Source organism: Cololabis saira, chromosome 1 (genome assembly GCF_033807715.1).
Source record: "Cololabis saira isolate AMF1-May2022 chromosome 1, fColSai1.1, whole genome shotgun sequence".
Taxonomy (NCBI): Eukaryota; Metazoa; Chordata; class Actinopteri; order Beloniformes; family Belonidae; genus Cololabis; species Cololabis saira.
The window spans coordinates 41,041,548-41,183,921 of record NC_084587.1 but is presented as its reverse complement, the minus strand read 5'-3'; the positions used below and the strand labels follow the sequence as shown (position 1 = coordinate 41,183,921).

General features: G+C 44.2%; 6 protein-coding genes across 18 annotated transcripts in view; 2 read left to right on the top strand and 4 right to left on the bottom strand.

Annotated features, from left to right (window-relative positions):
* The window catches only part of spast (spastin), a 78,877-nt gene extending 61,136 nt beyond the window's left edge, over positions 1-17,741 (bottom strand). The window contains exons 1-17 of one of the 4 annotated variants that reach the window (XM_061723573.1): positions 17,355-17,741; positions 15,713-15,796; positions 13,161-13,244; positions 12,957-13,028; positions 9,971-10,137; positions 9,764-9,894; positions 9,555-9,648; positions 8,840-8,914; positions 8,507-8,578; positions 8,324-8,399; positions 7,296-7,387; positions 7,138-7,217; positions 5,757-5,799; positions 5,603-5,682; positions 5,456-5,526; positions 4,961-5,001; positions 2,545-2,820 (exon numbers count right to left, since the gene is read on the bottom strand). In XM_061723573.1, coding sequence (XP_061579557.1) covers positions 2,695-2,820; positions 4,961-5,001; positions 5,456-5,526; positions 5,603-5,682; positions 5,757-5,799; positions 7,138-7,217; positions 7,296-7,387; positions 8,324-8,399; positions 8,507-8,578; positions 8,840-8,914; positions 9,555-9,648; positions 9,764-9,894; positions 9,971-10,137; positions 12,957-13,028; positions 13,161-13,244; positions 15,713-15,796; positions 17,355-17,625 — 1,659 coding nt within the window. In that variant the 5' untranslated portion in view covers positions 17,626-17,741 and the 3' untranslated portion in view covers positions 2,545-2,694. Of the gene's footprint in view, positions 1-2,544; positions 2,821-4,960; positions 5,002-5,455; positions 5,527-5,602; positions 5,683-5,756; positions 5,800-7,137; positions 7,218-7,295; positions 7,388-8,323; positions 8,400-8,506; positions 8,579-8,839; positions 8,915-9,554; positions 9,649-9,763; positions 9,895-9,970; positions 10,138-12,956; positions 13,029-13,160; positions 13,245-15,712; positions 15,797-17,354 lie in introns of those variants that run through there. The other 3 variants (XM_061723583.1, XR_009782794.1, XR_009782795.1) reach the window with 3 other exon arrangements.
* Positions 17,742-26,059: 8,318 nt separating this feature from the next.
* On the bottom strand, positions 26,060-42,129 carry LOC133446014 (NACHT, LRR and PYD domains-containing protein 12-like). The gene is made up of 8 exons (XM_061723691.1): positions 42,025-42,129; positions 39,048-39,330; positions 38,724-38,807; positions 34,480-36,340; positions 34,224-34,397; positions 31,847-32,020; positions 30,876-30,922; positions 26,060-26,747 (listed from the first exon to the last, which is right to left on the bottom strand). Exons 1-8 carry the CDS (start codon positions 42,070-42,072, stop codon positions 26,221-26,223), a joined length of 3,198 nt encoding a protein of 1,065 aa, XP_061579675.1. The 5' UTR covers positions 42,073-42,129; the 3' UTR covers positions 26,060-26,220.
* Positions 42,130-47,018: 4,889 nt separating this feature from the next.
* Positions 47,019-60,762, top strand: psen2 (presenilin 2). Of its 3 annotated transcripts, none has more exons than XM_061723627.1 (11): positions 47,019-47,250; positions 51,489-51,754; positions 51,827-52,065; positions 52,133-52,274; positions 53,662-53,729; positions 55,744-55,964; positions 56,555-56,653; positions 57,775-57,834; positions 57,917-58,003; positions 58,069-58,184; positions 60,087-60,762. In XM_061723627.1, the coding sequence occupies exons 2-11, from the start codon at positions 51,623-51,625 to the stop codon at positions 60,240-60,242; spliced, it is 1,320 nt and encodes a 439-aa protein (XP_061579611.1). In that variant the 5' UTR covers positions 47,019-47,250; positions 51,489-51,622; the 3' UTR covers positions 60,243-60,762. The 3 variants fall into 3 exon arrangements, with proteins under 3 accessions (XP_061579611.1, XP_061579622.1, XP_061579602.1); XM_061723638.1 differs by having other exon boundaries at positions 47,030-47,153; XM_061723618.1 differs by lacking the exon at positions 47,019-47,250 and adding an exon at positions 47,251-47,331.
* Positions 60,763-61,820: 1,058 nt separating this feature from the next.
* On the bottom strand, positions 61,821-68,760 carry dpy30 (dpy-30 histone methyltransferase complex regulatory subunit). The gene is made up of 5 exons (XM_061723677.1): positions 68,695-68,760; positions 63,866-63,906; positions 63,664-63,711; positions 63,441-63,583; positions 61,821-61,981 (listed from the first exon to the last, which is right to left on the bottom strand). The coding sequence occupies exons 1-5, from the start codon at positions 68,702-68,704 to the stop codon at positions 61,909-61,911; spliced, it is 315 nt and encodes a 104-aa protein (XP_061579661.1). The 5' UTR covers positions 68,705-68,760; the 3' UTR covers positions 61,821-61,908.
* A 4,485-nt stretch (positions 68,761-73,245) lies between these two features.
* srd5a2a (steroid-5-alpha-reductase, alpha polypeptide 2a) lies at positions 73,246-91,645 on the bottom strand. The gene is made up of 5 exons (XM_061723651.1): positions 91,340-91,645; positions 83,885-84,048; positions 74,166-74,267; positions 73,933-74,083; positions 73,246-73,496 (listed from the first exon to the last, which is right to left on the bottom strand). Exons 1-5 carry the CDS (start codon positions 91,624-91,626, stop codon positions 73,430-73,432), a joined length of 771 nt encoding a protein of 256 aa, XP_061579635.1. The 5' UTR covers positions 91,627-91,645; the 3' UTR covers positions 73,246-73,429.
* A 9,293-nt stretch (positions 91,646-100,938) lies between these two features.
* Positions 100,939-141,392, top strand: LOC133445913 (CSC1-like protein 2). 8 transcript variants are annotated; one of them, XM_061723469.1, is made up of 26 exons: positions 100,939-101,292; positions 117,727-117,945; positions 118,067-118,146; positions 120,324-120,362; positions 120,753-120,791; positions 122,974-123,064; positions 125,308-125,345; positions 125,476-125,618; positions 125,700-125,762; positions 126,488-126,539; positions 126,922-127,030; positions 127,119-127,189; positions 127,273-127,353; positions 127,431-127,554; positions 128,420-128,553; positions 130,803-130,940; positions 131,031-131,184; positions 131,292-131,398; positions 132,142-132,228; positions 132,312-132,377; positions 132,454-132,616; positions 132,696-132,801; positions 132,875-133,042; positions 134,229-134,344; positions 134,421-134,504; positions 137,588-141,392. In XM_061723469.1, exons 2-26 carry the CDS (start codon positions 117,778-117,780, stop codon positions 137,780-137,782), a joined length of 2,616 nt encoding a protein of 871 aa, XP_061579453.1. In that variant the 5' UTR covers positions 100,939-101,292; positions 117,727-117,777; the 3' UTR covers positions 137,783-141,392. The 8 variants fall into 8 exon arrangements, with proteins under 8 accessions (XP_061579453.1, XP_061579444.1, XP_061579471.1 ...); XM_061723460.1 differs by having other exon boundaries at positions 137,585-141,392; XM_061723487.1 differs by lacking the exon at positions 120,324-120,362 and having other exon boundaries at positions 137,585-141,392.
* The last annotated feature ends 982 nt before the right edge of the window (positions 141,393-142,374 follow it).

Genomic DNA, 142,374 nt, shown 5'->3' with positions numbered 1-142,374 from the left:
TTAAGGCTGAATTATGCTTCTGCGTCAAAATGGCGCCGTGCCTACGGCGTGTGGTTTGGATCGACGCAGACGACACGCCGTCACCTGCGCCGTCTCTGACGTGCACCTCCTGAAAATTGTAACTACGCGTCGAGGAGACGCAGACCACACGCAGACCGAGAGGGCTGTGATTGGTTCGTTTGAAAGCGAAGCATTTCCGGTTTCCGGTTTGAATCAGTAGTGAACTTCCAGGGCTCTTTTCTTCGTTTATGTGTGATTTTTTTTGGTTTTGTTTTTTGCACAATAGTTGTCCTTATTTCTTTGATTTACTGTGACCGGAAAAGTCGGATAAACCATTCAGAAAAAGATCGCTAACTAGTGGCCGCGGGGGGTACTGCACCGCAACCAAATGGAGAGACGGAGAAGTCTGAAGGGTTCAGCACGGCGTCACGGCTGCGGCGTGTGCTCTGCGTTGGTGTGACGCAGAAGCATAATTCAGCCTTTAGTTCAGCCGGCGTCTCCAGGTCCCCTTTTGCTTTATAGTGAGTGAGTGAGTATTATGATTTATGCTCAGTGTTATTTATTTTGGGAGGTTGCTTTAATAAAAGCTGTTAAACTTGTGCTCTTTGTTGGTGTCCTTCCTTATGTTGAGGTTTCCATTTCGAGCCATATCACGTAAATGTTGTGTGGAGGCAACAACACCGATGGGAGGTCCTGCTGCCTGTGGAGGTGTCAGCAGAAACCAGAGGGTGCCCCAGGAAGAGCGTCTTGTTGGTATTCATTAACCTGAACGTCAACCATGTCGGCCCTCCCCCTCTGAAGGGTTTTCTAGTTCCCTCTTCTTGCTGAGGTGGACAAATGTGGTGAAGGTTACCGGTTGAATTACAGATGAAAATTGTTGCATAACTGCCCACATATCCATGTCCTCCAGTTCTTCTGGGGAATACTGAGGTCTTCCCGGACCAGCTCGGTGCAGGTCTGGATCCTGAGCTTCAGTCTGACCAGGATGTCCTGGGTCAGCCCCGGGGTCTCCTCCTGAAACACGTCCTCAGGGAGGCATCCAGGAGACCAGGGGTCCGTTTCACAAAGCAGGTTTAGTGAAAACTCGGAGTCTGTTAACCCTGAAATGAGGGAAACTCTGAGTTTTCCGTTTCACAAAGGGAGGTAACTCAAACCAAAGAAAGAGGAGTAACTCTAGCCTGTTTCACAAAGAGAGGTAACTTAAGCTCTCGGTCAGTTACCGTAGTAACAGACTCTCTGAACCTAACCTGGTCGGGACCAGGTTTATATCGTGAAACCTGGAGTTTCTCTGCGTCTCCGCCTCTTTCAGAGACACACGCACATTTGATTTCCTCATTCATTCAGTCAGCAGGCGAGTTTTGGCGAAGTTCTGCCGTCTGTCATTAAAAACAGAGTCAGTATATATATTAGAAGTCCATTGTCACAAACATGGCATGTCCTTTTGATGAAGACACAATTGATGAAGGTGCAGAATTAATGCGCAGAGAATTAAATATTCGTCGAGAGATGGTTATCAGACCACGTAATATGTACATTACAGTACATTACAGGCAAAGCAATATATGTTAATCCTTTATTTGTTATAATTTTGATGATTGAATTGTTTAATGATTTCATAATATATTCTAATTTTTTGAGATTTTTTATTTGGGGTTTTCATAAACTGTGAGCCATAGGCTAATCATCAAAATTATAACAAATAAAGGCTTGAAATATCTCACTTTGCATGTAGTGGGAAATAATATTTGTTTCACCTTAAGTTGAATTTACTACAAATTAAGTTTTGCAATATATTCAAATTTTCCGACCTCCACCTGTATATTATTACATAAATAAATAAGAGCATAATATGTGTCTGTATTGGTTCAATACGTAACGCAACTTTTAATTCCCAATTACGGAACAATTCCGTATTTTAAGGGACGGGTGGCAAGCCTATCATAAACCTGTCCAAGCCATCAAGGAGTTCCACAGGATTGCAGGTGAATGATGTGGAGATCTGTTAAATTAATTTTATATTATATTCTGTGCTGCGGTGTTACTCTTTTTTCGAAAAACATGTTCAAATTCGCCGTATGCGCTCATTAAAATCTCTAATTCCATTCGGGTGAAAAAGGACACGGCGTGAAGTATGTGGATCTTCAGATGCAATGTTTCCTCAAAGGGATTTTGTAAATTGAAATGTTAAATAAAGTTTGAAATAAAAAAAAGAAAAAGTATGTCGCTCTTTTGTTGTCGCCGGTTGCCATGGTGAATCCTTGTATCAGCGCTCTACTGATGATGGCTTTTTATTTCCCTCACGCAAGAGCTTAACTCCAGGTGAAACTACTTAGAGTTGAGTAAATTACCTCAAATCCGCTGTTCTGGAACCGAAAACTCAGAGTTTCCGATCTCAGAGTAGATCAACTAAGAGTTCAGGATTAGACTCAGAGTTTGTTGAACCTGCTTTGTGAAACGGACCCCAGATGGATGTACAGATATAAACAATGCCTGCTGATCATTCAGCATGTGTGATGCCACGGCCGCAAGTGGGAGTGGCTTGAGACTGATGACAACAGAAGCTTCTCATCACAGTTTATTGCTACAATCTTTAGATCAGTTAAAAACAAACACTCCGCTGAATGAAGAGCCGGGATAAGAAACATTCGTGCAAAAAAGTACAGTTCAGAACAGTTCTGAGAGAAAGCGTCCGGTTCAAACAGCCGTCGTGTCTCCAAAGTCTCTGTTCCAGCGGACATAAAGCTCCAGAGTGTGTGGACCAACGCTCGTCTTGATCTTCTTCAGAGACTCCACGAAGTCCTGGAAGATGATGTCTCGGACCTCGGAGGAAGACAGAAAAAGAGATGATGAAACTTTTACAGACTTGTTGAAGATTGAAATATGTTTCTTTCCTGTGGGGGTTTGAGCAACTCAGAACCTGATTCAAGTACCACCTCGGGACCAGGACAACCCGTGCCTTATTTGGTCAGAGAAAACCAGAGCCTTGTGAAGGGGTCAGGGTATGGAGGAGTCCAGAAAACCGGGCTGGCTACAGGAAATGCAGGAAAACCATGGACCGATGAGGAGAGACGGCCTCATGCTAGACCGGAAATACAAAACCCTTAAAGCGGCACTATGAAACTTTTCCACCTTAATATCATATTTCCAGAGTCATTGTGATGGAACATCAACTTCCAACAGGTTTAATGAACCTCTGTCATGGTCTGAGGGGTCGGTATCACCTTCACTGGCACTATGGAACTTTGAGGAGCATGGTAGGAACCCTGCCACACTAAAAAACTACAAATCTTTACGACTTTGACTGCTTTACGGCACATACGTCACTTCCCCCTCCTTCCCGATTCGTAGTCGAGACGAAAATGGGCGGGGCTTGGAGCGCAGAGCTCAGGAGAAGCTGGTAACCCGTTGCTGCGTTGTGGCTGCAGCAGCTCCACACAACAGACGTGGGGAAAAGATCCTAATGGTTTTAACTTTTCACCGCTTTCCTGCTCGGAGGCAGAACCACAGAGGCCAATTATCTGAGATAACAGAGTAAAAGAGTGAAAGAGTCGTCGGCTCAGTTGGATCGCGGCTGTAACGAGTCCGACCAAACATAACGTTCCTCAGTAAACAAACAAACACGCACGCAGACGGGCGTCGGATCAAAACACGGGTTTATTAAACCACAAACAAACACTCACAGACCGGGGTCGGATCATTCAAACGGGTTTTATTCCCCACTTCTCCAGCTAAACGCAGTTGCTGGCCAGCTCTCTGCGGTGCGATTAATTTTGTTGAGGAAAAACTATTAACTAACACAGCAGTGGACTACCAGAGACACATCAGTGGACTACCAGAGACACATCAGTGGACTACCAGAGACACAGCAGTGGACTACCAGAGACACAGCAGTGGACTACCAGAGACACAGCAGTGGACTACCAGAGACACAACAGTGGACTACCAGAGACACAGCAGTGGACTACCAGAGACACAGCAGTGGACTACCAGAGACACAACAGTGGACTACCAGAGACACATCAGTGGACTACCAGAGACACAGCAGTGGACTACCAGAGACACATCAGTGGACTACCAGAGACACAACAGTGGACTACCAGAGACACAACAGTGGACTACCAGAGACACAACAGTGGACTACCAGAGACACAGCAGTGGACTACCAGAGACACATCAGTGGACTACCAGAGACACAGCAGTGGACTACCAGAGACACAACAGTGGACTACCAGAGACACAGCAGTGGACTACCAGAGACACATCAGTGGACTACCAGAGACACATCAGTGGACTACCAGAGACACAGCAGTGGACTACCAGAGACACAACAGTGGACTACCAGAGACACATCAGTGGACTACCAGAGACACAGCAGTGGACTACCAGAGACACATCAGTGGACTACCAGAGACACAGCAGTGGACTACCAGAGACACATCAGTGGACTACCAGAGACACAGCAGTGGACTACCAGAGACACAACAGTGGACTACCAGGGACACAGCAGTGGACTACCAGAGACACAACAGTGGACTACCAGAGACACAACAGTGGACTACCAGAGACACAGCAGTGGACTACCAGAGACACATCAGTGGACTACCAGAGACACATCAGTGGACTACCAGAGACACAGCAGTGGACTACCAGAGACACAACAGTGGACTACCAGAGACACAACAGTGGACTACCAGAGACACAGCAGTGGACTACCAGAGACACAACAGTGGACTACCAGAGACACAGCAGTGGACTACCAGAGACACATCAGTGGACTACCAGAGACACATCAGTGGACTACCAGGGACACAGCAGTGGACTACCAGAGACACAACAGTGGACTACCAGAGACACAACAGTGGACTACCAGAGACACAACAGTGGACTACCAGAGACACAACAGTGGACTACCAGGGACACAGCAGTGGACTACCACAGCTTCAGAGGGGACTCTACTCACCTGGCTAGCCTCCACATTCCGAACCTGTTCCGGTTGAAGTTCTGCCAAAAAAAAGAAAAAAAAACACAATTGCTTGTAAATGAATGACAGAGCACATTGCTGCAGATGCTCCACCCCCGCTTCATTCATGAACCAAAACCTGCATGAATGAAGTAAAAGAAAGGTCCTTGTAATGTGAAATTACGTTTCAGCAAACGGATTCTGACTTAAAGTGACCATGAACTTGTCTGTGACTGTGAGTGTCACATAAGCTCCGCCCCCCAACCCTAAAAAGGAGGTTGTTCATTTGGTCATCACAGAGCATGTTTCTAGTGGAGAAGGGAGCACCAATCAATAATTCCCCTCAATCAATTATTCCCCTCGATCAATTATTCCATTGAAAGATTCGGTTGTGAATCACTTTAAAGGTTCAGGTGAAAAAGATATGTCTGATAAAACAATAAACCAGTCGTGTCCCACCGTCACGGTGGGACACGACTGGGGAACGAGGCCCACCTCTGATTGGTCCCAGCGAGGCGTCTTTAGCCAGGGAGGTGAGGTCGCTGCCGGAGTAGCCCTCCGTCATCCTGAAGCAGGCAGAGTCCTGTGGTCAGGGTGGTTCAGAAGCGGTAGGTGGGTGTGTGGACGCGTGCTGGAGCTCACCTGGATAGCTGCCGCAGCTCTCGGAGTGTCAGCGGCTCTCCGTGTTTCTCCAGGAGGTTTTTGAGCAGCTGTAGTCGAGTCTGGAAACGACAATCTCACGTCAGACCAACACCCAGGTCTGCTTGTTGCACATGCCGGACTGAGAAAAACCCACCTCCTCGCCTGGAAGGGCCACGTACACACGTTTAGCAAAGCGCCTGCAGATGAAGACCAGAGTAAGAAGAGTCAGAAGAGACGAGCGACGGGACAGAGGAGTCCTCTGAGAGGTCTTCCTCCGGACCAGCAGGAGGGGAAGTCCAACGTTGACACAGAGAAGCATGAAGAAACACCAACTTTCAAACGAAGCCAGAGCTGCAGTTCCTCTACTGACCACTGGGTCCAGATCCAAAAATACTGTCCCTCTTCTAACCACTAAGTTTTGGATCCAGACCTGGAGGTGCTCTACTGACCACCAGGGTCTGCAACCCGCGGCTCTAGAGCTCTTTAGCGCCGCCCTAGTGGCTCCTGGAGCTTTTTAAAAAATGTTTGACCTTTTTTTTTTTCTGTTTATTTTTTCCTTTTTTTCTGTTTCTTTTTTCCTTTTTTTCTTTTTGTTTCCTTTTTTTCCTTCTTTTTTTCCTTTTCTTTTTTCCTTTTTTTCTTTTTTTCTTCCTTTTTTCCTTTCCTTTTTAATCTCGACATTTCGACTTTTTTCTCAACATTTTGACTTTTTTCTCAACATTTTGACTTTTTTCTCAACATTTTGACTTTTTTCTCAACATTTCGACTTTTTTCTCGAGATTGTACTTCAACATTAATCTCGACATTTCGACTTTTTTCTCGAAATTTGACTTTTCTCGACATTTCAACTTTTTTTCTCGACATTTCGACTTTTTTCTCGAGATTGTACTTCAACATTAATCTCGACATTTCGACTTTTTACTCGACATTTCGACTTTTTTCTCGAAGTACATAATGAAAAAAAATATCTTCCCCCAGTTATAGCTAATATAGAAACATGCAGCATGTGTTGCCTTCATTCTAAGGCTGATACAAGACTTTTCATTTTTTGCGGCTCCAGACATATTTGTTTTTTGTGTTTTTGGTCCAATATGGCTCTTTCTACATTTTGGGTTGCAGACCCCTGCTCTAGTCCCAGTTGTGGTTTCAGAGGAAGCTTCTGCTCGAGGATCCTTGGACGGAGATGATTGGATGAATGGGAGGTGACATCAGTTTGCATCCTGGGTTAGCATCAGCCAAGCCGACCACTCTACCATAACTACGTTCTGGTAACTGAACTTAGACGAGCGTTTTCCAGCTGGTTCCAGGTCTGGTCCACATGGTTCCAGTTGTAAATGAGCTGTGGTCAGTTGCTATCAACGTCTACAGAAGCTCAGAGACCCCTGGGTGACATCAGGGGACGTTTGTCTCGTTCTCTCTGCCGTCTACGACCAAAACCCGAAACTACGTTCATGTAAAGAACCCCCTCCCCCCCAGACAAGACTCGCTTGTTCGTGTCCACATGAAGGGTCGCAAGGGACACCAGAGCTCCTGACCTGAGGACGGCCTCGTCCAGCTCCTGGGGCCTGTTGGTGGCGCCCATCACCAGAACCCACTCGTCTCCTGCGGCCTGCACCTGAAACGAGAGTTCAGAGTGTTCAGAGTTAAGCCGTCAGATCCCGGGCTTTACGTCTGAGCGCCGTCAGAGCTTTACCCCGTCAAACTCCATGAGGAACTGAGTCTTCAGGCGCCGGCTGGCGTCGTGCTCGCCCTCCCGGCGTTCACACAGCAGACTGTCCACCTCGTCTGCACACAAGAGCATTGGCCGTCATTACGAGCGGAGAGCCCCGCCCCCCAGAGCCCCGCCCCCCAGAGCTCCGCCCCCCAGAGCCCAGCCCCCGAGAGCCCCGCCCCCGAGAGCCCCGCCCCCCAGCCAGAGCGAGAGCAGAGACGCTCAATAAACGAGACCCCCCACTATGGTTGGGTTTCCTGTATCTGTGTCACGTGGGTTTCCCCACTCCCTTTAGGAGACTAACAGCAGGTCCTGAATCTATTGAGTCCTATGGGAAAAGTGAACGTGAGCACAGATTATTACCAATTCCTTCGCCCCATAGTAACCTAAGTAAATATGGGAGCCATTTTTCAAAAGCCACAAACCTTCTGAAAATTCTGACACCAAAATGGAAATTTTCAGACCGACAGATTAGGAGAAAATTAACTTTGTTTGAGACCTGTCTCTGTCTGAGCAACACACTCTCGTGAGATTTGGCTCTCATAGCTAATAATATAATATAATATAATAATAATACATAGCTCTGCTCAGAGTCGTCGGTCACTGCAGAACTGCCAAAGTCGTTTTCCCATCGGATAAAATGAAATTTAAAACTAAAATAAAACTTGCTTCTTTGCTTAATAATACTGTTATTGTTATTATTGAAGTCTTTTTGGAAGGGAAAAAAGAATATTAGACTGATCCAATGATCTTGTACTGGGTTGATATCAGATAAAGCAGAGAGGCGGCAGATAAAAGGTAGCAGATAAAAAAAAAAACAGCGGCAAAATAAGGCACAAATATTAAAGTTGTACTGTATCTAGTGTTGTATGTTCCAAAAACGATGTGGGGAGAGGGGCGACCACGCCCACTTAGGAGACAGGAAGTGTATACCATTTCATACCATTGGCAGTAACGGTAATGCGCTATCTTCTGTATAGAGGATCTTTGGCGAGAGAAACAAACGTTACCGATGAAGATGATGGAGGGCTGCAGCTCTCTGGCCACGGAGAACAGAGCTCGGACCAGCTTCTCCCCTTCGCCGACCTGCACACCAGCAAACCGGAAGTCAGAGCATTCTGGGAACTTTAATGAGAGGTGCGGAGCTGCAGGCCGACCCGTGTGATCCAGTCAAAGAGCTGCTCAGAACTCACATATTTGGAGGTCAAGCTGGCGGCGCTGATGTTGAAGAAAGTGGAGTTGGACTCGGCCGCCACGGCTTTGGCCTGGACACGACAGCATTCACACACCGTCAAAAAGCTTCAAGAACATTTCCTGAACGCTGAGCGTCTTCACAGGGACACCTGTGCTGCTAGATCCCCTCTGAAAAGAACTCTTACAACATCTCAGAAAAACACCGTCTGTCTGCATTTGTAAGGTAAACGTTACTGAGGCGTCCGGCTCTCGCGGTCAAACCGGCGGCGGAGCCACACAAACACGGCAGCAGCATCGCAGCCGCTCTCTCTGAACACCCCATCGTCTCTCACCAGCATCGTCTTGCCGTTGCCGGGGGGACCGAAAAGAAGAAGTCCTCGGGCAGGGGCGCGCAGTCCAGTGAAGAGCTGAAGGAGAGGAAAAACGTGTAAACGGACCAAACGCGCCCACAGCTGGAATACATTTCTGCCAATCCTTTTTTTCAGTGTAAAAGCCTCTATTTAATTAAAATGAAAGTGATTCCAATGTACAAGTCCTTTGAGAATAAAAACACTTTTTCAGTATAAAAGCCATTCTGGTATGGAGAACCTTTCAAATACTATAAAATACTTCTGAGCGTCTAAAATCCCTACTACAAGCCCTTAAAATTTAAAAGCCTTTTCTTTTTTTTTTATATTTCTTTTTTTATTGTGGCCACAAAAATTCCAACAATATTCTTACATCATCTTTTTTCTCTATTTTTCCCCTCTCTTAACATAGGTTGTAAATTTTCAATACAAAAAAAACAAAATGGATAAGAAAACAAAAAAGAAAAAGCCTTTTCAGCATAAAAGTCATTTTGGAAAGAAGACATTTAGTATCAAAACTACTTCAATGAACAACGGGTTAATAATTTTCTGATTCATTACATAGATAAAATAATTTACAAAATATAATTTTAGCATAAAATAATCATTTTTATTTGAAAAGTCATTTCAGAATAAAAATAGTTCTGTCCTACCTAGAAGTAATAACATCCGATAGTCTTGTGACTGTTCTTCCACTGACCTCGGGCCTCAGAGCTGGAAGAATAACGATTTCCTGCAGCGCCTGCTTCGCCAAATCCTGACCGGCAACATCGTCAAAGTTCACAGCAGCGCCGCTGAAACAACCAATCAGACAAAAGAACCAGTCGGTGCAGAGAACCACGGAGAACAAGTCGGAACAGGAAACCAGTCAGTACAGAGAACTAGAGGGAACCAGGAGCGGAGCTTCACCTGTCCACGATCTCGTTGAGGATGAGCTCAGCCAGCTTATCCTCAACATTTTTCAGGTTTTTGACGACGTTCCTCTTCAGAGGCGTGGTCGTCGGGGAGTTGATTCTGTTGCCACGCCGATTGGTCCTGACCTGCACAGAGACCTCACCGTTAACGCCACAAACACACACGGCAAAGACTCCTGCAGCCGGGAACGGGTGAACCCACCTGGCAGGAGGTGCCGCTGCTGAGCGTGGCGGGGCGCTGTGGTGCATTGCTGGTGTTGGAGCAGCGCTGGCCCCCTGCAGAGGAAGAGGCCAGGTTCTTTGGGAGGGACTTGGGTCGGGTGCACGGCCCCACATTAGCAGCAGGTTTCCTTCTGGAGGCAGCGCCGCCTGTTGACCACACAGGAAGACCCCTGAGAGAAGCAACAATGATGCCCAGAGCAGAGCTCCTCAGGTCTGGTCCTGCAGGTCCCTGTCCAGCTGACGATGATCCCGTTAATAAATCAGGTGTGTTGATGGACAGAAACAAGTATGAACCGGATCAGTGTTCTTATTATTGTGTCATTGTGCCTATAAGGGGGGCCCCTTCCACTAGTCTGCCGCATGCTGCCCCACATGCTTTGTGTAAAGTGCTGCTAAAATATAAAATTCAAATGTTTACATGTATAAATGTGACCAGAGGCGCCGCAACGGGGCAGGCAACCCAGGCAATGGCCTAGGGCCCCGAGCTGAAGGGGGCCCCGAGGGACGGCTGACGTCAACAACAAAATAATGGAACTACTTTAGACGCTGCAACCACAATGCATCAGAAATGCCCCCCACGATTTTGACATCATGTCAAAAATACTCGGTGAATATAAAAGTCTCCCCCCATGTTGCCATATTCGGGCTCCCAGAGGACCATGGCCGGTTTACTTCAAATCAAATAGACATTTTGGCTTTTACTTCTTTTACTTCTTTCAGTCGACTAAGGCTCCTTCTAGTACCCAGTGGCTCAACGACACCAAGTTTTTTCTGAAGCTGGAAAAGATTAAATATTCACTGAAGGGTAGTTGCAACAAATTTTATAATAAGTGGCTTCCCTTTCTTACATTCTTCCACTCTCTCCAGTCCCTGCCTCCTGATTGACGGACCCCCCCCCCCCCCGTCCCTCTCTTCTCTTATTCCTCTCTTTCTTCCTCCTTTTTATTTATCTTTTTATTTACTTTTCTTTTGTTTTTGGGTTTTTCTTTTTGTTTTTTTTTTTGCTTTGGGGTTTTTTTTTTCTCCCCCTTTTTATTCATCTATTTTTTAATTCATACTGTTTAGCTTTAATACTTAAATATTACTTATATATAAGAATATAATAATTTTCGTGTATTTGTCATTGTTTTGTGTGGATTTTTTGTTCTGTTCTTAATCCAAAAAAAAAAAAAAAAGGAGGTAGACTGTATATCTTTTTTTTGTTTATTCCTGTTCAACTGTGCCTTACCCCCTAATAAAAATATCAAAACAAAAAGAAATGCCCCCCACGGGGCCCTGTCCAAGTTGTCACTGGCTAGTTGATAGTGGGGGGGCCCCGCTCCATATCAGCGACACAACTTGAAATCCCCATAAACACTGCAATGACAGTCAGGAATCTCCCTGGCCTCTGGCAGGAGGGTCCCCCCTTATGATCCAGGTGCTGGTCCAGGTTTCTTCCCTCCTAAAGGGGAGTTTTTCTTGCCACTGTTTGGCTTAAGGCTTTTCTCCCACTAGGGGAGTTTTTACCTGCCATTGTTTATGTAATAATTGCTCGGGGGGTTTATGTTCATGTTCTGGGTCTCTGGAAAGCGTCTAGAGACAACTTCTGACGCTATACAAATAAAATTGAATTGAATTGCATTGAATTGAATTGAATTGATGGGGCACTCTTACTAGCCAGCATCAACGTGCAGCAGTGATTCGCAATTTGAAAAAATGAAGCAAACATATCCCTCTGGGCACACGAAAACAAAAAAAAAAAAAAAAGGTGATGAAAAGAAAACAGTGACAGGGTTAAGTGGGAATGTGTAAACTATGCGTGTTACATTATAAAAAAAAGTAATGCTTCTAGCCAGCCTGCCACTTACGACAATCCCAAATTCCCAGTCATCCACCAAGCAAGTTTACTGCACATCAAAGTCTGTGTAAAGTGAAATCAACCACTTTCTTCTAAACACATTCATATCCACCTATTAAGTTAGTGGGTATGTAAAGTTTGCATTAAGATAGTTATGTTATTTATTATCTATGTTAATTGTTTAATAAACGATTTTGTTACTGATCTGTGGTCCTGGACATCATTCATCATGATTCTGGGAGCCCCATGGTGTCCCTTGCCTTTGGGCCCCCAGGGGGTCTAGAAACACCCCTGATGTGACATGTTGCTGTGTGGCAGAGGTGTCAAAAGTATTCACATTCATTACTCAGGTAGAAGTATAGATACTAGAGTTTAAAAATACTCCTGTAGAAGTTGAAGTATCAACTCAAGTTTTTTACTCAAGTAAAAGTATAAAAGTACTGGTTTCAAAAAAAATATAAAAGTATAAAAAAGTATAAAAGTAAAAGTAATGTAAGGGGGAAAAAAGCCATTAAGGACAAAAGCCATTGAAAATGAATGCATCTTAGTATAATGCAAATATATTAAAGAAGCATATATGTGTACTATTGAGCATTAACATGTGTTTCAGAGAGCAGGAGATATGATGACTAGTTGCCTATAAGTATTGTAATGGTGCAAAAAGTCAAACTTCAGAGGCATGTTATCATTTATCCTAACCTTTATTGGAATGAACATCCAAGTTTAGTTGCAGGAATCTGAGGGAACGGATGTAAGAACAAAACTGGACAAGAACATCTGAAACAACCACAACCAAATTCACTCTATCCGGATGGAGCAATTTAACTGGATAGTTTTTATTAAAGGCCGAAATGAAATAGAGTAACAAGGCTGTTTTTAAAATGTAAGGAGTAAAAAGTACAGATAATTGCGTGAAAATGTAAGGAGTAAAAGTAAAAAGTCATCTGAAAAATAATTACTCCAGTGAAGTATAGATAACCAAAATTTCTACTTAAGTAAGGTAACGAAGTATTTGTACTTCGTTACTTGACACCTCTGCTGTGTGGTAACTATGGAAACTCCTTCTGGACCAAACGGCTTCATCCACAGGTGTTTCCTGCTAGTGGTGGACATGCCAAGACGGTCATACCTGGGCGCGAGTTAGGAGCAGGGCAGGCCGGGTTTGTGTCCGTCTGAATCCTGGACAATGACATCACTGCTACTGCATCAAGAAAAACGCACAGTGTTAACAGCCTGAGCAGGAACTGCTTCTACTTTAGACTCGTAGACAGGAAGCAGCTCAAAGACTCTCCTGGCTACCACTGAGGCCAGACGCTCAGCATCAGTACCGTACCCAGACTCTGCAGTCGGTCTTTGGCCATGATCAGGTTAGCTGTCATCTTCTTCTGCAGCCGTCTGTCGCGCTCGCACATCTCTTCTGGAGAGGACACGGAAACAACCTCAACACCAACCAATTCCAGCTTCCAGGACAAAGCTAACGAAGAACTCCACACTTGCAGTTCCTTCACGGAACACTTGGGTCTGGATCCAGACCTATAGCTCCGCCTGAAAGAAGCCCCGCCACTCTAACACATACCAGACGAGTGCTAGCTACTGGCTGGATCCAAACTGAACAGATCTGAACGTCTGTGTTTGATCAAACTGTCAAAGATCAATAAGGACATCTACATTTGTTGTAATTAATGATGATTTTAATTCTGCTAATGTTGAACCTACTGAACCAGACTTTGTCTCTGATAGGTTAGCTGTGAGTTCCTCTCAGATTCCGGTGCTTTAACCTGGTGTTAGGCAGCTGATGGTAGATCTGAAGCCAGGGCTTTCTTAATTGATGAATGTAAAATTATTCTAATTGTCCTCTGTGGTGCATGAGCAGTGACTGCGTTTACATGCATCAATAACCCTTTTAAAACCGGAATATTAGCAATAACCCGGTTTTGGTAGGCCATGTAAACATCAATAACCCCTTTGAATAACCGGAATTTGCTCATATTCCAGTTTTTAAAAACCCAAATATGACCCTGCCCTGGGTTACTCCTTTTCTAACCCGAATATTTGGTCATGTAAACGCCAAACGGAATATCCCCATCAAAAGGAACAGGAATTTGTTTTCTGTGCAAGGAATCTTGGTCTTTTGAGTCCAGGAAGTTCTTCTAAACACGGAGAAACGCAAGACCAGGAGGAGACTAATTACTTCATAAATATAATGAAAGATATGAACATTTTGACATTTGCAGACGGTAGAAAGTACCGCGATCACCAAAAAGGTGAGCGAAAAGTTGCACAAAGCAGGATTTGTACGAACGCCAGACCAGATCAAGCTCCGCTGGAAGACGCTGGAAAAGGCGAACTACAGGACCAAGAAACAAAACCACTTCTACTGGGCTGTTCATTATCCGCCGTGCTGCTGTTATTGTTGTTGTTTTGAATTTGGATACAAGAAGAAGAAGCGGGAATGAGGAGAATTGCATCATGATGTTCTCCGCGCGATGCTGGTTTGATCGGGATATCCAGAATGATTAATTACCATGTATACAGGGATAACCCTGTTTGCTAATGAATGTAAACGGAATATTCCGAATGTTTCAGTAACCGGAATATTAGCAATAACCCGAATTATGACTGCATGTAAACGTAGTCATTGTTGGTCCTGGATATGGTGGTCAGGGTTAGGGCCACCTTACCACTTATGGCGCTTTTCCACTTTCCCGGCTCGGCTCGCCTCCACTCGGTTTGGCGCCTTTCCACTAGGGGTCTAACGTGCCGAGGAGATACTTTTTCTGTAACTACTCTGCCGAGTTTCTAACTGGCTGAGTCGGTTGCATCTGACGTCATCACACTACAGGCCACCGATTGGTCGGGGGGTTGGAGTCAGACGTCTGAGTCATGAGGCGGAAATCAGCGAAAGAGCGTTTCTGACAGTGGCTTCTTGTTCTTGTTGTGCTTGTGTTTTATTCGACAGGCAATGGCAGCGCAAAAGTCTGTTTGGTGATCCAACTCTGAGGTGCAGATGTTCATAAACCTGGTGGCTGAGGAGAGAATTAAAAAGGGATGTAGACGGGCGATAAGGAACGACCAGATCTACCAGGAGCTCTGTCTCTTCATAGCTGCTCAGCTACCAACGGACTTTTCAGCAGCGCCGAGATTAAAAACAAACAAAGAAAATTAAAAAGCGTCGCCGCTTGAAGCTTCTCTCACTCTCATTTTTTAACTTGATATCGAACACAAGCCACAGACCCAGCAGCACATCTATCATCTCCTCCAGGTTCTACATCTTTAGTGTTGTTGTCTTCTTCGTTTAGATCACACAATCAAATACGTCCCAGCAGCTTCACTCCAACCTCCTACTTCTGCTCCAGGTGATGGATTGTTATGGAAAAGAAACCGGGCCGAGTGGAGTTAAGTAGAGCTGAGTAGGTTCTAGTGGAAAAGGGCCATTTGTGGTCACTTTTGTGGTCTTTGCCAGACAAAGTAGCCTCAGCCTGGTCAACCAGACCCCTTCAGTTTGTGAAGATTCCAGTTGTCGACAGTGAGAACTGGTCTCTGTGCTCCACATCCTCTCCAGCACTGACCCGCTTCAGGAACCAGGACCTACTAGGGATCATATCAGAACCCCTCAAAGTCAAAGTCTGTTGGGACCTGGTACCAATTGAGCTCTACTAGTCCTGGTTCCAGTTTTACTAGTCATAGTTTCAGGTCCACTAGTCCTGGTTTCAGGTCTGATAGTCCTGGTTTCAGTTCCATTAGTCCTGGTCTCAGGTCTGCTGGTTCAGGTGTGTAAACACAAGGAAACCGAAAAATCAGACATCGTGATGTGAGAGGATAGTGTTTCTAGTTTTATGTATGCGAGGTGTCCGCGCGTCTTTAGTCAGGAAACTGAGGACTCACCACTTCCTGAGATGTGGATGGCCACACCTTTCTCCAACTCTGCAATCCCCCGCTGGTACCAGCTGACCGCCTGCAGCTTGTCACCTGGAAACACATCCATACGCAGCCATTTACAACCTCACATTGGAAGAAAGGATGGAGGTAGATTCAAGAAGACGAGATAATGCTCCTTCAGTTTACTTTTATTTTCCTCCAGACAGAAAAAACCCACGAGTATCCAAGTATTCCAGGCTAGAAGCTTCCCATCTCAAAACCAAAAGCAGGTTTCATGAACAGTTTTAGTTTCTATCATCAAGCTTGAAGTTATTCCTGCTAACTGCAGACATGCAGCTAGACATCAGCTGCAGTCATACGATGAAACATGAAACATCACTGCACATAAAAACAGGACTCCACATCATTGTGAGCATCTGAGGGTGTCTGAAGTTTTATTTAGCGCTGTCCGGTTCTGAGATCTTTACACTGGCTCCATGTACCTCAGAGAATAGACTTTAAAATACTTCTGTTAATGTATCACTAAATGGTTTAGGACCAAAATACATCAGACACTTGTTGTTGCCATTGAAAACATCCCAGAGCTCTCAGGGGTTCTGGTTCAGGTCTGTGTCCCCAGAACCAGAACCAAACATGAAGAAGCAGCATTCAGCTTTTATGCTCCACAGATCTGGAACAAACGCTGAAATCCTAAATTCCTTTCAATCAAGTTAAACCTCTTATTTAAAGCGTATTTATCTAAACCAGTGTTTCACAACACTGTCCTGCATGTCTTAGATGTTACCCTGCTTTCAGCACACCCTGATTCAAGTAGCTGTGTCAAAAACAGAGCTGTCCAGACCTTGATGACAAGCTCGTGATGACTGTTAATTTGAATCATGTGTGTTGATCCAAGGAGACATCTAATACATGCAGGGCAGTGTGCCCTGAGGACCAGGGTTGGGAAACACTGATCTAAACTATAACTCTTGTCTAACTCTAACTTTTCCTTATTCTGCCACTGCACTGGTTTAACCAGGTCCTAACCTGACGTTTGTTGAGGAGTACGCTGCCAAAGTGAGTAAAATTACTCAAACAGGGAAACTTTTATTTGATCAAAAACGCAGGCGATCAGTCAAAAGAATGAGATCAAGTCATATTTAGGCAGAAACAACTTTTCATTAACTGTATTTGGCCTTCAATCAATTTTTGGCAGGTGAAAATGCATATTTTGTGTTGTAACGGTCCTTTAAAAGAGTTAAAAGCAATCCTGTGAGCTCTAGACAGTGTTTATATTATGAAGCTCAAGAATGAGATCAAATCATATTTAGGTAGAAACAACCTTTCATTAACTGTATTTGGCTTTCAATCAATTTTAGCAGGTAAAAAGACCCATTTTCAGGGGAGAAATCAGATTCTGGCAGTCAATCACTTTTTGGCACGACACCGGTACCAATCAGACGGAGATCTGGGTCTGATTGATTGATTGATTGACAGAACATCGCGGCATGTTTCAAAGCGGCCCGGTTGCCTAGCAACCAGGAATGAACCTGATTGGTTGTTGGCGGCAGAAGCCCCGCCCATCCCCGACACCCCGCAGGCGGACGTTAGAAACCAGCACTGTGATGATTATCGATCATCGTGATTGATCCGCATCTCCGACACGAACCTTTCTCGTCCTCGTCGATCCTCAGCGCCGCCGACATGAACTCGAAGGCCCGTCTGTGGTGGAGCTGGACCCGGCCGCCCTGCTGCTGCCGGTGCTCGGGGACCGGGTCCCCGCCGCGGCTCCACAGCCGGCGGAGCAGCCACAGCAGCGGGCTGGCGAGCACGGCCAGCAGCCCGGCCAGCAGCGCCCCCAGCCGCCTGGTAACGGCCCTGTCCGGCGGGGCTGCGGAGCTGCAGCCGCCCCTCTGCTCGCTACTTCCCCCGGGACTCATCCGCCTCCATGTCACAGCATACCGGTGGGGTTCGGCTCAGAGAGCCGGCTCTGATCAACACCCGTCTGTTTTTGTTGACCGCCTCTTCTTCTGCTGTAACAGTGATGGTCGGGGCAGTGGCGTCCCCCTGCTGGCAGAACCGCGGTACTGCAGGGAGCCATGGAAACACGGTACAAGAAAACCATGTGACTCTACTGGTGATGCATTCACGGACTTCCGTAATCTTAGGACAGCCACACACTAGATGCCCTTTAAAGGGGACCTATTATGGCATCTAATACCTATTTTAAACAGGCCTTGAATGTCTTAAAAACAAGCTTTTGATTGTTTTTGCTAAATAAATTAGAAATTCAGCCTCTTAATCTTAATTTTCTGAGATGGCAAAAATAAGAACTTTATTGATCCCACATAGGAGTAATTCATGTTATAGAGAACAAGGTAGTGCCGAAAAACAATATATATCCCCCCTCACAAAAATAAGAAAAATAGAGAAACATATTTTCTCATCAACAAAACATATTTTAAAATTTTCAAGTCACAAAATAACATAAAAAAGAAAGTCCAGAGTGCTCAGAAGGTTCATCTAAATCATGTGACGAAGGTGCTCTTTGGTGGGAAAAAGGATGTCAAAAAATAAGAAAAATCCAAGGCACTTTTCTTCAAATATAAAAAGCCTTTATTTGAAATGGCTATTTCATGTAGAAGATTTTAAAAAGTCATCTTCTACATTAAATAGCCATTTCAAATAAAGGCTTTTTTTATATTTGAAGAAGAATGCCTTGGATTTTTCTTATTTTCTAACAAAATAACATATTTGAACGATTTTTCAGACAATAAAATAAAATTTGAACCATTTTTCAGACAATAAAATAATATTGGAACCATTTTTCAGACAACAAATAACATTCTTATTTTTGTGAGGGAGGATATATATTGTTTTTCAGCACTACCTTGTTCTTTATAGCTGATACAACATGAATTACCTATATGTGGGATCAATAAAGTTTTCTTATTTTTGCCATCTGAGAAAATTAAATATATTATATTTGGTGCCTAACTGTTTCCCAAGTATATTAGTGCGTGTGTGAATGAATAAATGAGACGTAAAACGTACATTTCTTTGTATAAAGGCGCTTTATGAAAATAAGTCTATTTACTTGTATTAGTTTACAGCGCAGTCTTGCCACATCCAATATGGCGGCGACGTTGACGTATCGCAGCAGCGGGCAAGAACACTCGATGCGGCGTCTACGTATGTCTATGGGCGGGGAGGCTATGATAATGAGGCACTGTGCTAATTGGCTGCCTGAATGACGCGATACACCGCTATGAAAAAATGGTGGAAGCTCCGGCCGGTGGAGTTAGTTGTGGGCGTGGTTTCACGCATCGGAGGCCAACCTATGTAAATCGCATTTTCGTTACGTAACGAAAGGGAGCAGAATCTGAACGGCTCGTAGAAGCCACATCACACTGGATGGCTCATCCAGGCGGCTGTACAGACACTGCAGAATTTGGTTGCTTTCCTCCTTCTCTGAGTTGACAGGCTGAGGGGAGACCACTTTATATATGTTAAAGCAAGAGAAAACCTGTTTTTCATAATAGGTCCACTTTAAATCTCACCCCACATTAAAGACCCGGCAGACCCCAAACATACGGACAGTTTCAACCATCTTTTTATATCGGACCCATGAATGTACGGTGACGTAGCAGGACCACAGTATAAAAAGTCTCCAATTATGCCAAATCCCCAGTCTTGCAAACCACTAGATCAATCTGAGTCCGCATGGCGGATTTGGAAGGTGGTCAAGGAGTTCCATATCAAACCAAGTACCAATCTTACCAAGTCCCCAACCACACCAAATATTAAATCAATCTGAGTCCACAGTTAAGCCGAGTCCCCAATTATACCAAGTCCTAAATTGATCAGAGTCCCCAATCAAACCAAGTACTAAATCGAGTTAAGTCCCCAATCATACCAAGTCCTAAATCAATCCAAGTCCCCTATTAAAATGAGTCCCCAATTTTGACAAGTCCTAAATCAATGAGTCCTCGTGGTGGATTCGGGGGGTGGCCATGGGTGGCAGCCACCCCGGACACAATTACTTTTTCTTTTTTTTATGTAGGCGGAATCCTTTTGTTTTCAGCTGCAGGGCACAAAAGTGTCCCATGAGGGTCTGTGGGGATGTTTTTCACGTGATTGCGTTATGCTAACATACATCCTCACTTCCATATAATTGTTTCTTGGCTACCCCAAAATTTCCGCTGGCCCCACCCTGGTCATCCCATTGAAAACTGTGTGGCTCTAAATCGAGCTAAGTCCCCAATTGACCCTTTGTCAGCCTTCTGATTGGTCCCTGACTGACCAATAAGAAAAATGATTCTCCGTTGGTCAGAATATCCGATTGGACAAAACAGCCGTCTCTCTTGTTCACATCAATGGAAAAAGCGTAGTTTTTACTTGCCTTCTATCAAAATTTAAATCACTGGATTATTTTTTTAAACTTTGTATTTGTAAAAGGAATCCCTAAACTGTCAGATATCCGATCTGTACTACCAAAACAAAGTCAGCTCGACAGCAGGCTACAACCGCAAACGTGTTTATTTATTTATCTTACAATGGTTAAGCAGTGTGCTCGGGGCACTTGTAAAAGTGACACCTGCTACCCACAGAGAATCACAGGAATACATTTCACCCCAAAACCAACAGTAAATTACGAAAAATGTCTGCTTTTGATAAAGTTATGTGGACGGCCAGACTTGCAATTCAACCCTTCTGCCGTGCTATCAGCTAAACTAATCCAAATATCTCGTTTTTGGCGAAAACATCAGTTTTTTTAAACTCAATACGCGGTACCTGAAATGTTCCTTTTTATTTATATCTAAAGTTTAATAAAGTTTAATAAATTGACCGATACAGGACATGTGTCCTTTACATCGGTATCAAGAATAACTTACAATAAATACATAGGACTAACATTTACATTCAAAACATTTCATAAAATCACACACAGATTAATTAATTCCATTTTGCATCACCTATCAGCTCTAAAATCGTACAAAAAGTCTTTGTTTGACCAGAACCTATCCAGTCTGTTCTTGAAAGAGTTCACAGACTGGGCCTGCACGACTTCCTCTGGAAGTTCATTCCACTCTTTGACTGCGCGCAGTGTGAAAAAGTTCCTCCTCTTCTCTGAGTGACACTTTTGTGGGAACAACTTCAAAGAGTTTCCTCTCAGTTCATATGTACTGGTCCAGAACTGAACAATAGGTTCGGCTGTGGCATCATATATCTCATGTACAAGCTTGTATACTTCGATCATGTCCCCTCTGTGTCTCCTGTATACAAGGGTTGGCAGTTTCAGAGCTCTTAGTCTCTTTTCATAGGATAACCCTTTCAGACCTGGGACTAGTTTCGTAGCTCTTCTCTGGACACCCTCAATTTTTTCAATGTATTTAACTTTGTAAGGGCTCCAAACAGAGTTAGCATATTCTAAATGAGACCTCACCAGAGCTTTATATAATGGTAACAGCACTTCACTATTAAGATCTAAAAATGTTCTTTTTATTATAGCCAACATGGAATTGGCCTTCTTGACCTTATCTGAGATGTGGGTTTGGAATTCTAATGTACTGTCCATCGTGACCCCCAAGTCCTTTTCCTCCTGTATTTGTTTGACCACTATGTCTCCAATTTTATAGTTTACATTACTGTTACCTTTTTTTGTAATATTTAGATGCTTACACTTTTCAGGGTTCAGTCTCAGTAACCAAGTATCACTCCAGGTACTCACCCTGTCAAGATCTGATTGGAGTTCAACTCTGTCGGAGTCATTTGTGATGATTCTGAATACTTTTGTGTCATCTGCAAAACATATACATCTGATTTCACTGAACTGGGTAGATCGTTTATATAAATGACGAAGAGCACAGGGCCTAACACGGAGCCTTGTGGAACTCCCGACGTCACTCGTCTCCACTGTCTAGTTGCTGTTGATTTTCTTTGGTGCTATAATTGGAAATAAAATGATGTGAAACCCAGTTTTTACAATGGAAGTGGACGGGAGAGATGACAGTTTTGTCCGACCTAGCAACAGGGCTTGACAAAGGGTCAATTAAACCAAGTCCTAAATCAATCGGAGGCCCTGATTAAACCGAGTTCCAACACTTTAATTTCAAGTATGCACCAACATTTTTCACTCAACTTTATCTAAATCAAAGTTGGCTTAAACTGAAAAACAAGCACCTTTTCAAATAACCAATATGACAAAAACAATCACAATGATCAACTTTTACACATCAACATTTTTTATGCAGAAGTTGTTTTAGAGTGTTTGAGGTATTTGAATGGTATGAGGTGTTTGAGGTATCTGAACCTGTTGCAACCAAGCGCCAACCATCTTAGTTCCGCTTTGATGCTCATGCAGGACTACGGTTTGCTGCAGTCGGCTCTAAAAGCGAGTCAATCTCCATTGACTATTATGTTAAAATGTTGCACTTTAGAGCAGAAAAAATCATATTTACGGCCTGGTTCTAAAACTGCTGATATTGGTTTGTACCACGCCAGGAGTTTATATCACGCATTAACTTTATTTCTAATATGATTGTTTGGTTGTCGGCTCTGTTATCACTTCCTTATCTGTAGTCGTCAGGCTACCGCCCTTTGTGAAGCAACTATCCCCTTGTAAAAACCCAGCGTCGGTAAGGGTCTGAGGGAAGATTTGCAGATATGTCTTCAGGGTTCGAGCCAGGGCCGGATTTAGCGAGGCCCACTAAGGTGGGCAGACTGAAATGTAGGGTGGGCAATGAAGAAAAAATTTTGAGGGGTCAAACCCCTGAAATGCATTGAAAACTATGCTATCATCATATCAGTTCATCTATCTTCTCCACAGTATGCTAACCCAATTGCTCTTCCTGACACTACCCTCTGCATTTACTCGGGCTTGGGACCGGTGTTCTGCCAATCCTTGCTACCTGCCGAGAAATGCTACTTTGTGGTTCTGTGCATGCGCACAGTCAATTTTCAAAGTTTGATTGCCCCGCCAATAATTTCTTGCACGATGTAAAATGGATAATATGGGATGTTGAGTATTTGATCCTTCAAAATACACTACCCATGACATGATTTGCATTACACATTGTGAATACGATAAAGAGAAAAAAAAAAAACAATTCTATTGCTTTATTTGCTATTCATTCAGTCATTCACCTTTATTTAACCAGGCAGGTCATTAAGAACATTTTTATTTACAATGACGACCTGGCAAGAGACAAGGACCATTTGGGGGAAAAGAACGTGGTTTAGGGAGTAAAACACAGTAAAATTGTAGCTCTACAAAGGTAGAACACCATTAGGTAGCATTTTTTTGGCAAAGCAGCAAAAAATGGCAGAACACCGGTGTTGTGCCAAGGTGTTGTGCCAAAAAGTGATTACCTGCCAGAATCTGATTTCTTCTGATTTCTGGCCGCGGGAGTGCGCACAGCAGCCCGTTGTACGATGAAAACGTCAGATTTTCAGATCATGAAGCTCAAGAATGAGACCAAGTCATATTGAGGCAGAAACAACTTTTCATTAACTGTATTTTGCCTTCAATCAATTTTTGGCAGGTGAAAATGCCTATTTTGTGTTGAAATGGTCCTTTAAAGAAGTTAAAAGCAATCCTGTGAGCTCTAGTTGAGTCTAGTCTATTATGAAGCTCAAGAATGAGATCAAATCATATTTAGGTAGAAACATCCTTTTATTAATTGTATTTGACCTTCAATCCATTTTTGGCAGGTAAAAAAGACCCATTTTCAGGGGAGAAATCAGATTCTGGGAGGAAATCACTTTTTGGCACAACACCTGTTGTGCCAGGCACAAACAGGACACTGGCTTTTGCCTGTTGAGGCTGCATTTATTTTATGTATTTTAGGCTCTGCGTCGATTTAAAAGGTCCCGCGGCAGGCTGGCTCGGCACTGCAGCACCGCCACCCGCACCGGCGCTCTCCGCCCTCGCCGGGATGGAGAGAGGCGTCTCGGGGTACGCGGCGACGCGCACCGCTCTGCGTTGGTGTGAGGCGGACCGTAAATCAGCCTTACGGCGTAGGTTACGCAGTGACGCGCAACGAACGGTGCGCGTCGCCGCGTACCCTACGCCGGGGGCTCTGCGTTGGTGTAACGCGGAACCATAAATCAGCCTTCAGTGTGCCTGCTGTTCTGAACACGTCTCACGTCTCCGAGACACAACTTTTGCGGTATACGTTCATTGTTGTGTCTAAAAAATGATGTGCAGTGCCCACCCAATCAGAAACGGTACAGATATTTTGTGATATTTTTTTTATATAAAAAAACAAAATTATAAAAAAATAAATGATCCCCATAACTTTGATTGGGTGGGCAGGACGCACGTTTGGGTGGGCACAGCCCACCCCTGCCCCCCCCTAGAACCGGCCTCGGTTCGAGCTGCGTTCAAAGCTAACTATGATCAGTGTGCAGTGGGCATGTTTCAGAGGGCTTGCTGAGTGACATGGCTGCGATCTATATGAAGGAAAACAGGCTTCAGAGTCGGTCCTCAGAAACCAATGGTTTACGTGACCAAATGCTTTGTCCACTGTTATATAGTCTATGGTTTCACCTGGCCCTAGTATTGTCATTTTAGTGAGATATAACCAAACTTTGGTGCGTTTCTACCTCAACACCATGTTGGAAACATTCTGAACCAAAATACAAAGCGTGTACTGTACCATCATGTACCACCATCATGCAAAAGCACCAGACATTGGCAGGACCTATAAGTGGAATCCTTAGGCAGACGGATTAACTACTGGAAATCGGTTCTCTTTGAGAACCGGTTCTCGATTCCCATCCCTGCACATACTAAATTGATTTGAGTCCTCAATTAAACCACTTCCCTAATCTCACAAAGTCCCCAATCAATTCCAGTCTCCAATCGATTTGATTTGAGTCCCTTCCGGCCTATTCGGTGTGAAAATGACTGTAAGAGGATACGTTTGGGACGGCAGAGAGCTCACTTGTTTGTGCAGCCACACCATATAGGGAAGCTATCGTCTTCATCCATGTGTGACTCGTTATCTTCCTCTTCTTTCTGTTTCAACTTCAGCTTCATTTGTTTGTGTCCCCAGGCGAGCGATTGGTTTCACAGCAAAGGAGATCACATACAAAGCCCATGAACACAATAACCCATATAGGCCTTACATACGTAAAAACACACAGACATGTAGAAACTCAGATGCTTAAAAATAGAAATAACCCAGGTACAGTGAGTCTGAGATCAAAAATGTTGGGCTTGTAATGAAAAATGATTGTAGCCTAATGAACTTTGGGCCCCCTCCTAAAAGCTTTCAATAGCTTACTTTGGGGGACCCATTCATACATGCCAAAGGACCATTATAGATGTCTGAATGGTCACAGTTGTATACGTTTATTTTAAATGGCTATGTATGAATAAACTTGAAACTTGAATAAATTTAAGACGATAGCTTCCCTATATGGTGTGGCTTCTTGAACTCATAAGCTACCTCACACTGTGCAATATTTTCTATTTCCTGTCCATAATGTCCCAATATTCCTTACCTATCTATGTGAAATACTCTTCCATCCTTTCAGTGCAATATTCTTCCACCCATCCAAGTGCAATATTCCTCCACCCATTCATGTACATTTTTATTTTATTCTCCCATTCACTCTTTTCTTATAGTGTATATATATATATTTATGTTTACTTTCTTTGTTCATTTTTGTTGTGTACAGTTTAATTGCTTATATAGCCTTGCATTTGTTTTGCACTTTGACGGAGCTGCTGCCTAATTTCATTGTAGAAGTATAATGATAATAAAGGCTTTCTATTCTATTCTATTCTAAATAGTAAAGATAAAGAGAGACTGTTAAATAGTCATAAAATAGACAACTGAGTGTGAGAGACTATTAGTGAGTTCCTGAGTTGTTACAGTGCAACTCTGCTGTTCCTCAGGTCGTCCGATGTGGATTGGCCGAAGGTGAATCACTTGCAAGTGGAAGTCCAGCAGAACATCCAGCAGACAGTCCTGAAATGTTCCTCTTTATGCTGATACATGCTGTAGAGCTGCTAGTGAACATTTATTGAGGAATATCCTGTTTCAAATGTTGCATCAGTTCCAACACCAGAAATAACAGCTGCATTTAGCTGATGCTAGGTTAGCCCACAATTCCCTGCTCGTCTTCAGATCCTTTCAGACCAGGTTTCCCGGTTTCAGCTCTGTTAGTCCTGGTTTCAGCTCTACTAGTCCTGCTAGTCCCGGTTTCAGCTCAGTTAGTCCTGGTTTTAGCTCTAAATAGTCCTGGTTTCAGATCTACTAGTCCTGGTTCCAGCTCTGTTAGTCCTGATTTCAGATCTACTTCAGAGTTGCTATTTATTACCCACTTGCAACACTGGACAAAAACTTGGGTTTTTCTCCAGGTACTCTGGCTTAGAACCTTCTGAGTGTGGCTCCTCCCACAGTCCAAAAACATATACTTCTAAAAAAAAAAACACTTCTAAAAGTGTTTCAGTTTTCACAGATTAATTTTAAATTCCCCTCTTTTGTTTGAAGCACAACTTTGAATCTGTCATGGATTATATTTTACAAAGAACAAAGAAACACAGAGGAATGAGCAAATAATCTGAAGCCAGGATAGAGAGGCTCAGTGAAGGTGGTGTTGAAGGTGTGGAGGTGGCTCAGCGAGTTAGACAAGACTCTGTAGAAGGACAGGATGCCGGCAGGAATGTCCACATACACCGCTACTCTGTGAGAGACGCTGGAGGAGGACAGCTCCGTCCTTTTGTCGTTGTGCCAGACAAAGTAGCCCTCTTCTGAGCACCTGAGACTCCAGGACTGTTCGTTCCATCCAAACCAGCAGTCCCTGCTGCCTCCAATCCTTTTGATTCCTCTGTAACTCACCGATATATAGACCCATCCTTCCCACACCACCTCCCAGTAGCAGCGACCAGTCAGACCAGCGGTGCACAGCAGCTGTTTCCAGAATTTAAACCTGTCTGGATGATAGGGATACGGTTCCTCTTCATCCACACGTGTCACCTTTCTGCCGTCGTCAGACAGTTTAAGATTCCTGTTCATAGTGTTCCTGTCCACGATGAGTTTACAAAAATCTGATCAAGAAAAAAAATCAGAAACAGTAGCAGGTTAGCAGGGTAGACTGGAAATGAGCTAAACACGCCCCCATGTCACATGCAACTTAAAATGTTTAAAAAAGTGGCATGAAATTTTGAAAGTCAATTTTTTAACAATATTTGTTAACTTAAAAATATAATACACTGCAAAAAACAGCCACTCTAGAAATAAGCCCAAAATTCCATAAATCTTTGCCCAACGGAGTAAGAAAAATATTCTGAACTAGAAAACTTAAAACTAGGAACAGGGTCTATGTTCCTAGTGATTTACCATGAGTGTGTGAGTTTTTGTATGTATATATGCATATAAATGTTAATTTTATGATGTAAAGCCATTTGCGTTACTATTGTATGAAAAGTATTATATACATAAAGTCTGATTCTATTTGATTTGATACATTTTAACACTGAGGTCTATGGACATTTATTTGCTGTTGGAGCAAGCCCCAAGATCACCTTCGCCTGTGATTAACAGGAGGGCATACATTCGCTCACCCATACTCATGAGCTGTGGGTAGTGACCGAAAGAACGAGATCCAGGAGGGGTTCAGAGTGGAAAAATGGATAAACACACCCCGAATGGTCAGCAGAGGAACTGCAACTTTTCTTAGTTCTGCAATGGTTTCAACCTTGGAAATAAATATTGGCACTCAGTTATTCCATACTTGGAACTCTGAGGAGGCTCAACATGTCCATGGTGTCCGAGTCACCTGGGTTCACATCTCCACTAATCCCAAGTCCAACAACCCTGACCACACTGAGCAGCTATGACAGCAGATCTCTGGAGGTTTGTGGACATCAGCTTTGATCGTGTTTGCGGAGAAGACTTGGCACTAGATGACTAGACGGTACAGGCGAGACCACATGGAATGCACCAACAGAAGAAAGTGCTGAACTTTGGGGCCATGACATGAAGAGTGTAAGATGAGGTGTCCTCTGCCTGCACTATGATCTGTAAACCCTCACCTCCAATTTACCCTAATTACCAGCAGGATCTATTTTTACATTTTCATTCATGCCATATTTACAGTGGGGCAAAAAAGTATTTAGTCAGACCAGTTGTGCAAGTTCTCACACTTAAAAAGATAATAGAGGCTGGTAATTTTCATCACAGGTATATCTCAACAATGAGAGACAAAATGAAAAAAAAAATCCAGAAAATCACATTTTCTATGAGGTTGAGATCTGGAGACTGGCTTGGCCACTCCAGGACATTGCAAACTTGAAATGTTTCCTACGAAGCCACTCCTTTGTTGCCCGGGTGATGTGTTTGGGATTATTGTCATGCTGAAAGACCCAGCCACGTTTCATCTTCAATGCCCTGCTGATGGATCCCATGATACATGGTCCCATTCATTCTTTCCCTTACCTGGATCAGTCGTCCTGGTCCTTTTGCAGAAAAACATCCCCAAAGCATGATGTTTCCACCCCCATGCTTCACAGTATGGTGTTCTTTGGATGCAACTCAGCTTTCTTTCTCCCCCAAACACGACAAGTTGTGTTTCTACCAAAAAGTTCTATTTTGGTTTCATCTGACCGTATAACATTCTCGCAATCCTCTTCTGCATCATCCAAATGCTCGCTAGCAAACTTCAGACGGGCCTGGACATGTACTGGCTTCAGCAGGGGGAACGTCTGGCACTGCAGGAAGTGAGTCCTTGGCGGCGTAGTGTGTTACTGATGGTACTTTTGTTACTCTGGTCCCGGCTCTCTGCAGGTCATTCACTAGGTCCCCCGTCTGGTTCTGGGTTTTTTACCCACCGTTCTTGTGATCATTTTTACCCCATGTGGTGAGATCTTGCGTGGAGCCCCAGATGGAGGGAGATTATCAGTGGTCTTGTAGGTCTTCCATTTTCTAATAATTGCTCCCACAGTTGATTTCTTCACACCAAGCTGCTTACCTATTGCAGATTCAGTCTTCCCAGCCTGGTGCAGGTCTACAATGTTGTTTCTCACGTCCTTTGACAGCTCTTTGGTCTGGCCATAGTGGAGTTTGGAGTGTGACTGTTTGAGATTGTGGACAGGTGTCTTTTATACTGATAACCAGTTAAACGAGTTAAGTCTGTGAAAGCCAGAAATCTTGCTTGTTTGTAGATGACCAAATACTTATTTTACTGAGGAATTTACCAATTAATTCAGTAAAAATCCTACAATGTGATTTCCTGGATTCTTGCCCCCGTTCTGTTTCTCATAGTTGAAGTGTACCTATGATGAAAATTAAAGGCCTTACTCATCTTTCTAAGTGGGAGAACTTGCACAATTGGTGGCTGACTAAATACGTTTTTGCCCCACTGTCTATTTGACGACATCATGAAAGGCAGAATATCAACACAGTAGGAGAAGAAGAAGACAAACAACAAAGAACTAACCGTAAGAACTCCAACGCAAAAGTGCGTATGGCGCCACCTAGCATCACGGAGATGAACGTCCCTCACTCAATAATCGATTGTCTTCTCGCGCATGAATACTTGGATTTCTCTGGTTTAATCCTTAGCTAGATTGTTGCCAATAGCTTGATTTAGATGTGCAGTTAACTGCACTGTCTGATAGATAATAACATCTTGGATCAACAGGTTTTTACTATAAAACCAACAACAGTCATTCACCAGTGTTCCTGTTTGTCCTTTCCTGGCTTTCCTTTCCTACTACTGCTACTACCATTTAGCAGACACTTTTATCCAAATGACTGATATCTGAGAGAACCACACAAGCAAGAAATTCCATAGGAGGGTCCAGCATCGATAATGTGCTGCCATGCTAATGCTAGGTTGTTGTTGTTTTTTTGTGTGTTCCATTCCCACCCAACACAACAGTCCCTTTTTACAAGAAAGCTATGTCTTAAAAGACACCAACATATGATCATTTTTGTCATAAGTGCATGCATCTTACTCAGTGTCCTGCAAAAAGCTGGACAAATCCTCTAACTAATTCCGACTGCCAGTTTCATTAGTGCAACCACATTTACCTGTGTTCCCTCACCTGGTCACCTGCCTGCCACTCCCACCTCATCAGTGCAACCAGCTTCACTTGTGCTCCCTCACCAGATATATACCCACTCCTTCCAATCAGTCTTTGGCTGATTGTCTTACTCCATGTCCTAACTGCATGCGACGCGAGCAAGCGTCAAAAACAATTCCATTTCCGTATTTTTTATTGCACTGTCCATACTGGTTGCGAGCGGCGCGTCGTTTTGAGCTGGACTTTTGTCGGACGCCCTGTTTCTATTTTCTTCCTGTCGCTCGCGTTGAAAGCCAGTTGAAAGCGATGTAACTGGCTTTCAATGCGAGTGGCAGGAAGAGAATAGAAGAACATTTAAATATCACAATATCAAGCTTGTTTTCTGTTTAGAAAGTACAAACGTAGGAAGATTACAAGTAATCACCCTTTTACTTGTAGGAGTTTCTTTCAGGAGCGCACGGGCGGTTAGTGCGGTGAATAAAGGCTGATTTATGGTTATGCGTAAAATCGACGGCGTAGGGTACGCGGCGACACGCACCGAACTGTACGTAGGGTCTGCGTTGGTGTAACGCAGAACCATAAATCAGCCTTTTTAAAAAGCGAGCTTCAGCTGTCAATAAAAAGAACGTGGGGTTCAATGTGGACAGAGCGCGTCTGAACCCACGCAGTGCGACGCGATAGTCGGACGCTCGTGTCCAGTTAGGACAAGGTGTTAGCTCAATGCAAAGACTTCTAGAAGTTTTCTCTGGAGTGTCTTTTTGGTTTCGACCCTGCCTGTTCCTGACTAGTCTGCCTGCTTTTCGCTTGTCTGGTTCCTGGTTGCTCGAATTCCTTGCCTGAAGGTTTCTGCATCTAAGGACGACTGATTTTGTGACTATTCAGGTTGTGGACTACCACATTCAGCTTTGGCTTGTACCACCTTCATTTTGGCTAATAAATTGTACTGTTCCACTGGCCTCGATCTGTGCTATTATTGGATTCAACCTCACGCCCATCACACTGTTGCGCTGAAGACACTGTGGATGTCTTTGTTGATGCTGGTCTGGTTGTAGCCCTGCCTATGTCCCATGCTTCCTTTCTCTGATTGGTTGTATGATTTTTTCCTGAAAAAAAGGAAAACTTTTGGATCATGAAGCCACAAACACTTACATTTCCTCAGTCCAGGTTTTAGCCTCTGTTCGCCACCATGTTCCAGCCTGGAAGAACAAACAAAGTCTGAATTTCACCACTGAGCTCTATTACCTTCAATAAGATACACCACATGAACAAAAGAGCTGAATTCATGAAGCATATGAACTCAGACACTGGAGCCGAATAATAAACCAGTCAGCACCAAGCGCCAACATCCTAACCTCAAAAACTTGCGGTTTCTCCTACAACCACGGAGATCTGGATCCAGACAGGTGGTTCATCTACCCACCACTACGTTCTAGATTCAGACCTGCGGCTCCTCTACGGACCACTACGTTCTAGATTCAGACCTGCGGCTCCTCTACGGACCACTACGTTCTAGATTCAGACGTGCGGCTCCTCTACGGACCACTACGTTCTAGATTCAGACCTGTGGCTCCTCTACAGACCACTACGTTCTAGATTCAGACCAGCGGCTCCTCTACGGACCACTACGTTCTAGATTCAGATCTGCGGCTCCTCTACGGACCACTACGTTCTAGATTCAGACCTGTGGCTCCTCTACGGATCACTACATTCTAGATTCAGACCAGCGGCTCCTCTACGGACCACTACGTTCTAGATTCAGACCTGTGGCTCCTCTACGGACCACTACGTTCTAGATTCAGATATGCGGTTCCTCTACCCACCAGTAGGGTCTGGAAGAAGACTTCTGTCACATTGCATCATGCGATGACAGGTAGGACGTTGTATGTATTTGTAGGATATATTTGAAACCGTTTACATTTATTTTTCAGTTGTTTGTAACAGATAAAAATCTTTAAACGACAACACTGAAAGAGAGCTAAATATGAAAAGAACCAACTCCCTGTTTGGGATTAAAAGGCACACATCCTGTCTTTTAGATGTGTTTTCTACAAAGAAGTGTGTCAACAGTTTGTTTTAAGTTGCTACATTACAGAAACATAACCATGCTTGTCGGTTCATACCTGAGAGTGTCCAGCCTCCATCGTGGATCCCTCAGTCCTGCAGCCAGAAGCTCCACTGCTGACTCCCCTGGATGGTTGTAGCTCAGGTCCAGCTCTCTCACATGGGAGGAGTTGGAGCTCAAAGCTGAAGCCAGAGAAGCACAGCCTTCCTCTGCTATCATACACCCCGACAACCTGTAGACACATTTACAAAAAGTTCATTAATTCATTAGTTCATTCTCTCATCAAAGCATATCCCAACTTCAGCGGGCGAGGGGAAGTTTTAAGATTGAATATGGACTTGCAAACAACTGGATGTTAGGGGATATTTTTGTCCTCAGTGCTTTAGTAAAAGGCAAATTCCCTTCATGGCTTTTGAATATGTTTCACCTCTCATCTTAAATTCTTCTTCTGTTCTAATTGATTGGTGGAGACCCTCGGGTTGTTAAGCTGTTGTTGGGACATTCATAAGTCTATGTGAATCATTGACTCACCATGATGTCAGGGCAATTGCCCTCCAGGATATAACCACACCCTGTACCAGCAGTTGAGCTCCATATTGACTCAGGTACAGTCTTACTTTGTGAATGTTGCAGAGAGCAATGTGGGATGACTGGGACACAGAGGCAGCATGGTCAGAGAAAGATAGCTGGTCATCAAACATGACACAGAGGTTATTTAACCTTTGTGGTAGTGGCATTAGTAGAGCCAATATTTATGTTGATATCGAGGCTGAACAAGCAGGGATTGCGGGGCCGTTTAGTGGGAATGAAGGTAGAGTTGTGTATCGTCGCAATAGGAGTGATGTGAGAAGCCCTGTGAATGAATTATCTGGTCCAGAGAGGTGGTGTATAGGGCAAAAGAACAGAACAAAGAATGTACTGATCCTGAAATGTTCAAGTTAGAGAGTAAAGATGGCAGTATGTTGTGATAACAGTATGTGTGATTACCTCTATTAAAGAGAGCATAAAGGTCAAGAAGGGTAACCACAGAGGACATACTTGCTGCTCTTGCTGTTCTTGGGTCTTCTGTCACAGACAGCAGAGACATTTCAGTGGGATGGACCTTTATGAAACCAGAGTGATTTATATCAAGAAGGTCATATTTTACAGGGAGGTCCATCACATGATTAGAAACTGCTCGTTCCATCATTGGAGTAGCTTTGAAGGACCTGTCCAGACAGGTTGTAGGACTGGTACCAGTAAACAGTTTAGATACTTCTCACTCAGTGAGGGGAGAAAATGAAGAGGGCTTTCCCCTGCCAACTGGGGGAGTGAGGGAGGAGCACGTAGTAAGACTACTACATGCCATGTTTGCAGTACCCATGCAATCATCCAGTCCAGTTCAATTCAACTTTATTTCTATAGCATCTATTAAAATACAAGTTGTCTCTAGGTGGTCTCCAGAGACCAGAACATGACCTCTGAGCAATTTTTACCGAAACAATGGCAGGTAAAAACGCTCCTTTAGGAGGGAAGAAACCTGGATCAGAACCTGGATTATAAGGGGGGAAAAAGAGGATGAAGAACAGAGAGAGGAGAGACACAGATATATTGTCAAAGGTACAAAAGAGCACATGTATTAGTATTAATGATCCTCCAGGTCTGAAGAGCCCTGAGGATCCAAAGACTACAGTCAGCTAGCTGAATGTTGACTCATCAAGGATCCTACTGGTGTTTGATTGTCACTCCCACAGTCTTCATTTCAGTTTGGCATCAGTTGCTTCAGGTAATAAAGATGGATGGATAGAATCAGAATTAATGTACAGTAACGTGACTTAACATCCTTGGGCAAAGACAGAGTCCTACGGACTCAAACAACGAGTCACGTTGCTGAGAATCGGCTCCTGCTGCTACTCAAGGTGAGCTTTGCTAGTTTCCACTCAGCTCCAGCAGCACTCGCTTCAAATGTTACAGAAGTGACAAAAAAATGAAGATGTATAAACACATTTCAAAAGAATTAATGTGGGGTAACAGTTAGCATCAAAGTTAACAAGATCTTGCCATCCAATCTGACTTAGCTAACTTTTGATAACTGAACTGGTGTGGGTGTGTTCAAGTCAGCTCCCAGACCTGCTCCTTCCACCCATTTGCTCATTTTTGGACTGATCAGTGTTGGGTGGTGTCAGTTCCTTCCAACAGAGAGCTGTGCAGTAAGACCAAAAAACAGAATTACGTTGGCTCCCCTGAAAGCCCCAGGTGATGTCAGATGGCTTTAAGTTCTGTTTAGATGTTCTAAGGTGAAAACCTGCCAAAAATGTGGTGCTTCAAAAAGAAGTAGTTATCTTGGTCACTGAATCCTTCCAACAAAAGCAGTTAAAACACAACACATACAATATTATGTAAAAAGTGATTAGATATGAAATGTTTTCAAAGTCCTTTCAAAGGTGAATCCTGACCTGAGAATCTCCAGTGTACAGTGTGGACTCTCCAGTCCGGCCGACAGCAGCTTCACTCCTGAATCCTGCAGGTCGTTGGTGCTCAGGTCCAGCTCGTTCAGATTAGAGGACTCTGAGCTGAGAATAGAGGACAGAGCTCCACAGCTTCTCTCTGAGAGTTTGCAGTGGGCCAGCCTGAGGACAGTAGAGATCAACACAACAGTACTGTTTCTGATGGACTTTTACAGCAAATATCTGCAGACTTCCGAACACCTACATAACTTTCTTGGAGGCTTTGACCACTGGAAGCAGCCTCAGAAGAGCCTCCTCCGAAGCTTCCTCTGAAGAGTATTTCTTGAGGTCAAACACCTCCAGATCTTCTTCTGAAGACAGTAAGACGAAGGCCAGAGCTGACCACTGAGCAGGAGACAGTTTCTCTGTGGAGAGACGTTCTGAACTCAAGTAGTGCTGGATCTCCTCCACCAGAGAACCATCATTCAGTTCATTCAGACAGTGGAACAGATTGATGCTCCTCTCTGCAGACAGGTCCTCACTGATCTTCTTCTTAATGTACTGGACTGTTTCCTGTCTGGTCTCTGAGCTTCTGTCTGACTTTATTAGCAGGTCCCTTAGTCTATCCTGATGGGTCTCCAGTGAAAGACCCAGGAAGAAGCGGAGGAACAAGTCCAGGTGTCCATTTGGACTCTGTAAAGCCTTGTCAATGAAAATCCTGTGGGTCACTGTTGGGGTCTTCTTGCTCAACAGTTGTGGAAGATATTTCAGGGACATTTTTGGTGGCAAGCCTATGACACTTTGGTTATGCTTAATAAGTGACATCCTGACATGAACAGCAGCCAGAAACTCCTGAACACTCAGGTGGACAAAGCTGAACATCTTTTCTCTCTCTTTCCTCCCACGCTCTTCTCTGAAGATCTCTGTGAACACTCCCGAACACACCGACGCCTCACTGAAATCGATGCCGCTCTCTCTCATATCATTCTCGTAGAAGATCAGGTTTCCCTTCTCGAGCTGCTGAAAAGCCAGTTTTGCTAACGACTCAATGCACTGAATGCTCTTCTCTGGACCATACTTGTCTTTGGTCAGATCGATCTGGAACACCAGGAACTCTGTGTACATCTCAGTCAGGGTCCTGGGCAGCTCTCCTCCCTGTCTGGTTTTCAGCATGTCCTCCAGAACCGTAGCAGTGATCCAGCAGAAAACTGGGATGTGACACATGATGTGGAGGCTTCGTGATGTCCTGATGTGGGAGATGATTCTGTTGGCCTGGTCCTCAACTCTGAACTTCTTCCTGAAAAACTGGTCTTTCTGAGGATCAGTGAAGCCCCTGACCTCAGTCATACAGCTGATAAACTTTCGAGGGATCTGATTGGCTGCGGCAGGTCGCGTAGTTATCCAGATGCGAGCAGAGCGCAGAAGTTTTCCATTGATGAGTTTCCTCATCAGAACTTCTGTTTTAGTTGACTCTGTAACATCCACGGAGCGAATGTCATCAACGTGAAGGTCCAGATGAAGGCGACTCTCGTCCAGTCCATCAAACACAAACAGAAGTTTGAATTTGCTTTTGTCGTAGTTGCTGTTTCCTGATGACTGAAGACTCGTAAATATGGAATTAAGAGCTTCCTCTTTGATGTCCACAGTTTCTGGGATACATTCATGGATGAGCTGTGCCAAAGTGAACTTCTCCCCCTTCAGTGGGTTCAGCTGACGGAAGGTGAAGGGGAAAAGAAGATGCACGTCTTGATTGCATCTCTGTTCAGCCCAATCCAGCACAAACTTGTGCACGAGGAAGGTTTTTCCAATTCCAGCGATTCCACTGGTCAGGACAGTTTTTATGGGTCGGTATTCTCCAGAAGGATGTTTGAACATGTCTCTGGTTTTCACTGGTTTCTCTGTTTCTGCTGGCTTCCATACCCTCTCAATCTGCCGGACTTCATGCTGCGTGTCGATGTGAACGTGACAGCCGGCTGTGATGTACAGCTCCGTGTAGATATCAACCAGACGCTGTTTATCTGCTGCCCAGCCTTCTTGTGCGCACATGAACTTATCCTGGAAGTTTGATTGAAGCATCCGTTGGTAAGAGGTGATGGAGCATGGCTCTGGAGCTGGAACCATCGCATCTGTGACAAACAGAAAGAGGAATGCTTGAGCTTAACTGAAGTCATAAATTCACAAAAAATGTTGTCCGGACATACAGCATTTTATATTGAGTTTTTGAACTTGAGTGGGGGTCCATTGCTACAGGTTATTCAGTCTTTATACAAGAAATTGGTCAGCAATTCAGGGTCTTTCTGCGGGGATCAGGGCTAGCCTTTGTCACTGATGGTTCCTTTTGCAAGATTCTTCAGATGGTTGTTGGTGTACACTGCCTTAGTTTTTAGGTAATCACTGACAATAAACCATCCTTTCATTATTGGCAAAAAACCTATTATTTTAGTTTTAGTTTTAGTTAGTTTTTTGCATCTATTCATTTACATAATTGAGGCATTGATATAATAAGTTGATATAACTACTTATTTTGGTGAGAGTTCGAGATCAGTGGTCTTCAACCCTGGTCCTCGGGACCCCCTGTCCTGCATGTTTTAGATGCTACCCTGCTTCAACACACTGTGATACAAGTACCTGTGTCATCAACAGAGGTGTGCAGACCTTGGTGACAAGCTAATGAGGACCATTAATTAGAATCAGGTGTGTTGGTGCAGGGAAACATCTAAAACATGCAGGACAGGGAACACGAGGACCAGGGTTGAAGACCACTGTTCTAGATAGAGCTGGGTATCATCTGTAATAAGTAATGAGAGTGAATAAGCTGTGATAAGAAACCCCACAGTGTTGGAGAACATGGAAGAGGATGAGCATGCACATAGGAGGAGGGGCCCAAGAACTGATCCATGTGGGACTCCTGTTTGTTAATATGGTTCGATGAGGTGATTCTTTTTTTCAGCAGAGACTGACTGAAGTTTATATCCTCTATCAAAGAGATAAAAACACTTTAAAACACAGAACTATATTTCAGGCTTAACTCCGCCGGCTGGAGCTTCCGCCATTTTTTCATAGCGGTGTATTGCGTCATTCAGGCAGCCATTCAGCACAGTCCCTCATTGATTGATTGATTGATATACAAATGTAGATCTGGAGGACGGGGCTTCTGCTATCAGGAACAAACTTCCAGTTTAGGTTAAGGAGGCTGACACCACCTCCACCTTTAAAACCTAACTTTGTTTAGTAAAGCCTCTAGTTAGTGTAAACTCTAGTGTGTTAGGGCCAGTAGTCATAACTGCAGCTACAGGACCAGACTAGAGCAGCTGGTCTTAAACAGAGGTTCCTCCTAGATATGCTGCTATAGACCTACACTGATGTGATCATGTGGGACACCAACATGATCCACTGAGCGGTGCCCATCACCCCTGTTTCTCTTTCCTTTCTTCAGATCAACCCTCGGTTATTAATTAGAAGTATGTCATAACCATAATTGTTCTCCATTGTTCTGGACCAAGACTGGGTAAATGATAATTTAATAACATTTTAACTATGATTAACTCAATTATATAGCTGGAGGTTGGTAAATGTCATAATCCATTTGAAGCTCAGTTTTCCTCTAAATTTACTCTGCCTTCCTACATTCTGTATTCTGATTTTCCACAGCTGGAGATTTCTGTTTTGTTTTGTCTTTAGTAAATGATCTTGGACCACAAGTGTTTTTGAAATAAACTGTTCAAAAGATCATCTACAGATTCTGTCCTTATCACAAATTTTGATAGGACTTCTACAAACACAATCTTAGTATTTTCATTGCTATATACTGTATTTGTGTTTCTTTCTACGGGGCATGAGAAGACACTGTTAAAGAACATACAGTAGCAATCAGACACAGCTACATCCCCGATATGTACAGAGGAAATACCAGCCCTTTGGGATGACTAGATCTAATGTGTGGGCTTAAGTGTGTGTTGGCTCAGTTATATGTTATAATAGTTCCAATGCATTGAATGATTCTGTGTTTGCCAATATAGCAGCAGTGAGGATGAATGAGAAGACTCAGACTTATGGGAGACATTTAGAGGCCTGAACATCATCACCACCGTACCACAAAACCAATTAGCTCCACGTTAACACAATGCCCTATACAGCACTTTTTCAGGGTACTTTAAAGACCGGCCCACTAGACCCCTAATAATGGAAACCCACCTGTACTGTAGAACAGGTGACATTTATTTGGTAAAATGATCCTGACCAGAAAGAGGTGATCACATGTTTATCCCTGAACACCAACATACAAGAATACCAGTTTATAACAACTGACTTTGAACCCTTCACAGTTAACTGTTATGTTTTTGAATGTCATTCTGGCAGGTTTTGGTTTCATGCTCAAATATAAGAATCCCTCAAACATGTTAAATGATGAGCAGATTAGAAGGGGGTGGGGTTAAAGGTCCATTCTTATAGAAGACAGATGTTTGGTCTTTCAGAACTATCTTACATACCAGAGTCCAGCAGTTTTACCTTCAGATTGAGGAAGAGGAGCCTGACTTTGAGAGGAGGAAGGTCCACCGTTCTCTGAAGTTTCACCAACATCACTGACGTTCTCTGACAGAAATATGGATTATGAGAGTGAAACTGGTGTACACTGGATGATTAAGATGAAAATAATTTCAAGCCAAGAACTTAAACGTTCTTCTTTATGTTTCTACAAATGCAGGCGGCTAATTCCATTTCTCCGCAAATGCTGCATACTGAGGCTGACCTTGATGTCTGGCGTCCCCCTGATGATCAGGAGGACCATTTGCATTATCCTTGTAGTCTAGACAGAAACATCTCTGGACTGACCTTCTGGTGAGGAGCTGCTGGCAGACAAACTCTGCAGCAGGTCGTTCCTGCCGATCCTCTCTAGAAGCTTCCTAGTCGCCCCCACAGCTCCAGGAAGTCTGTAGGTCTGGACCATCAGGTCCACGGTGTCCGTCCTGTTCGCTGTCTGCAGGTGGCTCTTCTTGATCGCTGCGAGGCCTTGAAGGCTGTCGGCCTGCTGCAGGAACCACTTGAACTTATCAAACTCCTCATTTCCCAGATCTTCCAGGATGTTCAACAGGTCTGCTGGCGTCATCACACTTCCCTGATGAAGTCAGAGAAACTGTTACATTCCAGGTATTCACGTCTGAGGTTCTGTCCAGTGACCCAGTGATCAAGATCTTCACTGCGAGTTCCAGGGAGTCTCCGGGAACAACTTATATTTGATTTTTATCAAGTTTTGGTCTTAATGACAGTAGGACAGAGGTTCCTAATCTAAAGTGAGTTTCTCTCATATCCCAAAGTGTTATATGAAATCTGGTATCTAAATAAAGGAAATGTAAAATTTCAGCAGAAATTTAAAATTAAGTTGATATGTTATATATTTATATGTATGTGAACGAAGATACAAATGGACTAAATCTTCCACTTTTAGAGCTATTTGTGTTAATTCATGTATGAACAACCTCAACTCTCTAGAAGTCCATCCCAGAATGTCTCACCATCTACTGGAGCAGCACTCATATTTCAGGTGGGGAACAGAGACTTTTAAGGGGGTTTTAAAGATGAATGTTTAGAAGGACTTTTGCACATTTAGTCATATGGGTCATTTATGTTTTTCGGGATTCAACTATAAACCTGCTTTATTTGATAAAAATTGTATTAGATGTTTTAATTCTATTCAAATATAACTGCTTGAGATTGTTTGCATCACTGAGCTCTTCAGAATGTTCTAGCACCTCATTGTGGAACGGTTTTTGAGCTGTGGGTGTTTGAACAAGGACGTATCTCAAGAACGATGATGGACTTGGATAATTGACCCTCTATGGAGTCTACAATTCAATTTTAAATTGGATCTAGGTCCTAGTGGTCAGAGGGGGGACTGCAGGTCTGGATCTAGGTCCTAGTGGTCAGAGGGGGGACTGCAGGTCTGGATCTAGGTCCTAGTGGTCAGAGGGGGGACTGCAGGTCAGTGGATCATGTTGGAGTCCCCCTGTAGCGTAGCTCTATAGCAGCATATCCAGGATGAAGCTCTGTTTAAGACCAGCTGCTCTAGTCTTGTCCTGCAGCTGCAGCTACGACTACTGGCCCTAACACACTAGAGTTTACACTAACTAGAGGCTTTACTTAACAGAAACGTTTGAAGTTTGGTTTTAAAAGTGGAGGTGGTGTCAGCCTCCTTATCGCAAACTGGAAGTTGGTTCCATAGTAACGGTTCCAGATAGCTGAAGACCCGTCCTCCAGATCTGGAGCCAGCACTGGCCCTAGCACTGAACCCTGCGGGACACCATAGCAGACCCTCATCTGTTCTGAAGAAACCTCACGACCATGAACAAACTAGAATCTGTCAGATAGATATGATTTAAACCAACCTTTAAAAGTTTAAGAAAGGCCCACTGCTACCGGGTGGGCCTGGTTGATTTTTTTCTCTAATCCTGATGATTTTACTGTTAAAGAAGCTCATAAAGTCTTCACTACTGAGAGCTGCAAGAATGCATGTCTCAATAGAGTTGTGACTCTTTATCAGGCTGGCTACAGTGCTGAACAGAAAACGTGGGTTACTTTTGTTATCCTCTATCAACGATGAATAATAAGCTGTTCTAGGTTTGCGAATGGCTTTTTTATATACTATTAGACTATCTTTCTATTCACGATAAAAGTCTACAGAATTACAAGAGTACCACTTCCTTTCCATTTTACACACTTTTTGTTTCAACATGTGGATATCTGAATTATACCAAGGAGTTGAGCTCCTATGGTTGGAAACCCTGCTTCTCAAAGGAGCAACTGCATCTAAAGCTCAATGCAGTAAATATTTTGTGTTACTAACAAAGATATCAACATCTGCAGAGGTAGAACTTAGGTCACTCGCCTCATCTGAGGAGAGAATTAAAAGCTTAAGATTATCGCTGTCAACGTTCATATGAATGTTAAAGTCACCCACAAGGATGACTTTGTACTGATCAATAAACCAGATGGGAAATCGGAAACCTCAGACAGAAACTCTAGATAAGCACCAGCAGGGGGCCGGTACACTACCACTAACAAAACTGGCTTCTCTGATTTCCAGCTTGGGAATTTAAGACTAAGCATGAAGCTTTCAGACATATTATAATCATATTAGGTTCAGATTTTATTTGAAGACTGGAGTTAGAGATCGCCGCTCCTCCTCTGCCTCTGCCCGTGTTTTGGGAAATATGATAATTAGAGTAATGGGGCAGCGTCGATTCATTTAAACTAACATACTCTTCCTCCTGTAGCCACATTTCTGTTAAACAGAAAATATCACTCTGGTCTCAGTAATTAGATTGTTTAATAAAAGAGACTTGGAGCTTAAATATCCTATATTTAGTAGTCCACATCTAATTTTTCGGGCTTTAATTATTACTAAATGTAGAAAGGTTTTTATTTTTCCAAGGTTATTTTGGTGACTTTGCTTATTATGTAATTTGTTCTTTCTGTTGTTGGAACATCACTGGTCCATTTGCAGGCTAACACATGTTGTAATGAAGCTCTTGGTAGTTCCAGAAAAGTAGTCAACGATATGGGGTGTCTAGTCAAGACACGGGAGGCAGGAATAACCTTTAAATGGTGTATTGTATCTTTCTGGCATAGAGCAGATGCACAGGCAACTTCACCCTGTGTGTGTGTGTGTGGTTCTAAATGAAAGAATAAAGGAAGTCAACATTATAGTACTAAATAGACTATCTCTACGGTTACACAATTTAAATAGTGCAAATAATTACTAATGATAATTTACGACAGGTTCTTGTTCTAGTAGAACCGGCTAGAGACTCACACAGAACCAGGAGCTGCTGTCTCCTCCAGGACTGGGACAGACGTTCATCTGGAGAGTGGTTTTGGAGCGAGCAGAAGGACAGAGAAGCTGTGAAAAACAGGAAGCCAGGTCCAGATTTCCTCACAATTCCTCATATCGGAGCCTGTTTGCTCACCGCAGTCAGACATGAGAAGCGTTAATTCCTCCGGTGCTCGACGTCTGAGGTTTAAGCTCCTCCACAAACAACCAAGCGTATTTCAGCAGACACAGGCGTCACAACAACCTTTTAATCTTGGGTGAATGGACATCTCAGTAGTTCATTGATTTGTGGACCTACACGCAGGACCTCCACAGGTGACAGATCGCAGTCCTTCATTTTGACAAAAGACGGCACTCATCCACATTGACAGTCTAGCTGTGGAGCATGTTTCCAGCTTTAAATTCCCACATGTCTCAGGACCTCTCCTGGACCATAAACTGTCCCAGCCTGGTCAAGAAGGCTCACCAGCGTCTCTGCTTCCTAGAAGAACCTGAGGAAAAAGCACCTGTCCTCAGATATCCTGGTGAATTTCTACTGCTGGAACACCGAGAACATCCTCAGCAACTGCGTTACGGTGTGGGATGGGAACTGCTGTGCGGCTGACTGGAAGGCTCTTCAGAAAGTGGTGAAAACAGCCCAGCGCATCACACAGCTACTTCCTGCTGTTGGTGACATATACAGGAAGCGTTGCCTCAGGGGAGCGAGCGACGTCTGCAGGGACTGCCATACTGCACATAAACTGTTTGTCCTCCAGCACTACAGGAGCCTCCGCTCAAGGACCAGCGGGCTAAGGACCGGGCTCCTCCCATCAGCTGGCTTTTCCCATCAACAGTCTCCCTGATTAATTCATACATTGTTGACCCACCCCCCAATCTGTATATAGCCTACTGTCCATGACAATACATTTACTACAGACATTTGCACAATTGTTGGTGTTTGCAGTAACGTGTACATTCTGTGAATAGCAGACGTATCCATACCTGCATGTTACCACGGGTTTGGTGCTTCTGCTTGGAGGCAAACTGCATGTTGTTGGATGTACGTGTGACGTACAGCGACATTAAAGTTGAATCCAATCAAAGCACTGCTCAGACAGGAATCAAAACATGAACAAAAGACACAACCATCAAGAAACAGATTTAAAAGACAACTAATCACCCAGACAGACGGACGGAACAGCAGGGAGGAAGAGAAGGACGAGACAATGGTTGTCCCTCCATACCTGTCCTTGTATGGTGTACTTGTAACAGGGAGTAGAGTTTAGGCTCAGCCCTGGGTGTTGCTACCGTAACTCCAGCATATGTAGGATAGCGAGACAGGAGGAAGAGGGGAGAGATTTCCACACAGCACATTTATTTCCAACATAACAAGACCAGGTGTCACGGTATTCTGATAGACGGTATAAAACAACGGACAAAGCATTCAGTCACATGACCTGTTAGTTTTTGAAGAAGTTACCTTCGCTCCCAGCTACTTCAGCTGAACCCCGCCAAAATATCTGCAGTTCATGAAGGACCTTAAGTCCCAACTTTCTTGTCCATAGGTCTCTAGTCAAATACGTTGTTTCAGGTTCTGTCCTTGTTCCTACGTGACCAGCCCACAACGACCAGGAAAAGGGGGACAGCCCGGCTGTCAGCAATGTTGCAATCTCCGTCTCCGAGAGGAAAATGGGAGCTGCTCACAGCTGAATCACCAGTGGGATCGTAAAAATCAGCACCCTGTGGACCGGGACCAGAACCATGAGTTCCACAAACCCCAGGACGCGGCCGACCACCTCCAGAGCAACTCGAAGTAAGAGGCTTGTATCTGGGCAGAGTTAGTTTAAAGTGATTAGCGTTGAGTACTGTTGTTTTGTTTGCTTATTACCGTGTAACACGCCAACGGTCTCTCATGTAGACCGACGGTCGTTACGTTTTTGTTATTATATTGTTACGTTTGTATTGTTATATTGTTACGGGCCCGTGTAGCTGGACCCATATAACGTGTTCCCTCACTACCGAAGCGGTTTGTGGTCCTGTTTCCCTTTCAAAAGCTTAAAGGGAGTGTGGTGGATTTTGCTCCACACACTGACTACGTTTACATGCAGTCCAATTTCATGTTATTGCTAATATTCCGGTTACTGAAACATTCAGAATATTCCATTTACATGCGTGAGCTAACAGGGTTATCCCTGTATACATGGTAATTAATCATTCGGGATATCCCGATCAAACCAGCGCCGCGCGGAGAACGTCATGACGCAATTAGCCTCATTTCCGCTTCTTCTTCCTGTACCTATCCAAATTCAAAACAAATGCTGCCTCGCGCAACTTTTCGCTCACCTTCTTGTAAATCTCGCTATCCCGGTACTTTCTACCGTCTACAAATGCTAAAATGTTCATATCCTTCATTACATTTATGAAGTGATTAGTCTCCTCCTGGTCTTGGTTTCCCCGTGTTTATAAGAACTTCCTGGACTCAAAAGACCAGGATTCCTTGCGAACAGAGCATGTGCAGAAAACAAATTCATGTTCCGTTTGATCGGGATATCCCGTTTGGTGTTTACATGACCGAATATTCGGGTTTTAGGAGTAACCCAGGGATCATATTCAGGTTTTTAAAAACCGGAATATGAGCAAATTTGGGTTATTTAAAGGGGTTATTGGTGTTTACATGGCCGTGCAAATTCGGGTTATTGCCAATATTCGGGTTTTAAAAGGGTTATTGAGTGCATGTAAACGCAGTCACAGACTACTTACTAACCCGAACGGAGTATCCTGGCCATCAGGGGCCCGTTTCACAAAGCAGGTTTAGTGAAAACTCGGAGTCTGTTAACCCTGAAATGAGGGAAACTCTGAGTTTTCCGTTTCACAAAGGGAGGTAACTCAAACCAGAGAAAGAGAGGTAACTCTAGCCTGTTTCACAAAGAGAGGTAACTTAAGCTCTCGGTCAGTTACCGTAGTAACAGACTCTCTGAACCTAACCTGGTCGGGACCAGGTTTATATGAATGAACCTGGAGTTTCTCTGCGTCTCCGCCTCTTTCAGAGCCGCACGCACATTTGATTTCCTCATTCATTCAGTCAGCAGGCGGGTTTTGGCGAAGTTCTGCCGTCTGTCATTAAAAACAGAGTCAGTATATTAGAAGTCCATTGTCACGAACATGGCATGTCCTTGATGAAGACCCAATTGATGAAGGTGCAGCATTAATGCGCAGCTCAATAAATATTCGTCGGGAGATGGTTATCAGACCACGTAATACATGTACATTATACATAGTCTCAGTACTCGCAGAGCAATATATGTTAATCCTTTATTTTTTTATAATTTTAATGATTGAATTGTTTAATGATTTCATAATATATTCTAATTTTTTTAGATTTTTTATTTGGGGTTTTCATAAACTGTGAGCCATAATCATCAAAATTATAACAAATAAAGGCTTGAAATATCTCACTTTGCATGTAGTGGGAAATAATATTTGTTTCACCTTAAGTTGAATTTACTACGAACGAATTAAGTTTTGCAATATATTCAAATTTTCCGACCTCCACCTGTATATTATTACATAAATAAATAAGAGCATAATATGTGTCTGTATTGGTTCAATACGGCAGTGTTTCCCAACCCTGGTCCTCGGGGCACAATGTCCTGCATGTTTTAGATGTTTCCCTTCATCATCACACCTGATTCTAATTAATGGTCCTAATTAACTTGTCATCAAGGTCTTGACACTTCTGTTGATGACACAGCCACTTGTATCACGGTGTGCTGAAGCAGGGAAACATCTAAAACATGCAGGACAGTGGGGCTCGAGGACCAGGGTTGGGAAACACTGCAATACGTAACGCAACTTTTAATTCCCAATTACGGAACAATTTCGTATTTCAAGGGACGGGTGGCTTGGACAGGTTTATGATATGATAAAAAAAGAAAAAGTATGTGTATCTTTTGTTGTCGCCGGTTGCCATGGTGAATCCTTGTATCAGGGCTCTATAGATACTGGCTTTTTATAGTTGTGGCGCACGCTTGTAACTCCAGGTGAAACTACTTAGAGTTGAGTAAATTACCTCAAATCCGCTGTTCTGGAACCGAAAACTCAGAGTTTCCGATCTCAGAGTAGATCAACTAAGAGTTCAGGATTAGACTGGGAGTTTGTTGAACCTGCTTTGTGAAACGGACCCCAGGCCTCAAATAATTTCAGTTACCACTGGGTGAAGAAACTTTCCCCTGCAGTTTTGAAAAGCGCGTCAGCTATCTCTCTTGAGGTCTTACATGATGTGATGTTGCTCGCCATTTTCCTTTTGGTCCACGTTACGTGAGGTTATCTTGACACACACACATATTGCTCGGGGGTCATGTTCTGGGTTTCTGGAAAGCGCCTAGAGACAACTTCTCTTGCAATAGACGCTATATAAATAAAATTGAATTGAATACTGACGCACACGCACTATACACACACACACACACACACACACACACACACACACACACACACACACACACACACACACACACACACACACACACACACACACACACACACACACACACACACACACACACACACACACACACACACACACACACACACACACACACACACACATTGTGTTTAATGTTTAGTTAGTTGTTGTTTATATGTAGTTTAGGCATCGGAATGTATCCCAAGTGTTGTTTCATTATCTTTTAACACTTGTGTAAATAATTTCTGATTCATTTGAGTGAGAGAACGTTTCTGTGTTTATTTTATAAATATTTGTCACGGCTGCTGATTGCAAAGGTCTGTGCTCGGACTCCTTGCTGTTTAGTTATTATTTTCCTGATAAAGTCGGGTAGTGCCCCGTTTTGATTGATTCATTTTGATAATTCATTTTGAAAAGTCATGTTCTTTATTATCCATATTTAATGTCGTAATAAGATTTATTTTTCCACAATGGCTCGCTGGCTGCTGCCGGTGACGTCAGGGCGGCCACGTGACTACGTCCGTGACAGTCAGCTGACTGGCGTCTTCCGGGTTGCAGTTTTCCTTTCTTGTTGACGTCTGCGGTCTGAGCGTTTAAATCAGGCAAACAGCCGATTTTATCACTTTCATTGAACTCTGACGGCTTGGTTGTCAGCCTCCGCGTCCAGGTGCGTTTATCTGCGTACATTTAGACGCTGTCGAAGAACCGGAAGTTGCAGAGCTTCAAAGTGGCGGCTCGGGTTCAGGCTCAGACTTGAAGTGCAGGTGAGGAAGACTGTTGTGGGTGAGGAATGGCCGGGACAGGGGAGGAAGAGCGGTATATGGATCAGGATGAGTGCTACATAGGTGAGGAAGAGTGTTAAAGGCTGAGGAAGAGCCTTATTGGGGTGAGGAAGAGCGTTATAGGGGTGAGGAAGAGCGTTATAGGGGTGAGGAAGAGCGTTATAGGGGTGAGGAAGAGCGTTATAGGGGTGAGGAAGAGCGTTATAGGGGTGAGGAAGAGTGTTATAGGGGTGAGGAAGGGTATATAGGGGTGAGGTAGAGTGTCATGTGGTGAGGAAGAGTGTTATAGGGGTGAGGAAGAGTGTTATAGAGGTGAGGAAGAGTGTTATAGGGGTGAGGTAGAGTGTCATGTGGTGAGGAAGAGTGTTATAGAGGTGAGGAAGAGTGTTATGTGGTGAGGAAGAGTGTTATAGGGGTGAGGAAGAATGTTATAGGGGTGAGGAAGAGTGTTATAGGGGTGAGGAAGAGTGTTATAGGGGTGAGGAAGAGTGTTATAGGGGTGAGGAAGAGTGTTATAGGGGTTAGGAAGAGTGTTATAGGGGTGAGGAAGAGCATTATAGGGGTGAGGAAGAGCATTATAGGGGTGAGGAAGAGTGTCATGTGGTGAGGAAGAGTGTTATAGGGGTGAGGAAGAGTGTTATAGAGGTGAGGAAGAGTGTCATGTGGTGAGGAAGAGTGTTATAGAGGTGAGGAAGAGTGTTATAGGGGTGAGGTAGAGTGTCATGTGGTGAGGAAGAGTGTTATTGGGGTGAGGAAGAGCATTATGGGGTGAGGTAGAGTGTCATGTGGTGAGGAAGAGTGTTATAGGGGTGAGGAAGAGTGTTATAGGGGTGAGGAAGAGCATTATGGGGTGAGGAAGAGTGTTATGTGGTGAGGAAGAGTGTCATAGGGGTGAGGAAGAGTGTTATAGGGGTGAGGAAGAGTGTTATAGGGGTGAGGAAGAGTGTTATAGAGGTGAGGAAGAGTGTTATAGAGGTGAGGAAGAGCGTTATTGGGGTGAGGAAGAGTGTTATAGGGGTGAGGAAGGGTATATAGGGGTGAGGTAGAGTGTTATAGGGGTGAGGAAGAGTGTTATAGGGGTGAGGAAGAGTGTTATAGGGGTGAGGAAGAGCATTATAGGGGTGAGGAAGAGTGTTATAGAGGTGAGGAAGAGTGTTATGTGGTGAGGAAGAGTGTTATAGGGGTGAGGAAGAGTGTTATAGGGGTGAGGAAGAGTGTTATAGAGGTGAGGAAGAGTGTTATTGGGGTGAGGAAGAGCATTATAGGGGTGAGGAAGAGTGTTATAGGGGTGAGGAAGAGTGTTATAGGGGTGAGGAAGGGTATATAGGGGTGAGCTAGAGTGTTATAGGGGTGAGGAAGGGTATATAGGGGTGAGCTAGAGTGTTATAGGGGTGAGGAAGGGTATATAGGGGTGAGGAAGGGTATATAGGGGTGAGGTAGAGTGTCATGTGGTGAGGAAGAGTGTTATAGGGGTGAGGAAGAGTGTTATAGAGGTGAGGAAGAGTGTTATAGGGGTGAGGTAGAGTGTCATGTGGTGAGGAAGAGTGTTATAGAGGTGAGGAAGAGTGTTATAGAGGTGAGGAAGGGTATATAGGGGTGAGGTAGAGTGTCATGTGGTGAGGAAGAGTGTTATAGAGGTGAGGAAGAGTGTTATAGAGGTGAGGAAGGGTATATAGGGGTGAGGTAGAGTGTCATGTGGTGAGGAAGAGTGTTATAGAGGTGAGGAAGAGTGTTATAGGGGTGAGGAAGAGCATTATGGGGTGAGGAAGAGTGTTATGTGGTGAGGAAGAGTGTCATAGGGGTGAGGAAGAGTGTTATAGGGGTGAGGAAGAGTGTTATAGAGGTGAGGAAGAGTGTTATAGAGGTGAGGAAGAGCGTTATTGGGGTGAGGAAGAGTGTTATAGGGGTGAGGAAGGGTATATAGGGGTGAGGTAGAGTGTTATAGGGGTGAGGAAGAGTGTTATAGGGGTGAGGAAGAGTGTTATAGGGGTGAGGAAGAGCATTATAGGGGTGAGGAAGAGTGTTATAGAGGTGAGGAAGAGTGTTATGTGGTGAGGAAGAGTGTTATAGGGGTGAGGAAGAGTGTTATAGGGGTGAGGAAGAGTGTTATAGAGGTGAGGAAGAGTGTTATTGGGGTGAGGAAGAGCATTATAGGGGTGAGGAAGAGTGTTATAGGGGTGAGGAAGAGTGTTATAGGGGTGAGGAAGGGTATATAGGGGTGAGCTAGAGTGTTATAGGGGTGAGGAAGGGTATATAGGGGTGAGGAAGGGTATATAGGGGTGAGGTAGAGTGTCATGTGGTGAGGAAGAGTGTTATAGGGGTGAGGAAGAGTGTTATAGAGGTGAGGAAGAGTGTTATAGGGGTGAGGTAGAGTGTCATGTGGTGAGGAAGAGTGTTATAGAGGTGAGGAAGAGTGTTATAGAGGTGAGGAAGGGTATATAGGGGTGAGGTAGAGTGTCATGTGGTGAGGAAGAGTGTTATAGAGGTGAGGAAGAGTGTTATAGAGGTGAGGAAGAGTGTTATAGAGGTGAGGAAGAGCATTATGGGGTGAGGTAGAGTGTCATGTGGTGAGGAAGAGTGTTATAGGGGTGAGGAAGAGTGTTATAGGGGTGAGGAAGAGCATTATGGGGTGAGGAAGAGTGTTATGTGGTGAGGAAGAGTGTCATAGGGGTGAGGAAGAGTGTTATAGGGGTGAGGAAGAGTGTTATAGAGGTGAGGAAGAGTGTTATAGAGGTGAGGAAGAGTGTTATAGGGGTGAGGAAGAGTGTTATAGGGGTGAGGAAGAGTGTTATAGGGGTGAGGAAGAGTGTTATAGGGGTGAGGAAGAGTGTTATAGAGGTGAGGAAGAGTGTTATTGGGGTGAGGAAGAGCATTATAGGGGTGAGGAAGAGTGTTATAGGGGTGAGGAAGAGTGTTATAGGGGTGAGGAAGAGTGTTATAGGGGTGAGGAAGAGTGTTATAGGGGTGAGGAAGAGCATTATAGGGGTGAGGAAGAGCATTATGGGGTGAGGAAGAGTGTTATGTGGTGAGGAAGAGTGTCATAGGGGTGAGGAAGAGTGTTATAGGGGTGAGGAAGAGTGTTATAGAGGTGAGGAAGAGTGTTATAGAGGTGAGGAAGAGTGTTATAGGGGTGAGGAAGAGTGTTATAGGGGTGAGGAAGAGTGTTATAGAGGTGAGGAAGAGCGTTATTGGGGTGAGGAAGAGCATTATAGGGGTGAGGAAGAGCATTATGGGGTGAGGAAGAGTGTTATGTGGTGAGGAAGAGTGTCATAGGGGTGAGGAAGAGTGTTATAGGGGTGAGGAAGAGTGTTATAGAGGTGAGGAAGAGTGTTATAGAGGTGAGGAAGAGCGTTATTGGGGTGAGGAAGAGTGTTATAGGGGTGAGGAAGAGTGTTATAGGGGTGAGGAAGAGTGTTATAGAGGTGAGGAAGAGCGTTATTGGGGTGAGGAAGAGCATTATAGGGGTGAGGAAGAGTGTTATAGGGGTGAGGAAGAGTGTTATAGAGGTGAGGAAGAGTGTTATGTGGTGAGGAAGAGTGTTATAGAGGTGAGGAAGAGTGTTATAGGGGTGAGGAAGAGTGTTATAGGGGTGAGGAAGAGCATTATAGGGGTGAGGAAGAGTGTTATAGGGGTGAGGAAGAGCATTATGGGGTGAGGTAGAGTATTATAGAGGTGAGGAAGAGTGTTATAGGGGTGAGGAAGAGTGTTATAGGGGTGATGAATAGTGTTATAGGGGTGAGGAAGAGTGTTATAGGGGTGAGGAAGAGCATTATGGGGTGAGGTAGAGTGTTATAGGGGTGAGGAAGAGTGTTATGTGGTGAGGAAGAGTGTCATAGGGGTGAGGAAGAGTGTTATAGGGGTGAGGAAGAGTGTTATAGAGGTGAGGAAGAGTGTTATAGAGGTGAGGAAGAGTGTTATAGGGGTGAGGAAGGGTATATAGGGGTGAGGTAGAGTGTTATAGGGGTGAGGAAGGGTATATAGGGGTGAGGTAGAGTGTTATAGGGGTGAGGAAGGGTATATAGGGGTGAGGAAGAGTGTTATAGGGGTGAGGAAGAGTGTTATAGGGGTGAGGAAGAGTGTTATAGGGGTGAGGAAGAGTGTTATAGGGGTGAGGAAGAGTGTTATAGGGGTGAGGAAGAGTGTTATAGGGGTGAGGAAGAGTGTTATAGGGTGCTCTCTCCTCTTCATCTAAATGTCTGTTGACGTGCTTGTGACTTCAGGACCCGTCAGCGTTCCTGAGCAGCGCGGCGTTCCTGAGCAGCGCGGCGTTCCTGAGCAGCGCGGCGTTCCTGAGCAGCGCGGCGTTCCTGAGCAGCAGACGTTAGCAGCTTCCTGTCCAGCTGCTCCTGCAGCCATGAACACGTCTGACAGTGAGGAGGACGTCTACAACGAGCGGTCGGCCCTGGTCCAGTCGGAGAGCCCCGCGGTGCCGTCCTACACGCCGGACTCCGACCTCAGCCCGTCTGAGGACACGCCCGCCAAGAAGGTAACGAGCTTACGCTGATTAGGCTGCACATCAGCTGTCTGCTGACGCTGACTGCCGTCTCCTCCGGTGCAGGCGGGGGTGAGCAGAAGAGCTCGCCCGGATGCTGCAGACGGTGGCGGTGAAGCCGGCGGCGCCGGTGACGGTGGCGGCGGCTCTGACCAGGAAGTAGACGCTGACGAGGAGGAGCTGACCCTCAAATACGGAGCGAAGCATGTCATCATGTTGTTCGTCCCCGTCACCCTGTGCATGGTCGTGGTGGTCGCCACCATCAAGTCCATCAGCTTCTACACCGAGAAGACGGACCAGCAGCTGTAGGTTGACGCGCCCGCCGCTGCTCCGCGTCCTCCTCTAGCCTCTAACCTGCCGCTGTCCCCGCAGGATCTACACTCCGTTCACAGAGAACACCTCCTCGGTGGGCCGGCGGCTGCTCAACTCCGTCCTCAACACCATCATCATGATCAGCGTCATCGTGGTCATGACCATTTTCCTGGTGGTTCTCTACAAGTACCGCTGCTACAAGGTTTGTGAGCGTTCTGTCAGGAAGATAACTGATGTTCCCGACATAAACGTGCAGCTGCGGCGCCGTTCTGAGCATATGACATATATATACGTAGACGCCGCATCCAGTGTTCTTGCCCGCTGCTGCGATACGTCAACGTCGCCATATTGGATGTGGCAAGACTGCGCTGTAAACAAATACAAGTAAATGGGCTTATTTTCATAAAGCGCCTTTCTACAAAGAAATTTACGTTTTACGTCTCATTTATTCATTCACACACGCACTAATATACTTGGGAAACAGTTAGGCACCAAATATAATATATTTAATTTTCTCAGATGGCAAAAATAAGAACTTTATTTATCCCACATAGGAGTAATTCATGTTATATCAGCTATAGAGAACAAGGTAGTGCCGAAAAACAATATATATCCCCCCTCACAAAAATAAGAAAAATAGAGAAATAGATCAACAAAACAAATTTAAAATGTTTCAAATAACAAAATAACATATTTGAACAATTTTTCAAACAATAAAATAACCTTTTAACCATTTTTCAGACGATAAAATAATTGAAAAAATCAGAGAAATAGTTCAAATATGTTATTTTGTTACTTGAAAATTTAAAAATATGTTTTGTTGATGAGAAAATATGTTTCTCTATTTTTCTTATTTTTGTGAGGGGGGATATATATTGTTTTTCGGCACTACCTTGTTCTCTGTAGCTGATATAACATGAATTACTCCTATGTGGGATCAATAAAGTTCTTATTTTAGCCATCTGAGAAAATTAAATATATTATATTTGGTGCCTAACTGTTTCCCAAGTATATTAGTGCGTGTGTGAATGAATAAATGAGACGTAAAACGTAAATTTCTTTGTAGAAAGGCGCTTTATGAAAATAAGTCCATTTACTTGTATTAGTTTACAGCGCAGTCTTGCCACATCCAATATGGCGGCAACGTTGACGTACGGCTCAGCACTCGATGGGGCGTCTACGTATATATGACTATGGTTCTGAGTGCCTTTAAAGGAGCATGAGGCTCCTTTTAAGAAATGAGACTCTCTATCGCCACCCTTCCCCCGACGGCCGTCGGAGGTACTGCAGCTAACAGGGAAGGCACGGGAGAACGGGGAGAACGTGCATGCAGCGTCATGTGACGTCACATCCGCAGGACAGCGCGGGAAATTCCGGCCCAGAATTGCAGCACATTTTGCAGCACACAGCCTGTTCAAGGCAACGGGGAGATACGCTAGAGGGCTCACTCTTTTTGGTTTGGAACGCTTCATCTGACATTATTACTAGAAAACTTAAAACGTTTACGAATTTTTTTCATAAATCCTGCCTCAATCCTGCCTCATGCTCCTTTAACTGTGTCTGTTCCTCGTTGTGTTTGTGGTGTGCAGTTCATCCACGGCTGGCTCATCATGTCCTCCCTGCTGCTGCTCTTCTGGTTCAGCTACATGTACCTGGGGTGAGTTCAGAGCTGAGGCAACGTGACTTCTCCAGACGCCGTCTCGACTCTTAAACATCCCACGTCCTCTTTTCCTGCCTCTCCAAGGTTCACAACTGTCTTAGACTGTCACATATCCAGTTTGCAGGTACCAGCTGTCATTTTAAGAGGTGCATGATTGGTCAAGCAGCAAATAAATATTTTGAAAGAGCAATCAAACCAGAAGTTTCCAGAAACGACACAACTTCGTTTACGTCTGCTGATCAGTCCTCTAAGCTCCAATCACTGATCCCCCTGCTCATGCGTCTATCCCCATGTGTGGCCAGCCCATACCCGTTAAAAAAGAAACCTCTGCCAACAGACCAGTCCGTAAGCCCCGCCCCTCTGACACAAACGATCCAATGGCTGTTCAGTATCAGTTCCACAGGAACCAGAACCTGGACATCTGGAACAATCAGCTCCACAGAAAAACTTAAATGTAGATGTATCTGGATATCTGGATGTAGCCCTGATTGAGGTTTCCAAAGAGGTGGAGACTTCATGTTGTTATTCCATATCTAGATTTGTTCAAAATAATCAAAAAAGCAAAAATGATTTTAACTCTGATAATGTGACTTTATCTTTGATAAGTCAATTAATTCAATTCAGTATTCATATTATGTCTATTACAACACATTGTTGTAGGATCTTTCCAGACACCCAGATCATGACCCCCGAGCAATTATTACATTTAAAAAACCTCTCCTTTAAAGGGAAAGTTCATTTTTCTTACAACCTGGACCTTATTTCTGGCATTTTCTATGGTCGTATACTCACCCAGGCAAGTTTGGTGTCATTTGGAGTCCTTCGGAAGATATTAGGAGTTTTGTGCGAGCCGCTTCTCCATATAACGGTAGCGCATGAGGGCACCGCGGGACACAGACGATGCAGCGTCTAAATAACACATGATTGCCGCAAAACTCTTCATTTCTTTTATGAATCACTAGATCTGCTTCCAGGACCTGTTGTCTACATCCGGGGCTGTCTGTGTATTAAATAAATCCGTTTGTAAACAAGACCTCTGAACTCATGACGTCATCTCTGTGCGCGCATCGCAGACACAGCTCTGTGTACAGCTGGAGTTCGCTACTGTTAGTTTACTGTTAGTTATTTGAAACATGTCTGAATATTTGTCAAATTCTGAGGTTGTGTACGACGACTTTGAATATGATGGACGTCCTTACCGTTTTGAGCCGGAGTATACGGCTGAAGAGCTCACTGAACGGAGGACAGAGTGCGCGCACAGAGATGACGTCATGAGTTCAGAGGTCTTGTTTACAAACTGATTTATTTGTTACACACAAAGCCCCGGATGAAGACAACAGGTCCTGGAAGCAGATCTAGTGATTCATAAAAGAAATGAAGAGTTTCGCGGCAATCATGTGTTATTTAGACGCTGCATCGTCTGTGTCCCGCTGTGCCCTCATGCGCTACCGTTATATGGAGAAGCGGCTCGCACAAAACCCCCTAATATCTTCTGAAGGACTCCAAATGACACCAAACATGCCTGGGTGAGTATACAACCATAAAAAATGCCAGAAATAAGGTCCAGGTTGTAAAAAACCGAACTTTCCCTTTAAGAGGGGAGAAACCTTGATCATAAGGGGGATCCTCCTGCTGAAGACCAGCTGGGTAGAGCAGGAGAAGAGAGATAGGAAAGGGAGGATGAAGAACAGAGAAAGGAGAGACACAGATATATTGTCAAAGGTACAAAAGAGCAGATATATTAGTATTAATGATTCATTAACTGGAGAACTAAGAGTTCTATGTACATATGACTGATACCTGGTTAGTTGGTGGACTACAGAGACCACTATATAAACAGGTGTAGACAGCAGACACTGATATGTAGTTTAGACCTATTTAAGCTGGTGAACCTGTTCTGATGAACCTCTAAACCTGAGGGTGAAGATTGTCTGTCTGGTGTTTCAGATAGCTGAACAGTGGCTGACAATTCAGGAACAGGTGTTTCATGGGGTTTTCTTCTGTTTGCCAGTGAGGTATTTAAGACGTACAACGTCGCTGTGGACTACCCAACGGTGGCCATGATCATCTGGAACTTTGGGGCGGTGGGGATGATCTGCATCCACTGGAAGGGCCCTCTGAAGCTCCAGCAGGCCTACCTGATCCTCATCAGCGCCCTCATGGCCCTCGTCTTCATCAAGTACCTGCCTCCGTGGTCGGCCTGGGTCATCCTGGGAGCCATCTCCATATATGGTGAGTTGGGAGTCGAGAGATTTGAGGCCCGTTCTTGTACCGACCACTTTACTGATCACTAGGGTCTGGATCCAGACCTGCAATTCCTCTACAGATCCAACAGGGAGTTCATCTCCACTGACCTCCAGGGTAAAATGTTCAACTTTACAGCAGAAATAAACTTTGATTGACAGCTAGCTATCCCATAACTTTACTGGTCATGTCGTGACTTCTGTGAATAAAGACCGAATGAATCGTTCTCATGTCGGATAAAACCTGGCTTTAGCTGTTAACTGTTCAAGAGAAGGGACCGGTTCTGGGTTGGGTTAGGGTTAGTGACATCCCTGCTGGTCCTGGGTTCAGCCCTCGTTTCAGAAGATGTTTCCATAGCGACACTTGATGAGGTGTTTAGACAGTATTATCAATAAGCATCATAGGATAACTTAAGATAAGTCAGTTAAGTTAAAGGGGCACTCTTCAGCTTCACACGGATGATGTCACAGGCAGTTTGTCCAGTTCTTCTTATTGTCTAGGAATTGCACGCACCTGTCATATACTGTATCAGGCTGTCCTCCCATGATGCCTTGCTGTGATTGCTTGTGTCTTTGCAGACCTGGTGGCTGTCCTCAGTCCTAAAGGACCTCTCAGGATGTTGGTGGAAACAGCTCAGGAGCGCAATGAGCCCATCTTCCCCGCCCTCATATACTCCTGTGAGTAAACATACTTTTACACAAGAACTGGTCATCACTCCATAACCGTGAGACAACCAGCCAACATGGCTGGACAAAAGGGTGGTACTTGAACGAAGAACGTACAGAAATCTATTTAATGATTAATCATTTTCAGCACCGGAAAAATGTGTTCAGAGAGATGGCTAAATCAGGTGTACAAAAACCTCAGTTGGTTTTGGTCCTTTTACCACAAAGAGCTCTGGGTGACCTGTTCTTCTTCTTACCGTACAATTTGCAGGAACCGGAACTGAACTAAGATTGTGGCTGATGAGACTTGAATGAAGGATTCTGGAACAGTTTATACTCTGGTACATTTATTTATATCTGTGTCACAGACGCTCCTTTTCCACCAAAACGGTTCCAGGGCTGGTTTATGGGCCATTGCTGAGTTTGGAGCCAGGCTTTCTGTTCCCAGTGACAAAGAACTGGCTCCGGGCCAGAAAAAACGGTTCCAAGGTAGCACCAACTCTTTGTTGGGCGAGAGGAAAGAACTGCTTACATAAGCGGAGGGGACAGAGTTGTTAAGACCAACGGCACTAGCAAGACTGCGAGACGGCAACATTTTCAAATGAGCGACGAATTAATATGGAAGCAGCAAAGCAGTAGTGGTCTGTGTCTTTTAGCGCTATGATCCACGGAGGGTGCTATGCGGACCGAGTCTGTATTTGAGCAAATATGTTGTTGTTGCTTCAACTTTTGTGCCAATGTCGTAACTGACGTTTGTCACAACGCAACTGACGTTTTGAGCTACGTAATGACGTGGCTCCCATTAGCACCCGAGTTATGAAAAAACAAACCGGTTCTCAGCCGGTTCGCAAGTTGAACGAGTTGTGAACCGGCACCAGCACTGGCCCAGAACCAGGCCGGGAACAGGTTTGGTGGAAAAGGGGCAAGAGGTGTTTTGGCCTCCTCATATGGTGAACCTGGTCAACCACATGAGCTATCCAGCTCCCAAGATGGAGGGTGCTTGGTTAAGTTTCAGACAGGAAAAGTCAAAAGTGAACCTAATGTGTCTCAGAGTTGTGGGATTCCATTAATCTAGTGGAGTTTTCTTCTGGAATCTAGTTACTGATGTTGTGTGTGTGTGTGTGCGTGTGCAGCTGCCATGATGTGGACGGTGGGGATGGCGGGCCCAGCGGACGCTCAGCGATCGGAAACAGGTGTGACATCACACTGACCCACAACCACGTCATTGTTTTTGCGCTCCTCTATCGTACTGACACGGCACTCCTTCTGTTTCAGATGAGGAGGCGGAGCAGAGCGGGGGGAGGGCGGAGCCTCAGAGCCGACGGCCCCAGCTGCCTCCAGAGGACGAGCTGGAGGAGGACAGTGAGTTTGGAAGTTTGAGGTGGGAGTGGGAGGTTTCAGAGTGTGACGCGTGTTTGTGTCTGCAGGAGGCGTGAAGCTCGGCCTCGGAGACTTCATCTTCTACAGCGTCCTGGTGGGAAAAGCTGCTGCGACCGGCGGAGACTGGAACACCACGCTAGCCTGTTTCGTCGCCATTCTCATTGTAAGTGTCACCTTCACACGAGTGAACGAAGCGGGTCGGTCTTCATCACCTGAACTGGTGTCTTGTGTGCTCACCTATACTTATGTGGCCCTCACTGTTACCCTGCCTGTCTCTAACCTGTACCCACCTGTCTCTAACCTCTATTCACCTGTCTCTAACCTCTATTCACCTGTCTCTAACCTCTATTCACCTGTATCTAACCTCTATTCACCTGTATCTAACCTGTACCCACCTGTCTCTAACCTCTATTCACCTGTATCTAACCTGTACCCACCTGTCTCTAACCTCTACCCACCTGTATCTAACCTGTACCCACCTGTCTCTAACCTCTATTCACCTGTCTCTAACCTCTATTCACCTGTCTCTAACCTCTACCCACCTGTATCTAACCTGTACCCACCTGTCTCTAACCTCTATTCACCTGTCTCTAACCTCTATTCACCTGTCTCTAACCTCTACCCACCTGTCTCTAACCTCTACCCACTTGTCTCTAACCTCTACCCACCTGTCTCTAACCTCTACCCACCTGTCTCTAACCTCTACCCACCTGTCTCTAACCTCTACCCACCTGTCTCTAACCTCTATTCACCTGTCTCTAACCTCTATTCACCTGTATCTAACCTCTATTCAACTGTCTCTAACCTCTATTCAACTGTCTCTAACCTCTATTCAACTGTCTCTAACCTCTATTCACCTGTCTCTAACCTGTACCCACCTGTCTCTAACCTCTATTCACCTGTCTCTAACCTCTATTCACCTGTCTCTAACCTCTATTCACCTGTCTCTAACCTCTATTCACCTGTCTCTAACCTCTATTCACCTGTCTCTAACTTGTACCCACCTGTCTCTAACCTCTATTCACCTGTCTCTAACCTCTATTCACCTGTCTCTAACCTCTATTCACCTGTCTCTAACCTCTATTCACCTGTCTCTAACCTGTACCCACCTGTATCTAACCTGTACCCACCTGTCTCTAACCTCTATTCACCTGTCTCTAACCTCTATTCACCTGTCTCTAACCTGTACCCACCTGTATCTAACCTCTATTCACCTGTCTCTAACCTCTATTCACCTGTCTCTAACCTGTACCCACCTGTATCTAACCTCTATTCACCTGTCTCTAACCTCTATTCACCTGTCTCTAACCTCTACCCACCTGTATCTAACCTGTACCCACCTGTATCTAACCTCTATTCACCTGTCTCTAACCTGTACCCACCTGTCTCTAACCTGTACTCACCTGTCTTTAACCTCTATTCACCTGTCTCTAACCTGTACCCACCTGTCTCTAACCTCTATTCACCTGTCTCTAACCTGTACCCACCTGTCTCTAACCTGTACCCACCTGTCTTTAACCTCTATTCACCTGTCTCTAACCTGTACCCACCTGTCTCTAACCTCTATTCACCTGTCTCTAACCTCTATTCACCTGTCTCTAACCTCTACCCACCTGTCTCTAACCTCTATTCACCTGTCTCTAACCTCTACCCACCTGTCTCTAACCTGTACCCACCTGTCTCTAACCTCTATTCACCTGTCTCTAACCTGTACCCGCCTGTATCTAACCTGTACCCACCTGTCTCTAACCTCTACCCACCTGTCTCTAACCTTTATTCACCTGTCTCTAACCTCTACCCACCTGTCTCTAACCTCTACCCACCTGTCTCTAACCTCTACCCACCTGTCTCTAACCTCTATTCACCTGTATCTAACCTGTACCCACCTGTCTCTAACCTGTACCCACCTGTATCTAACCTCTATTCACCTGTCTCTAACCTGTACCCACCTGTCTCTTCCCTGTACCCACCTGTCTCTAACCTGTACTCACATGTCTCTAACCTGTACTCACCTGTCTCTAACCTCTATTCACCTGTCTCTAACCTGTACTCACCTGTGTCCCAGGGCCTGTGTCTGACTCTGCTGCTGCTGGCCATCTTTAAGAAAGCTCTGCCGGCGCTGCCCATCTCCATCACCTTCGGCCTCGTCTTCTACTTCTCCACCGACTTCCTGGTTCAGCCGTTCATGGACAACCTAGCTGCTAACCAGTTCTACATCTGAGACCAGCCCCCCCCTCCAGCTTCTTCCTTGTTGGTGTCCTCGTCATTGACCTCCTCCCCATCCTGTTGGACTGCCACCGTCTGTTCATGTAATGCAAGGGGACTACTGTGCAGGTCTGGGAGCCACAGGAAGTGATGTCACATATAGAGGAAGCTGGTGTGGACATTACCTGGTTGACTCTGCTCAGGTGTGCTTGTGGATCAGATCACCTGCTGGCTCATAGATTAGACGACTTAGAGGTCTCCTGTACTTATGTGATGTTTAGTGCTGGCAGGGATGTTAACCCAGATTGGCCGACACTGCTGCCAGTCAAAGCAGACACACCCCCAAATGTTGCTGCTGGCTCAGGTGTCATCCAGAGATTCAAGAACATTCACTGGCTGACAAATGCTTACCGGGACCTGGAAACACCTCAGAACTGAGGTTACCTGCAGAGTTCACCTGTTTGTTCCGTTTGAATGCAGGAGTTCAGGTACAGACGTCCAAAGAGTCCAATATTAAAAAAACAATACAGATGTGGGCGGAGCCTCTGCTTTTCTGTTTTTTTTTCTTTCAACAAGGTTCTTTCAAGTTTTACAAGTCATTTCACATGAACACAAAAGCCCAAAAAAGTGTTAGGTTCTGTGATTCTGCTGATTAAGTTATAGTCGACTGGCTGCATCCAGGTATTCAAACTAACTCCGAGTCCAGACCTGCGGGTTCTCCACTGGCCGCTGGGGTCCGGACCTGCAGTCCTCTGCAGTGATGTGCTTGAACGGTACCACTTAGTGGAGGCTGACCTGCGTCTCCTTCCTCCAGCTGAAGGTGCAGCAACGTCGGCAGGACAGTCGGTCGCGAGATGAAGCAACAACCAGTGCGAAGAAAAAAGTAAAAAATAGAAAAGAAAACAATTTTTTATCGTTTATCCTGCGTCGACTGAAGACATCGGGACCGGTTCCTGACTCAGTGGCGCCACCAACGGGTGGCCTGGTGTGGCCACTGCCCCCCCCTATAAATTTGCTGGCCACCCCACTGGCCTCAATAAAAAAAAAAAAAAAAAACAACACTTGCCGGTCACATATATTCTATTGTCAGTTATGCGTTTCGTCCCAAATCTTTGGGCCAAATGCATATCAGTAGGCGTTTCTTTCAGTATTTCTGAGCCTGTATGCTACATCAGTATAATAAAATACCGTAACGACGGCTTTTAGTTTTGGTGTCCACCCCAAAAATTTAAGCGACCCCATCTGGCCACCCCTATGAAACATTTTTGCAGGCACCCCTGTCCTGACTGTGGACCAGGAAACTGAGGAAAGGAAAGTCCTGAGATAACGGAACAGTGCACTGCGACAGCAGCTCGTACCCAAGTCCTGGGAGTTTAGATCGATTAATTGCTTAAATGATGAATTCATCAATCCTGAATCAATTGATGAGTCCTATACACATGCATTTAGTGTTTACATGAAAATGTAAAATACTTTTTTTCTTTCCCAAAAACATGATTTATGTTCTCTGAATTCCCGTCAATGCTAAAACAGTTCCACCACTAGCCAGCAGAGGGCAGCAGAACCCCATGAGAATAAAAGCCCAGGAAACAGCTCTTTCACAACATGTTTATTCAATATGAAAACAAAAAATAGCGGATCATAAACAAACAGAGACAAAACATTTCAGACACAGCAATGCTTCAATTTCTGTCCTCATACTGGGACTTGTTCTTGAGCAGGAACGCCGCCAGGTACTCGATGGGATTTGGAGGTCTGCAGAACAAAAGAACACTTAAAATGTACAAGTATGTAAATACACAGTTTCACACTAAACCCCCCCCCCGGATAAACAACAGCTTCTAACTTCTACTTCCCACTGCAAAGCCACAGACTAATGGCGCTTTTCCACCAGTACCTACTCAGCTCTACTCGACTCAACTTGGCCCTGTTTCTTTTCCATAACAATTCATCACCTGGAGCAGAAGTAGGAGGTTGGAGCGAAGCTGCTGTGACGTATTTGATTGTGTGATCTAAACGAAGAAGACAACAACACTAAAGATGTAGAACCTGGAGGAGATGATATACAGGACTGTCTCAGAAAATTAGAATATTGTGATAAAGTCCTTTATTTTCTGTAATGCAAAAATGTCACACATTCTGGATTCATTACAAATCAACTGAAATATTGCAAGCCTTTTATTATTTTGATATTGCTGATCATGGCTTACAGCTTAAGAAAACTAAAATATCCTATCTCAAAAAATTTGAATATTCTGGGAATCTTAATCTTAAACTGTAGACCATAATCAGCAATATTAAAATAATAAAAGGCTTGCAATATGTCAGTTGATTTGTAATGAATCCAGAATGTATGACTTTTTTTTTTTTTTTTTTTTTTTTTTTTTTTTTTTTTTAAATTGCGTTACAGAAAATAAAGAACTTTATCACAATATTCTAATTTTCTGAGACAGTCCTGTATATGTGCCGCTGGGTCCGTGACTTGTGTTTGATATCAAGTTAAAAGAGTGAGAGGAGCTTCAAGCGACAACGCTTTTTAATTTTTTTTAGTTTGTCTCGGCGCTGCTGAAAAGTCCGTTGGTAGCTGAGCATTTATGAAGTGACAGAGTTCCTGGTAGATCTTGTCGTTCCTTATCGGCCGTCTACATCCCTTTTTAATTCTCTCCTCAGCCACCAGGTTTATGAACATCTGCACCTCAGAGTTGGATCACCAAACAGACTTTTGCGCTGCCATTGCCTGTCGAATAAAATGAACAAGAAGCCGCCGTCAGAGTCTCTCTTTCGCTGATTTCCGCCTCCTGACTCAGACGTCTGACTCCCAACCCCCCGACCAATCAGTGGCCTGTAGTGTGATGACGTCAGATCCAGGGCCGACTCAGCTGCTTAGAACCTCGGCAGAGTAGATACAGAAAAAGTATCTACTCTGCAGGCCTCAACCCCTAGTGGAAAAGCGTCAAACCGAGTGGAGGCGAGCCGAGCAGGGCTGAGTAGGTACTAGTGGAAAAGCGGCATTAGACAGTCAAGTGGCAAATCCCAAGTACCCCCTCCCATAAGATTTAAGTTGCAGCCGGGTGCTCTGAATCATGAGATGTTGATGAACTGATCATCAGCCGGTGTGAAGACCCTTTGGCAGTTTTCAGGTGTGTGTTCACATGATGCCCAGAGAGGGTCCACCAGCTGCAGGATCAGGTGTGTGTTCAGGACTCTGTCCCACCTCTCCTTGGCGAGCACCGACAGGCCCTGCAGCAGGATGGGAACCACCGTCTGGTCCAGGTAGGCCCGGGTCGGCAGCGCCTGCAGGTCCACCTTCTGCTTCGACAGCTTCTCCACACTCGCCTTCTCGTTGTCCACCGCCCTCTGAGGAACAACAGCAGAGCATGCTGGGAGCCTGACTCCATTCTACCTGGCACGGGTGAGCGCGTTAGTGTGTGTGTTACCTGGATGTTGTCGGTCAAACCGAACTCTGCGTGAGGGTTTTCAGAGACCTGCCGGAGAATTCAAGTGGTTTGTTAACGGAACCCTGAACCTGGGTGTGTGTGTGTGTGTGTGTGTGTGTGTGTGTGTGTGTGTGTGTGTGTGTGTGTGTGTGTGTGTGTGTGTGTGTGTGTGTGTGTGTGTGTGTGTGTGAGACAGACTCACAGGTGTGTGTCCCTCCATGGACTGGTCTGCATCTGTGTGATCTGAGAAAACAAACTTGTTTAGTTTCAGTTCTGCTACAGAAGCTTACAGGTCACATGACCCAGGATCCAGAGCTGAACTGTTCAGGTACCACAAACACCTGTTCCAACCTCTACCTGGTCCAACCTCCTGTCATCCCGGAACGTGTCTTTTGTAGAGACAGACAGGGCAGACCAGGGGCCTCATTTATAAAGCTTGCGTGCGCACAAAACAAGACTTGAAAGATGCGCACGCCATCTTCTACGCAAAGGTTGAGATTTAAAAAAAATGTGCGTATCTCTACGCAAACTTTGATCCTAACGAACATTTTGAAGATATGGGGAACTGGCGACGCAGGCGGTGAGGTGGTGAAATGAAGCCAGATTCATGTCATACTTTTAATTACATCACATATCAGACTTATAATATAATAACGCCGTGCCGGGAACCTCCTCGTCACCCACCGCTTCCAACTGTAGAGTGACTGAGGACAGAACAAATAAGTGCCGGGCCACTCTCCTCTTGGCCTCCACCTTCAAATCGCACCATATTTCTGCCACAGAGCTGTCCGTGGCACTCACAGCGTTTAGCGCAGCAACAACATGCTGCCACTTACTCGCTTTATTTTTGTTAGTGATGCCACTACTGTGACCACCAAATAATGTTGTTTTCCTGGCCTCCACCTCATCCACAACATCTCGGTGTCCGTGAAATTTAGTGGCACGGTGGCTCGACACGTCTCATTCATCCTGACGCGCAGCAGAAACAGACTGCAGGCAAGCGCTGGGCATGCTCAGCAGGCTCATTCATATGCAAATACAGTCATGGTAGAAAGTGAGCGTGTAGAGGGCGGGATATGAGGCGTATTCACGTGCGCAACCTTCCAGCCGGACTGTGATTTATAAAGAGATCATTGCGTGAAGATGTGCGTGCATACGGTTTTATAAATCAGGATTTTTTTGTGCGCACGCCATTTTTAGCTTTTGAGCACACGTACACTTTAAGTATGAATCCTATGCACTCTTTTATAAATGAGGCCCCAGGTGCTGAAAAGTCCCTCTTCCCTCAAGTCAAACAGAGGGTGGGAATGCTGAGCACAGGTCTTCAGCTGCGCCGGCCCTCACCACCCTATAGACGAATCCGGCGAAACCCGGAAGTCGAGCGGGCCGCCATTACTGCGGTGGCGGCTCCGCTCCTCCGCTCCAGCCCATAGACATATATATATATATATGTCTATGGGAGTAATAGATCCATACGTATACGTATGGATCTATTACTCCGCTCCCTGCCAGGCTCTCTTAATGTATTTGTATCATCGGAAAACTCCTGTCCTGTCACGTGCATTTGTTTTGATAGTGAATGAAGACGGGACGGACTGTCAAAACCACTTTTCTGTTTCACCAAGTGAACAGACGGAACGCAAAAAAAAGATGTTAAACTGCTGGAAAGGAACTGGAATTTACCTGGATACCTTAAACAAGGAAGCCAGGGAGCGGTATATGGAGAAAATAATGATTATTAACGGTTTGATCCATATGAAATCACTAGTGGAGCTCCGATGAGGATTTACTGCCGCAGTTCTGCAGAACCACCGTCTTACTACCTTGTTTAGTGTTTGACAGCTGCTTTGGTAGATGTTTGACTCGCCATGTGTTTCAATAAATTAGTATAATAGTACAACATACAGTACATCTTTTTTATTACTCTTACTTCTCTTTTCTTTTTTTTTATGCTGAAGAGGCTCCGAGACATGAGCAATATTTTTGTTTTCCTCGTGAGATTATTTTTTTCTTCTGCAGCTACAAATAGAGTTAATATTTTTTCCTCAACAAACTAGTTTTATCTGCAGATTGGGGTTATGTATGTATGTATTCTGTATCATCCGGAGCTGAGATAGTTCTGCCCTTCAATTAGAGACCTGTAATTGCGTTTTTTTTCGTCATCGGACGCCAGGCGATCAATAAAATATTCTTGGATACCTAAAATTAAACAAAACATACACAGGTAATATTTAATTGTGCAGACATGCCTCGTAAGGAGAGGAGGTGGAGAGAGCTATATTACAGTGTTTAATCATACACTCCCTTATCTCCCTATTCCTCTATTCTTTCCTGCTTATCGCTCAAACAAATCATTATTTATAAATTAACATCAGCATTAATTTAAGATACCTTCATTATTTATGGAAGGCCACTGTCTAACATCATCAATCCAGCTATAATGATGCTGTAGAGCGTCAGGTTACAATGACAGCGCTGCGGTGGCAGATTGACACCTGCCACCGCAGCAATGGCGCCGCCGCAAGATGGCGGCGCACACAAACCGGTCGCCGGATTCGTCTATACTGACCCCTGTGAAACCAGGGGTCAGTGAAGAGCCCCCCCCCAGGTGTGGCTCCAGACAGGGAACCCACATCCCACGATCAAAGTGAGCTTCTGATGAAGTCCTGAGTCTAACCTGGCCCTGGTCCAACCTCTACCTGCTAACTCAGGACTTCATAAGGTCTCTCCAGGATTTGAGCACCTTGGGAGGTCATACCATAACAACAGAAGTTCAGGAGTCATGTCATTAAAATAGATGGTTCCTCAAGCCCAAACAAGACCCAGGTCCCTCTTACACCCAGGTCCAGTTTAGACCCAGTTCCCACTTAGACCCAGGTCCCTCTTATGGCCCTTTTCCACTAGTATCTACTCAGCTCGGTTCTACCCGCCACGCCCCGTCTTGCGCTTTTCCACTACGGGCCAAGGCCAAGGATACTTTTTCTGTAACCATTCTGCCGAGGTTCTAACCGGGCTGAGCAGGCACTATATCTGACGTCACCACCCTCCTCGCCTCTGATTGGTCGGGGGGCGGGGCCGTCAGACGTTTGAATCAGGATGCGGGAGTCAGCGCGAGAGCGACTCGCGGCTCGCAGCGATTTTATTATACAGCACAAATGTCTGGTTGGTGATCCAAGTCTGAGGTGCAGATGTTCATAAACCTGGGGGCTGACGAGACAATTAAAAAAGGGATGTAGACCGGCTGTTTTACTCTCAGCCGCTCGCGGCTCCAGCTGATTTCTCATCAGCGCCAACACAAACAAAGGTGTTGCGCAATCGAGTACGTCACAGCAGCTTCACCCCAACCTGCCCACTTCTCCCCTGGCTGTGGAAAAACAAACGGGGACAAAGCGGGTGGAGCCGGGATGAGACGTGACGAGGCGAGTCGGGCTGAGTAGGTGCTAGTGGAAAAGCACCATTAGACACAGGTCCAGCCGTGTCTTTACTGTGGAAATCCAGAAACGTGATCCAACGGAACTAACTTAAATGTAGACACGGTCTCGGACCGGAGCGTTTTTTTTTTCTTCTTTATTGAATACAATAAAACAACATAGAACAGTAATTAAACATCTTCTTGTAAGGATGATAGTATACTTAGTAGACATAATATGAGATGCTGTCAAATATAGAGCCATATAGAAAAACAATTAACTATATATTGAAATAAAAGACCAACAGGAGTTTTTATAAAGTGCAAACTATAAAAGTATCACAGTATTTAAAATCAGGCAAACAAAAGTGCCAAAAAGAGGAGCCAGGACTGAGGGCTGCATCAAAAAAGCAGAAAACATGATATATCGTCACTAATCTTTTTAGCCATTTTGTTGGGGTCTATTTTTCTTAGGGATAAGAAGAATAATTTAAAATCCTTTAAAAACCAATCAAAGGAGGGTTTGCTATTCCTCCATTTACTACAATGAATATGATATTTACCCATGAGAATAACTATATTTAAAATCATAAAAGACAGCTCCCACCCCGGCTCTGACCTGTTTGACCTGCTGCCTTCAGGAAGACGCTACAGAGTCATCAGATCAAAAGCGAACAGACTTAAAAACAGCTTTTTCCCCAAAGCCATAACCGCCCTGAATAAAACGTGAATGTCTTCGTTACTGTTTTTTACCATGCAATACTTCTCCCGGACTATCTGTGCAATATTCCACTACATGTGTAACTATATACTATCATCTGTAAATCTCAGGTCTTCACTATTCAAATGCACCTTAACCTTTTTTATATTTTTTATATTATTTATATTTCTTATTGTTTGCAATATTGTTTCTTATTTGTCTTGATCTGGAGAGGTGATGCTGCTTTCAATCTCACTGTACCAGGTACATTGACAATAAAGTATTCTATTCTATTATTAAGTCAGATACATTCGACTTCAAGTTATCTATATAGAAAAAAATATGAGAGATATCAAACACTGGTATGTCCTCTATTCTAAGTAACATGTTCTAAAGTTTCATCTGCTACATTACAGGAAGCACATTGATCAACTTCGAACTTGAATCTTTTTTTTAAGCAATTCTGCAACCGGGTACACTTTATACAATATTTTAAAGTGAGTTTCCTTAATCTTTGGGGAAATGGGACATCTAATATATTCAGAATGAGCTTTTATCAACATAGACACAGTTATTTTCTCATTCTCTTGAGGTTTAAATCCTCGGTTATAATCATAAAATGCTATTGATTTGCAGGCAGCATTAATCAGGTTGTTATTGCAGTTATTCTCATTGAAGTTACCCCGGTTACTGGCCAGTGCTGGTCTGGACCGGAGCTGGTGTGGACCGGAGCGTGTCTGCAACACAATGCAGCGCTGGGCGCAGGCGGGAGCCCTGTCTGCGCCCTCATTAACCCCCAACCGCCGCTAAAACCGGACAAACCGAACCACAAACCACCAGTTCAGATCAAAAACACGCGTCACAAACACCGAACCAGGCTAAGAAAACGACAAAAAACCCCATTAATCACAAATCGACTCACCGTCCGCCATGTTTGTTGTGGAAGTCGACGTGAGATTTCCGGTGATTCTGTTCTGACGTAGGTACGAAAGTACTTCCGGGATGTCTTTCAAAATAAAAGCAGGAAAAGTTGTTCTGCTTTGTCGAGTAAATGTTTTTTTTTCCACAACTTTAGGCAAGGCAAGGCAAGTATATTTATATAGCACAATTCAACACAAGGTAATTCAAAGTGCTTTACATTGACATTAAAAGCGGCAAGACATAATTAGACAGTAAATAACAAATAAGATTGAATAACATTATGAATAAGATGATAAGAAAATAAGTAAAATAATAAAAAGAACAAGCTGTTAAAAATAAGTGCAGTACAGTCCAGCAGGTAAGTATTTAATTTAAGAGTACGCTTCAGTAAACGGTAATGTTTTTATGCCTGATTTAAAGGAGCTGACAGTTGGAGCAGACCTCAGGTCTACAGGAAGTTTGTTCCACCGGTGAGGAGCAGAATAACTGAATCTTGCTTGGTTCTGGTTCTGGAACCACAACAAACCAGATCCAGATGAACCTCAGGAGTCTGGGAGCTTCATAGGAACTAACAGATCAACCATGTAGTTTATTTTTGTTCTTTATTAAGGAAAAAAGGAAGAACAAAAACAGTATATGCTCAGCTATTCAATATAAAGAAGGATACGGTATGATGGCAGCAAGGGTAAAAGGATACATCAACAAACCAATAAATAAAGGAAATATACAAAATAAGCAAATAAGGAGAAAAGATACATACAAAAGGATAAGTCTTGGTACAAATCTTACACCTCATTAAACCACTTATATATTCAAATCGTTTTATTACTCTTTACAGAATCTGTATATCTTAGCGAGTGTATATATAATTTAAATTCACTTTAAAAAATAGATCAAACAGGGCAACAATTTGGCAACTCTACTTCTGTGTAAATTACATTTACCAAACAAAATCAATAAGTTTGATGTGAATTACATCTGGCTATGTTTATGGGTAAAGTAAGTGATGATAGATTTACAAGTGACGTTCACTTTAAACATAAATACATTTTTCTAGTCGGGTTCAAAGTGATACAAAAACTGCATAAATGATTCTGATTCATTTTTACAAAAAGAACACACATCAAGTACGTCTAAGAATTTAGACAATTGTAAATTTGTCAAATATATATTATGCAAGACCTTGTGCAATTCTTTGATCTTATTGTTAATACAGAATTTCGATGGAAGTAACCAAGCGTTTTGCAATAAAACACATTCCTTTTGAGGTAATCATTCTCCTCTCGTGAAAAGCTTATTGCAACATTTAGAGTCTCACATCGATTCCATTGGTGATTAATAAGAGATCTATTCTGAATAATTCTTGAAAATAAAGGTGATGTCTTAGTGGGGATAGTGTCTATCACAGATGTGAATTCGTTGTTGTGGGAAAAGATTTAATACGGAATCTTTTGTAAGACAGGGTCACAGCCGCGGTGTCAAAGAGCTCTCCCATACATATTATACAGATTCAGATTCAGATTACCAGTACTTTTATTAGACATTTGTGTTAAACACAAAGGAATTTGTATCGGTGGTAACAGTGTGCGCATTCAATATACCTTATCAATCCAGTTTTGTTTATAAATGGATTTCTTTTTTAGTAGAAATATCTCCATTGTTCCATAAAATAGTTTGTGGGGGGAGAAAACACGATAAGTGCCTGCTGATAAACATGGATAGCGGGGTAAACAAGTCTAGACATTCCTCTGCAGTATAGATGAGCCATGTATATGAGAACTAAGCAGAACCACAATCGAAAGTAGCTCTACAACAGTAAGAAACAAGAAGGTAAACAGCCTTGTCTCACAGATCTAACTGGAAACCTTTCAGTGGTGTTGGGATTCTGTACTTCATTACATTAGTTTATATCTGGATACAACATTTGTTTGGTTTTGTACCAAAACCCAATAATTCCAAGGCTTTATCTATAAATGGGGGTTCAACTGTATCAAACTAGTAATCAGGCAGATCCAGAATCAGTCTTAGGTTGTTACTAATATGGACACTTGGGTTTCATTTATTATCTCTTTCAAATTCTTCTTCAAACGTCAGGCATAAACAAGTGAAAATAGTTTATAATCTACGTTTAGAAGGGGGTTTGGTCTCCAATTTTCCATAGATAAAGGATCTTTGTTATGTTTGGGTACTAAACTGGTAACTCCTTGTTTCATAGATGTCGACATCTCTTTCTTAGCAATATGCTCTTTATACATCTCAAAACTGGGGTGTCAATAATATCCAAAAGCAGGAACAGAATTCAGTTGATAATCAATTCCTAAAAAAAAGAAAAGAAAAAAAAGATATTCGATTCCTGGAGAGTTTTCTGTCTTCACATGCTGCCAGGATTTCTACCAGTCCCCCTTCAGAGGACGAGTTTCACACTCAGTTCTAAACGGTTCTGATAGATGGAACATGGTCTTAATACTGGTTAAGAAGTCAGTTCAAGCTCAGATTGACATAGGTTTTCATAGATGCTTCCTATATGGTCCGTGATTTCTTCAGGATTCGTCCAGATTCTATCGTTCTATCATTGATTTTCAGTTATGAGATATTGTTTTTTCTTTGATTACATTTTTCCAGCTCAAAGAAAGAACTGGTGTTTTTCTCCCCAGTTCCGAACTATTTGCCCTGCAACGGACGAAGGCTCCTTTAGCAGCATCAATACAGATATTGTGGAGCTGTGTTAACTTCAGCCTTCGAGATCATCCCGATTCAGTAACGATTTCAGGTTTTCCCTCGTGTCTGTTTCCTTGGCGTTGTTGGCTTCTTCTATGGTTTTGCTACGTCTGATCGCCTCTTCTCTAATTGTAAATTTAAAATATTTCCATCTTTGAGTGTGAGTCATTCCTAATGTCCTAAAGTGTTTTGAGCTTACAGTTTTACAGTTTTACTGAGTCTTGAGAAAGTTTATCTTTGAGCAAGGTATTATTTAGTTTAGTTTCCAACTTTTGAAGTTTGAGTGTGAATACTACATGTGTGATCAGGACTCACGTTGGACGAATGAACTCTACAGTCACGAACACTGATGCGTGCGTGACTGCAGTGTTGTGCAAGTTCCTACTTCTCATGCACTAGTTCAAAGTTCAGTTCACATAGTTTAAAAATGAGTACTTCATTTTCACTTTGAACGAGTTCAAATTCAGTTCATTTCAATATTTTTAGGTGTGAAGTACGAATGAAACACCACCCTATCCTAAAACTGTTCACTGTATACAATCATGTATTGTCCTAGTGGCTTTTCAACTTTACTCAGAGGCTGTAAATCTCCAACAATGTAGTCCATTATCAGTGTTTCTACCTGTTGCAGGTAAATCAACCCCCTGAAGGGGCAGCAGTGGGACTGGGGTCGTTTGGGGCTGTGGGGTCTTCTTGGTCTTTCCTGATGACTTGTTTTTGATTGTTAAGGACTTGCAGATATTTTCTCACACTGGACGGATGCTTTAACTCCACATGACGTTTCAAATGTGAAGTTGACGAGGCATCCGGGACTTGTTTTCTCCGCGCAGGTGGACATAATTTGCACAGAAAGGTTAGATATTTACCATCGGACTCTTTGGGAGACAATGTGTGAAATTCATGCAAATAATGATAAGCGGATCATCATCTGACGGCTCGCCGACGTTGTGTCTGCAACATCTCTCTTCACTGGTCATGTAAAGACTGACAGGCTCGGGCCACCGTTGCCATGGAGCTGGTGCCCATTGCTATGCTAGTGTGCACTGCATTGTGGGTAATGTAGTGTGAAGTCGTGGTCTCGTCTCATTATTTTAAATGTGCGCTGCTTGCTGGTGAAATGAGAAGGAGGATTATTTATGTATTTTTTTATATTTATTCGCACATATTAAAGGAATACAAAAAAAATAGTGACAATACAATAATTACTGCAGTGCAGGTGAGAAAAAGAAACCCAAGGTGGGCTTATGAAGGATTCTCACCAGAGATAAATACAAATAATAAGTAAACAAGGTAATCAAACTTTACAAAAGCAGCACATGTAATATTATTCCGTAATAATTTGACCTAAACAGTGAATCTGAAACCCACATAATCTGAATAGTTCAAATTCCAGTTCGTTATCTGCAGAATTAACAAGTTCACGTTCAAGTTCTTTATTTGCAATGTGTTGCGTTCAGTTCAACGTTCTCACAGAAATGAACGTGTTTATGCACAACACTGCGTGACTGTAGATAAATGTGTGTCAGGACATGTGAGGACAGTCCTGATGGACGCTAGTGGAGCATCTACGTCACCGTATGCAACTGCTTCTTTGCTAGAACAACTAAAACATCATTCTTGAAGAACCTGGAGCTCTCCAGTGTTTTTGTCAAACGTGTCTCACAGACGCCAGGAGGACGTTGAACCGAAGAACAGAACTCCTTGGAAGGAGCAGCAGCGTGTTCATATGAGAGGTGTGGTCCGGTGCAGCCATTGGGTCAACGCAGCAGAAATAGCTTGAGCGCATGAACCAGGGATTCTGAGCGATTGGAGGTCTCCTGTCCAAGGTTTCTGAGAGACAGCTGCATACATTATTAATCTCTATTGTTAACACAACAATACTATACCTGTACTTGGTACTTAATGCTTCTTTGCACTCCTGGTTGAATGAAAACTGTTTTTCATTGCCTCTGCAAAATGACAATAAAGTTTAATCTAATCTAATCTAATCTAAATTAATCATGGAGTGTCCTGTGTCTTCAAAGAATGAAAGGGATGAGGGCTTTCCTGGAGCGGGGGTAGTCTTCAAACCTCTTTTGGTAGTCCCTGGAACACACACAGAACAAGCTCTGAGCTTCAGGTTGGCCGAAGCAAGCAGCTCGGAAACAAGCTCAAAAATCTCTGCAACAAGCTCGGCCACAGACTCTGCAAGAAACTCGGCAAAAAGCTCTGCAACAAGCTCAGTATCATCTCCATTAGCCGTTAAAATCCTCGGATGGGAACTGAGATGGAAATGACTCCAAACACAAACACCTTCATCCCAAAACCATCTGACATCACTAAACGGCGTTTACACTCCCACAGCCGACTTTTCTGGTGATTCCAGGAGGGATTATTTCACAGAAGTGTAATTGAGATCCCTTCACTGGCATCTCCAGGTCACCTATAAGCCTATAATAGGGATTTGCTTGTTTTTATTGGTATTGCCGATGATTTTGTTTGCTACAAAACAAAACAGCTCGGAGTCGGGTGGTCCCGGTACCTGTGGTGCTGGTAGGCTCTGGGTCCGATGGAGCATGCAGTGAAGAAGGCAAAAGCGAAGGCTGGTAAAGACCACACCGCGACTGCGTAGCCACACCACTCTATAATCTCTCCGAGGAAGTTTGCACCAGACACCCACTCAAACATTCCCCCTGAAAGAAAGAAGCAAAGTCCGGCCCGGTGAGCTCGGAACCGGCACACAGAGGTCTGGACGTTTGTGTGGACTTGCCATACCGCGAGGGATCCTGTAGACGTATTCGCCAGGTTTCCTCAGGTTGCGCAGGATGTTGTCACTGTGGATATTGATGGTCAGACCCACCGCAAACAGAAGAGATCCTTCCCAGCATGCAAAGAGGAAAACAGTTCTTCAGAAAGTTTTCAACAAGTTCATAACCTCAATCCGAACCAAACAGAACCAGAACCCTGGATATACCCCCACATAGATCGGGTGGAGAAACCTGGACCTCAACCTCGTTCAACTCAATATGTCAAAGGCTGAGCTCATGCTGACCAACTAACGTTTTAGTCCTGAGCTGGACTCATTCATGACGTTAGTCTCGCTGAGATCGAAGATCTCCTTATGAGGGGGACATGTTCAAGAGCAGCACAATTAAAATCCAAAAGAACAACCAGATGACATCACCAACATTCATGCTGCGTTCCATTTACGTCGGAAGTCGGAACTCGGAACTCGGAACTGGGAATGACGTCACAGCCGAGTTATCAGCGTTCCAGTTACAAAGTAGGTAAACAAGTTTGTAGTTCGCATATACCACATGAAAAATGTAAATTACACTATAGCAGCATATATATGCCGAACAATACTTGTATACGATTGATTTAGTGTGACCAAAACTAGAATGAAGTGCTACGAATTATTACAGAGCTCTCTTCTACTGTTTACAACCGGGGCAGCCATCTTGGAATGTTAACTCGGGGGTGGTGAAGACTCTCCCACTTTCCCAGTGGGAAATCCCACTTCGAGGGGCGTTCCAGTTGAAAATTCCGACTGGGAACTGGGAAATCCAAACTTCCGAGGACAAATGGAACGCGGCATAAAACTCACTGTCTGGGATCATTTATATAAATAGTGAATATTACTGGACCTAGCACAGAACCTTGAGGGATGCCCTTCTTCACTTGGAATACGTGTGAGGAAGAACCCTCCAGATGAAGAGCTGGGTTCTGCTTGTGACATGGTTTACAAAGCGGCCAACTACTTGTTGAGAAAAAACAATAGCCAATGTAAGGCAAGGCAAGCACAGGCAAGGCTAGGCCAGGCAAGTTTATTTGTACATTTCAGCAACAAGGCAGTTCAAGGTGCATTATTTAATAAAAACATGAAAAGTAAAGAGAGAAAGATTATGAGCTACAGGGCAGTGGCAGAACTGCTTAGGTGGGGACGATGTTGTCCAGTTGATATTGTGACTCAGTCCTGGCATTGATGTTGCCTCCATGTGGACCACAGAGAACATCCCAGTGTGCAGCCTTCAAACATCCCTGCAGAGTTTCTTCAGCTTCCTATGACTACCTCCTCACAGTTCTTCTGGTCCCAGGTTTGCTCTGGATGACGGTTTGTAGGTGGAGGAGAGAAAGACCAGATGTGATCCTTGCTGGGAGCAGGTGGTGCAGAGGAGCTGTAAGCATCTCTGACGTTTCAAGAGAGCAAATCCAACGTTCAGTTTTCTCTGGTGGAACTCTTGACAAACTGTTGAAACTTTGGAAATGTGGCAGAGATGTGGTTAAAACCACCAGTGACGGCTAGAACGCACTGGGTTGTTGTGTCTGTAGCTGGAGCTGATAGCATCACTAGAAGCATCAGTAGCAGCTGACGGTGGGATGTAAACTGCAGCTACATCAACCGGTGAAGTCTCTGGGTAGATAATCAGGACGGAAACTCGCAGCTGCCAGTTCAGTATCCGACTGCAGGAACCATGTTTCACAGTAACGTTCTGGATTACTCCATCTGTTATTGACCAACGCTGCAGCTCCACCCTCCTTGCTTCTTCCTCTTCAAGTCTGTGTCCGTATCGTCTCACAGCCGGAGAGAGACGTTGGAGTCGAGGAAGCCACGTCTGACACCGTCCTGATGAAATCCAGATTTGTCCTGATCAACGCTCTTAAGGTTGTCCGTCTTACCAGTGAGGAGCGGGACGTCACTGAAGACCACATCTGGAAGTCCTGGTTTAAAGGTTCTCCACTTTGCTCCTGCTCTACATCCACGACTCCTCTTTAACTCCTGGGGGATCTGGGGTCTCAGTCTGGGTTTAATTTAGCTCCTTCTCGATCAGCTGCTCCTGCTTAGACCCCGTCCACACGTAGCCGGGTATTTTTAAAAACAAATATTTCCCCCCTCCGTTTATAAAAAAATTTGCATCCACATTACATCGTTTTTAAAAAAAAACCCTTCCACACGTAACCGAAGATCTGCGTTTTCGACCACATTCATAAGCATTCTAACCTGTAGATCATCTGCACCTCCGCCGGGGCTCCGCCGGGGCTCCGCCGGGGCTCCGCCGGGGCTCCGCCGGGGCTCCGCGGGCCCTACGCCGTAGGGTGCGCGTCGCCGCGTACCCTACGGCGTAGCCTCTGTGTCGGTGTAACGCAGTAAGCGGTGGTCAAGACCAGAGACCATTTATTTAATAAATAGCTTGGAGAACAGATGCTGGATCATCTGTAGTAAACAAAAGTCGCACGTCAGAGCAGATTTGTTGTTGTTTTGGCGCATAATGTGACGTTCGAAAACGCAAAACTCCGGTTGTGTGTGTCTACACGCATCTACATAAACAGAGTTTTCAAAAATCTTCACTTTGCCCGGAGTTTTTTTAAACCTTCGTTTATTTGCGTTTTCGTGTGGATGACAGGTCAAAACGTAGGAAAATATCTCCGGTTTAGCAGATATCCGCAGATATCCGGCTACGTGTGGACGGGGTCTTATAAACAACTGCTTCGTTGCTATGGTTACTCATCATAACAGGCGGTAAAAGGTAATGTAACAAAAATACGGTTGGTAGGGTAGAGCTCCTAAGGGGGATCCGGGATGGTCTGATATGACGAGGATGTTGGTTTAATTAAAATAACTACCATCGATATTGTCACAATTACCATGATTAGGCAAGTTTATTTGTACAGCCCGATTCAACAACAGGGTGATTCAAAGTACAATACAGATGTTAGAATGTGATATAAAATGTAAACCAAAAAGAAAGAAATGAGAACAATAGATAAAAATACAATAAAATCAGTAGTTAAAATGTGATCCTGTTTTATAGGTGTGTATTCAACATGGACTTTAATGCTGAGTGTTTCAGCTGATCTGAGGTTTTCTGGGAGTTTGTTCCAGAGATGTGGAGCATAGAAGCTGAACGCAGGTTCTCCATATTTGGTTCTGACTCTGGGAACTGATGAAAAACTGGATCCAGATGAGCTGAGGGGTCTGGAAGGTTCTTACTGGGTCAGGAGGTCCTGATGTATTCTGGTCCTGGACAGTACTGGAGTTGAGGGGGGATGAGGGGGGACGGCATCCCCCCTGAAATAAAAACGGTCCAAATCATCCCCTCTGTAAAACTGCCATCCCCCCTTTCCATCCCTTATGTCATTTCATCAATGAATGTGGTTTTACTGCTATTTCAACATTTAGAGTCATCACCAGAAAAATAACTTATTTGACAATTTTCACTTGTTTCAAGTAAATTTTCACTTGAAATACTTAGGAAAAATCTGCCAATGGGACAAGATTTATCTTCTTATTACAAGCAATAAAATCTTGTTCCACATGCAGATTTTTCTACTTATTTCAAGTGAAAATCTACTTGAAACAGGTGAAAATTGTAGTTTTTTCCAGTGATGAGTCTTAAGTGTAATGAGATTTTTTTACTAAAATGAGACATTTTAACTAGAAATAAGACAAATATTCTTGTTAAGATTTTGAGTTTTTGCAGTGATCCATTTTACTTATCCTGTGAAGGACAGAGTCATATTGATAAGTTCAGAAAACTGTTTTTTATTGTTGTGTTTTGATGTATTTGATGTAAGCCCAGTGGATATTTAAAGCTTACAGAAGGCTGCATTTAACTGCTGCTATGTCATTCCTGCAGTATTTCTGCAGGTGTTTTGGTCACTGCTATTATTAGTAATATATTATTTGTAATCAGCATAAATTATCTGTCCCCATATGATAAAATCCACCATCCCCCCTGACTTTTTTTTACAACTCGAGTACTGGTCCTGGACCATTCAGAGCTTTATAGAGCAGCATCAGAACTTTAAAGTCTATCCTCTGACGGACAGGCAGCCAGTGTAAAGACCTCAGAGCTGGACTGATGTGGTCCAATTTGTTGGTCTTAGAGAGGACTGGAGCAGCAGAGTTCTGAATTAGCTGCAGTTGTCTGACTGACTTTTAAGGTGGACTGTAAAGATGCTGTTACAATAAGCAAGTGGCTTCAGATGAATGCTGGACTAGTGTCTCCAGGTCCTGCTGAGACATCAGATCTTTTAACTTTGATATCTTCTTAAGTAGGCTGACTTTGTTATTGCATTAATGTGTTTTTCCAGATTCAGGTCTGAGTCTATCAGTGCCCCCAGGTTTCTGGCCTGGTTGGTGGATTTTAGGTGTTTAGATTGAAGCTCTGTGGTGACCTGTAATTGTTTCTCTTTGTCTCCAAAGACAAATACCTCAGTTTTGTTTTTGTTTAGCTGAAGAACATTGTGGCACATCCAGTCATTAATCTCCCCAATACATTTACCAAGCAAATGTACAGGACCTCGGTCTCCTGGTGACGTTGTAATCTGCATGTAACCTGCATAGCTATGGTAGTTATTTTGTTGTTCTTGTAGATGTAGATGTAGGTAGCATGTAGATATTAAACAGAAGAGGTCTCAGGATGGAACCTCAGGGAATTTAGGGGGTCAATAAAATATGTGGACTGTCAAAAAGACTTCTGAAGGAGACACTGTCACACACACAAAGAAAAAAAAATCTGTTGGAAGATCAAAATGGATGTATATTTGACTTGCAGGTTTTGCCAAATTTGGTAACAACCATCAATATTTATGCAAACAACTGGTAAAAAAAAAAAAAAAGTAAGAATGCAAACCCCTTAAGCAGTACACCATCAAAACCAGAATGGAAAACGAATTAAAAAAACAACTATATTCATTAATAGACTGCCTTTGTAAAAGGAAACAATCAACAGCTTCTGCACCAATGAACAGTGCTATTTTAGAACTGAATGTACATTGATGTGGCTAACACAGCACTAACATGGCTCATGGTGCAACGCTGAAAGGGGACCTAGTATGGCATCTAATACGTATTTTAAACAGGCCTTGAATGTCTTAAAAACAAGCTTTTGATTGTTTTTGCTAAATAAATTAGAAATTCAGCCTCTGAGCCATGTCTTCATCATCCCAGTCTCTAACCTCATTATCTATGCGAGATTCTGAGTGGGCGGGGCTATGATAATGAGGCACTGTGCTGATTGGCTGCCTGAATGATGCGATACACCGCTACGAAAAAATGGCGGAAGCTCCGGCCGGCGGAGTTGTTGTTGTTCCGGCCAGAGTTAGTTGTGGGCGTGGTTTCACGCATCGTAGGCCAACCGATGCAAATTGCATTTTGGTTACGTAACGACAGGAGCAGAATCTGAACGGCTCGTAGATCCACATCACACTGGACGGCTCATCCGGGCGGCTGTACAGACACTGCAGAATTTGGTTATTTCCTCCTTCTCTGAGTTGGCAGGCTGAGGGGAGACCACTTTATATATGTTAAAGCAAGAGAAAACTTGTTTTTCATAATAGGTCCCCTTTAAGAATGGTGAATTACTTCACATTTCTTTTTTTCAGGACATGAATGACATTGACAGCGTTACAGAGACAATAACTGGGTATATACACTTTTGCGTTGACACTGTAGTGCCTAAAAAGACAATCAAATCACACCCAAATAATAAGGACTACATCACGCCTGAGATTAAACACTGCCTCAACGGAAGAAGCAAGCTTTCCGGAACAACAACAGAATTGAACTGACAGCAGTCCAAAAAGAACTCAGGAAGAAATTAACAGAGGCACGAGAACAACATAGCCTACGCATCAGAGAAGCTTTTGCTAACAAGAACTCGAAACAACTGTGGGACTCTATGAGAGAAGTGACGAACTTGAATTCCAACAAAAGGGAAATTAATGTACTGAACAAACTGGAAAAAGCAAATGAACTCAATAGCTTCTATAAGCGGTTTGATTGTATAACGAGTGATGGTGTTGAGGAATGCAGGAAAATGTTAATATCAAGTGATCCAACAGTCAGAATTGTGATTGATCCAGATGCTGTGGCTAAAGTTTTTAAAAAATGACACACTAAGAAGGCCTGTGGGCCAGATGGCATTTCAGCTCTTCTTCTGAAATCTTTTGCTGATGAATTAACTCCAGCCTGGAGTCCCTTGTTCCAGCTGTCTGTTGACACACACACTATTCCTAAGATGTGGAAAAATGCTGTCATCATTCCGGTTCCGAAAGAACCTTGTCCACAGGACAATAATGATTTCAGACCAATAGCATTAACATCTACTGTGATGAAGGCACTTGGACACATTATTGTGGGGAAGCTGAAAGGTGAAGTGCAACATCTTTTAGACCTCTGCCAATTTGCGTATAAGGATGGCCTAGGCACTGATGACGCTTTGAACACAATAACACACTTAGTTCTAAAACACCTTGAAAATCCTATGCAAGAGTACTGTTTATGGATTTTACATCTGCATTTAATACTATACTCCCTCACATTTTGTTAAGCAAATTAAAGCACATGGAGGTGAATCCTTACATAATCAGATGGTACTTTTCATTTCTCACAGGTAGACAGCAACAGGTGAAAGTCAACTCAACTCTCTCCAACATACAGGTTATCAATACTGGTGCTCCCCAGGGTTGCGTCAGTTCTCCTATTCTTTTTACATTATATACAAACGACTGCAGGAATCACCACTCAAACAACTACATTTTTAAGTTCTCGGATGATACGGCCATACTGAGTCTCCTGACACGCAGCTCAGATATTTCTGTGTACAAATCAGAGATAAAAGAGACCGTACAGTGGTGTGAGGAACATAGTCTGGTTTTAAATGCTAAGAAAACAAAAGAAATTATGTTTGACCCCAGACGCATCGGCGATCATAGCCCTGTCTTTATTAGTGAAGAGAGAGTTGAGCAGGTAACAGTATTTAAGTATCTAGGCATTTGTTTTGATTCTCATTTGCAATGGGCTCATCATGTCGAGTATATCTGTTCAAGAATGAGCCAACGCCTGCATTTTCTGCATAGGCTCAGGATCCATGGAGTTGATAAACACATAATGTTGTTGTTCTATAGAGCAACCATTGAATCTATTATTCGTTATGGTATTGCAACTTGGTTTGGTAATTTGACCATTAAATTTAGATCACAACTCCAGAATTTGATCAAAAGGGCAGGAAAAATAATCGGTCTGCTGCCCCCATCCTCTCTCCAGGAGATTTTTGAGCAGACAGTAATGAAGCAAGGCCAAAAAGTCACTGCTGAACCAAACCATATCCTGCATAAGGAGTATGTGTTAATGCCTTCAGGCAGAAGATTCAGGCAACCTATGTGTAAATTGAACAGGTATACATTTTCATTTGTCCCACTATCAATCAAACTACTGAACAGTAGGAGATGAACTGTGTGTGTGTGTGTGTGTGTGTGTGTGTGTGTGTGTGTGTGTGTGTGTGTGTGTGTGTGTGTGTGTGTGTGTGTGTGTGTGTGTGTGTGTGTGTGTGTGTGTGTGTGCGTGTGCGTGATTGGGAGTGACGTGAAAGAAATGTGCAATAATGTGTAGGTTCTCTTGCGTAGGTCATTGTGCAATAATGTGGACATTTGTGCAATAAGTTCAGTCGGGCTCTGTGCAATAATTTTTTCTTTTACTCAGGGGTAGTGTGTAATAGGTTTTCTGGGAACTGGGAGTGGGAATTGATGTGTGTTAACTATAGTATGGTTTGATTGTATATGTGGGTAAAGACTCTGGGGTTCTGTTTCTATGTTTATTGGAGTGTGATTGTCGCCTGTGCCTCTCGTGTCCAAGACAAATTTCTCCTAAGGGAGACAATAAAGATTCATCTTATCTTACGTCATCAAGTTGATGTTGGATGGTTTTGTGGGAACTTTATTTGGCTTTGGTTGGTTATTCTGTTTTCAATTCAATTCAGTTTTATTCATATGTCTATTGTCTAATGTCTATTACAGCACAAATTGTTTTCAGGATCTTTCCAGACACCCAGATCATGACCCTCGAGCAATTATTACATTTAAAAAAACCTCTCCTTTAAGAGGGGAGAACCTTGATCATAACGGGGAATCTCCTGCTGAAGACCAGCCGGGTAGAGCAGGAGAAGAGAGATAGGAAAGAGAGGATGAAGAGCAGAGAGAGGAGAGACAGATACCGGTATATTGTCAAAGGTACAAAAGAGCAGATATATTAGTATTTATGATCCGTTAACTGGAGAACTAAGAGTTCTATGTACAGATGACTGATACCTGGTTAGTTGGTGGACTACAGAGACCACTATATAAAGAGGTGTAGACAGCAGACACTGAGGGGGTCAGAGGGGGGACTGCAGGTCTGGATCTAGGTCCTAGTGGTCAGAGGGGGGACTGCAGGTCTGGATCTAGGTCCTAGTGGTCAGAGGGGGGGCTGCAGGTCAGTGGATCATGTTGGTGTCCACCTGCAGCGTAGCTCTATAGCAGCATATCTAGGATGAAGCTCTGTTTCAGACCAGCTGCTCTAGTCTGGTCCTGCAGCTGCAGCTACGACTACTGGCCCTAACACACTAGAGTTTACACTAACTAGAGGCTTTACTGAACACAAACGTTTTGAGTTTGGTTTTAAAGGTGGAGGTGGTGTCAGCCTCCTTAACCCAAACTGGAAGTTGGTTCCATAGTAACGATTCCTGGTAGCAGAAGACTCATCTGCCAAATCTACATTTGGATCCTCTAGGAACTACGAGTAAACCTGCACTCTGTTAGGAACATACTGTAAGGAACTATCAGATCTTGGAGAAACCAGGAGTTTGGACATTTAGGAACTTTATAGACCAGTAACAGAACTTTTAACTGGATTATTTTACGGGGACCAATGGAGGGAGGCTAACACTGGAGAGACGTGGTCTCTCCTGCTGATTCCTGTCAGCATTCGCGCTGCTGCATTTTGGATCAGCTGGAGGATATTCAGAGAATTACTTGGACATCCTGCTAATATCACATTACAGTAATCTGGTCTAGAAGATACAAATGCATGAATTTGTTTTTCCACATCACTCTCCGAGTGGATGTTCCTAATCTTTGTGATATTACAGAGATGGAAAAACACTGTTTTACAAACCTGATTAATATACTGTTTAAACGAAAAATCCTCGAAAACAACACCATGGCTTCTCACAGTAGCACTGGAAGCCATTGCAACACCATCTAATCCCTTCCTAAAATGCTTCGGATCAAAAATAATAATCTCTGTTTTATCTGAATTTAGAGGTAACAAGTTAGTGGACATCCAGTCCTTGATGTCCCTAAGACATGCCTGAAGTTTAGCTAACGGTTCTGTTTTATCTTCATAGACAAATACAACTGCGTATCATCAGCATAGCAATGAACATTGTTGCTTTGGTTCTGGATTATACTTCCCAAGGGCTGCATGTATAAACTGAACAAGATGGGCATTAGCACTGAACCCTGGGGGACACCATAGCAGACCCTCATCTGTTCTGAAGAAACCTCATGAGCATTTTCCCTCCATCTTAGTGTGGGAACTGTTGGTTAACCAGTTTGTTTTCACTGACAGTCACAAAACCTCATTGTTTGGTTTGTATAGTGTACCCATAATCCTCAGTGAATCAGAGAGCTTTGATAACATGCAGGAGGACGTGGAGGAGCCTGTGACTCACCTGCAGCAAGGTGAGGGCTGGTCGTCCAGGTGAGCTCGGAGTGGGAGCAGTGCAGCAGGTAGTGTCCCTGCAGAAAGCCGTTCAGCGAGCAGAAGATGGCAGCGAAGAGGACGATATTCAGCGGGACCGGTCGTCCTCGGGTCAGGAACGAGTAGATTATACTTCTAAAGAGCAGGGACAAGTCACTTCCTGTTAAGTTGTTAGGCCCCACCCACATATAAACTTTCAAATGAATGTAAATGTTGTCTGCAGTGTGCTTTCCTGTCATAATACAATGTTTAAGGACAAAGGCCCATGTAGCGTTTCAGATTCTCTTTAACAACCTGGAAAACATCAAACCACCTTAAACCAGAAGCACCTTCAGTCAGGAACAGACATCCTCCACGAGGCCTCTGCAGGACTAGACTCTGACTGAAGTCTGAGGTCAGGCTGAACATGAAGGGAGCTCACCAATGAGTACAAACTCAAAACAGCAGATTCAGTATTTTCTGACCCAAGTTAGAAAATCCAGTAAATTTCCCAAACAGACGGCAGAACCATCAAACTGCAAGGAGTGGTTTGGCTAACACACAGCGCTTCTGGAACGTAGCCCAGCCAGACTTGAACTGATCTGACACCCACACCCATCTGGTTCCTTTGGATCTGTCTGATTACTTTGTTTTTCCATGAGGCAGTTTCAGAAGAATCTGGACACCTCTGCATAGAGATCCAGCCTATCAGGGACAGGAATCATCTGATGCAGGTGAAGCTCCAAAAAGGCTAGTATCAACTCCCTCTCCACCCTCAAAGACGCCATAACTACAGTATGTATGTAGTGTTTTAATAAATAAGGGCCAGTAAAAGAGTTTGTTTGTTAAAAGGTATGAGACCCTTTCAGCTGTGGAGGATCAGGGCTTCCGTGAGATGATCCATGCATTTTATCCAGGATACACGCTTCCTTTCAGGCCCAACGTCTCCGAGCTAATGGAAAAAAATGTGAGGAAACCTCTGAAAAAGCTAGAGCTGGAAACAAAATTCCCTCTCACCACCGACGCACGACAAGCACTTCTAGCGAAGCACATTTGGACTTCAGCTGTCACTTTATTAATGAACATTGGGAGCTGATTTCCTGCAGCCGGACCACAATCCCACCTGAATATCGGCATATTGCTGCTAATGTCGCTACCTGGTTGGAAAAACTTCATTAATGGATATTGTTGCGAATTTGTTTTGTGTTTTGGTCATAATATAATTTATAAGGACAGCGGGTCACATGTTTATGGGCGGGGATATTAGTAAATTTATACGGATGATCCTCCTCATTGGGGGTGAGCTGGTCGCCGTATTTTTTGTTGACCGCTAGCTTTTTTGATCGCTGTGATTACTTTAATTTTGTACACATTATCATAATAGACTACATGCACTAGGCTTTGTGACGTACTTCCAATTCCAAATACAACCGTTTGTCCGTTTCCCGTCTACTTCCGTGTGCTTCGAGCCGACTAGAAAGCGCTAGAAAGCCGGCTAGAGAGCTCTTAATAGCGCTAATGCTTGTGCTGTTTCACCATGAGTGTAAGCAGGAAAGTGTTCAAGACGGTACACTTTCAAAAACAAGAGAAGACCTACTCCGAGCATTGCTGTGATCCACTTTGTACGGCGTCAGCCAAATTTAACGGCGTACTAAGTTTCCGTGGCTTTCCAAACCATCCCGACCTGAGAAGACAATGGCTGGTAAACATTTGCCGGGATAATTTCACCACAACTTCTCACACTAACGTCTGCAGCAGACGTTTCGCCGCCGATCAACTCATAGAGCCAACAACCCTTCATGGGCGAAGAAGGCTTATTAAAGGTGCTGTACCGACGCTCTTTGAATGGAATGGCTATACCGTTCAAACACGGCGTAGTGTGTGGGAGAGAACACAACGGCCCGAACCAGTCCCTCCTGAGGAGCAAGAACAGCACACAGATCACGACTACTGCTCAGTCCCTGAACCATCTGCACTGGACATGTCTGTATCAACTATGGAAGACCTGACCAAAGAAATAGAGGATCTGATAAAGGAAATGCAGGAGTTATGAGTTCAACAAGAGTTTAGGTTACAGCGGTTTGCTGGCTCCGACGCCGACATCAGATTCTATACCAGGTAAGCCTAAATTGCATCTAGTCCAGGTTATTGTTTGACGTCATCAACCAAGGTCAACGTAAGTTAAATTATAAAGAATCCTATCATTTGTTTACCTAAAGTTACCGGGTGACTGCTGACAATAAGCATGTTTCACGCAGACACATCGTGATGGTTAAAATAGCTTACAGATAAAATACTGCACCAAACAGCTTCTTAATCAGTCTATCCGAATGTTAATTTGGCTAGCATACGATCTTAGTTGTTACAGTTAACATAATTTTGGTGACAGTATGATTTTATTGATCAGATTGACATGATTTTTTTACATTTATTTTCTTTTGTCTGTAGTTAATTAGGCTGACGTTAGCTAGTTAGACAGTATTTGTTTTCTTTCCTTCGTAGTTGTGTATATATGATGCAGCATATAATTTGAATCCTTTGTCTAATTTGCTGGTTGGTGCTGCTGTTGTTCTGCAAATCCGATGAACATCGGTGATGTTTAGTTTAGGTAGCTCTTTTAGACAGCGGGTCTAGAACGTCGCCATCGTTGAATCGGAAACGGTCAAGCCAGGGTAAGTAGAACCCAGAAGTGATTGTGCAAGTAGAGTATTGACTTAATTTTTTCGTCAATAAATGCTCTCCGATGCTGAATTTACTCCATGTCATGAATCAGCGCTCTATCTGGGAAGTCACTGCTGCTCCGCTACTGTGTCCCGATATGATATTTGGGGGGGTGAGAGTTGGGTGTCTCCTGTTGGGGCTGGGGGAGACTACACCTGTTGGGGTGAGGATGAGGATGATGACCCTGCAGTTTCTCTCTGAATCTGCAGTCCTCCATGGTCAGTCCTTATCTCACCGTCCTCACCAGAGCACCGTCTTATCGGCTCTTTTAGAACATCCTGCCTCTTGTTCTTGATGGAGACTGCTTGTCTGTGGCGCAAATGATAAAAATACCTCAGATTGTTGCTTCACAACATCAAGAGCTCCTGTGTGTATGATGAGAGCTTTAGCTGTCAGATGCTCAGCAGGAATGCTCAGGATTTTCTTTGCGATGTCAGACACCATGTCATTGGTAAAACAGAGTACTTTTATGTTTTTGCTGCAGAAGCATTCTATCTCGTTCACAGCTCCGTCGCCCACTATCAGCATACGAGGCCCAGTGGTTAGCTCTGCCTGTAGCCCTTTAGCAAATGATATAGCCTCATACCTGTCTCTGGAGCCGGAAGATGAACCTTCTCTCAGGGAGTCAGGATTTTGAGAGAGTGGAGTAAATCTGTTCTCCAGTAGAATCCCTGTGTCTTGGGGCAATTAGCCTTCTTTCTCTTACTGGGTACTGGGGGTTGAAGAGATATTCCTGTGCGATGGTAGTGCAGGCCACTCGGTGTCGTCCAAAGTCAGCTGGTGCTGGATTCTGCCTGATAACCGTCTTCTCAAATCTGAGAGAGGCGATTTGTAGTGCTTTGGCTTCGCACCAAGAGAGTTCCAGGGAGGACTTGTTGATTTATTGCCATCTTTCATTGTTTTGGGAAATCGGCAGAGTAGATTAATTCCCATATTGTCCATTTATCTCCACATTCACTTCGAGCCTGTGAATTTTTGTTTCTAGTACTGCTATCTTCTGGAGTAGTTTGTGGTAATCATCCATGGAAAAGGAAGGCATCTTTCTGCTAATTAGCTTCTGCTAGCTGCTGCTAGCTGAGTTCCTCAATCCCAGTCACGATAGCACAGGCTTGTGCTGCTGATAAGCTACGCTCACAGAGTAGTAAAACGTTTTAAAATAAAAGTGGTAGTCTTTGGTAACTATCATAAATTAAGCTCCCAGTGGTAAGGTATCCAGGTCCTGCTTTCCAGAAATTGTTTTACAAAAAAAGAAAGGATTGCAGTGGAGAGAAGAAAAGCAAAACGGGGGAGCAAGAGAGCGAAGCGTCTGCACTCAGCCAGAGAATTATTCTCACAGTTGGAGAAAATCTGGTTGATTTTCTTTGTGGTTCAAAGAGAAAATCGGCTTCTTAAGGGCAAAAGGTGTCTGTTTCGGCTGCTAGTGTATTCGACACTTCACCAAAGACTGTAAAAAGCAGATCTACTGTGAAAATGTGGCCTTCAGTATCCAAGCATACTTCATATTTCTCGAAAGGGAAATAACTCTAATCAGACTGAAAGGACATCCCAGGTGGCAGTGAATGGCACTTTGGTCTCAAGTGGGCTAACTGGGGCTGATAATGATTATGTTAAACTTCCTATTGTTTCTTTACAAGTTAAGTCCATGAAAGGCAGTAAGATCATTATCACATTCGCTTTCCTAGATCCAGGAATACAGCAGTCTTTTGCAGAGAATCGCTGAGGTACAAAGTAGGCCTCACAGGAAATAGGGCATATATTTTCTTGCGGACCATGGGCCAAGAGAAAGTTGTAAGTAGCTATATTGTCTCAGGATTGGAGGTTGCTGGTTTACAAGGTGACAACTTCTGTGAGTTGCCCAACACTTATACACAGGAGCATATGCCTGTCCACAGAGGTAACATCCCAAGAGAGAGGGATCTTAATAAATGGGCGTGTTTGAAATATGTACATCTACCTGAGATAGATGCAGATATTGAGCTGCCGATTGGGACAAACGTTCCTAAGGCATTGGAAGCACTGGAAGTCATTAACAGTGTAAATGGAGGGCCCTATGCAATTAGGACAATGCTGGGTTGGACTGTGAATGGGCCTCTAAGAGAAGGTGAACAAGCAATATATTGTGAGCAGTCAGAGATATCAATAAACAGTGTCAGTTGTGAATTTGGAGGAACTTTGGCAGCAGCAGTTCAAGACAGATTTCCCTGAATGTAGTATTGAGGAACAAGCTGGAATGTCAAGGGAGAATGAATGGTTTGTGGAATTGTTTGCAAAGTCAGCAAAACAAATAAATGGGCAGTACCATATTAACCTACCATTAAGAAACAAGGGACTCAACATGCCAAACAACAGGAAAATTGTTGAACAACGTGCTTCCTAGGACTCATCATTTCATGGAGACTATATTGCCTTCATGAATGATCTAGTAACCAAGGGTTACGCTGAAAGGGTGCCGGAAGAGTAGTTGGAACATAGTGATGTAGACATTCCACACTGTTAGGTTTAAATCAACATCAAACTCAACTCGTAACGAAGGAAGACCCCAAAGACTGTTGGAAATGATTTTTCAAATGCGCCTCTGCAGAAGGGGAAGCAATAGTCGGAGCTTTGCAGAGCAACACGGCTCTCTATTGGCGCTTTTCCACTAGTACCTACTCAGCCCGACTCGCCTCGGGATGGCTCGTCACGCATTGTCCCGGCTCCACCCACTTTGTCCTCGTTTGTTTTTCCACAGCCAGGTGAGAAGTGGGCGGGTTGGGGTGAAGCTGCTGTGACGTACTCGATTGCGCAACCCCTTTGTTCGTGTCGGCGCAGATGAGAAAATCAGCTGGAGCCGCGAGCGGCTGAGAGTAAAACAGAGCGCCTGTGGATCTGATCGTTCCTTATCGCCCGTCTACATCCTTTTTTTAATTCTCTCGTTAGCCACCAGGTTTATGAACATCTGCACCTCAGAGTTGGATCACCAAACACACACTTTAAGTCTGTGCACATTATTGTAATTTACTTCAGTTTTTCGTTAATAAAAGCTATATTAATAAAAACGTATTTTGATCTCTGCTCTCCTGCTGGACTAGAGGGCGCCTGCGACTGCAACTTTGTCAGATCCTGAACTCACACAGAGAGGAAAGCACTTCCAGGATCTGAAAGGTGATCAGTGGAACCTCCTTGCGGAACTGGAACAAGTCCTAAAGCTCTCCGAGTGTGCCACCGCCCAAAGGGGCGGTGGCACACTCTCCAGCTTAACACCACCAAGACAAAGGAGATGGTGGTGGATTTGTCATAGCAGAAAACGGTCAAACATTGCACACTCGTCAGATGTGGCGAAGGTTCTGAGCTCTTAAGGCTGTTTACGTGGATCAATGGTGCCACCCTAAAAATCTTTTCCTGTCTGTTTTCTCTTTTCCTGCTCTTCCCAGCTGGCCTCCGGCAGTAGGGTCCCCCATTATGATCCAGGTCCTGCTCAAGGTTTCTTCCCTCCTAAAGGGGAGTTTTTCTCCCACTAGGGGAGTTTTTACTTGCCATCATTTATGTTATGTTTATTTAAAGGGGACCTATTATGAAAAACACGTTTTCTCTTGCTTTAACATATATAAAGTGGTCTCCCCTCAGCCTGCCAACTCAGAGAAGGAGGAAAGCAACCAAATTCTGCAGTGTCTGTACAGCCGCCCGGATGAGCCATCCAGTGTGATGTGGCTTCTACGAGCCGTTCAGATTCTGCTCCCGTTGTTACGTAACGACGGAGCGATTTACATAGGTTGGCCTCCGATGCGTGAAACCCAGCCCACAACTAACTCTGCCGGCCGGATCTTCCACCATTTTTTCGTAGCGGTGTATCGCGTCATTCAGGCAGCCAATCAGCTCAGAGCCTCATTATCATAGCCCCGCCCACTCAGAATCCCGCATAGAGAAGGAGGTTAGAGAATGTTTAGCAAAAGCAATCAAAAGCTTGTTTTTAAGACATTCAAGGCCTGTTTAAAATCGGTATTAATGCCATAATAGGTCCCCTTTAATAATTCCTTGAGGAATGGCGGACATTGTGATGAAGTTCTTGGGTTGATGTCCCGGGCAGGCGGTACCGGACCGCTCAGTGGAAACGGGCCGTAAGCGTCCGCTGAGTCGCACGGCTGTCACCACGACACATATGACCTATGAAATAATATGCAGGTGTGTCTGACTTTACAGAGAGTGGGAAGGCGTGTCACCTGGGGCTGGAGCCATAGCTGCGGCAGCCCGATCAGCGTCGCTGCAGCTTCAATCATCTGTGAGTGTAGAATAGGAAGCTGTGCAGTGAGCATGTATTTACTAACTAATACACAGAACAGGAAGAGCATGCAGGTGTTACAGCAGTCAACTTCCTGGTCTGCAGCTGAAACACACGTCTGAGCGTGCTCAACAGGTCTGAGCACGCTTCAGTCCCTAAACCTCACATATGGGCACTATACCCACTAGTCAGGAATCAGCTGTCACACTCACACACCTCCATCTGTGTTGAATGAATCTGAACCTGCTCTCAGTCACACCAGAGTGCCGAGTCCAGTCCTGATGGGACACGCTTCCCCATCAGGACCAGGCTTTGGTTCTTTAGGTTCAGGGATACAATCAAAAACACAAACATTCCAGTCTGGCAACAACAAAAACAGAAGCTACAAACTGGTCAGACTTGAGGAACCGGTCCTGATGAAACTTCCTGAAGACACCAGCTGATGTGACAGCAAAGAGGATGTCTCACCTGTAGAAGTAGTGCAGCATGAAAGTGCAGAGCAGCAGCGTCCTGCCGGTCCCGGTGCCGGTGCCGGTGCCGGTGCCGGTGCCCTGCAGCAGCAGCAGCAGCAGCGGCACCAGGAAGGCCGGTACCTCCTGCAGGAACCAGCCCAGCCCGCTGCGGACGCAGCGCTGCTGCTCCGCCGCGTAGCGCCCGTACTGCGCGCAGGAGCGCGTCTGCTGCAGCAGGTAGGCCCCGCCCCCGACGATCAGAGCCCAGCTCAGGTAAGAAACCGCGGCGCGCTGGCACTCCATCTCTGCTGCTCCGCAACTATTCATGTAAGGAGTTGATGTAACCAGCCCAGCAGGAGTTCGTGTAGTCAGTGAGGAGGGAGGTTGGGAGGAGTCCGCCTCTGACGTCACAGAACAGCCCGCAGCAGCGGGGACTGCTGAGGCTGGCTGGACAAAAGTTTGGTCACTACCACAAAGATTCTTTCTAACAAATAAAGTCAAAGAGATCTCTTTTAAATTGATATACAAATTATACCCTGCAAAACACTATTTATCAAAATTTAAGAATGATATAGATGTTAATTGTTCTTTTTGCCAAGGGCATCCTGAAACCATGGGTGCAGATCCCGGGGGGGACGGGGGGGACATGTCCCCCCCAATTTCTGAAAAACATGAATTGTCCCCCCCAATGAAAATACACTAAATTATTCAAAATTGAACAAATGTATTTTCAGACTTAAAGGTTGAATATGTAGAATATTTATTAAAAATATATTTCTAAAAAAAAATACATCCACGGTGCGTTTTGAGGTGTACAGAATGAAAGTATTGCTACTCCATACATTTTTTTTTTTTTAGTCTGAACTAATATTTTTTAAATTTTTGACGGGCTCGACAATGACTTAAGTAAGCAGTGACACACACTGTTGGCTATTTAGGACAAATAAACAAGAAAAGTAAGCACAATAAATCATTCCCTGTGCAGTATATTTTGGCGAGCCTTTACCAATTTATGGCATGGTATGAGTTGCATATTGGAAAAAAAAATTAAATTAAAATCACGTTGGTGTCCCCCCCAATCCTGACATCAGATCTGCACCCCTGCCTGAAACATATTCTCACTTATTCTGGTCATGTGAATTCACTTATAAATTCTGGAGGGACTTCCACAAGTATATTGCTGATTCTGTCTTTTCTGATTTTCATCTTTATTTTAAGAAAGTTATTTTTTGTTTTCATAATTTTAATCACAAAGATAGGGACGCTTTCTTTTTTATAAATCTGTCTTTGTTTTTAGCAAGGTTTCACATACCAGAACTCCTTGTACTTAAAAAAGAACTTGAACAATATACAGTATGTGTCAAGGTTTGACATTCCCCCCAGCTTTCAGTTTCTGTTTTGCCCCGCCTGTGCAGACACAATCAGGGCAGATGGGACACAGGCTGTGTCCCATCTGCCCTGATTGTGTCTGCACCTGTGCCTCGTCATGTCTCGTTATCCCCTGTGTATATCTGGTCTTGTCATTCCCTTGTTCCCTGTCGGACCGTACTGTTTGTTCCCCATGTTTCCTGCCACGTTTTGCTCCTCAAGTTTTTTTGATCCCTTTTTAGTTTGTCTTGATCCTGCCCAGCAGCGCCTTATTATTTTGACTTTTTAAAAAAAAAATAAATCCTGTTTTTTGCCATCTCCTGCCTCCTGCCTCCTGCCTCCTCCTCTCCTGCGTTTGGGTCCACACCTTACCCCCAGACCTGACAATATGAGGACGATCTACTCATCAAAAAACACAAAGGCACAAAAGACCATCGGCATCTGTAAATCGCGGAATTTGTTTACATGAAACCTACTCTCGCACATTATGCTGTTTTTATTTATCTTTTTAATTTACATTCAACTGGCTTGTGCTTTATATATATTCTTTTGTTTATTTCTTTTCAATTTGGTGCTGGAATCTCTGTATTTGTATGTTGCCTTTGTTCTTTTTCATTGTATTTCAAGATTTGAAAAAAAAAAAGGCATTTGAGGCTACCCTGTCAACTGTATCATTGCTACATTTACAGATGTTAATGACTCCTGTACTTTTTGTAACAGCGAAACAGAAAACATCTCTGCATTTATTTTTTTCACTGTGACATATCCCAAATATTTTGCAGTGATCTTGAGTTTCATTTTTTCAATGCTGCTAAATCTGTTTATTTACTTAACATTAAATATATTATTTGTTACTTTGATTATCCTAAAGATCGTGCTCTTGAACACCTATTGAATTCTATCATTATTTACGCTAAATCCTTTATTCAATAACAAATATTTGCCGGTGCTACTCCTAAATTTGCCCCCTTTCTACTAGAATTAAATTCTCTCATTAAATCTCTTTATTTGATAAACAACAAAAAAAGCAATATATTTTTAATCAACTATGAAAAGTTTTTCCCTGTATCCTCTGACTAACCTTTTATTTATAACTGTCTTGGCCTTTCCTTATTGTTTTCTATGCATCAGATTCTATTCCTCATAACTGTTTTATTCTCCTGTTTTTTTATTATGTATTTATTGTATTCTCTATTTACTTACTCATCTTTATTATAATTATTGTTATTATTATTATGACTGTTACTTTCATTATCTATATTATGACTTCTTATTCATACTAGATATTTTTATAATTTACTCCATCTTTGTATGTGCTGTTCCACACTATTGTATTGTTGGTGTTTGTATAGCAAGATTTGCTAATAAAAAAAAAAAAAGACTGTTGAGGCTGGTGTAAGAGAGGTTACTTTTAAAATACTTCATGCTATCCAGTCAAGACCAGTCTTATCAAATATAAGATAAACATTGACACACTCTGTTCTTTTTGTGGCAATGTGGATAAAACAATATCTCACTTATTCTGGAATTGCATTTATACTCGTATTCTCTGGATTGACCTTAATAATTTTATAAATGCTAAAGTTGATTCTTCCTTGAGCATTCAACGTGTACTATTTGGTGTATCAAAGAATGATATGACAAGCCCAGACAAAGTATATATGATCAACCTTCTTTTAATTATTGCTAAATATCATATTCATTGTACTAAATTTGCTGGCCAACGTCCAAATATAATTGTTCTCAAAGCTATATGAATATCGTACTCAGACAGTCTTAAACAGAAATAAACCCCAAAGCGGTTAAAACAAGAAGCCTATGTGAAAAATATATTTCCTGATCTTTTGTTTTTATTTATTTTTCCTCCTTAAACCTAAAGCCTTCTATTTTATTTTGATATATAATTTACTGTCCTTAATTTGTAACTGAATTTTATCCTGAAGTTTTGTATCTTTTCTGTATATATATATATCTATATATATATATCTGTCAATAAAAAAAATAAAAAAGACTGTTGAGGCTGGCTGGGGACATGAGCAGGACTCTGCTGGCCCCTGGTCAGTAAAAGTCTAGAGCAGCGTTCCTCCACCGTGATCCGGGGCCCGCTGTCCTGCATGGTCCCCTCAGGTCTCGCTCCACCGTTCTTTCATTTAAAAACACAGAATGTAGGACAGTTTTTTCTCAAATATTTGAGAACCAGTTTAGGGTTTTTGTCATGACTTCATAAGATTCAGAAAACCGGATGGATAGAAAGTGTAATTATGGGATATCGGAGAGGGGTAGGATTAAATAGGTTGGACCTCTTCCTACCCCCACACAGCAAAAAGTCCAGTGTTGAATTAACTCTCACAGAGTCCATTTTAACATTTTTTCAGGGTTTATAGGTTCACACTCTCCAGAGTTACATACAACACTTTCGAAATGTTTACATCGACTGTCGACACTTTACTTTACACTAACACTTTATATTTTTATTTATACCACTACAGTCACTCTATTGTAAATTTTTTTTTTACATTCTTATATTTATATATTTTGTACATAACGAAACATGCCCCATTTATCTGTTTATTTTATTCTATTATTCTATCTGATATTCTATCTGATATTTTCAACGTCTTGCTGCTCAGTTGTCTTATAATTGCCCCTCGGGGATAAATAAAGTTTTTCTGAATCTGAACCTGAAAAATAGTTAAACATTTAACACTAGATCAGAGTTCCTTTTTTTACTCACAAAACAGAGTTAAAGGGGACCTATTATGGCATACCTATTTTAAACAGGCCTTGAATGTCTTAAAAACAAGCTTCTGATTGTTTTTGCTAAATAAATGAGAAATTCATCCTCTGAGCCATGTCTTTATCTTCCCACTTTCTATGAGGGATTCTGAGTGGGCGGGCGGCTATGATAATGAGGCACTGTGCTGATTGGCTGCCTGACGCGATGACGCGAATGACGCGATATACCGCTACGAAAAAATGGCTGAAGCTCAGGCTCAGAGTTAGTTGTGGCCGTGATTTCACGCATTGCTCCTGTCGTTACATAACGACGGGAGCAGAATCTGAACGGCTCGTAGATCCACATCACACTGGATGGATCATCCAGGCGGCTGTACAGACACTGCAGAATTTGGTTGCTTTCCTCCTTCTCTGAGTTGGCAGGCTGAGGGGAGACCACTTTATATATGTTAAAGCAAGAAAAAACGTGTTTTTCAAAGGTCCCCTTTAAAGTAATACTAAGGGATTAGATAAATAACACTGCTCAGAGTTAAATTTTTACTATTTGGGTAGTGTTGATTTCACTCCCTGAAGTATCAAGTTATCAACACTGAAAAAAATGTTTAAATGAATTTTATATATTATATATTTATATTAGTCATAAGAATGAATTTCAATAAACAAAATCATTTTCAAAACCATTTATTTTCCTCTCACTTGTTAGTTCCTCCAAATCTCCTACAATGGAGGATACCAAACTGTTAGAGATCCCACTCCCTTGTCATTTGGCAACGATGGATGTACACATTTCTTTGGTTGGATCTTTAGTAAACCCTGAATCATTGCTCTCAGAAGTAACACTGGAAGAGCTACATTGATTTGAGGAATTAAATTAAATGAAATCCAAAGCATGTGCCTCAGATGAAGTAGCAACTGGCTCAGTAGAGGAACATGCAACAGTCAAAGTTTGAGCAATGTGCTGAACATTGCTATACACACTATCAAGGTGCTTCCAAAAACCTCTATATGTTAAGAACTGATTGTACAGCCATGCTGAGAACAACACAATTTGAACTTGGGTCCAAGATAATAACTATGTTCAACTCTTAAATGTGAAATCAACTGCTGACTGCTGGGATACAGTTTCTGACACATGAAACAGGTCAGCATTGTTTTAGCCTCTCACTCACAGAATGAGAGTGGTACTGGCTGGTTAAGCAGTCTGGCTCTCAAGTCTCTAACTCTGGGTGACTCCTTCATTATCCCCACATCAATGTTATACACTGTTGTCTGCAGAAATGTGTAAAAATTCACAAGTGCAACATCGTAAGACAAGTTAAACACAAAATGTGCTTTGAAAAGTTAATCACATGCCCCGAGGGAGCGGCCCGCCTGGCATGGGATGAGAGGCATATCCATGGCCATGTAGAAGTTGTAAATCTTGCTCTTCTCACACCCAACAGCGAGGAGGTACGGCTGCCGACCCTGCTGGTTGAGGAGACGCTCCTCCAAACTGCAGCATGACTAGGGTTGAGATAAAGAAACTGAACATTAGACAAGAATAGTAATATGCAGCCACAGAAACTACATACTGTAGATTTTTTTTAAATTATTATTTAACCTTTATTTAACCAGGAAAAGAAACCCATTGAGATTAAAAATCTCTTTTGCAAGGGTGTCCTGGCAAAGAGGCAGCACAATTCTCTACTCAAACATCTTTTCTGTGGATGGGAATGCCTATAAATACTTAATTTCGATTCCATCCACTTTTTAACAACTCTCCTTTACACATGTGGCTAAGAAGGTGATGTGACAAATTATTATAATCACCTTAATAATATAATGACCTTATGAAAGACTACAAGTCTCTCAACTGCATCACATGCACTGATCTTTGGAGACTTTGGTCCTCCTGGTGGTGGGGGAAGGAGATGTATCAGCAACAACAGGGAGGACATTTCTTGGTTGTAGGCTGAGGACAGAGAGTCACCAGAATTAACTGAAAACTCTTCAAATTGAATACTTTTAAATGTGTTATGCATGGCATGTATATTAGATTAGATCAGATCAGATTTAATGTATTTGTCCCGTAAGTGTCATGAGTCTACTCCCGGCTCCAGTAATTGGGTATTATTCCACTACACTCTGCCTGCTGCCACACCCCGCTCACAGCCAGCTGCTCTGTGTGGGTATTTAAGGCACACGTCTCCAGACATTTAGTGTCAGTTCGTCTGCGATTCAGCACGTTGTTCTTAGTTGGCTTCCCTCAACTGATCCCAGTGCTTGATCCAGCCTGTTTGACCTGAGCCGTTTGACCCGACAACTACTGCTCTCCTGCGCAGGAACATTGTGTCTGTACCTGCCAACCCCAGCTCCAGCCTGTGCCGGTGTGCCGCTGCTCGCTCCGCTCAGCCTCTGACAGACCCACTCCAACCACTGGAACCACTGGAACCACTCAGACTCTCACTCTCTACATCACCTTTGCCCTAATCAATAAAGAACCTTCCGGGTTTCGTGTACGCATCTGGTTCTCCTGTCTCATATTTGACAGAAGGGAGAGTTGTCTTTCACAGACGGGAACATCATAAGGTGCTTCACAAAAGAATAAACACAATACAGCAAATGTAAAAGACAATCAAATCAAGAAGATACAATAAAATAAAAATCCTCCTGGAGTAAAAATGTAGATAAAACCACCCTCTCACATAGATATATTGATAGGTGTGTGTGCACATTGTGTATAATTTATTTTGAATTCAATTTTCAATTCAATTTTATTTATATAGCATCTAATACAACAAAAGTTGTCTCTAGACGATTTCCAGAGACCCAGAACATGACCCCCGAGCAATTATTACATAAACAATGGCAGGTAAAAACTCCCCTAGTGGGAGAAAAGCCTTAAGCCAAACAGTGGCAAGGAAAAACTCCCCTTTAGGAGGAAGAAACCTTGAGCAGGACCAGGCTCATCAGGGGGGATCCTCCTGCCGAGGGCCAGACTGGGGGTCGGGGACATCAACAGCACAGCAGGCAGGTGGAAGCAGCAACGGGATGACCAGGGGTGGGGACCGCAGGCCAGCACGCAGCTCCCGAAGCTCCGGCCCAATCAGCAAGCCCCAGGTTAGGTGCAGGGTCGGGGAAAGGTTGAAAAGGGGCAGGGCCAGGGAGAGGAGTCTTGACGGACAAATCTCTCCCCCGCCTGCCCGGGCCGTTACCCTGCCCCTCTCACTCCCACGCTGCAGGTTCCGGTGTCGTGCATTCAGAGATGCTCTTCACCACCGGCAGAGGATGCTGCACCATGTACAAAAGAGAAAAAAGAGAAGAAAAGGGGGGACCAGCACAAGAAACTACAGGAGTGACTCTAACACACTAGAGTTTACACTACCTAGAGATTTACCAACACCAGCTAGAGGTTTACTAAACACTAACTATAGACTTTAATAAACACTAACTATAGGCTTTACTAAACAGAAAGGTTTTAGTTTAGTTTTAAAGGTGGAGGTGGTGTCAGCCTCCTTAACCCAGATTGGAAGTTGGTTCCATAGTAACGGTTCCTGATAGCAGAACGCCCGCCCTCCAAATCTACATTTGGATATTCTAGGAACTACGATTTTGTGTACATTCATATCTGTACATTCGTCATCTATACAAATGTATGTATTATTTAAGGGATTATACATGTTTAAAATGTGTGTGTGTATGTATTATATATATATATATATATATATATATATATATATATATATATATATATATATATATATATATATATACATATATATATATAATGTGTGTGAGTTTTCTGCCTCTCCTGCCTTCCACGCTATTTCCCACAAGGGACACACACTAACCTGTAAAGTGAGCTTCAGATCTCTCTCTTTATTATTATCATCATAATACCAACCATTATTCTGAATATTAGTAACAGTTGTGAACATGAGACCTCACAGAAAACAGAAACAGGGGTATGACGTCAAGTTGTATTTTCTGGGGCTGAAAATAAAACTCCTGTCTAGAGCAGTAGAAATAAATCACAATAAGAAAGAGACTGGGCTGGGATCATGTCCCAGTCTCCGTTATTATTATGATTTATTTTCTAGATGTGGATCGGATCTGTCCAGTGGCGTCAATTCAGTGGAAGCTAAGGTATGGCAAGGTTACGAGTCACAGAACTTAACTAGAGTATCAATCAACACGTCCAGCATCACCAGAAAAATAACTTGTTATTTTATCATGTTCACCTGTTTCAAGTAAATTTTCACTTGAAATAAGTAGAAAAATCTGCCAGTGGGACAAGATTTATCTTCTCATTACAAGCAAAAAAATATTGTTCCACTGGCAGATTTTTTTACTTATTTTAAGCGAAGTTGAAACAGGTGAAAATTGTTGTTTTTGAGTCTTGTCTTAAATGTAATGAGATTTTTTTTTACTAAAAATTAGACATTTTAACTAGAAATAAGACAAATATTCTTGTTAAGATTTTCAGTTTTTGCAGTGTATAATAACTAGTGAAATCGATCATGTTGTTCTGATTTGCATTTGTAGTTATTCTATATGTATTAAGTAATAGAATAATCAATACAAATAGACACAGAGTAATTCCATAAATGTAATTAAAAAACAAACATTTACATTTAACCCTTGAAGCCAAGGTGTGGCGGCTGCCGTACCTTGCCGTACCCAATTGACGCCCCTGACTGGGAGGTGGGATCATGTCCCAGTCTCCGTTATTATTACGATTTATTTTCTAGATGTGGATCGGATCTGTCCCGCTGGTATTTCCTGTTTTCCCTTTAACCTTTGTCTGGTGTCAGCTTTCTGTTACCATCTCCGATGTTAACGGGTCAGTTTTGACCCGTGTTTTAAATTATTTCTAAAATACACTAAAAGCAATTATCCATCATCCAATTTGTTTTCATCTCTTGGTTACATTGTTAGGCTTCCTTATCCATGAAAATATTGGTTTAAACATTTTTGGTATGGGACTCTGGGCCTTTTTTTTGTCAGTATAACCCTTAATTTCAATTTTAAAAACTGGTAAAATGAGCTTCAAGAGAATCATATGAATAAATAAAAGGTTGTTGTGTTACCTGGCTATTACGGAGAGGTATTAGAACACATATCTTAAATAAATTTGTTTCATTTATTTTTTCATTTTAATATTATTAACTATAGTAACATCTATGGTGTTATGGGTAAATTTTGACCCATTTACTTCAAGGAAATGGAAGAAAAGTAAAAGGTAACAATTTCAACCAGAGCATTTTATAATTTAGTGAAAAAAAAATGTTGGATATTATTTTGTTGAAATAGAGGTTCCTGACAAAGTCAAAAAGCCTAGATGCAATAAACGCATTTTTGTGGTAGTTTTATGAATTTAAAACCTAAGAACTTGTCGGTGGCGACCCTAACAACAGACAAAGGTTAATTGTAATTACATAAGCGCGTGTGTGTCCTGCGCATGGCGCAGCGCCGGTGTGTGGCGCCCCCTGCCGGCGGCCCCGGATAAGCGCCGTCCTCCCGGCCCGCCTCCCCCGCCACCTCCCGCACCGGCAGCGGCTCCGCTCCGTGTCTATTCCCGGAGAGAGACCACCTCCATTTTAACACCGACACCCGGCCAGGCAGCGCCACGGCTCGCAGCGGACTCTGAGACGGACGGACGGAGTGGACGCGCTCCTGCAGGCTGGTTCTCCTGCTTCTTCACCCGGCGCTGCTCTTTAATCTGCGGCCTTAAGTCGAGTCTTTTGTGCGGGATAGATGGCGGCGCTGCGGCAGCGCGCAGTCCGGGCGGCGCTGGATTTGTGAGGATTTAAACGCCTCGGTTTTTACGCTGAAATTCTCCCACGGAGGAGGACAAGGAGACGCGGCTCGGCTTCAGAAGCTCAGGTATACACCGCCTTTGCGCCGGGCTTTGATCTGACTGGGTTTATGATGAGGCGTCTTTTGATCCGACGCGGTGGCTCATAAAGGCTGACGCAGAGGCTACGCAGAGGCTACGCAGAGGTTACGGCGTAGGGTACGCGGCGACGCGCACCGTACGCCGTAACCCTACGGCGTAGGCTCTGCGTCGATTTAAGGCGGCTTTGTGTGAAGTGGAGATCTGAGAGGCCGCTCTGCAGCCTCCCGGCGGCCTGGCAGCATCCATCCCTGGCTCTGTATCATGGTGCAGAGCTGTCCGTAGGTCTGTCCGCAGCCGAGATGTGGCCGTCTGTCGGGGCTCCGGGGGTGGGGTGGTTTTTTTGGGGGGGGGGGCTGACAGAAACGAGGTCAAAGTTGTGAAGGAGAATCTCCATCATGATCCAACTGAGAGGAACCTGGACGGACGGACGGCTCAGTTGGATCATGTCTCTTGAGTTTGGGTTGGATGCTGGGAGGAGACGTGGTTAGGTTCACAGGTTCCAGAATCTTCTGACCTTTTAATAATTGATACATCACTGAAGATAACAAGGGAGTGAGGATATGGATAGTTTTGGTTGATGGCGGCTTTTACCATCCATCCATTATCTATACCAGCTTTACCCTTTGCAGGGTCACGGAGCCTATCCCAGCTAATTTTCAGGCAAGAGGTAGGGGTCCACCTTGGACAGGTCGCCAGTCCATCGCAGGGCCACATATATACAAACCACCATGCACACTCACAATCACACGGACAATTTAGAATCACCAATTAACCTACTATGCATGTTTTTGGACTGTGGGAGGAAGCCGGAGTAACCGGAGGGAACCCACGCAACACCGGGAAGCAGGGGCGAAAATCCCGTTTCATAGTTGGGGGGGACAATAAACAGTAACATTTTAGAGAATAAATCCAGGGGGGGACAAGGAATAAAAGTTTTAGCCTTCCTTTAATACAGCATTTTGACATTTTCAACTCTATCTCGCAAACAGGCAGAAGACCTTTCTTAGAGTAATACAAAACAATGGTATTAGGTGGAAGGTGGCAATAATACAGCACATCTGACATAATACAGTGCAAAAACCCAAAATCTTAACAAGAATATCTGTCTTATTTCTAGTTAAAATGTCTCATTTTTAGTTAAAAAAAATCTCATTACACTTAAAACAAGACTCATCACTGGAAAAAAAAACAACAATTTTCACCTGTTTCAAGTAGATTTTCACTTAAAATAAGTAAAAAAATCTGCCAGTGGAACAAGATTTTTTTTGCTTGTAATGAGAAGATAAATCTTGTCCCACTGGCAGATTTTTCTACTTATTTCAAGTGAAAATTTACTTGAAACAGGTGAAAATTGTCAAGTAACAAGTTATTTTTCTGGTGATGACTCTTGTTTTAAGTGTAATGAGATTTTACTGTTTATTATTATTTTCGATTTCGGTTTCGGCCACAAATTTTCATTTTGGTGCATCACTACTAAATACTACTGCATTGTTCCAAAATTATTAATTCTGTCTCAAATTATTCTAGGGGGGGACAGCTTTACTAATGGGGGGGACTTGTCCCCCCTGTCCCCCCCGGGATTTTCGCCCCTTCCGGGAAGAACATGCAAACTCCTGGGAGTCGTACCGGGAACCTTCTTGCTGTGAGGCAACAGTGCTAACCACAAAGCCACCGTGCTGCCCGCGGCTTTTACTAGTGACTGAAATATTAAAAATAATTTGAATGACGCCGAACATGATCTCCGTCTGTCTCACCTGTCCAGGTCATTGTTTCAGCAGCCTGCAGGTTTGTTCAGATGCAGTTTGGTGACCCTCAGTCCTGCGTTTTTTGGGCAAATCTGCTGGGACCTCCGGTCTCAACAACATTGACAACTGTCTTCCACTGGTGAATCTTGTTTTGAGTGTAGAACGTAGGTAGACAGTTTGGAAATGGCTTTAAACCCCTTTCCAGATTGATGTGCTTCTCAAAGTCCACTGCTGATGTCTTTTCCTTCATGGCATTGTGTTAATGCAGCCCTGAATGCTTCAGACCAGCAAACTACCTGAACATCTGCTTTTCTGGAAACGTGCGCAGCCTCTGAATATCAGCTCATCAACGAGGACGATGAAGTATTAAAGACAGGAGATTATTTTAATACAAACGCAATCAAACCGTACACAGATGGATGTTCTGATGCTCCACCTGGAGGTTCAGGGTTCTGATGTTCTGATGCTCCACCTGGAGGTTCAGTGCTTATTGCTTTTCAATGATAGCGAGCCCGCTTGTCCCAAACCATGACACTGCCACCGCCGTGCTTCTCAGAAGGAACCAGCCTGATCTGAAACCAGGACGTTCCGTTTTGGTCACATTTCTCCAGCTCGTCGACGTGGTCTGATCAAAGCAAAGTCCAGACTACAGACGTTTGGACGAGTGTCCAGCCAGAGATCTGACTGGGACGGCTTGACCAGGACCACCTCTCCATCGAGGTTCAGATCAGACCACACACAGGAGCGTTACGTTCTCCTACTCATCCTGACATGGTTACATAAAGTCAGTCAGGGGATCATTTCAGTCTGAAAATCTGATCTGAAAACATTCCAGAAGGCTTGCTGGCGTTTCCTGTCGCTCAGTCTGAGCATGTCTGTTAACGTTGGACTCTTCTCTGGATCTGGAAGACGAACAGGTTTTGTCTGGTTTCAGCTGATCCCGATGTCAGAGCCGGAACCACTGCCGACCCAGCAGAGCAACAACAATACCGTCCCATCAAAGCTTGTTTCTACAACATGTTTAAGACAGCAAGATCTGACCAAAATTACAAACTGAGGTAATAAAACAAATTATGTCAACAAAAATACTAAACTAAGAGCAATAAAAGCATCGTATATTTAATTAAAAAGAATAAACGTCAATATAAACTGCTTTAATGATTTAATCACAAAGAGAAAACATGTTTTTAGGAGATTTTTAACATGATGGAGCTGAGTTCTCTAGTCTGGATCTGGGAATGCCGAGCTCTCCGGTCTGGATCTGGAAAATGAGGCTCTGGGTTTTGACTCATCAAGATCATGATAAAAAGAATTACAATAATCTAAACGAGTAATAAAAGCAGGAATAACTCAAAGTCCTGTGAAGGAGTAACAGCTCTGCCTCTGAAGACGGTCTTCACCTCTGAACTCACCTGATTATTTATGTACCTAACTCCATCAGATACAGGGTGAAGACTATTTTGTATTTAAATTGATTTAATGAAATGTAGTTATTAAATTATGTACGTATTTCTGTCAGCACATCCATCGTATTCAGTTACAATATTTTTTCTTTTATCTCATAATTTCATTTCATACGTTTGATTATTTATTCACATAAGTCCAAATCATATAGGTCAGGTGTTGGGCCAGGTGTTTAGTAGGGGTGTAACAATATATCGTGCCACGAAATTTCGCGATACAAAAACGTCACGATACGTGTCGTGGAGGTGACAAACTATATCGTGATATTGGGTTATTAATATTAATCTATTGTGTTGACTAGTAACGCGCATCCGACCGCGTCTCGACCCGCGGACCAAAATCTTACTACGTTTAGAAGAAACTAGTTCCGTTTTGCGGCCCCGATCACGGGACTCTAGCAGGGTTTTGAGCTCTGAACTTTTAAGTCTGGTGTAGAGTTAAGCCTTACCTTATAAAATTAAATTAAACCTTTTTCGGGTCGTGAGTAGGATAAACAGAGGACAACTTCTGCTGAGTTTGAGAGTACTTTACTGTCCGCTCAACAGCGTCGGATTTTAGATCATCAACACAGCAGCTAGTGCTGTATCACTCCGCCCAATCTAAAACATATTAACAACTACAGATAAACTGACTAGTGTCATTATAGTTCCTGATTTACATCAGAATATAAAGAATATATTTATAAAATAATGAACCCTGAATTACCAAAATAACCTTAACAAAAATAAATCTCCTCTTACACTTATAAGGTGAGCATGAATCAATCTTTTTTATGATGTAAAATTGTATGTATTTATTTACTTTTATGTATTTATTTAATTTTAGTTACATTTCTGGAAAAGAAAAAAGTCAAATCATACATGAGAGAAACTATTCAGTTTGTGGCAAAATATTTGTACTTGTATGAAACTGAAGATCATAATGCAAACCTGACATTTACTTTTAGTTCAGTTTGTGGAAAATGGTTGGCCTGGCTTTCTCTTTAAAACTTAAACAGTTATAAAGCATTACAAACTGTAACAATAGGGAAAATGCACAGCATTGTTTTGTATTTTGTGCCTTTCAAATAAAAGACAATTTTTTCCAGTCATATGTTCCTCATGCAAGGTTGTTAAAAAAAATACTGCTATAATATCGTATCGTATCGTTATCGTGACCTCAGTATCGTGTATCGTACCGTATCGTGAGATTAGTGTATCGTTACACCCCTAGTGTTTAGGCAGGTATTAGGGCAGGTGTTTAGGCAGGTATTAGGGCAGGTGTTTAGGTAGGTGTTAAGGCGGGTGTTAGGGCAGGTGTTAGGCCAGGTGTTTAGGTAGGTGTTAGGGCAGGTGTTAGGCCAGGTGTTTAGGTAGGTGTTAGGGCAGGTGTTTAGGTAGGTGTTAGGGCAGGTGTTTAGGTAGTTGTTAGGGCAGGTGTTTAGGTAGGTGTTAAGGCGGGTGTTTATGTAGGTGTTAGGCCAGGTGTTTAGGTAGGTGTTAGGGCAGGTATTAGGGCAGGTGTTAAAGCAGGTGTTAGGGCAGGTATTAGGGCAGGTATTAGGGCAGGTGTTAAAGCAGGTGTTAGGGCAGGTGTTAGGGCAGGTGTTAAAGCAGGGCTTAGGGCAGGTGTTTAGGTAGGTATTAGGGCAGGTGTTAGGGCAGGTGTTTAGGTAAGTATTAGGGCAGGTGTTTAGGTAGGTATTAGGGCAGGTGTTAGGACAGGTGTTTAGGTAGGTGTTATGGCAGGTGTTAGGGCAGGTGTTTAGGTAGGTATTAGGGCAGGTGTTAGGACAGGTGTTTAGGTAGGTGTTATGGCAGGTGTTAGGGCAGGTGTTTAGGTAGGTATTAGGGCAGGTGTTAAAGCAGGTGATAAGGCTGGGGTTTAGGTAGGTATTAGGGCAGGTGTTAGGACAGGTGTTTAGGTAGGTGTTAGGGTTGGTGTTAAAACAGGTGATAAGGCTGGGGTTTAGGTAGGTATTAAGGCTGGTGTCAGCACAGTTGTTAAGGCAGGTGTTTAGGTAGGTGTTTAGGGCAGGTGTTAGGGCAGGTGTTAAAGCAGGTGTTAGGGCAGGTGTTAAAGCAGGTGTTAGGGCAGGTGTTAAAGCAGGTGTTTAGGTAGGTGTTAGGGCAGGTGTTTAGGTAGGTGTTAGGGCAGGTGTTTAGGTAGGTGTTAGGGCAGGTGTTTAGGTAGGTGTTAGGGCAGGTGTTTAGGTAGGTGTTAGGGCAGGTGTTTAGGGCAGTATTAGGGCAGGTGTTAGGGCAAGTATTAGGGCAGGTGTTAGGGCGTATAACCAGACCACAGCTAGCAGGATCAGGTAGCATCATAGGTCAGCATGAGTTAAGCTTAGCCACCTCCTGGCGACTGACCCGAGGTGGGCGTGTTCCAGACAGTTTTCAGGCTGGTTGGAGTCAGCTCTGGAATCTGAGCAGGAAGAATCTGCAGGAAATGTTTTATATTCACACTTTTTCACCCTTGCCTATGCTAAATAAGACACCGCCACGAATGATGTCAAAACAGTTGGAAGAAAAACTGGACCTGAAGTTATGAATGAAATGAGTGTTGAAAGCTGGGGGTTTATGGGGGAGGGGTTTATCAACAAATTTGTAGACATTGAACACGAACTCAGAACACGAGGCGTGTTCTGAGTTCAGACTCCTGCGGCGGACTGATAACAACATGCAGCCTCACCGAGACCCCAGAACTCGTGATTAACTCCTTCATTCCCAGACAAGACGTCAGCTGGGGGTTCCTGCTCTGAAGTGACATGTCTGAGCTAAAATGAGTTAATCTCAGCAGTTAGAACGTCTGTATGAATAGATCTGCTATCAAAATAAAGGAAACGTGTGAGAAGAAGGGTAAAGTTAAGGATGAGTGTTACCAGGCCAGAGTAAAAGAAGATAAACAGCAAAAATTGCGCTAAAGCTTCCACTTTTGGAGCTCGTATCTGTCTGGATTCATGTGTTGAAAACCTGAACGCTCTAAAAACCCTTCAAGAACGTCTCACAATCTACAGGACTAAGACTCCTGTCGTGGAAACAGACTCTTTAGAGGTTTTGAAGAGGAATGTTTTGACAATTTTTTTTTTACATTTAGTCATTGATATATTTCAGGTACATTCCACCAAACTGTTTTAGTTTTGACATAAAGGTCCCTAAAACAGAACAGTTCTGGGTTTGTTTGTATCAGCGAGCGCTTCAGGATGTTCCAACGCCTCCACGAGTTACAGTTGCTGAGCTGAGGGTGTTATTACACGGATGTATTTCAATGGTGGATCTGGAAACTAGAACCAGTTCACAAACCCATGTCACTTTAGGAGTTATCCAGTCAGAGAGAAGGTAGGGCTGGGCGATATGGCCTTTTATTAATATCTCGATATTTTTAGGCCATGTCACGATACATGATATACATCTCGATATTTTGCCTTAGCCTTGAATTAACCCTTTGATGCATACAATCACCCCAGTATGATGATTATATATGTCTACATTAAAACATTCTTGTTCATACTGCATTAATATATGAATATATATTTCATGCAAAAAGGGGGAAATCACAACTTAGTCAAACGCACGTGACTGACGTATGTAAGTAGGTGCGCTTGTTTTATGTCTCTGAGAAGGAGATACGAGACGAGAAAGAGTGAGAAAGCCTGCAATTTAATGCCCGCAGCTAAATCAAATGCGTGACAATGTATACTTGAATATTCACGATTCGTATCGATTTGTATCGCACAGAGTAGAAGCTGCGATACATCGAGTATATTCGATATATTGCCCAGCCCTAAGAGAAGGTAAGTCTGTACGTTTGAGGAGATGATTTCCAGATGTCCTGCTTTTGTGGTAGTCAGTGTTTTTGTAGACACAGTCAGAAACAGTCGGGTGATTCCATGAATCCAGAGGAATCTGATTTCTGATGGTGAAACACCAAAGCTGAGACTGCAGTAAAGATTCCTATTTCCTTTTATTTTGGCACTTCTGTTCTTCACCTTCATCACTTACCTCACTTCCTTTCCTCAGCATTGATTGGTTCTTTTCACTCTTTTGTTCACTCCTCATTTACCTGACCTGAGTTCACCTGTTCACTCCCTATTTAAAGCCTTCTCACTCTTTCACTCACTCTTTTCCTGATCACCACATGGGGCGGCAGTGCTGATTCACAACCCATGTGTATTTGCTCCCCTTTTTGTTTGTTGTGCTAATTATTGCATCTGGAGAAATAAACTCTTGTTGGAAAGTAAAGTTCGATGGCTAATACATTCTGACCGATGCCCATGACGATAGTAAATGTTCATTCTGAACCTCCTCCTCCTTAACAGAAACTGAGTTCAGAGTGAGACCGTAGACGTTCTTCAGCTGCTAGATCAGTGAGTTTAAGTCTCAGACTGGTCATCTGTACACGTTACAATTGGAAGAGCTTTAAACAGCTTTGTGTTGGTAGCAGGTGTACCCTCGTGGGTTTTCTGTGGTCGACGGTTCGTGGTTCTTCAAATGGTTGAGTCGTTGTGGAACCTGCTCTACGTCTTCTCAAGTCCAACATGAAATGTTCTGCTTTAGTCTGTCTACACATGTATCATTACTGATAAATGTGTTGTTGGTATAACCCGACTCGACTGGACACCAGGCAGCAAACCAGAGACTCAGAGAAACCAGCGACTCTGTAAAACCAGCGGGCCAGTAAAACCGGCGCTCCGGTAGAACCAGCGACTGTCACCAGATGGGCTGTAGTATGTTGTGTATATTTACAAGCTTTGTAATTTAATTATTTAAAAAATAATGTCCGTCTCGTCTGCTGGATCTTAAATAGTTAGTTGATATTTTTCGCATTGGTCAACAGGAGCCTCAGAAACAGGAAGTGAGGTAATCAGTACGAGGCGGTCAGCATCCAGAGCCACATCCTCAGGGCAGATTCGCTGGCTGCCGTTAGGTGACGGTCTGATGTGTCGTGAAGACGTCGGGCCAGAAACGCAGTTTCCTGGAAAAGGACCGACTGTCGGATTCAGACTCTTGTCAGCAGCAGACACTTCCTGCTGCGCAGCGCTGCGTCTGTTATCTGCAGCTGCAGATGTGTTTCAGCTGCTGCTGTGACGGCTCTAGCTGACAAACTTCACTTCTATTCAAGATCAGTGTTTATAGAGCAGCTCTTTGCAACTAGAGTCATACCAGACACCTCTCTGAGAAAGTTAACACGTTAACACGGTGTAACATCATCCAGCTGTGTTCTGGTTGTTGTCAGTCTTTTCATATCCAGTTGAATGAAACTAAATATTCATTTATGTCAATTCCTGAAAACAGTCGAGCTCATGAACCGAGCAGATCTCATCCAGTCATCACTCGGATTCAGGCCTTCGTCCTGAGATGAGACTTCTTACAGGAAGACCCTCCATCAGAACCAGGAGCGATTGGGCTAAAAAAACTTGCATCAGAACCAGCACCAGGGATGCTGAGACTTAAAAACCTGCTCTAGAACCAGAACTAGGAGCGGCGGGCCTAAAAAACCTGTATTAAAGGGTAAATGGCTTACACTTGTGTAGCGTTTGCCAGCTGTACTCCTACAGCTTTACACTGTAGACATTCACCCACACACACACACATTCACACACACCATACAACGGCACCGGCCTGACAACTGGAGGGTGGGGTTAGAACACCCCCATCAGAACCAGTTAGGGTGGAGCGAAACAAATCTCCATTAGAACCAGAACCAGGGATGTTGGGCCATAAAAACCTGCTTTAGAACCAGAACCAGGAGCGGTGGGGCTAGAAAACCATCATCAGTACCAGAAACAGCTAGGATCAAGCTAAATAAACCTCCATCAGAACCAAATAACCTCCATTAGTACCAGAGATAGTGGGTCTAGAAAACCTGCATCAGTACCAGAACCAGGGAGGGTGGGGCTTAAAAAGATGTTTTAGAACCAGAACCAGGAGCAGTGGGGCTAAAACACCTCCATTAGTACCAGAGATGGTAGGTCTAGAAAACTTGCATCAGAACCAGAACCAGGGACCAGAGACTCTGTGGGTGCGTCCGAAATGCCATACTAAAAAGTATATACTAAAAAGTATACTTAAATTCGGCACACTTTTGAGTAAATATCAGTAGTGTGCATTAATTCGGACGTACTATTAAGAGCGCACACGGCACTTCCTGCCGTAGGGATTGGGCAGAGTTGTTACCATGGTAACCTGTCACAGCAGCGGTAGCAGCGCTCCCCTCCGCTCTTTCCCATTTATTCTGGCCGAAACAAGATGAGATTATATAATATTATTAAATACGAATATTATAATATTAATATTATATAATAATATTATTATACTTAATATTATACTTATGACATATACGTATCACTTAGCAACCAAACGCCGCTGCATTGCATTGTGGGAGGTTTCTGCTCGGCTAGTGTCCATCAATCCATACTAATACATTTCTTCGGAATGAGTATGGATAGAGCACACTATGGAGTACGTTCTAATGTTTCGGACGCACTAAAAAATCTTGCACACTCATTTTGCATACTCATTAGGGTGAAAGTATGCGATTTCGGACGCAGCGTGTGAGTCTCTGGAAGTTCTAGAAACATGTTTATTTTTGAATGAAATCACAAAATCCTGCTCAACAATAACTAGTGCTAATGAGTTATCCAGAGGTCCTGGTTGTTTCTGAAGAACCTGGGTCCACAGACGACAACCTCCGACTGTTTAACAGGAGGAAATCAGCAGTGGTCCAGGTCGTTATGACATTAGAGGGAGAGGGGGGGGGGGGGCTCAGGACCAGCTCTGGACGGGTTCTGGCTCCGCTGGTGCAGCCCGGTCCGGTGGATGTTGTCTGTGTCTCAGCTCAGAGAGGCGGGAGGATCCAGATGAGTCATGCTGCTGCGCCATGGCAACAGACAGGAGGGGGAGGGGGGTGGCTGTGAATGATGCTGAACCGGAGGAACCTTCCAGATTGGACCGCTCTCCTTGCAGTCAGGAAGCAGCCAGAGTGGAGGCGGTACCCCCTGCAGGCTGCAGAGGACACAGTGGATCCCAAACAGACAGGCAGAGACATCCTTCCCCCAGGATCTGATGAAGAGCGGGACCCTGACCCCGCCTCCTGATGAGATCAACGAGTTCTCATGCAGGAGGGGGGGGCGGTCTTTGTCTCATATACACTTTTGTTGTGGTCGGTTTGATGCATGTAAACAGGTTTGCTGTTTCCATGGCAACGTGACCCATCCCGACCTGAAGGACGGCGCTGCAGACTGACACGTTTGGACTATTTCCCGCTCTCTTTGTTCTTCGGTGGTGTGATGTAACCGTGAGATCAGCGGTCGCGGCGCCGTCGCTGCCGCTATGTGGCAGAATGGCTGACGAGGCGGAAAAACTGGGTCAGGAGCTGCAGGGGGGTTGCCGTGGCAACGGGATCAGTAGGTCACAATGGAGGAGGAGCTCTTTGATTCACTCAGGCATGCTGGGAAATGTAGTCGCCTCCTTCAGTCTGGAGAGGATGTGTTGATTTGCAGACGTTCAAGGACGTGATCAGAGTTGAACAGAAACACGAAACTGACACATGCAGACAGTCTTTTTTTTAGCTTTTTTGGTACGGTTCTGCAGTGTGGATTAGGTTCTGGATATTGTTGGCAGATTACAGTTTTAGAAACCGATCGGATCACCAGTCAATAATTAAAATACACAACCAAAAATTTGAGGATGATGAGAATCTGTACTACCATCGCAGTAACAATGACGGTGATTAATATCAATACAAAATCACAATACTCTTCAAACACTCTCCGCTGCAAACAAACTTAGGGATTCTGACCTCATCCTCCCCCTGAACCAAGGTTCTGTTCGACTGTTTCATCTCTAAATTTCTGGTCTGCAGCTCCTCTTCGTCCTGAGCAGCAACTTCATCAAACAACCAAGAATCTCTCCTCTGGTTTTCACCTCTGAAAAATATCTATCTAAGTACGAAAAAACTTCTCCCACGTTCCTCATTAACAGCATTGTTATTATTTACAATAAACAGCTGGTGAACACTGAATATCGCCCAGAGCTGTGGCGGCAGAGATGAAACGGATCGGTCCAAACGCTGCGAACATTTGCAGATTTAGACCGTCAACTCATTTAAATGACTTCCGGTTGTACATGTTCCTGGCTGCATTTAAAGCTGAATTCTTAGATTCATTGTTTTCTGTAATTTAAAGAAAAAGTGGATTTGCTAAAAACATTTAGAAATTAAAGATAACGGTACTGGATAAGTACTCACTTGTTCTAACACCAAACGCCAGGCTGACACATCTGTAGCTCACTAGTAGCTCTCTGGTAGCTTGCTGCCTGATCTAACTCACTGGTAGCTCAGTGCTAGCTAACTGCTAGCTACGGCACTGCTACCTCGCTGCTAGGTGTCAGCGATGTCAATTAAAAGTTAACAGCAAGTTGTTTTTATTCTGGGTTGTCCTGGAAGGATCCTGAGGGAAGGTGATCAGTCGTGTACATCCATCCATCCATACCAGACCAACGTCTGACACGAGGATGTTGTGTATGAGTGAATTTAAGCTAACGTGAGTTAGCATCATGGGTGACTGAGGTAATTGAGCAGAGGTGGGCGTGGTCCAGCTAGCTGTCAGTCTGCATCCGTTCTGCCCAGTTGAGCAGTGTTGGGTGGACAACCAGAGCTAATAATCAACGCCAATATAATCAGAATCAGAAATGGCCGCTGGGTTTAGCAAATGCTGGCGGATGAGCTTCATGATGACCGATGAGGAAGTGATTACAGCCAACCACTGGCTGATCCAACTGTAAATCAAAAGTCCACTCCACTAATTAGACAAACCTCTCTTGCTTTTTATACAGGATGCTTTATTACTTGATAAAGTAAATACAAATGTCCCCCAGGTTTTCCTAGTTGTGGTTAAGTGCTAGCCATCATACTTCAAGGTTGAGTCTCGTGCGTAATAAAAATTCGTTGGAGATCATCTACTGGGGTTTGGCTGAAGGAGCTGGAAGCAAAGCTAACTTTGATTGACATGCATGCGGTGGGCATGTTCCTTTTAATACTCAGAGGTATCAGCAATCACAGGCCAGAAGCCTATAAGCCAGTTTGCTCATCATTGTATGAAGCTTTTTTTTTTTATTGTACAGATATATGAGGGGGATCCGGTGAAGGGTGGCATCCACTGCAAGTCTGAAATGAGAGAAACAGGAAAACGCACAACTGGCACACAAGGCTTTGGAATCTGCAAGAGAGAAAAACAAACAGAAATGGGAACAGACAGAGACACAAACAGCAACCATTCCAGGTCTCTAAAACTAAATCAGGACTAGGGTACTGCAATTATCTGTCCCCAAAACTGCGGGGTGAGCATGTAGGTGAGTGAGAAGGTGTGTATGCAGGGATTAAAGTTCTCCGTCTCTAGACGGATTTCCGTCTATTCGAAAATTAGGGAAAAAAAAAAAAAAGAAAAGAACAAAAAAACATTTGCACGTGCGTTATCATGTTAAGCCTGAATTATGGTTCTGCGTTAAATCGACGCAGAGCCTACACCGTAGGGTACATTGCGTTGGAGTAACGCTGAACCATAAATCAGCCTTTAGGCATTAAACTGGCGCTATTGTAAACCAATTAAGCGAGCCAGATCCTTGGTATTAGCCAATCACGAACAGGGGGGCGTGTTGGTTCAAGGGGGTAGTCTGTCTGGGGGAGCAGTCGCCCCGTCGCCCTTCTCTCCCCACCGCCGGAGGTGCGGCGTCCGGCCCGCCTCGCGGGGCCTTCGTCCAGCCGCGTTCGCGCGTCGTCGGGCGGGGGTTTTCGCGGGCCGGTCTCGGGGCCGCGCGGAAGGCGGGCCGGTGGGGGGGGAACGGCGGCGGCGACTCTGGACGCGCGCCGGCCCTTCTCGCGGATCTCCCCAGCTGCGACGCCCGTCGGGGACCCGTTAACGCGGGCCCCGGGTCGCCTCTAGGTTTACCACCTTTCAGAAATAGAAATAAGGAACGCCTGATTTCAGCAGCTCAGGCGCCAAAAAAGGGACATCCCCAAAACTTCTAAACTGCATAGAAATGTATTTATTTTATATAAAAAAAAACTAAATGCTTTGATTTAAAGTGCTTTAATAGCATTGAACTTGCACGACTGTACAGACAGCCAACCATACCAGTAACTGAAATAGCCTATCCTCCTATGCTACTGTAAGTCCACATCAGCCCAGATGTAGAATATAGCTACAGGCAGTATTGGAGTTGAGGGGGGATGAGGGGGGATGGCATCCCCTCCTGAAATAAAACGGTCTAAATCATCCCCCTGTAAAACTGCCATCCCTCCTTTCCATCCCTTATGTCATTTCATCAATGAATGTGGTTTTACTGCTATTTCAACATTTAGAGTCATCACCAGAAAGATAACACCAGAAAAATAACTTATTTGACAATTTTCACCTGTTTCAAGTACATTTTCACTTGAAATAAGAAAATCTACTTGAAACAGGTGAAAATTGTTGTTTTTTCCAGTGATGAGTCTTGTTTTAAGTGTAATGTAATTTTTTTACTAAAATGAGACATTTTAACTAGAAATAGGACAAATATTCTTGTTAAGATTTTGAGTTTTTACAGTGATCCATTTTACTTATCCTGTGAAGGACAGAGTCATATTGATAAGTTCAGAAAAGTGTTTTTTATTGTTGTGTTTTGATGTATTTGATGTAAGCCCAGTGGATATTTAGAGCTTACAGAAGGCTGCATTTAACTGCTGCTATGTCATTCCTGCAGTATTTCTGCAGGTGTTTTGGTCACTGCTATTATTTGTAATATATTATATTATTTGTATGATAAAATCCACCATCCCCCCTGATTTTTGTTTTACAACTCGAGTACTGGCTACAGGTGAAGGTCAGAACATTAGAATATGGTGTAAAAGTTAATTTATTTCAATAATTCAATTAAAAGGTGAAACTAATATATTACATAGTGTCAATACATGCAAAGCAAGATATCCTAAGCCTTTATTTGTTATAATTTTGATGGTTGAATTGTTTATTGATTTTTATAAAATATTCAAATTTTTTGAGATTTTGTATTTGGGGTTTTCATAAACTGTGAGCCATAATCACCAAAATTATAACAAATAAAGGCTTGAAATATCTCACTTTGAATGTAGTGGGAAATAAGATATTTGTTTCACCTTTAGTTGAATTTACTACGAATGAAGTTTTGCGATATATTCAACCGATGTAATTCTGCTCCCCAAAGTTCCGTAACTTTGGGGAGCAGAATCTTATTGGCTCGTAGATCCACATGACACTGGACGGATCATCCGGGCGGCTCTACAGACACTGCAGAATTTAGTTGCTTTCCTCCTTCTCGGCAGGCTGAGGGGAGACCACTTTATATATGTTAAAGACAGAAAAAACCTGGTTTCCACAATAGGTGCAGTGGATAGATGTCGGGGGAATATGAACTGGCCTGAAAAAAAATTTTCAGTCAAAAATATTTTTTTTGCTTTAATCCCTGTGTGTATGTCTGTGTAACTGTGTGTGTGCAAAGTGAAAACAAGGCTTTATCTGAACTGAAACTATAGTGGAGGAAGGAGAGCACAACCTCACCACCCGAGAGACCAGAAGCCGACAAGGAAGAAACCTGAACCCAGGCCACCAGCAGCCACACGGAGGACCAGAAGAGGGACAGGAGGAAACCCCCTGCCAACAAGCGTCACCCTCTCCCTCACAGGCGACAGGGGAAGCCCCGGGCGGAGCCCCCATGACCACGGCGGGAGGCAGCCAGGAAACCCACGGTGATGGACCAGGACCCAGCCGAGCACCAGCCACCCGGCATGGGCCGATCATGGGACCTAGAGGTCCACACCCTCCAGGCCCACAACCCCCACCCGGCGAGAGGCCAGCGAGAGGCACCTGCCCCGATGAAAGCGGGAATCCCCCAACAAGGAGGCACCCAGATAAGCCCAACAGCAAAGTCCCAAACCCAGGCTACACAACAGACACCCATTCACACAGATATACTAACATACACTCACTGACAAAGACATGGACAATCATTCTCTCACCACTCTCTTTTCCCCCTGGAGGCCCAGCAGACCCCCCCCAGGCAGCACGGCGAGCCCGTCCGGCCATCAGCCCCCCTCATGGTCCCCCCGCCCCAGGCTGAATGAAACATGGGTGGAGGAAGACCTCACTCCTGCCCCCTGGTGATGAGTGTGTGTGGGTGTGACTAATGCAGTTAAAACAGGGAGGGGGAGGTCAGGCCACCATGTGGCTATGCCAGTAGCCACATTTGACAGGTGGGCATGTTCCTGTTCGCCTCCAGGACAACATGGCTGTGCCCCATACAAAGAAAAATGGGCCTCAAGACCAGTTCTCAGAAGTCTGTGGGTCACGTGACCCAATGCTCCATCCATTATTTCATACCGTCCATAGTTCTGCGCTGGCTTTAACCCAGAATTTGGAACATTGGTTCTTGGTGAAATCTGCTAAAGGTCAGAGATCAGTGGAAACATCATTGGAATCAGATTTCAGCTTTTTGGATGAACGTCTGCAGTCTTGTTGTGGTTGTTGTTGGCAGATTACATCTGAATCAGGGTTTCCGTTGTCCGGTAATTGCCGGACTTTGTCCGGTAAAATATGCCGAAGTCCGGTATTTTATAATCTCTCGGGTCAAAATGTCCGGTGAAAATACTCACTGGTGCTGCGGGACTAGAGTCCCCGGGAGCACCGCGGAGGGACACGCCGAGCCTCGGTGCCGGGAGCCGGGAGGAAGTGGAGCTGCGGCGCCGACATCCACGTGTGCGTTGATTTATGGTCCCGCGTCGCACCGACGCAGAGCCTACGGCGTAGAGTACGTGTCGCCGCGTACTCTACGCCGTAAGTTACGCGCAAGCTTTTGCAATATTTATTTATTTTTCGAAGTTACTTGCATTGATATCGTACTACTGCATATGATTTATTTTTAACCTCAATAAATTCATATAGCCTATGTGACCGGAATTTCAAACATTTGTCCGGTAAATTGAAACCCTGCCGGTCACATTGTCCGGTGCCAATTTTTTCTAGCGGAAACACTGATCTGAATACAGCTTGTTCTGCTTGTAGTTTGTAAGAACCACCCTCATGATGCAGCAGATGAAGACGATGATGAGACCAGTCTCTCACAGCTCCTCGTTATCATTCAGGTCATCGTCACGCTCATCAATCGCCCGGCGGCGTTTTGGCTGACCGGTGGTTCTTTTCTGTTTCCTCTCCCTCTTCAGATTCTCAGCGAGGATGCGGCATTGAGCATTCTGAGAGTGCTGATCGTTACCATGGCGATATTTGGTAGCAGCCAGACCTGCAGCGGTCAGGACAACTGCTCGGCCAACAGCGAGTCCAAAGACTACTGTTACTCCGCTCGGATCCGCAGCACGGTGCTGCAGGGGCTGCCGTTCGGAGGCGTCCCCACTGTCCTCGCCCTCGACTTCATGTGCTTCCTGGTGAGTCATCAGGGGCGACCCAACACCCAGCATGCATTGCAGCTATTTGCTTTTGTGCCTTCAGTTGCCATCATAATTGTTTTTGAAAAGTTCAGAACAGAAAACATTTCTTCTTCTGCAGGTGTTGCTCTTCGTCTTCTCCATTCTGCGAAAGGTTGCGTGGGATTATGGGCGCCTGGCACTCGTCACCGACGCAGACAGGTAAACAAAGGGTCGATCGCACCAAGAGCTCCATCAGAAAACGATATCTGGTGGGATTCAGCTGGTTTTCATGTGCAGAATTTGCTGTAGTTTGTAATAGTGAGAGCCAGAAACCCCGGTACTTCCCTCCTAAGAGCAGAAAACACCCGTGGAAGTGTTCCAGTTGGACTTCACTGCATCCCCGGTGAATGTCGCTGACGGACAAAACCTCAGAAATGTGCGTACACCAAACTTGATGTGTGCGTGAAGGGCTGCAACTTTTAACGTTCACTTTTTTCACTTTTTAAGTCAGTTTTTGAACATCCAACCGTGAGCGTAGAAAGTGGGTAAGCACGTTTTTCGTGCCCCGTACTCTTTGTACATGAGGCCCCTGGACACTTCCAGCTGCAGCGTTCTTATTAACTGCAATTATGCTGTACATGCAGCTAAATCTGTGTAGTCTGTGCCACGCACACACAGACACACACACAAACGCTCTCTTGTCCACGCGCCTCTCTTGCACAGTTTTGCATCGTACTCACACACACTCCTGTAAAAGGACTGTAAGAATATGAAGAAATTCAATTCAAACAGAAGTTGTCTCTAGGATCTTTCCAGAGACCAGAACATGACCCCCAAGCAATTATTAAATAAACATAACATAAACAATGGCAGGTAAAAACTCCCCTAGTGGGAGGAAAAACCTCAAGCCAAACAGTGACAAGAAAAACTCCCCTTTTTAGGAGGGAAGAAACCTTGAGCAGGACTTGGATCATTAGGGGGGACCTTCCTGCCGGAGGCCAGCTGGGCAGAGCAGGAAAAGAGAAAACAGACATAGAGAATGAAGAACAGAGAGAGGAGAGACACAGACACAATGGTTAGTTGGTGCACTACAGGGATGACTATATAAACAGAAGTAGACAGCAGACACTGAGGCTGACAGCATCTTCTCCTCTGCTATGTTTTTAAAGTTATTATTATCAATATGAACCAGTGAACGTGATTGACACCTCCCGTCTCGTTTCATGCACACGTTGTGGAGTCACACTTTGCCAGTTTCATGTATATAAGGACACACAGTTGCAGTATATCCTTTTCTTGCTTGGGCCAGTATGTAAAGGCTAATAGAGCAACATTGGTGGCCCACTTTTATTAAATGTTACAGAACGCAGGTATTTAAGCGCATAAATAAAGTAAATGGTCCATCCGACGGTCTACCCTTTCAGAGAACTTTTTGCGTCACCAGTGCTGGCCGTCACCAATCTCGTAAGATGGAGCCAGAAATGGAGACATTTTACTGCCGGCACCAGCGTTTGATTTGTCTCAAGATGACAGAGGACCCCAGTGCAACCGCAGTCTTCCCCAGCAACTACGTGATGAATCCTGGGATTCACCAGATCCTAGAGGATTCCTCAGGATTCATCATGTAGCTGCTGGCTTCGTCAGCTGCATTTGGGGGAGTGTTTGGAGTCTCAAACCTCTCGGCCCTACCAGGCCTGGAAGTGCTGTGAAACGGCAGCGCCATGCCAGCGTTGCCAGTTGCAGCTGGTGAGGTCAACAAACCGTAGAGCATTTCAGAAACATCCCAGAAACAACCGTCCATGCTGCGCTGCTAAAGATTCGATTCAATCCAAAATAGTTAGTTAATCCCTGAAGGGAGTTTAATAAAGTCAGGTCAGGTCTGTTTTGGTGCTGGACCCCGACACAGGAGATGGAGCTGGCAGGAAGTCACAATGTTATGAAGAATCTGCAGAATTTTCAAAATAAAACACCAGCAGCTCTGACTCGTACATGGACGTCATGGTGACCTGACAAACAGCAGCTTGGATCAGCATGTTTCTACTGTAAAACCCACAACAGTCCTGCTCCGGTGGTCCTGTTCCTCTGGAGACGTTGTGGATGTCTTTAGTTGATACTGGTCTGGCTGTAGCTCCACCTACGCCCCGTGTTTCCTGTCTGTGGTTGGTTGGATGTCTATCCAGTCGCAATTATTTCTGCATCATTGGTACCACTACCTGGAAATCAACGTCCCGTCAGTGGAGCCTCCCAGCTGGTTATGAGGTCATTTTATAACCAGAGGAGTTGCTGCCTGTGCAGATAAAGTAAAGCCTGGGGTAAATTCTTCTTCAGTGTTGTTTCAGTGTAACTTTTCCCTCACAGCAGATTCCCTTATTGTCCTTCTGTTTTCCTTCCTGAAGACTGAAGAAGCGTTTCAGCGACCTGGAGGACCAGGACTAGTACGTTAACGCCGTCATCAAAGGGGTCCTGCTCTCTGATTGGGGCACTAACACGACTTCTTCTTCATGCCAGTTTGTGTGTGTGTGTTTAATGTGGCGGGTGGTCGGTGACAGCGGCCACGTTTGGTTTTATTCTTTTGTGGGCATGTGAAGAAGCTGCAGCCCCCCCTGCAGGCAGCAGTGAAGCTCCACAGCTCTGTTTCTGTGCTACACTAGTCAGATATAAAACCAGCATGTGGCACTGAACCGACACTGAACCACCCCCAGACCTAATAAACCGGAGTGAGTGTGTGTGAGTGAGTGTGTGTGTTCGCGTGTGCAATAAAATGTATTTGCGAGATGCTAACTGATGCTAACACGCTCCTCTCCATTTCTAAAATGTGATCTCAGCCGGAGACGTGACCGAGATAACTATGAACCGGTGAAAAGGTAACAGACTTGTGTTTGTAGCCGAGTGTATCGTGACCCCTGTGACGTGATAGCTAGCCAGCTGGTAGCTAGAATGACACCTCCATACAAAACCCCACGTGTCATGGAGTGGTGTGTTGTATCGTCAGAGGGCTGAACTCAGGATAAAGTTGGTTGTTTTTTGTTCTTGTCTGCCAGTACAACCCACTCGAACAATCCACGTCTGAACATTTAATTCTCTCAGAGTGCTCCTTTAACTTCATTCTCACTCTGCTTGTCCAGTTCCAGTTTGAAATAAACCATCTTTGGTCCTTTCTCTAAGCCCCTCCTCTTTTAAAGTCTCCTTTCTCCAGATTGGGTAATTTCTTGAAGCCTCTGAAGGGTCAGCAGGCAGCGTAAGAGCTGTACGCTCTTAATGTCCTCACAGGAGCAGGTCTCTGTGGACATGAAAACCACTAAACCACTTGATAGACACTACTACATTACTGAAACTACTGTAAATATAGTGTTGTACTGGTCATCACAAGTAGCACTGTAGGGTTCCGTTACAGTCAGGTGGGCTGAGAACACAAGAGGCGGGAGATCTGAAGGGAATTGTAGCAAACTATCAGTCCTTTATTCTCAAGGAAACCTGCTGCAGGAGCACATAATAAAAGATAAACTACACTAACCACCAAAACTAACCAGCGGAAACACACAACTAACCAGTGGAAACACACACAACTAACCAGCAGAAACACACACAACTAACCAGTGGAAACACAAAACTAACCAGCGGAAACACAACTAACCAGTGGAAATCCGCACAACTAATGAGCAGAAAAACACACAACTAACCAGCGGAAACACAAACAATTAATGACCAAAACTAACCAACGGAAACCCGCAAGACTAACCAGCAAAAACACACACAACTAACCAGCAAAAACACACACAACTAACCAGCAGAAACACACACAACTAACCAGCAGAAACACACACAACTAACCAGCAAAAACACACACAACTAACCAGCAGAAACCTGTACAAGTACACAGCAGAAATACATAACTAACACGCAAAAACACACGCAACAAGCCAGTGGAAACCCGCACAACTAACAGAAACACACCCAACTAACCACCAAAACTAATCAGTGGAAACACACGATTAACCACCAAAACTAACATACACAACTAACCAGTGGAAACACACATTTAACAGAAAAATAAAACTCCCCCAATGGTAAGATGAACAGAAAAGCTCGAAAGAGACTGACTCAACAGAAACATGAAACAGCCCAGGAAGTCAAACCAACATAAGCATAGGCAGAAACAGAAGTTCCAAGTTCGGACTTGAGTACTTGGTAGTCACTACGTGGTAGTACTACTGGGAAAACGTAGTCTGGAGAACATGATGACAGTTTGGTGTTTCTGCTGCTCAAACAACAGCTAGACGGCAAACACATAGTTAACAAAATAAAATGTTAGTGCGAGTCAGGAGACCTGAACCCTCTGATAAAGGGTCCGTGGCCGCTTCTGTAGACGATGTTTCGATGGCCTTCTTGCTTTTGTATTTCACCTGTTCTTTAAAAAAAACTAATTGGTTTTACTTCAAAGTTCTAACTTTATTTTTTCCTCCTTTCTTACTGCGGGTTGTTGACCTCAAGGGCGTTCTGTGATACTTTGCCGTCTCTACTGGGTGCATCTGGAGTTAAAAATGGGGGGCGCTAGAACACATGCAGGGTTCTGGACCATACTGGTGTAGAGGCGGACTTGAGACTAGACCAGGACTTCAGCTGAAAGCAACAACGTTTCAGGACGTACAGCTTTATTTCAGTAGAACAGGAAGTAAAGCAGCTGTGCACCGCTGGTGGTGACGGTGGCGTAGTGAACAGAGCGTGTAGCTGACTAACATGTCACATGGCTGGCGCTGACATGGGACGTGGTGTTGCAAAGCAATGCTTGGTTGTCACAGCGACAGCTGGACTTCCTGTGAGCTGTCCCTCCGAGGCAGCTGGAACTGGGCTTGGGATCAGAAACTCCTCCTTGGTGTCACTAACATCTGGCCTCTCCTCCCCCTCATCCTGAAAGTCTTGACTGTGTGTCGTGTTCCTTAAGCTACGCCACGTGTGTTTTGTATTTCCTGTTGGCGTCGCAGCCAGCTGCCAGAGGTCACAGGTCACTGCGACAGCTGCCTGACTCCTCCCTGTCTGTGTCCACAGCGTTGCCTCGGCGATGCATTCAGAGACGCCCGACCGATACGAACGCCTCACCTCAGTGTCCAGCTCCGTCGACTTCGACCAAAGAGACAATGTAAGCCTGCCTTCATCACTCACCCTCCTCCTCACTGTGAACTCTGTAGTGGATCTAACAGAGTAAAAGTACTAAACATAAGCTTGAGACCACACTTTTCTCAGCTGATTGTCATTTTCTGAAGACTTGTAGCTCTTGACAGTGAACACGCTCCGGAGATGTCGTGTTCAGGGTCGGATCAACTGGAGTTTGGCCCAGTTTTTGTTCCTCAGCTTTCATCTTACAGGCGCCACAAACTGCTGGATCTGGGTATTCTGAACTCACATCCAGCTGAACTGACAGTCACCATCTTCATTACCTCCACCACCTCTGATTTTAACATGTAGGTCAGTGGAGAGGTGGAGCTGTCCCCTAGTGGTGAAAGAGGATCTGTGTGAAGAACTTGCATACTGGATTCATTTTATAAAGCAGATGTCCTCTACAAATCACCAAAAGTATTCAGATGTTGGCCGTCTCTGGAGGCACAAACAGGAACTGAAGGGTGGGGTTTTACCTCGCTGCTTTTATTTCTTTCCTGTTGGTTGTACAGTGCCTGCAGTCGCTGGCAGTCTGACCCAGACACGTCAGCAGTGAGACTTCAGGGGTGAAAGCTGAGCTCAGCCGGTTTCTTTTCCCTTTAATCCATCCGACGACATCAGGCGTAACACCGAGCAGCTCAGAGGAGCTCGTCCTGAGCCGAGCCCCGCCCTGTCAGTGACCTCACTGCACATGAAGCATTACACAGGAAGTGACACTTGTAAAGCAGGCAGTGGTACAGAAATCACAGAGCTCCAGATCCTTTTGATTCACTTAGAAGGGATGAAGGCTGTAATCTTCTAACAGGTTGCCTCTCTTCTGTAGACACACCGATACACCGTTAGAAGTTTTCAAATGTACTTCTGATATTTGGTAGACACTCACTTCTAAAGATAATTCATTTTAGCATGTTTTAAGAAAAAAACTACCTTAAAGGTATTGTGACATAATTTTTAACATGCTTTTAACACTATTAAAAGTCTTGGCCAACATCCCTCAAATGTGTCTAAAAGGGTGTAACAAGAAAAACTTCACTCTAGTACTCTATTCCTGGCTTTTTATGACAGTGTTTTTTTGCGCCGTGAAAAACGCTTCCTTTTCCCCCTTTCCTGTCAATCATTGCCCCGCTCCTCCTCCAACCCAACCGCTACACACTTCTGCCGGTGTCTCCACACACACGCGCGCACACCGACCACAAACACCCACACACACAGCCCAGACAGGGCGACTACAGCCCGGGGATGAAGTCCAACCAGGACCAGAGGACCGGGACCGCAGCTCCCCGCGAGCCATACGCTCACAGCGGCGTCGGAGAGTTAAGCCGGGAGCGACAGGCGAAGCATGCACGGAAAAGCAGCAGGGCGAAGCAGACAGTCCACAGCAAACAATCATAAAAATAAAGGCATGCAAGCAGCAGTGTCTCCTTATCTTAAGTCCAGTCAGTGGCCGCGGGTCTTCTTAGCAGTTTTCCTCCGGTGATGAGAACAAAAGAGGCTCTAAACAGCTCCGTGTTAAGCCTGATTTATGGTTCCGCGTTAAATCGACGCAGAGCCTACGCCGTAGGGTTCAGCGTACGGTGCGCGTCGCCGCGTAACCCTACGCCGTAGGCTCTGCAGCGGTGTAACGCGGAACCATAAATCAGCCTTTATGGTGCGCTGGAGAGGAGAGGAGACAGGGAGCTGGGTGGAGGGGGCGGTGATTTAGCGGATCGTTACGTAACGATCCGCCAGCAAACCACATGCGCCGTTTTTGCATAGTTATGCGGAAAATCCCAGAAAGCACACAATACACTGAATGTTAAAAGTTCGTTGTTTTTTGGGTGTAATTGATGTCAAGACACCCAACAAAACACAAAAAATCTAGAAAAATTCGTTTTTCATGTCACAATACCTTTTAACTTGACCAAACCAGTGGTCAGTAAAGGACCTGCATGTTCTTGTACTTCAGTAAAAGCTTCAAAAAGAAAATCATAGGTTACCCCTTATTTCAAACCCAACCCCCAAATTCAGCTTAGTTGGGGGGCTATAGAGCGCACCATGGCTTTATAAAATTCCTGTTAAAGACTTTTCAAAATAAAAACTACTAGTGCATAGGTTCGGTGACAGGTAGGTACAGAGAACCATCCCTGAACCGCCAACAACGCTTCATCCTCTTGTCTTATCAGAGTGAAGGTAAAGTCGATCAGCTCTGACCAGAAGCTTTCTTAAACGTTCCCGTTTGTCTTTCAGGGCTTCTGCTCGTGGCTGACGGCCATCTTTAGAATAAAGTGAGTATACAGTAAAGCTGCTCCAGGTCAAGTTGAAAAAGATCAGTCTTTCCTGATACTGTTACAGCGAACTCCACGTCATTATTCTACTTCACCTTCACACATCATCTGACTCGTCTTCTTGCTACAGGGATGAAGAAATCCGGGAGAAGTGTGGCGAAGATGCCGTGCACTACCTGTCGTTCCAGCGCCACATCATCGGCCTGCTGGTCGTAGTCGGCGTCCTCTCCGTAGGAATCGTCCTGCCCGTGAACTTCTCTGGAGACCTGCTGGGTAAGAGTCGCCCTGACAGCTGCAGATCCGGACTCTGGTCTGCATGATTCCTCACAGCTCTCTGTGTCTGATTGGTTTTAGTCAGAATTATCAGCAAAAATGCTTTCCTGAGCAAAGGAGCTCCGAGACCTCCTTCCAAAGAAGGTAATGGTGGCGGCGGCAGAGTTGTAGCTGCTCTGTATGCCTGTAGGCCTGTGGTTGGTGTCTGGTGGTAGATGGTGGCTTTGGACATGGACTCAGGTCTGTAGAATCAGTGCAGAGTTCCATCACTGTGGTTCACAGAGTCAGGAGCTCAGGTTCTGACCATGGATACGAGGTTCTGTACACAGCTGACACAAATTAAATTAAAATGCTTCAAAAACATTAAACCACACCTTTTATTTAAATAAACCACTCTGAGAAGTCATCTCAATAGGGAATTTGGGGTCCAGTTGATCAAAGTTGACAAGTTAAAAGTCCAACATCGATGAAGGTCTGGCGTTAAAACTGTTAGCTTAACATAAACGCTGGAAACAAAAGGAGGTTGAGTTTTGTGAGTGAAAAACGTTGGCCTCGTTTAGCTGAAGACTGCTAACAGAAAGCGTCTGTTAGCTTAGCTTCTGCTGCAAAGTCATTTTCCTCTGACTGCAGCCGTCTTCGTAAAAAGGTTTTTTCACCGGTTTGTTCAGCAGGTTGGTGAATTCAAGTCCATTTCAGCAGAACGTTCTGTGTTTTTGTTGTCTTAGCAACCTTCCCTGGTTAGCATTCAGTCGACCCACTGCTGCTGTAAATGTCTGAAATGGGACGGTGGCTGTTGTGCGGGGTTTGCTAGCAGTAGACTCAGCTGGTTCTATTCTGGTTCCTGACGTGTGACTCCTCGTTTCTTTCAGAAAACAACGCCTACAGCTTTGGACGCACCACGATAGCCAACCTGAAGTCTGGGTAAGACTAAAGAAACTACAAACGGGAAGAGTTTAAAACTAAATGGCTTTAAATGCATTTAATGCTAAAGTACCACGGTGAAAACCCTCCTACTGGTCATAGAGCCAGGTCTGTCCAAGCAGGATTTTAGGGTCAAGTGTCTGCAGGAGGTGATGCGCGGGCAGAATCTCCCCTTTTACTTAAAAAATGACTTCATATAACAGCAAAGTAAATGTTAGACAGAAAAAAGCAGCGCAGAAACTGTTTGCTTAGCGTAAAGACTGGAAACCCAAACAGAAAAACAGCAAGTATCAGCTCAGCTCGTCAGAAGTAGCGTCTGCTGGTGTGGGAGCGTCATCTCTGATCTGAGTGTTATTGAGTTGAACCTTTTCTTCTTGTTCAGGACGAACCTGTTGTGGCTCCACACAACGTTTGCCTTCATGTATCTGCTGCTGACGGTCTACAGCATGAGGAGACACACGTCCAAGATGCACTACAAGGAGGACGATCTGGTCAGGGAACCTTTCAGGACGGCGTGCGTTTAATGAGTTGAATTCATGTGAAATGCCGGCGTGATAATCCCAGGTTTTTGTCTCGCAGGTGAAGCGCACTTTGTTCATTAACGGCATCTCCAAGTATGCGGAGGAGAGTCAGATCAAGCAGCACTTTGAGTAAGTTCTTGATGGACAAGTGGACTGGAAGCAGACTTGGAGCTCAGCGTTGTTTCCACATGGTTCCTTCTCTGTCCCTGCAGGCAGGCGTACGAGAACTGCACAGTCCTGGAGGCTAGGATCTGCTACAACGTGGCCAAACTGATGGCGCTGAACGCTGAGAGGTGAGGCACGGACCAGTGCATGCTGGGATTTATTTAAACTTTGTGGACTGCCTGCCTGAGTGCGTCTGTTGTTGCAGAAAGAAGACGGAACGCAGTAAGAAGTTTTTCACCGACCTGATGGCGAAGGAGCACGTTCCCACCATGATCAACCCCAAACCCTGTGGACACCTCTGCTGCTGCGCCATCGCCGGCTGCGAGGAGGTGACCCTAACTCTGTTTTTACCTTAGAGGAGACCGAGAAGTTGCAAAGCAAAGAAGCAGGAGATGGTTCTGATCTACAGGACTGTCTCAGAAAATTAGAATATTGTGATGAAGTCCTTTTTATTTTCTGTAATGCAATAAAAAAAACAAAAATGTCATACATTGTGGATTCATTACAAATCAACTGAAATATTGCAAGACTTTTATTATTTTAATATTGCTGATTATGGCTTACAGTTTAAGATTAAGATTCCCAGAATATTCTAATTTTTTGAGATAGGATATTTGAGTTTTCTTAAAGGAGCATGAGGCTCCTTTTAAGAAATGAGACTCTCTAGCGCCACCCTTCACCACGACGGCCGTTGGGGGTACTGCAGCTAACAGTGAAGCCGGTACGGGAGAACGGGGAGAACGCACATGCAGCGTCATGTGACGTCACATCCGCAGGACAGCGCGGGAAAAGCGGCCCCAGCCTTGCAGCACATTTTGCAGCAAACAGCCTGTTCAAGGCAACGGACAGATACACTAGAGGGCTCATTCTTTTTGGTTTGGAACACTTCATCTGACATTATTACTAGAAAAATTAAAACGTATACAATTTTTTTTCATAAATCAAGCCTCAAGCTCCTCTAAGCCATGATCAGCAATATTAAAATAATAAAAGGCTTGCAATATTTCAGTTGATTTGTAATGAATCCAGAATGTATGACATTTTTGCATTACAGAAAATAAAGGACTTTATCACAATATTCTAATTTTCTGAGACAGTCTTGTACTCTGTGTGTTTAGGGTGGCCAGGCAGGTTGGTCAGCTAAATGCTGACATGTGAGCAGTTAGCATTTTAAGACTTTGACATGTCCTGCAGGAGGAGGCGGTCAGCTACTACACCAAGACGGAGGCCAAGCTGAAGGAGGAGTACAGGAAGGAGAAGGAAAAGGTCCACACCAAACCGCTGGGAATGGCCTTCGTCACCTTCCAGAACGAGACCATGACTGCCATGTAAGCCCCGCCCTCCCAGACATGACCCCGTCTATTAACCTGTAACAGTTGGCTGTGAATCTAAGTTTAGCTACCACTACAAGTTCAGACTGCTCCTCTCGATTATCAGCCTAGTTTGGTCAACAACAAAAAATACACTCAAGATAAGATACCCTGTAGCAACGAACAGCACAAATTCAGCCGAGAACTGCGAGACCATGGAAAGAAGATAAACATGGTACATCAAAGATGTCCAACCGAAATCACCACAACCGAAATGTGATGAACTGAAGTTTCAGATACGATCCAAGTACACTCAGCCAAAATAAAGCATCAATGCATTGCAAAAAAACCCAAGAAGAAAGAAATATATCATTCAAACTGGAATAGACTCACCAGTGATTAAGGAGACTTTGACCGTCCTTGGTTCCCTATCTTGGTCCGCCACTTCCAGCCCTCTCAAAAGTGTTTTCAGTCGACCAAGATGGCATCCAAGTGGGTTATGAAATCCTTGTAAGAATGATGAGACTTTGGTACCACTGGGTGATATTTCTTCCCCTGGGCCTTCGCTGGTATGGTTGTCTACAAAACACTGATGAATACCCGATCCAATTATATCATCAGATGCAACTTCTGAGGCCATCTTAGTCTTTGACTCTGGCACGTAGTCACCTGATTCCTGGGTATGTGCTATTTCAGCAAGAGAAGATGGAAGTTGAGTGGACGAAGACTGATCCTTGGATAAGACACAAGAAGCCATGACCCCATGACCCGCTCTTGAGGGTATCTGGCCAACGTTCATACAACCTTTACAACCAGACAGTGAATGGAAGCCCTGAAGCCTCAGGGTTCACCTGGTTGGTTGGGACTGGGGTCTTTGGTGTGTTAAAGGCTCAGGTCGGAGCAGCACTATTGGTGTAAATTTCAGATGGAACTCCCTCCAGGCAGGATTACCACCTTTCCACTGCTCATTCAACAGCCAAACACTGAGCAGACCAATTGACCTCTGCAGCATGGAGCCCTCGGGAGACATAAGCAATTACTTTATCTCCTTGGTACAGCTCCTAATCCAGCTGAACAACCATGGACCTGGAATGGGAGGGAAGTCAGGTTGGGAAAGAACGGGTGGTTTCTCCAGTGGAGCTTTAGGTTTCTCTGCAGCCTCCGGACACTCACGGGGAGCTCGGAGTCACCAGGATCCCAGTCAGCCACCCAGGAGTCTGACTGATGAAGGGAAAACACTTTACCTGAACTTTGGTTTTGTCCATGACATTTAGACCAAGGACGAGAGGAAAGGCTAGATGTCCGCCATCCATGATGTAGCTATTGACACACCGAACCATGCCCCATGGCCATGTGTGCATTACCATCAGCTAAGACAAAGGATTTTTCCTGTGGTTTTGACCCATTTTTGCCATAAACTGCTCTGTGTTAGTGTGTACGTGCTTCCTAAATCCATGACAGCCTCTCGTGTGTCACCCAGAACTTCCATAGAAACGAGCTAAAGTTGGGGAGAGGGGGGAGGTTCTGCCTCTGCTAAAGCCACGTGGTGAGTTTCTGTCTTAATAAGGACATCCCTTGGCCTGGAGGTTTGCTTTTTCCAGGGTTATCTGGTTATTTACCTTAGCCAAGTATTATTTCCTTGCAGCCCAATCTCTTTCCACCATTGATCCAACTTTAACCAACTGCTCGACAGGTACTCCTATTACTGACAAGAGGGGTTATGGAGCGGTACCGCTATTCATGTCATTCATGTCCTGACCATCTCTTATTCTGGCATATCAGGTTTCCCCTTACGATACAATGCTCAGTAATCTGAAACAAAATCCCTGATCTGGGGTCTGAACTTAAGGTGGTAGCTAAGCTGAAATGATCCTGATTGTTACCCTGGCAACATGAAACCATCACGGCTGAGGCTGTGGTTGAGGTGCAGCGTGAGGCAACCTGCAGTAAAAGATGCTAGCATGCTGACTACTAGCCCATTAAATGTTAATATGCTAGTTGTATATGCTGGAACATAAGTATCCTAAATGCTATCATGTCAGATGCTAAAAGGCTAGCATGTTCAATTTTATTCCAGCTCTCTCCCTCTGTAATTCTAGTGACTGCACCTCCTCTCTCTGTGTGACCGATTGTCTCTCCTGCTCTTAATGACTCCGCCCATCTCTCTGGGCGAGCCTCTTTCTCCTTATGAAAACACTCTTTTTATATCTGAGCTGCTCTTACTCTACGACCACACCCCCTCTCCTTTACTCCCCCCCTCTCTACAGCATTTTGAAGGACTTTAACGCCTGTCAGGTGCAGGGTTGTCGCTGTCGGCAGGAACCTCGTTCTTCTCAGTTCAGCGATGTTCTTCACGTCCACAACTGGAGTGTTTCGTACGCGCCCGACCCGCAGAATGTCCGCTGGTATGTGCACCTGCCCCGCCCACCTGAAAAACGTGGTATTTAAAGTAATTCAAAGCCATCATGTTGTTGTCTTATGCTTGCTTTCTTCAGGGAGCACCTGTCGCTGGGCGGGATCTCCTGGTGGATTCGCTGCTTCATCATCAACGTCATCCTCTTCCTCCTGCTCTTCTTCCTCACCACGCCCGCCATCATCATCTCCACCATGGACAAGTTCAATGTCACCAAGCCTGTTGAGTATCTCAATGTAAGAGCCAGGCTTTGAGTCCGTCCGAGCACGTCTCCTCTGCAGCTTTGTTCTGCTGACCTTCTGCTCTGACTCTCTTTGTTTGTTCTTTGTTGTTCTCTGGGCAGAACCCCATCGTGACTCAGTTCTTCCCCACTCTGCTGCTCTGGGCTTTCTCTGCTCTGTTGCCCACCATCGTCTACTATTCTGCTTTCTTTGAGGCTCACTGGACCAGGTACCGCTGCTTCCTCCTCCTCTTCCTCCTCCGTGCTGCACTAAAGTCGTGAAAACACCCTTCAGAGACAGTCTTCAAATTAGTGACGCACCGATTGTTCGGTAACCGAAATTGTTCGGCCGAAAATGGCAAAAAAAACACTTTCGGTGTTCGGTGGAATAAGTGGGGAAAAAAACGAACAATTAATAACGGGGTTGTAATATAAGGAAATAGACTGGCCGCTCCCGTAACATTTGCGCACCACAAACATAAATCGTTGGCCAACCAAAAAGTAACCACATAAGAATTTTACCTAACATTCACCAGGAGGTGGAACCAAAACAACATAATGCTGGGAAATTAAAAAAATTTCAGTTTTTTATGTTCAATAAATATTTTTTACCTTGTAATTTTGTAAAATATTTTTTTCTTTGAAAAGCATGCCTAAATCAAATGTATTTGATTTATGCAATGGTGAAAAAATTGGCAAAATAAATGAAAAACTGCGAAGAACCATGTTCGGTATTGTTCGGTATTTGGCCAAGTGTTTATTATTATTTTCAATTTCGGCCACAAATTTTCATTTCGGTGCATCACTACTTCAAATGCATCATACTGGCTTTAGTCACCAAATCTAGCATGTTAACCCTGTGATTAGTTCTGCGGAGGGCGGTTACATGTGGAGCTGATCACTGACAAGTGCAGAACAGGAGCTCAGATCAGCTGTGAGATGTTCAGGCTTGTTCTTCCGTCTGCGTCCGCAGGTCTGGAGAAAACAGGACCACGATGCACAAGTGCTACACCTTCCTGATCTTCATGGTCCTGCTGCTGCCGTCTCTCGGACTCAGCAGGTAGGAAACCCGTCATTGGTCGGTCCGTTGCTTAGCGACTGTCCACCTGTGTGTCTCTAAACTGTCCCGTCTGCGTTTTCTAGTTTGGATGTTTTCTTCCGCTGGTTGTTCGATAAGAAGTTCCTGGCCGACGCCACGGTCAGGTTTGAGTACGTCACTTTGATGATTTCTGATTGATCCGTGATCGGAGTTTGATCAGTCAGTAAGAACACGCGTTCTCTTCAGGTGCGTCTTCTTACCAGATAACGGAGCGTTCTTCGTCAACTACGTCATCGCCTCGGCCTTCATCGGGAACGCCATGGACCTGCTGAGGATCCCGGGTCTGCTCATGTACATGATCCGTCTGTGCCTGGCCCGCTCGGCCGCCGACCGCCGCAACGTGAAGAGGGTGAGGATGGACGCAGACACGCAGGTCCTGTCCTGCAGCGTCTCCGCTCCGACTCATGCTCTTCCTCTCGTCTCCGCAGCATCAGGCCTACGAGTTCCAGTTTGGAGCCGCGTACGCCTGGATGATGAACGTGTTCACCGTGGTGATGGCCTACAGCATCACCTGCCCCATCATCGTGCCCTTCGGTCAGTCTCTCACACACACACACACACACACACACACACACCTCCTGACCTTACCTTACCTGTCTGTCTGCAGGTCTCATGTACATGCTGCTCAAACACCTGGTGGACAGGTACAACATGTACTACGCCTACCTGCCCTCCAAACTGGACAAGAAGATCCACTCCGGAGCTGTTACCCAGGTGGTGGCCGCGCCCATCCTCTGCCTCTTCTGGCTGCTCTTCTTCTCAACCGTCCGCACAGGTGAGGCCGCCCCCCGCTGGTCACATGTTCACTGTTCAGAGGGATTCAGTTCAAGTCAGATCGGTTTGACTCAGTCCCAGGGCCGGCCCAAGCCTCCATGGCGTCCCAAAATCAAATTTTGCGACCCTCTATTACTGCCAATAATACTGATTATTGATCATTCACACACCCGCTATAAATTTATTTCATGTTCTTCCCTGTCAATACAAATACACTTGTAAAACTAGATGTAAGAACTTTTTGTTTTAGTTAGATTGTAATCCACAGTGATTAAGACCATGGAAGCAACAACAGATTAACAAATTTGCAGAAAAATCTTTCAATTAATAATTTGCAAAGTCAGCAACTGCCCCTACTGGCCACACAGAGAAGCAACAGATAAAAGGTCAAAGGTCACAGTTGCAGCAGTGTTGTTTCCATCATCCTATTGTCAGCCTGGCAGGTTTTTACCATCTATGGTTTTTAATCTGAAATGGTAGCAAATTCAGCTACAAGAGCGGCCTGGGGTTGAGAGTCATCTACAGTGTAGTAGGCTTACTAAAAGAAACAAAATAATCAAATAGATCATTTATAAACCATTTACTGTAAACACGTTATCTACTTTATTTTTTGTTTTAAATTAACTGCAACAGCAATGTGCAACAACAATTTGCTTATGCCTTGGGCCGGGTCTGCTCAGTCCTGTTCGGTTTGATTCAGTTCAGTTTTGTTTTTTTTTACTGCTCCAATTTACAACAGTAATTTCCACTCCAACGTTCTTCACAGTGGTGCTACATGTTAGATTAAAACTATCCAGAGTTACTTAATGATTGGACGGTCTATTTCTGAATAATTCAGGTCCAAACACAAATACCTCAGTCTGATCTGAGTTTAGTAGCAGAAGTTAGAATCCAGGTCTTAATGTTGCTCAGACATGTTTGTAGTTCAGTTAGTTCAAAGGTTTCATGTATGTCTGAGTATCATCTGATAATAGCAGCTAATGGAAGCTTGTGTTGAGAGAACAGTAATGGTCCACATCCAGAACCCTGTGGAACACCAGGACCAGCTCTGCTGTATGAACACTCATCAACAGGAAGTTCAGAAAAATGTGAAATGTGAAATGTGTTCCTTTAAACCCAGTAACATGTTCAACGATGTAAAAGAAGGTTGTGATGGTGTCTGAGACTAACTGTTGATGCGCTGTCAGGGTTCGAGACACCGACCTCCATGTTCACCCTGGTGGTTCTGATCATCACCATCGTAGTCTGTCTGTCGCACGTCTGCTTCGGACACTTCAAGTACCTGAGTGCTCACAACTACAAGGTAAATCTCTGACACAGGTGTTAGTGAGGCGCCCGCGCCACGACCAGTCCACCCACTCACCCGGTCTCTGTTTCAGATCGACACGAAAGAAAACGAAACGGACAATGTGGAGAACGGCCGCCCGGTCCGGCCTTCGTCATCCCCCACCACCAAAGCTCAGGTGGGTTTTCTCCCCCAGGCTTTTGCAGGTTTCTGCGGTTTCTTACAGCCAGTGCTTTAAGTGGGAAAAAATAAGTGCCGGTACTCTCCCCCTCCAGTCATACAAATATGGGACTATGTAAATTCATATATATATATATATATATATATATATATATATATATATATAAAAATATATATATATATATATGTGTATATATATATATATATATATATATATATATATATATATATATATATATATATATATATATATAAAAAACTCCCACTCTGTTAAAAACCTCCTGTGTTTACCTTCATACTTCCGTTTGGCCGTGCATTTTGTCGCTCCAAGTTATTTCCGTCACAATCACAAGCGCGCCCGTATAGCTCAACGGGATGGGCCGGCGACTTGCGTACAGCGAACGCGGGTTCGATTCCAGTCGCGGCATATTTTGCACCCACTTCCTACGAGTCTGTCCTTCACTGCACCGCAAAGAGCCACATGCAGCTCGCGAGCCGCGGGTTGGCCAAGCGCGCCTTTTACGTCTGTACGGCAAGCTTTGAGCATCAAAACACCTTAATCAACAAATCCAACCTGTAGACTTTGGGGAGATTGGGGGGAGTTACTGACTGATGGGGAATCTGGGAAGAACAGTACCGGTACGCGCCGCACACAGTAAATAATTTCCGGTACGCTGATGGGTACAATTTAGAAGTGCCGGTACTGCGTACCGCTCCGTACCGGCCCACTTAAAGCACTGCTTACAGCCCAACCCTAACGTGCATCTGTTGCAGTTTACGTGCACACTTGCAAAGTGGGTGTAGTGAGGTTTCAGCCAGACACACAATATCCAGGAGCATGCACCACAGTAGGCTGTTAAAATGATGTAACTGGACGCTGCTGGGGCTGTTCCCAGCACCGCTGCTCCCCAGCTCTGCTACAGCTGAGCCAAGGCCACATCACACCCACCTTTCTTTCTCACTGACGAGTCTTTCCAAGAGTAACGGTATGGATGTCTGAAGTCTCTTTTAATAGTTGATATTTCTGCAAACACTAGTCACATGAAGCCGGCCACGTCTGAGGGATTTCTGGGAGGTGAATTTTTATAGAGCAGCATTGAATCCGGAACTTTAGGACTCTAGAACGTCAGTTCAGTTATACCAGGCACTAACTCCTCTAGTTAACCTGCTACATCAGGACCAAGAAGAGGGTTCCCACAGAAAACACAAGTGGACTGGTTTTGGTGCATCCTGGGACCTGGAGATGTGGATGTTTCCACTTCAGGTTTGAGAGAAATTCCTTTAATACTAGATACTCATTGGGAACATAAATCAGAGTTTAAATTGCATATAAACTTACATTTGTACTGATTAACACCAGATGATGGAGCACATAGAATTAAAGAAGCAGACACAGCCTTGTGGTACTCCTCATTGGGTAGAGTCCTTGTTTCCATGGTGATGGTCAATCCCGGAGGCCTCTGAGTCCAGAGATGTTGCGTCTGAACAAGGTTAACATAAGTCAATCAATGTATCCCTGTATTGCAGTGTTAAAGATTTCCATGGTGACTGTTGTGTATATGGTTCTATTAGCTGTTGGTGGTTCAGTCAGAGATCACAGGTGTCTAGGGGTGTGCAAACAAGGGTACCTCACGATTCGATTTCGATTATTGGTGCCACGATTCTTCGATTATTGTGATTTTTAAGGCTTTTTTCCATACAAGATTGATTTTGTCTTCATCTGTGGCTACATTTGTAAATAAATAGCCAATCAATGAACTCAGTTCCTCTAACAACACTCATTAAGTAAATAACAAGGTTTTTTGAACATTTGACATGTATTTTTCAAAGACACAAAATAATTTATTTTATGACTATGTAAACATTTGCTCTTTGACTTACTTAACTTTGACCAGGGAAAGCTGCACTTGCATGAGAGCGCCCTCTATTGGCGGAAAACACTGAAAACGGTCAAGCCCTGGATTTAATGAGTTCATTAATTCAAGTAAACAAGATATGTACTTCCATCAAATTTATTTAGTGTAAACATATCTGCCATATTTCAAGTGAAAAATAAGAAATGTGCATTCTTGAAAATGAAATGATTCAGCAGCTTATTCAGTCTGGAATGTGGATAGGATAACTTAAAAAAAAAAAAAAAAATGTAATTAATCGATTCCAAATCGTCACGTGACGCATCGCGACGCATCGACACATCGATGAATTGCACCCACCTCTACAGGTGTCCAACTGAGACTTCCTCCTTTATACACTGAAATTCCTCCAGATTCCTTGAAAGGTTTGATGATATTATGAGAAAAGCGTAAGACATCCTGAGTTGATGCTGGGTGTAAGGAAATCAGAGTTCAGGTGCATGTAGGGATCCGTGGAATTTGTTTGCATTTTTCATCCTGTTCCAACTTGATCGGTTTGTAATAGGGTTGTCCCGATTAGGATTTTTTAGCTCCCGATCACTTTTTTTGACTCCCGATACATTTCGGATACATTTTCCCGATCAGATACATTTTGGCAATGAATTAAAAAAAAAAAAAAAAGAAAAAAGAGCACTAAAACTAAATTATCCCAATTTTCTTTCATTGTCCATTGGAGAACAACATGTGCATATATTTCAACAAAGCTTATCAGCTCTGGTGCCACAAAATGTAAAAACATGAAATTGTAAACTAAAACAAAAAGTGCAGAATAGTGCAATAACAAAAATAAATAAATTTAACTTCAAAAGAGGTAGTTGAATGACATCCAGTCAAACTCACAAACACAAGAAAATTAAAATACTTTTTGGCTTAACCTTAGTGCAACTTTCTGAATGGCATGAAATGAATAGCAGCAGCTTAATGCAACATGAACATATAGAAAATTACACAATTCAAACATAAACCATGTTAGTTTCGCTTACTTCGTCACTTCCGGTCGGCAACGATATATAAAACGATTTATTATGTATTAAAAACATTAATAACTAGGTCTGTCCCGATACCGATGTTTTGAAAATGCCGTGATCGGGGCCGATGGATCGGCCGCTAGTTTGTAGTTGTAGTGTTGCACCCTGTTGACCCAGTTGTGGTTCTGTGTGTCCAGCAGCAGCAGGCCCAGCAGCAGATGTACATTGCCCAGGTGCTCCAGGACCCAAACTCGGACGAGCCCGGCGGCGTTAGCAGCGAGGAGGACCGGGGGTCGTCGCAGGACGAGGAGATGCTGAATGGAGGGAACAGCATCAACGAGGCAGATTTCCAGTCGGGAGAGGACAGTCTGATCGCCAACGAGGTTCACCAGTAGCTGGAGGCGGGGCTAAAGGGAGGGGGCGGAGCTGGACGGGGGCCAGACCCAAACAATGGCATGTTTAGCTCCGCCCCCTCTCAGCCTGAAGACTTGACGCCGGCGCCGGGTCACCAACATCCAGCCCAGCACACACGTGGACTCGCCTCCACAGGAAGTCACTGTACATGACCACAAAGCCAATTTTCTTTTGGGGTGGGGGTTGGGGGGCTCAACTTTGTGCCTGGGCTGGATTTTTGTTCGCAGTTGTGTCTTGACTCCTCCTTCATCTGAAGGTCGTCTTCTCTTGATCCGTCGACACAGACGCCATCGTTGTCCTCGCCCCCAGACGAACCCGTGGCGCCACCGCCACCCTCAAGTACTGGAGCGCTCAGTAACTTGCCAACCGCCAGCTCTCGTCGTCGTAGAAGCCTCGCTTACGCAGCGCCAACCCCCTTCCCCATCTCCGTTCTGTCAAATGTGGATCTCTGCCGGTTCGTTCACCTCCCACCTCAGAGTTGGTTCCCTGACAACCTGCCAAGCTTCCGCTGCATGTTGTTAACGATATCGCCTCTTCCTGACAATCGTCCACCGCGGGGCTGCACGGGCCGGCCAGCCCGCCAACGTCTCCAGATGAGCGTCCAGTCCCGAACCAGCAGACTCAACACGAGGATACGTTTGTTTTTCCGGTTTGGACTTCACCTGAACTACCTTAAATTGTGAATAAGGGAACAGGGATGTTTGTGTCCATGTAGATTTCAACCCTTTTTAAGACTCTCCGACTCTTCCAGCAGCAGCAGCGTAGTTGGATCTCGAGTAGAAGAGCAGCGCTTTTCCTCCAGATGGTCCTCCCCCGACGCATGAAGCTGTCAGGACTCTCAAGGGAAATGTTTTCTGTTTGGCTTGTTTTCAGGTGTGTGTGCGTGTGTGTGTGTGTGTGTGTGCGTGTGTGTGTGTGTGTGTGTGTGCGTGTGTGTGATGGGGAGCTTATTCTACACTACCCTGCATCATGTAGGCTTCACCAACGTCTCCAGGTCACCAGGACAGACGGTCAGGTTGAGATGGCCGGACTCACTGCTGCACTGAGGTCAGCAATGCTCTGCTTACCCTCAGTGGGAAATTAAAAACAACAAAGTATACGATTATTTAAGCTGTTGGAAACTAACAGGCAACAGTTGACTCTGGAGGTATAGAGACGTTCCTCCACAGTAGCGTCCTGGATCCCAGCCCCCCGGGCTCCAGGCGGGCTCAGGTCCTACCTGGGCTGCTCTGCAGGTTCCGTGCGTGTTCATGTGGACTCTTGAGTGGGATCTACCTGGGTTTTAGGTGCCCAGCTGGTTCAGTTTGGGTCAATGTTCTGGGGACTAGATGGGAGCCACACAGTCTTAACTTTTTCTAAGGCCACGCCCATTTAACCCACTTGTTTCCCTCATTGGTTTCGTACATTGGGCCCACATATGCTTGACATTTGTGTTCCGTTATTAAACCATACAGGCCCCCGTGCCATTTACGCCTTTAACACCCAAACCCACTTTGTGCCCTTACAACTCACTTTTAATCATTTGAATTCCCTTCAGTGATTAATAAAGAATTAGTGAATTTAAACTGAACTTTGACCCAGATGGGCCCACATGGAGGTACTGGCTGGGTTCTGTTGTAGATGAGAGCAGGAGTTCCCCCTCCTCCTCCTCCTCCTCTTTTATTGCTGCATCTGAAGTGCGACAGCGGAGTCCAGATGTGTTGGAGTCCAGAACCTGTTCCTGCAGCCATGTCTACTAAACTCCCAGCAGCCCGATTCATCTTCATCAGCACACAGAGCTCTTCCATTTCATGCACCAGCAATCTTCCATTCTTCCTGGGAGTTGAGAAATAAAACGTTTGACGCGGAAGCTGTTTCACCTCCTGTCTATTACAGGAACAAAGAGAGATAGTCCTCAGTGAATGTGGGTGAATGGGGTTAAATGACAGAAATAACAAAAAAAAAGATTTTATTTTGGCAAATGGTGTATTTGTTAAAGCAGGTAGCACATTGCTAAATGCTAAATGCAGCTGAAGCTGCCTCCAACAATGTTCTAAGAAACATCAGATGTTGGGACGCTTTTTTCCGTTGCAGACGTTTGTTTCCCATGCAGACTCTTCAGATATGGCAGGCGTTATTTGGGTGTGCAGCGCCTCCTAGTGGACAAAATAATCCAAATCCCACAAACAACTTTCAAGCGACAGTGTTTCAGAAGCTTCTCTCCTGCACTTTAAGTCATGCTGGTCCCATACGGGAGCACCATCACTGGTTTCCCTGGCAACAGGAACAAGAAACTGACTCTGTAGGCGGCAAAGTACAGTGACGTGTGAACGATGGAGTAGTTTCAGGTTTTATTTAATGATGTTTACATCTGTGTGTGAGTGTGTGTGTGTGTGTGTGCGTGTGCGTGTGTGTCTGACACAGCTGGACAATGAAAGCTGTAGCCGGTTGGCGGCTACACGCCGGAGTACCCGCAGTGTTTGTGTCAGATCGCCTGTTTCCTGTTTATTTTGGCCCAGATTCTACACGTGGTCCCGGCTCTGGTCCTGCTTCTAGTCCAGGACCTGGTCCTTGTTCAGATTATGGTTCTTGTCCTGGTTCTTAAACCCAAGGAGATCTGAGGCTCTTAGAACTGCTCAGCAGTTGTGAACCCCGCAGACAGAAAACCACACAGTTTGCTCCTGGATTTGGAAACAGAACCTCTGCAAAAAAAAAAAAAAAGTTTTTATTCATTTTATTATAACAAATCAGACTCTGAACTCATCCCAGACCTGATCTACTGTTCTCTGTAAAAGTTACCACCCACTCTTATAACCGTGTGGTTTTTTCTTTGTTGTAGAAACAGAATAAACCATCTGATGTTTGTAGATGTCACCGAGACAAGGACGACCTTCGATCAGCACCATCGAGCTTTTTTCACTGTATCAATATCTGTCTCTGAAAAATGAAATCAAAAAGATAAAAGAATAAAATCTTTAGGTAATCCTGAATACCTCCATGATCCAGCAGCTTGTAGAGCCACCTTCAGCAGGAACTCTCAGTAGATGCTTCCTGTCTGACTTCATTAGTGTCTCGTGGTTCTGGAGGAGTTCTGGTGCGTTCTTATGTCCAACGTTGCTTCAGTTCCTTGAGGTTTTTGGACGTTCACGTCCACACGGGTCTCTGAAGGTCCACCTCAGCATCTCCACCGGGTTCAGGTCTGGACCTGGACCAGGCCTTTCCAGAACCTGGATTCTGGAGCCTTTTGGAGTTTCTGTGGCGTTCTTGTTTCCTGACTAAAGTGTTTGAAGTCATGTTAGAGGAGGCTGCGATGGCGCTGGCGAAGGTTTCAACAATCAGACAATGCTTTTTGCTTCTTAGTTTTTTTTTATTTTCCTGAAATGTGAAACCAAGAATGTGACATGAAAGCTGCAGAAACTTGTGTAAAAATGTGTGTAAATAGAAACCACCGTCGCCCACGGAGACAAACTCGGACTCAGAGCTCCGGTCTGTTGTCATTTCAGGATTTTAATTTATTGCTGTGAAGTTATTTATTTTTACGTTGTTCCTCGTGTGTACGGTGAAACACGTCCTATTTATGTTCATGATCAATAAAGGTGACTCATCTGATGACCTCTGGTGGGTTTGTGGGTCGTATTGGGGGGTTAGGGTTCAGTATCAAAGGCAAATCAGAAAAGTAAATATGTCTTAAAGAAAAAAGTGAGCTTTCTTTTGTTTACTTTCACTTCTGTGTCTTTACAGACAAAAAACCCACACGTATTGTTTGAAAAAAAAAATTGTTATGGTGCAAAACGACATGTCACCGGTAGACATACCTGTAACTCCAACCAGGTGATTTTACGCGTGCGTGCGTGCGTGCGTGCGTGCGTGCGTGCGTGCGTGCGTGCGTGCGTGCGTGCGTGCGTGCGTGCGTGCGTGCGCGCGTGCGCGCGTGCGTGAGGGGTAAGTCTGTGAACCCCCAGATCTACCCCTCAGCCATTGTCCTTGATGTTATCTGCCCCCTTCATGGATGTGCAGCCAACGAATCAGCAACAACGTCATGCCATCATGTGAATGTGGACCAAACTCTCTGAAGAATGTTTCTGGTACCTTGTGGAATCTATGCCACGAAGGATTAAGGCAGTTCTGAAGGCAAAAGGGGTCAAACTGTAGAGAAAATCCTTTTTGGGATCTCCACAATAATCCTAAATTTTCCATTATTCCAAATCGTTCCAAAAAGTTTTTCCTTCATCCGTGGACTTGAAGAAAACACAGGAGTCAAAGTTTCGGCTGGCATTCGTGCAAAAAATACTGTGGAGGTCCTTTATTGCAAAAAAAGTACAAGACGTCCACAGGAGAGCATCGCATGTTCCGCGGTCCAAGGAAAACTCTGAAATGTTTATCTCCGGACCACGGCTTATATACCCTAGTCTGAGATAAGATACAACATTTTCTGTACTTTCTAGGCACCGATTTGATACATTCGCCAGAAATTTCTCATGATGTCATGATATTACAGCTTCCCAGTTTGCACCCACCTTTGCCACAGTCACTCAAGGTCAAGGGCTGCAAGTGCAGCGGACTCCCCCTCCCTTACCCGTGTGTCTCAGGCCAG

Bases quoted from the DNA above. Each gene is read 5' to 3' on its own strand.
- LOC133446014 (XM_061723691.1), bottom strand. From the start codon at position 42,072: ATGAACGTCTGTCCCAGTCCTGGAGGAGACAGCAGCTCCTGGTTCTGT. The intron at 36,341-38,723 runs GTAAAACTGCTG...TGTTTGTCACAG, and splicing joins TCCTCTTCCTCAATCTGAAG to ATGCGATGGTTCCAGCTCCA. The intron at 34,398-34,479 runs GTAGGTGTTCGG...TACTGTCCTCAG, and splicing joins AAAGCCTCCAAGAAAGTTAT to GCTGGCCCACTGCAAACTCT.
- psen2 (XM_061723618.1), top strand. From the start codon at position 47,277: ATGGCCGGGACAGGGGAGGAAGAGCGGTATATGGATCAGGATGAGTGC. The intron at 56,654-57,774 runs GTGAGTAAACAT...GTGCGTGTGCAG, and splicing joins CCCCGCCCTCATATACTCCT to CTGCCATGATGTGGACGGTG. The intron at 58,185-60,086 runs GTAAGTGTCACC...CCTGTGTCCCAG, and splicing joins GTTTCGTCGCCATTCTCATT to GGCCTGTGTCTGACTCTGCT.
- dpy30 (XM_061723677.1), bottom strand. The intron at 63,584-63,663 runs GTAACACACACA...GTTGTTCCTCAG, and splicing joins GTTTGACCGACAACATCCAG to AGGGCGGTGGACAACGAGAA. The intron at 61,982-63,440 runs GTGGGACAGAGT...TTTGTTCTGCAG, and splicing joins TCGGTGCTCGCCAAGGAGAG to ACCTCCAAATCCCATCGAGT.
- srd5a2a (XM_061723651.1), bottom strand. From the start codon at position 91,626: ATGGAGTGCCAGCGCGCCGCGGTTTCTTACCTGAGCTGGGCTCTGATC. The intron at 84,049-91,339 runs GTGAGACATCCT...CCTGCTCTTTAG, and splicing joins ATGCTGCACTACTTCTACAG to AAGTATAATCTACTCGTTCC. The intron at 73,497-73,932 runs GTACCGGGACCA...TGTGTGTTCCAG, and splicing joins AGAGCCTACCAGCACCACAG to GGACTACCAAAAGAGGTTTG.
- LOC133445913 (XM_061723460.1), top strand. From the start codon at position 117,778: ATGGCGATATTTGGTAGCAGCCAGACCTGCAGCGGTCAGGACAACTGC. The intron at 118,147-120,323 runs GTAAACAAAGGG...TCCTTCCTGAAG, and splicing joins CTCGTCACCGACGCAGACAG to ACTGAAGAAGCGTTTCAGCG. The intron at 125,763-126,487 runs GTAATGGTGGCG...CGTTTCTTTCAG, and splicing joins GAGACCTCCTTCCAAAGAAG to AAAACAACGCCTACAGCTTT.